This window comes from Schistosoma haematobium, chromosome ZW, assembly GCF_000699445.3.
Source record: "Schistosoma haematobium chromosome ZW, whole genome shotgun sequence".
Lineage (NCBI taxonomy): Eukaryota > Metazoa > Platyhelminthes > Trematoda > Strigeidida > Schistosomatidae > Schistosoma > Schistosoma haematobium.
The window spans coordinates 81,035,798-81,148,386 of record NC_067195.1 but is presented as its reverse complement, the minus strand read 5'-3'; the positions used below and the strand labels follow the sequence as shown (position 1 = coordinate 81,148,386).

At 37.5% G+C, this 112,589-nt stretch overlaps 3 protein-coding genes across 4 annotated transcripts; 1 reads left to right on the top strand and 2 right to left on the bottom strand.

Moving 5' to 3' along the window:
- Nucleotides 1-6,938: 6,938 nt before the first annotated feature.
- On the bottom strand, nt 6,939-20,253 carry MS3_00004518 (uncharacterized protein). The gene is made up of 4 exons (XM_051212447.1): nt 19,915-20,253; nt 19,465-19,881; nt 18,342-18,442; nt 6,939-15,906 (listed from the first exon to the last, which is right to left on the bottom strand). Exons 1-4 carry the CDS (start codon nt 19,920-19,922, stop codon nt 15,695-15,697), a joined length of 738 nt encoding a protein of 245 aa, XP_051072629.1. The 5' UTR covers nt 19,923-20,253; the 3' UTR covers nt 6,939-15,694.
- Nucleotides 20,254-28,600: 8,347 nt separating this feature from the next.
- On the top strand, nt 28,601-95,651 carry MS3_00004516 (uncharacterized protein). Its single transcript, XM_051212443.1, has 22 exons — nt 28,601-28,698; nt 31,041-31,335; nt 31,371-31,457; nt 31,509-31,622; nt 40,019-40,209; nt 41,732-41,947; nt 48,653-48,762; nt 49,975-50,169; nt 53,867-54,041; nt 60,619-60,901; nt 63,406-63,533; nt 69,574-69,978; nt 73,574-73,799; nt 74,447-74,850; nt 77,637-77,820; nt 81,213-81,289; nt 86,745-86,851; nt 88,319-88,889; nt 89,589-89,802; nt 91,023-91,136; nt 93,095-93,257; nt 95,306-95,651. The coding sequence occupies exons 2-22, from the start codon at nt 31,053-31,055 to the stop codon at nt 95,604-95,606; spliced, it is 4,548 nt and encodes a 1,515-aa protein (XP_051072628.1). The 5' UTR covers nt 28,601-28,698; nt 31,041-31,052; the 3' UTR covers nt 95,607-95,651.
- A 4,850-nt stretch (nt 95,652-100,501) lies between these two features.
- Nucleotides 100,502-109,821, bottom strand: MS3_00004515 (uncharacterized protein). Of its 2 annotated transcripts, XM_051212441.1 has the most exons (7): nt 109,031-109,821; nt 108,874-108,998; nt 108,478-108,842; nt 106,965-107,240; nt 105,061-105,264; nt 102,963-103,226; nt 100,502-100,847 (listed from the first exon to the last, which is right to left on the bottom strand). In XM_051212441.1, the coding sequence occupies exons 1-6, from the start codon at nt 109,747-109,749 to the stop codon at nt 102,963-102,965; spliced, it is 1,953 nt and encodes a 650-aa protein (XP_051072626.1). In that variant the 5' UTR covers nt 109,750-109,821; the 3' UTR covers nt 100,502-100,847. The 2 variants fall into 2 exon arrangements, with proteins under 2 accessions (XP_051072626.1, XP_051072627.1); XM_051212442.1 differs by having other exon boundaries at nt 108,478-108,998; nt 109,031-109,752.
- Between the last annotated feature and the right edge of the window lie 2,768 nt (nt 109,822-112,589).

Here is a 112,589-nt window from a genome sequence, read left to right as displayed (position 1 = left end):
CATAAATTACAGTCTCGCCGGTTTTTCAATTCAGTAATGAAATGGAAAGCTGAGTACATCATTTTGAGTTACATATTTTATTGACAGTCTATTCCAATAGTACCTATTTACTCAGATCATAATAGATGAAGCGGAGTTAAGAGTTGCCACCTAATGGTTAAAAATTAAATACATGGACTATAAAACCATCGATCTTATTCGCTAAAATCTCCTTTTGTAACCAAATTAAGATATTTAACATAAATATAAAGATACTGTAATTAATTTGCTTGAAATTGACCACATTATTATGTTGAGCGATTGTCTAAGTCCGACAATGATATAAATGCTTCATATATCCGAGACCAATCAGAGGATATGAAAAAATCAAGAGTGAGTAGGAAATTTTACAAGCTAACCGAATCAAACTATACGTAAAAAACCCATTCATAAATATGTACTTGTCTCCCTCACAAAATTAGGACAATTTTTCAATGAACATCGTATATTCGTTTCCCTAAAGAGTTAAACCAAGTCTTGATTAATAGCATGAACCTGCCAGCATCTCACTTATTTTGCTTTGATCTGAATTGACTGATTATCTCAGCTTATCGAAAATATGCTTTATCAAAATACAATACAGGAAGATATTTTGTATTAGACCGTATTTTCCGATAGTAGCTATCAGAGCCACTAACTAAGAATACGATTAACTTGTAATAGTAGACAATATTGAGACATTCGCTTCAGGAGACTTTAATACGACTTATTGACTCCAGCTAAGTGACAACGACAACTGGATGATTTTGCTCAAATATGTATGTTTAACTTCGTAAACATTCTATCCATTAATCACGTTAATACAGCGTAGAAATTAAAAGTCAATTACAAGTTATAGTTAAGATGTGTATATTTAATACATGCTTATGAAGAGTGGATGAAAGACCAAATAGCGGTGAATATGGATACTAGCATTTAATCAAAATTAGTTGAGCACACAGTTGATCTTAATATAAGGCGAAAAGTGTCTAAATTATAATTAGACAATTAGAGAGTATATATAAGCCAATTGATAGAAATGCTCATGAATTTAATTTGCAATGTTATGAGTAAAAGAGGTATATGTATGGAAGGACACAATTGTTTATAAAGAATGCGAAAGTTAAAGAGATAACTCAATAGTCACTATTCCATAATAATGTAGTAAATAATAAGTGTTTTTCTGTATTATTGCCTTCTTTTTGCATCCTATAATTAAGGATTATTGTTGAAGAGTCATGTATATTCGTCACTACCTAGATTCCGTTTGTACAACAATAATCTCGATCGTTTGTAATTAACAATAATCGAAAACTGAACCGAACAAATCGCGTGAAGTAACGTTTCAGAGTTGGACACTTTAAGAAAACACTTATATTTACTACAACATAAGTACATTCTAATGGTAAAACTCAAAGAGAATATAAAACATGGTAGATTTTCATCAGATGTCTTATTTCAATGAGTATGGATTAGATATCCGAACATATTAATATGGAAGACGATATACAATAGTTCCGATTAAGTTAAGATACATTAAAATACACTAAAATAAATCAAAACTGTAGTTTAGAGTTAATGTAAGAGTTCACATGTGACCTATAAAAATAATAACATTTCTTAATATCAGAAGGGGTGAGCATTGCTGAGGAGCCCCATACTAGGATGAAATGGTCGTCCAGTGCTCCCAGGTTTTCCATGGTGGTCTAGCTTCAATTGACTCATGATTTCAACTATTGAAATTTCTTAATAACCAATAGATTAAAAAAACTTTTGAGAGAGAGACAGAATTATAAAGAATGATACATTTTTCAATGACATAATTTTCGCTACATTTCGTAGATTTAATTATCATTTTGGTAAACAGAACATCTACAAACTAAACAATCTTTATATTACTCTTTACAGTATTAGCCACATGAAAATTGTTAGAATGTCAAAATATCATCTAAGTAATGATCATATTAAATAACTATAATACAAATCTCATGTAATTAATCATTCATTGATTTAAACCTCTTAACAAAATTATATCTAACCAGTTGAATTATCGATTTCAATAGTTGGGATCATGAATCGATTGAAGCTAGACCACCATGGAAAACCTGGATGCATTGGACGGCCGTTTCGTCCTGTTGTAGGACTCTTCAGCAGTGTGTATCCACGATCCCGCCTCACGAGATTCGAACCCATCATCTCAACTATTGAAATTACTACAATATTCACAAAACCCCTCCTGATATTCATCAACATATGCTCACTAGTGACTAGTTTCAAGAGGTGTTTCCTGGAGCTCTAGTGAGAAGCAGTGACCAGTGGAGTTCAACCAGGTCTGTTGTGAGATAGTAACTCACTGAATACAGTGATGGATGTGTCGCTCAATTTCGTGGATTAGTTGAAGTTAGACATTAGCACTGTTGAATGCCGGCCGGCTCAGTGATCTAGAGGTTAAGCTCTGACTCGACTAGTAGTGTTCGAGTAGAGAGCCTTCACAAGGTTTATGTACTTCTGAGGTACGCCTTTCAATGACAGACATTCACACAACCACTCGGTCTACAGAGTCAAATGCTGCTTCCAAGTCAAGAACAACTAACATTGTCAGACGCCGATAATCATGTCTGTGTTCTAAAATCTGATGAATGGTGATTATGTGGTCAATACAGCCACAATCAGGTCTGAAACCAGCCTGATTCTCTCGTGTCCGCAGTTCACGAGTCTTAGTTAGGCGTCCGATAATTATTGAGGCTAGTATTTTAGATGCTATATTAATCAAACCAGTCCCTCTATGGTTATCACAGGATGATTTGGACCCCTTCTTATATATTGGGATAATCAGTGATTGTGACCAGTCAGATGGCATTACGTCCAGCTCCCAGATTTTAGCCAAAATATCAGTCAACCTAATTGCTAAGACTAGACCACCATCTTTAAAGATATCTGGAGCCAATCCATCTGGACCAGATTAGCTATAGCTTTTTGGACTTCAGCTCGAGTCGGGAGACCTACTTCAATGTTCCATTCAGGCTGTTTGGAAATGGTGGGTGGTAGTTGTAGAGCAACTGAAGGCCAGATGAAGTGTTATTACAGTGTTCCTCCCATAGTTCTAAACGTCTGGTCTGAGGGCAGATAAGAGCGTCGTCTTTCTCCGGGATCATCTTACTTACACTTGACTTTTATTAGTCTGAACAGTTAGTCTGCAAAATGGAAATACGTTATCGATCAAAATAGAGTGAATATTATAAATTGAACTGATGGAGATTCGTATGTGTTCTAAGAGCTGGGTGGCTTAACTGGAAACTGTCATTGTCGTTCTGGCCATGACTGGCACTTACATCATGTAGAACACAACAACACAATTAGAATTAGTCATAGTAAACAATATACAGTTCTCTTAGGAAGGAATAATCAAATAATTCAGTGAATTATTAACATTTGTTTGTTACGACAGTTTAATTTAAAATAATGAAATTTCATACACATAGTTCCCTTTATCATTTTGAAAAGAGCAAGAACAAAAATTCTAGCAGAATAGAAACAGAAGCCTTATCACTGGGACTCATTTCATATACCAAAAACAAATACTGACAGGATTGATACAGAAGCTCAATTCGAAACTCTGTTTGACTAGTTAAAAGATTTGCAGCTAATGAATGAAGAAAAGAAAGGATGGTTCAAATCAAAGTTAGTTGATATTGCCAACCAATACTTTGTGTCTTCGACACCAAAGTCGAATATTCTATCCAAAAAACATCTAATAGCCCTAAGAAACATCAAGCAAAATAATTAGGTGATGATTTTACAACCGGATAAGGGTTCAGGTGTCGTTCTAATGAATACAGCTGATTATGTTACTAAGATGAAGTCAATCCTAGACGATCAACTGAGGTCCAAGGTAGATAAGTCCAAAAAAGATTTGACTGATTCAACAGAAAAACGAATCACAGGCATGCTTAGAGAACTCCTAAAAAAAGAAAATGATCGATAATTCTACTCACAACGATCTAAGACCACGTGGTTCACTTCTACCTCATATGTGCCCCCAAATGCCCTGGTATGGCGGAGAGTCGGGTGGGTCCCACCCCCAAATGCTCTCACACAGCTACGCGTATATAGCCTCTGCCAGGGAAGTCCTACTCACTGCCTTTTCGTGACAGGGGTGTTTACGAAAATGAGAGGACGAAAAGCGAATGTCCGGTGCTTTAACCGGATTCCAAATCAATGGTGCACATGGGCTCCAGTATCCTTCGGGAACAAATGGTGTATGAACCAATCGTTGGTCACCGGCTACCATGGGATTGCATCTCCTTACGATGCTCCACTGCCTTGTGGGTCGGACCTTTAGGTCAAAGGCTCGGGGAGTGGCCCCCTAAGATAAACACCTGCTTCGGTCTGAGCACCCGGGCAGTATCACAGCCCACACACAAATACGATGAACTGCCTATAATTATGGAAACTACTTTACTTACTTCAACTAACAATCAAATGATTCAAATGATTATTATTATTACTATTATTATTATTTACCACACTATTCACCCTCTTTTATACTTATACAGCAGCTCGCCTATGGTGGAAACTCTGTTCCATCTAAACGTTCTCGAGTCACTGCCTGGTTGAAAATTGTATGCTACCACCAAATACGAATACTGAAGCAGTTTTTCTAAAACAACGTGCACCATTCAAACTGGCTGCCTTCAACGTTTGCACACTTATGCACGTCGGACAACAGATAGGGCTGGCTATGTCTTTAGAAAGTCTTAATATCAACGTTTGTTGTCTATCCGAGACCCGTATTCAAGACTCTCGTGAAGAACTACAAATTCGCTCTCCATCTGTCGCTTCAAAAAGCTTGTTTTGCGTGCGTTTGTCCGGGGAGCTAGAGGGTGTACCAACATCATGGAATGAGTCGATAGTTGTCTCTATCTTTAAAAAGGATTCACGTCGTTCCTGCAACAACTATCGAGGGATAAGTCTACTTCCGATTGCGTCCAAGCTATTGGCTTCCATCATACTTCGTAGGTTGTTCGAAACCCCAGAAAGATTGACTCGCAAGGAGCAGGCTGGGTTTCGTTCTGGTCGAGGATGTATTGATCATATCTTCACTCTCCGCCAAATGTTAGAACACCGCCATATTTATCAAAGGCCAGCAATCGTAGTGTTTCTTGACATCAGGGCTGCCTTCGATTCGTTGGACAGGACTGTTCTCTGGGATTGTCTATTGAAGAAGGGTGTGCCTGAGAAGTTTATTAACATCCTGAAAGCCCTATATAAAAACACCTCAGGCAGAGTGAGGGCATACAACCACCTCTCTCCATTGTTCCATTCGAGTAGTGGGGTTAGGCAGGGTTGCCCAATCTCACCATTCCTCTTCAACTTTGCCATCGATGACATTCTGGAAACAGCTCTGATGAATGTAAGTAATGGTGGGTGTGGATCTGTTGCCTGGAGAAAGACTTCTTGACCTTGAGTATGCGGACGATATTGTCTTACTGTGCGATAATGCCCAAGGCATGCAATCCACACTTAATCAGTTGGCAATCAGTGTCCGTAGGTATGGTATGTGCGTTGCACCTTCGAAGTGCAAAGTACTCCTACAAGACTGGTAGGATTCTAATCCTGTACTCACCCTGGATGGTGAGCAGATAGACGTAGTCGAGAAGTTCGTGTATCTGGGTAGCTGCATAAGTGCTGGTGGGGGTGTGAGTGATAAGATCAGTGCACGTATAATGAAAGCCAGAGCGGCTTACGCCAATCTGGGCCATCTATGGCGCCTTCGTGATGTTAGTCTGGCTGTAAAAGGTCGGATCTACAACGCGTCGGTGAGAGCAGTTTTGCTCTATGCTTGTGAAACCTGGCCTCTCCAAGTTGAGGATGTTAGACGATTCTCTGTGTTAGATCATCGATGTCTCCGAAGGATTGCTGATATCCAGTGGCAACACCATGCTAATAATGCAGAGGTTCGGCGTCGTGTGTTCGGGCACAGAGACGATAATACAATTGATGTCACCAACTTGAAACACCGGATTCCGTGGCTTGGACATGTTCTCCGAATGTCGTCCCAGAGAATTCCACGTCGTGCATTATTTGCCGACTCTGGGACTGGTTGGAAAAAGCGGAGAGGTGGTCAGTGCATGACATGGTGTCGTGGCATGAAAGAAAGCTGCAAAGGACTGGCTTGTGTCAGTCGTTCACGACCCCCTGGCCGGGGTCCGAGAGATGGTGCAACACAGTGACTAGAGACGTTATCAGATATGGCTCAGAATAGAAACCAGTGGCGATCCTGCTGTAACCTTTTACATTCTTCATAAAAAGTGGTTGTGTCTCCCTTAACTGAAAGATTTCTTCTGATTGTACCTTTCCGTTCCCTCATTATTACTATTATTATTACTACACTACCTTACACCAGTCTCTTCGTCATTGTTCTCTTTTTCTTTTACGCTCCTTACTTTTTTTTCTTTCTCTTCGAATTCTTATTGGTTTGTGTGGTGCATATATATTGGCGCTCTCTTGTACCAATATTTATGTGTTCAAATAATTAATAACCTCATATGTATGGTTTACCAAAAGTTCACAAACATGACGTTCCCCTTAGACCTATCCTATCAATGATCAACTCACAGTATCATAAAGTTGCACGGTGGTTAGCAGTAAAACTAGAACCGGTTCGTCGTAAATTAGCAACATATACGTTAAGAGATTCATTCCAGTTTGCTGATAGACTAAATCATACGAATGTTACCGACAAGTTCATGGTCTCTTTAGATGTAACATCCTTTTTCACCAATATACCACTTTTTGAAACTATTGATATTTGTCAGAATGATGATCTCCTACCTTTACCAGTCCCAGAATTTAAAAAACTACTACTAATGTGCACAGCAGATGTTCAATTCCAGTTCAATAACACCATATATCGTCAAATCGATGGCGTAGCAATGGGAAGCCCACTAGGTCCAATTATGGCAGATATTTTTATGGAGTATCTTGAAAACACGGTACTTAAACAGGCAATTAGTGAAACAACGGAATACTCCAGATATGTGGACGACACATTAACTGTAACAATAAACAACATGCAATCCGCCTGCTAAAACTTTTCAATAACGCTCGCACTAACATACATTTCACTATGGAGCACGAACAGAACGACATGTTCCACTTTCTTGATATTGCCATAAAACGCAGGGGAGACGGGACAGTCCAACGTTCAGTTTATAGAAAAAGTAATTTGAATGGCCTCTACCTGAATTTCAATAGTTTTTGTCCAATTAGTTACAAGAAGGCATTGGTTAAAACACTATTTTACAGGGTAGAAAAGATATGTACCACCGACAAACTGGAAGAATTAATGAACGTAGAAAAATGTCTCAAAGACAACTTTTATCCACAAAAGTTTATTAACAAATATAAAAAGCCCAAAGAAAACAAGACGGAAATAACTACGGTCAATAAAAAGCCAGTATATATAAATCTTAACTTTAAAGGTGATAACGTCGCACAAATAATCAGCAGGAGACTGAACACTGCTCTAGCCAGAACTTATCCGGCTGCTAAACTTTTAACTCTCTATAAAACATGTTCAATAACCCAACCAAAGGTCGACAAGCACCCCTTTCATGTCACCGCCAACTGTATTCATAAATTTACGTATACCTGCCAAAGCAGCTACATCGGCTGAACTGAGAGGAGAGCATATCTTAGATTTTTTGAACATGTCCCAAAAAGTCTTAGAACAAGGGAAAGAAAGAATCTGTATAGTGCAATCAACAAACATCTCCTTGATACAGGACATCAGGTAGATACCTTACAATCCTTTAGGGTGATTAGTAAGCAGCCAAACTCCAGTCTTCTGAAGCCGTTGCCATCAGGTGTCAAAAACCTGACCCATGTATTCAAAAGGAGACAGTGGTTAATCTTTCCTTGCCTTGTTGATAAATATTCTTTCGCTACACTTTAAAAAAAATTTTCCTTTTTTTTCTCTTGTATTTATTACATCATTGATTTTATTTTATTTTTCAACTATCCTTCAACTGAACTCTACTCACTATATTCCTATCAATGTTTATTCATTATGTAATCAATTGTTTCTAACCCACTTTTGAACTGTTGTCATAATGTTGTAGAATATTCTTTCACATTAGGTATATATTTACAATATTCAGTAAGCAATTTAAACCCATTATGTAATTATGATTTTTAAATATCACAGCTGAAGAGAACCTACGAAATAAAATGAATTCATGCTATTCTGCTAGAATCTTTGTTCTTGCTCTTTTCAAAATAATGAAATTGCAAGTTGTATTTATGCAGTAAGTTAGTGATTAAATAATATCCAGTACTACCCAGTTCAATTTATTAAGATCTAATTATTGATCAATGTATATAGGAAACATGTGAAGAATAGTGTATTCAGGCATAGTTTTTGATCTATTTTTGATGTGTAATAAATTTATCGTCTATCAACATTTGGTTTGTACTTTGCATTGGGCCACAGATCTGCTTCTTTTTTAGTTTTACAGCACTATATTCAATACCGAAAAAAGGAGACAACTATTGTCATCTATAATGATTATTTTCCTGATCAAACTTTATTACAAAACTTAATGAAAATGCATGTATACAATAATCAGGGGAAAAAGAAGGGAAGAGACTAATAATAATAATCAGTAGTATACAATACCATAAACTGAGAGAAAATAGATGATTAATAACACAACTAAGAGATAAATGATGATAATCTTGGGGGTGAGAGAGACAAAAGGACGAAGGAAGTGGTGACGATAGAGATAAAAATTTACAACACAACATCTACACGCCTCAGTATGTTTACCTTTTTTGCCGGTGTATTAATGCATATTGTGTACATTTTAAAAAAAGTACTCTTCAATACATATATGACGTTTAGCAGTGGAAGCAAGTGATAAAAAGAAGCAATGAAAAGCGAGGGAGTGGATAAACAAACAAGTACAAAAGAAATGAAATACTCGCCCATCGAGAATCAATCTTCACAATTGACTATCACAATTTGACACAATACAGTATACAAATAATAATAGTAATAATAATAAATTAAATAAGAAGTAAACTTAATTGGAAGAAAAGTCCTGAATAACTCTGTCTATCGCTTACATTCTTCTTTAGATTATAAGTTCTGTTATTTTGTTTTTAATGGGAAGTAACACGATTATAAGGAGTAAAAACAAATTAAGTGAAATTATACACATTTATTTTTCATTCTAATAATGATTTTTCTGTACAAATGGAGAAAAGTGAAAGAATATAAGATTTTAATTAGTAGAAGAATAAAGGCAATACACTACTATACCTTGGTGTCTTTAGTTAAATCCCAAGATTGTAGCAGAAAGACAACGAATTCATAAGTTCCAATCATAATACAAGAATTAGGTACTTGACGAATATAATGAGTTGCCATACCACGATAAAGTCCACTTATACCTTCCTCTTTGCCAACTAAATGAAGTGTACGAAAAAATCCTCGATATTGTCCAGTTTCTTCACGTAAACGAGTTCGAGCTACTTCTATTTAATAGTAAAGATGGAAAATTATAAAGACAAAATTTTTTACGATTTCCAGATTTGTAGGATAGTATACTATCAAAATAAAACAAACTGTTTGTTTTTCTGTATCACACTCATTAACAGTAAACTTACATATAAACCTAATTGTAGCTTCATATGAAAACAAAATGGATTAATTATTCTTCATATTCAAAGTACGCTGGACGGAGGTTCATGAAGCAAAATGCTTCAAAACTATGTGACGAAAACGACAGAAAACTCACTAAATTTTATTTAATGTACATTTTTTCTCAATTATATTCTATATTGATTGTTTCCACGATGTTGTTACATAACATAAATTTCTTTTATAATTCACTAGACGATGGTCTTAATTTTTCCAAACCCATCACATGACTAAAATTGGCCTTGTGAAATAGGTCTAGGTCAATGTCTCGAAATTTACAAACATGGACTAGATTGTGGAAGTTTCGATATTTGCCACTGTTAAACTATTGATTGAGCCAATCATGGTTGTTACAACAATATTTGGTGACCTAGAGCGTTAATACACACCCAGGTTAATCATGTGATACGAACAGAAAATAGACTGAATGACTTTGTAAATTTAAGTCTAAGACCATTTCATCTACTTGTCTATCATCATCCAGGTAGTGATCTTCCGTTCTTATATTCTAAGTAATGCCTGGAAATCAAGTGTACATACGCATTGATTTACTTTTATTGATCTTTAGTGGTCTGCTGTAAAACAATATGTATTGATATTTTTCCTAAGGTCATTTCTGTATTACTGATAATCAAGGCAGCAAAAAGAAAGACGTAAAATGAATTTCGAAGTAAAACATTCTTGGAATTAAGTTATTTGACAAAAGAGATTTAATTTTTGTTTAAATTATTGATTTAAATCTAAGTTCTTGTTTAAGTTAACAAACGATTACAGTCATTTATAATTACCTGGACATAAAAAAGCCATAACACAATTTGATAGAATATGAAATTAGGAACTAATATAATCTAGTCAACAAATGTACGTTAATGTACTCTAGGGCTTTTTATTTATGTTAATAATAATCAATGCAAGTTAAATGCACTGGTTCACTCAGTTACTTCAATCGAATTTATTTATCTGAGTTTGAACCCATATCTATTATTAATTGTGGTGGTAAAGCGATGAGTTAGTGGTTAGGGCACTCGAGTAACTTTCAGTCACTAAGTTCCAGATTTGAACCCCACTTCGGAATCTGTTCAACGTTAAAAACTTTGGGTTGACATCTGAATTCTTATTGGGTCGCGATCCTCTAACCTCCTATCCGTCCTACCCTTGAGTTCAGAAATCAGTAACCAGCCTCCACTAATAATGTATTTTAGACAAACGTAGTTGATATATAAGCAGACCAGACCACATCACACCGTAGAATATAAAATAACAATTATACATGGTCAAGCCAAAAAGTGGTTGAAAGTACGGGAGACTATGAATAATAAACTGCCAGAAGATTAAGAATAATTAATAATACAACAGTAGTTAATAGGTTAATCGGAAGCTGATATATATATAGAGAGAAAAATTCTAGAGTCCTCTCTATCTATGCACCAAAGCTGATTGACTAAAAACGGACCAATCAGAGTGGTCCCATAGATTTTTTCATGGAATATGCTTTAATTTAATCTATGCCCTGTCAACATTAGCACTCAAATTTAAGTGTGGCTCGTAACAAAGTACCTGGTAAGTTAATTAATTAATCAATGGAAAGTTAAGTACCTAAATAAAAATTACTAATATTCATGCTACTACAATGACCGCTTACGTACTTACCGTGAGGATATAGAGCAGTAATAGCGATTGCTTTAGAACAAGCACTAGCAACCATACACAAGATCATATCTTTTGAAGCAGATAATTTACTTCCGCCCCTTGAACCACGAAAATCCGACGCTTTTTGAGGCAGATAATCATTATTACTACTGTAAACAGATTGTTCCGATATTGGAACAGAACTATTAAGAGTTAATTGACGTTTACGTTTATGCTCTCTCCAAAGCAGTTCTGATTTAAAATTTTCATATACAACGAAGTTTAAAGCTGTTTCTAGAGAACCAAAATACGATGCACTTACACCTCGGTAGAAGCCACGTAATCCATCTTGCTTCCAAGTGTTACGTATAACTTGTGAAACAGTAATAGGTGTATGACCTGGCCTATAAATCATAAGAAACATGGTGTATTAGAAGTGTTACTTTTTTTCTACTGTTCATAACTTTTTTAAATGTAGATTACAAAAAATTAAAATCAACGTATATAGCTGCATATAAATTTATAATAAAATAAATAAATAATTAATTATCAATCCTGACTAGTATTGGGGACGGATGGAAGAAAGTTAGGAGCAACCAAACCAAAACGTGGCATCAGTCCACAAAGTCACTGACTTCTGGTCTGAGCCATGTTGGTAGATACGAACTACTTGGTTGGGGTCCGCGCCACTATCGTAACCAATGGTTGGAGACTCTTGGTGACATGGTTCAGAATCGATCACAATGGTGTAGGTATGTACACCCTCTGTCTTTCCTTAAACTATTAGAATAAAATCGCATTATACCTTCCTTCCTACGAACTATTTCTTCCTGTATTATATCCTTACATGCAATCTTTCTTTTACTATCACTGAAGTAACTACTTCTATGAACTTGGTGTTCATCTTGTTGTGCTAATGAGATATGACAACTCGTACCGATGCATATATGTGCCTGTTCTTACGTTGTAGATGACTGACTGACTGACTAATTCTAAATGTAAAATTTAATGCTCAACCTGACAATTATTAGTACAGATTCACGTTAGCTGCTTTCAGACACGCTAGTACGAAAAGCCAGTGGTACTATTCAACTGTCCAAACTGAAATAAGTAAAGAATAGTTTGAATTTGGAATCCAGCATTTATTTTAGTACTTTTGATACATTGTTTAAAACTGACAAATGTAACATGGAATGTAAAATGGAACAAAATCCAAAAATTAATTAGAATTAAAGTGATATTAACGGAAAGCTGGGAAGTTTGAAGATTTCTTAGCAGTCGATTTAATTATCTAAGATATTAAAACTGGACCACTAACATTTATCCACTGATATACATCGTAAAGTTAGAATAACACGGGAAACTGTATTATTTTGACTATGGAATTAGTAATCCAAGGTGTTATGAACCGCGAAGTTAAATCCAAAAGTATGTTGGAAAACTTTCAGTAAACGACTTTGGCGTTTAGGTAGGTAAACTAAGCTAATAGCAGACGAGTGTTATTCTACTCCAGAGAACAAACAACAGCTAATACATGCTCTGATAAACATTCGCTTTCAGCAAGTATTACCATTATATGTTACGAAACACACTATGTAGCCACCTTCGATATTAGCTTAAGACCATACATAAAGATATCGTATGGTCAATGGATAACACTAACAAATTTATTATAAAAATAGCAGTAACAACTGTTAATGAATCGGAGTGGAAAATTGAAGAGTCAATAAATTTCTTCAGCTTCTACAAAAATGTTGCTGGAGTGACTTAACCTGATAGGCTTCATACACGATGAAAAACAGAAGTAACTTAAATGTAAACTGACAAACAGTTGGTAATTAAGCAATTTTGACCAAAGAAATAAAAAGGCAAACAAGACAGTGTCCAAAAAATGACACTAGACACATGTACCAACAAAATGAACGTGAAATGTTTCCAGTTAGCGAAATTATTGCTGGAAATGAAGTATCAATAGTCCAATTATCGGTCATGAAACTGGGATGATGGCTGAAACGTCTTAAAGAGTAATTCAAACGGTTTCCAAGCACATTTTAGTTGTCTGCTACCCGTCAATATCTATGAGCTAACGTTTTGTCATGGCTAGCAAATAAGTAGGCTGGAAAAAGCGACTAAACTAAAACGCATTCAATCCACAAAATCACTGATTGCTGAATCAAAGTCGTTTGGGGACAAACAAACTTGTTACCAAAATCCCACAAGATAGTTGTAATCTACGGTTAATATATTACGCGATATGACTCGAAATCCATCGTAGTGACGCAAACAAATTTGGTTTTTCATCGTTATTTGGGTTCATTATCATACTATTCTTCCTATTGAATGATATTTTCTGTTTTCTTTCCCACTACCGTCGGGATAATTATTATTCTTGCTTTTTCTCGGTTGGTTCGTTCTGACTGCGCTGCCAAGAAGTGGGGCAACTCGAGCTAGCACACATTTCTATTAGGTCTTACGTTGGTTGCGTGTATTTATCGGTTTATGTCTAAAATATGGTAACAATTTGGTTAGTAGAGCTTATTTCAGAATGGGACAGCGCATAAGCATCATAAACCCAAAAGTAAATCTAGAAATTGATAAAACTGAAGAAATTTGATTTAGGTTCACAATTCCACACTGGATATTAAACGAATGGACACTGGATATTATTGGCTACTAGGTAACAGGACTAATGCATTGAATACAAGACTGGAAAATGGAGATCACGATATCCGATCACTTGATATGCTACCCAATTATCTAACTAATACTTAGGAAACAACTTATGGGTCAGAACATATTAGCAAGAAGTATAAAGCAGTTAGCAGTGAAATCAGAGAAGAATGTTTTTAGATGTAAAATACGGTTAGATGTATCTATCTTTGATCATGAGTTAACCATATCCCACCTTCTCCGACAAACCAGAAATATAGTTTTAAATTAAGGACACCATGACTATTGAAATCAGATAAAATAGAATATGAAAAGGTTGCAAAAATAAAGATAATAAAGGCAAAATGAACAAGCATTGAAGGACCTCTACCAAAAACTCGAAGGCATTTTCAATTGTTGATGTATATGTGACTGATGATATATCTAAGCGCATGTACTGCCGGTAAGATACCAAGCAAAGGGTTACAAGAAGTGACTAAAAATCACAATTAGCAAAACGTTTGAACCTGCGGCCATGAGAATGAATTGGAAAGCGAAATCATTCAGTTACGATTCTACATGAAGACCTAATTCACTTAAGCTCTCAGTTTAGAAAAATTAACCCAATCAAGAAAAAAACCTACTGCAGCTAAACGAACTGTACTTAAATACTTACATACGCCTGTTTAAATTTAATCCACTAAGCTTTTGATGACTTTCATTAATTGTTTTTAGATAAAGTGTGTCTATAGGGGCGATTAGTAAATAAGTTAGATAAAAGAACTGTATCGAACCTGGGGATTCAGCTATTTGACTCGAAAATAGTATTTGGTCGAAAATTGATATCGAGATGATAGATCATTGAAAACTAAAAAGTAATTGTTAATTCTACATTTGCACTGCTCAGTAGTATGAACCATGGATTTTACACAAGATCGAATCCAGAACTTCTAGACCCGATGTTGAGCACTATACTATTAAGCATACTCATGAAGAGTTCTGAACTGGGACTAAATAACTGAGCTGATTTTCATCCACGACATAAAGATTACTTTTAACGATTAATGGCACCATTAGAAGTGAATTCACTAAGCAAATGTAATGACTTTAAACAAAAAACCTGTAGTGTCGGTTGTTATGTTAAGCCCATATAGCTTATTCTAGCTTCTCGACAAGCCATTTTATTCATCCTACCTGAGTTACATTTTGACCTTGTTAGTTATTCGCTTATCAATCTTGACTGTTTTTACGTAATCATATGCGTGTGCCCTTCTTATCACATTCATCACATGTCTGTAACTTATATTTGTGTGACTATAAATCACGATTAAGGCTTGAGTAAATTTAGTTGTCTCATACGCCCTCTCTACCGCGCGTCATTTTGCTTCGCTCTCTTCACTTCGCTTCGTTTCTCCGATAGTTTATTTAGATCAATGATTGTATGAAATATACATAATCGAAATCTATTTTCGAATTTGACTTATTTAATTCAGTTGTTCACTAACGCCAGTTAAGTAGATGATAATATACAAGGATAGCCAGGATGTATATTTTGACAACAATCATTCATACGATCTACCTCGAGTCAGATATTCGAAGTCCATATTAACATGCCTTAACGTAAAGTGTAAGTGGCAAAGATAATATGATTGGTTTAGAACAGATTGTAGAACAGTGGAAAATTTGAGCATCCTATCGTCTTTGAAACGAATAAATATAATGAATGACTGGTCCGTATTTACGATGAATAATGATTCCATGTACTCGTGTTTCTAAAAACAAGAAAATGAGTAGGGTGTTTGTTACTATAAAAAACAGATATACAATTTCGACTTGCCGTGAATCTAATTGAAGCCTTGTTTTTACAAACCAAATAGGATTGGTTAAGGAAGAAGCGGTTATGCCTGTAAAAGTAATGCCAGTAGAGAATGTATTAATTGGTCATCGAAACTAAAGAATATTAATGCTACACTAGCCCGCAAAATAAAACATTATCAAAAATAACAATTACGAAAACTGGATAAAAGGGAGTAAAAATGAAAATATGTAAGCAAGAAAAGAATTTTGAAAATTCAACCGGTAATTCAATACAGATGGAATATTTCCATTAAATATCACAAAAAAATCACTGGAGTAATAACAAACGAAAACAACTCTGAACAATATGTGGAGATATGGTGGCCGGCTCAGTCGTAATGTATTAAAACGAGAAAATGAATAGAGAATAGTACAAGTTCAAAATCTCTTCAGATAAAGCAATGAGTGCATATGTATCATCGTTTTTAACTTTAAGCAATGTCAAATAATGTATCTAAGTATAACATCTGAGACACTAACTTTAACCAGTCTTTTCTGCTTCCAAAAACACTCCATAATTTAAAACTAAATTACAAGGTAGGGAGGACTTTGTATTTTACAGAGTGGAATCCATTTGAATCTTTCAAGTTATGAGACATCAGTAAGGTCAGTAGGTCAATGTGATCAGTCACAACGTCTAACTCAGTTAAAGGATACTAAATTTATTCACAATGTAATTACTATGCATGAAAGTAACTTACTTATTTACAACTGTTACCCCTTGTAGAGCACAGGCTACCAACCAGCAACCTCCAACTTACTCTGTTCTGAACTTTCCTTCCCAGTCACTGTGAAGTTCTATTCATTCTTTTGATTCCTAACCCAGGCGCAATGTGTTCATTGGTCTTCCTTTTTCCCTTTAGCCTATAAGATTCCAAGTTAGAAATTGCATCGTGACGTAATTTGATGATTTCCGCAATGTGTGTACTATCCACCTCTAATGTTTGGTGGAGTTTTGTTCTCTGAGCTGGATGTTTTGGTCATGGAGCTTTCATCATCCTTCTGAACGACATTATTACCACAAACTTCAAATAGAAGTGAAGTGTTCGAAATGTCCTCTAGCGTCTTTTCCTGATTTCCTCTTTAACTGGAAATTAGTTTATTCTCTCCCACAGTAAGTTGTCGCTGGTGTCTGGCCAACAGATTTGGAGTATTTTGTGTAGACAGTTATAAATTCCTGTACATTTTGAGGATGGCTGTAGTAGTTCTCAAAATTTCAGCTCCCTACAACGCAACTGTCTTGATGTTTGTAATGAAAATTCTGACTTAGGTGTTAGCTGGGTTGTTTTGAGTTCCAGATGTAAAAATACTGCCTTTTGCCGATTTGTGCCTTCGCATTTCCCTCAGATTCTCCATGTTTATCAACGATGCTATCCGGGTACGTGAAAGTTCCTACTTCTTCTAGAAGTTAGTGTTTTTTGACAAGGTTCTTTCCTACGGGACGAAGTTGCTAATCTCATACCCAATCATCCTTCTTTACCCGGGCCTGGGACAGGCAGTAACCTTAGAGGAACTCCAGGTAGAGTAAATTAAATTCTTATTTTTAACCATTAATTCAACACCTCATTGGGACGAACTTTTCGAGTATAGACAATAAATTAGTCCCAGCTCGTAAAAGAGGTCCTGGTCATTTGATTGATTTCAAATGTGATTCAATCGAACTGGTCACCGACATATATATATATATATATATATATATATATATATATATAATGTGTACATAATTTCGATTACTTACTGAATACGGGTTAATGTAGTTCTGAGTTACACTAATTAAGTGATGATTAGCGATGCTACCTATCCACCAAAACCGAAATAGGTGGGAGTGCGGCTCAAACCTGCTACACACTTGCTTAAAACCTGATTCTATTAACTATTTTCGACAAGATCTGATGGGTTGTTAAAACCATGCTATTTCGTACACTGTTGCGATTTCATAAATACCCCAAATGCCCTGGTTCAGCGGAGAGTGGGGAGAGTCCACCCTCCCTCTCGAAATGCTCTCACATGGCCATGCGTATACAGTCACTGTCACAGAAGTTCTACTCACTATCTTCTCGTGGCGAGGGTGTTGTTTACGCAAATCAGAGAACGGAAAACGAATGTCCAGTGCTTTATTCGTGTTGGTGGATATGGAGGATCCAACTAAGGGGTTGGAAATCCCTGACTTCAAACCAATGGTGCATATGGGCTCCAGGATCCTGAGAGAACAAATATCGTACGAACTTATTGTTGGTCACTGGCCACCATGAGACTGCATATCCGAACATCGCATTGTAGATTAGATCTCTACGTGAGAGGCTCCAAATGTGGTTCCCTAGGAAAACCACTTGCTTTGGTCTGGGCACCCGGGTAGTATCACAGTCCACACACAAATTAAGTGACTTGTGTGGCGCAAATGTATTCTGTAGCCTTTTGTACCAATATTCATGTGTTCAAATAAATAAATAAAATAAAAAGAAACGGTATCAAAAACACTTACTTGCAATTCCAGCAGCACATAAATAAACAAATGAAGAACCAGGCTGGAAATATTTTTCAAAGAATAACTGTCCATTATGATATGCACAAAAGTATATACCTCTAAAAATATAACATTAATCGCATCAGTAATTTTAAAATTATGAAGACTGTAGTCATAGTTTAATTCTCGTGTCATAGCTTGTCGGAAGAATAAATACAAACCGTTAATCAATTGGAGTACATCAAAAGCTTTTATTATTCCGTTACCTTAACATTGGTCGACTGTAATATACTAGAGCGATTATTAATATTATTATTCATAAGAGTGGATACATTTTTTTGTTTGAGGTTTGAACCTGTGTCACCAAAGATTGAATTGAGCCTGGCATTTGACAACCTAGGGTGACAACTAACAACCACTGAACAGGAAATCGATTTCTTCAACAACCGATCTCCTTAGTGATAACCTGTGAAGATTAACGTTGAGAGGAAGTACCTAATGGGGTCCGAATTAAACTATACATGGTGTCATATCCACTCGCAGTAAGTACTACGATACAAGGAATATGGATTCTGATAATAAGCTTCATATTCGTATTCAGTTCGAAACTCCACCGAATCCTGGAATAGTGTAGACGTACATCTTAACGATGTTAGTAAAGTTTAATTCATAGTATGTGCAACAAATAGTCTACAAGATAAAACCTCATGTTTACATAGACACTTTTAGTGAGACTAAACAATGTAAGGCCAGACCCAAGTATAGTTTAGCATTGTGTACGAATAAATCATATTTTAGAACTACATTATCAAGGGAACATAACATTCACATCAACAGCTTCTAACTACTACCCAAGAAAACTAAAATAATTCACAAAGAACACTTAGCTCCTAACTATAAATTATTTGTATTTACATTTTTGTATCTTTTGGTAAGTATTGCTGCGAAAATGATTACGCTAAACGAGTCTTTAAAGTAAATCTACTGATCATGAGTAAACTCTCAAAAACAAGGTCAATTTCTAAGTTAGGTAGATATAACAAACTGATAACTTTCGATAGAGCAATGAGAAAAATTTATAAAAAGGGCTAATTGCTTCGAACTGATAACTATTTAGAGATCACTGAAACAAAGCACTTACCGTGTTGGCATCACTCCAACAAGAGTAGGAACTAGACCTTTAAAGAGAGCTGTGGGTCCTTCATAACGAAAAATGTCAATTAACGAGCGAAGAATAAGAGATCGCCGAAGTCCATGAGGTTTGACGTTTGAGAAATCGGAAGATGTAGTCGGAATGTTGAGAACTGAGGGTTTTGATGAACTAATACATGAAGAAATCACTGACTTGTGACTGGATTTTTGAACATGTTTAGGATCAACTTGTTTTAAACCATATAACATGCATCGTATGCGCGAAAAACGGTGACTGCGATTATAATCTGGGACGAGGTTAGGCCTGAATGAAGATGAAGAAAGTACAATTCCCTTTGAAGATTGTAGGCGAACTTTGACAACTTCTAACGGACAAGTTAAAACTGCTCCAACTGTTCCTCCGATGCTATAAGAAATTATAATGAGGTAAATCATTTACCACGACATTTGCAAAAAAACATGTCATTAACTTTATTCATACGAACCCATCAGAAAGATGGTGTATTTATTCAGACTCACCCTCCTCCAATAACATGCACAGCAGTCTCATCGAACATTAGCCCATCCAACGGATGGTGGAGCAACAAGTATCTGATAGTTCCAAATAGAATGTTTTAGACTAAGGGAAGATTATCCACAAAAACGCAAGATATTTCCAGAATAGAGTCTCATAACATGACCCACAAGCCCACCAGCACGAGCGTTAATCGTCGGCACTGTCTGCAATGACCTTCAGTCGATATTATAATTTCCAATAATTGCAAGGTCAGTTTTTTAGGCAGTTTAAAGAGACTCTGGTAGCGAAACATTTTGATCATTTTGTCCCTTTCAGATCGAAGCCGAAGCTAATTACATCAGGGATCATTGGAAGTCAATTATCTGTTTAATTCTGAGTATCTCAAAGTTGGGAATATAAGTAAATGGTTCAAATGATTCAAATGGTTGTGTACGGAATAGAAGAAGCTTTCGTTTAAAGAGCTTCCAAGTCTAGTAGCAGTGGATCACCAATACTTTCAGGCAGGGACCTAGGTATATTAACGATAATAGAGGGAAAAAAGAATTTGGTAACTCATAATAAGATGTTATTCTTAGTCCTTAGGAATAGATCAAGTTTCCTCTTAAAGGACTATTGGGAAGTCGCTTGAACTAGCTCAGTCGGGAACGAATTCCAGCATTTGACAACTCTTAAGGAGTGGAAGTTGTGTCTACAGTCAGCTCTGCTGTGTTGTGTCTCCAGTTTCTGAGTGTTACTCCTTAGGTTTGTATTAGGACTAAGCTTAAGTAGGTGTTTAAGGAGATGTCCAGAAGTGTTAAGGATACTACAAGCCATTAGAAAATCACCTCTAAGACGCCTTTGCTCTAATGAGTAAAGGTTGAGTGACTGGAGGCGCTCTTCATAAAGTTTGAATTTAAGTCCCCGAACTGATTTCGTCGCAGATGGACTGCTTTACACTTTGAAGTATTAAAGTTAAGTCCGTTATCGACTGCCCAACTTTGAATTCGAGTCCGATCCTCTTGAAGTTCCTGTATATCGTCTTGGTTGCGAAACTCTCCAAAGTTTCACGTCATCAGCAAAATGTAATAAGTCTGACGATAACTGTTCTGGAAGATCGTTTAGTGGGGTCCCCCAGGGCTCAGTACTAGGGCCTCTTCTCTTCTTGATCTACATAAATGATCTTCCTCAACAGGTAACGTCAGACTTACTACTTTTTGCCGACGACGTGAAACTTTGGAGAGAGATACGCAACCAAGACGATACACAGGCACTTCAGGAGGATCTGACGCGACTTCAAAGTTGGGCAGACGACAACGGACTTACCTTTAACACTTCAAAGTGTAAAGTTGTCCATCTGCGACATGTCGCAAACTACAGTTACAACTTAGGAAACTCCTCTCTAGTAGTATCCCAAGTCGAAAAAGATTTAGGAGTCCTGGTGCCCCATGACTTAAAGTCTTACGCTAACTGTGACAAAAATGCCTTCCGAGCAAACCTTGCACTGGTAACGTTGAAGCGCATTTTTGGACAGTTTGACGGACGAACTTTCCATACAATCTTCAATAGTTTCATCCGTCCCCATTTAGAGTACGGAAACATAGTACTCCCCCCCTCACTCCATAAGGACAAGGTCACTTTGGAGCGTATCCAACGGCGAGCCACGAAATCAGTTCGAGGACTCAAATCTAAGCCTTACGAAGAACGCCTCCGTTCACTAGACCTTTACCCACTAGAATATGGGCGTCTTAGAGGTGATTTACTAATGGCTTATAGTATTCTTAACACTTCTGGACATCCTCTTAAACACCTACTTAAGCTTAGTTCGAATAATAATCTAAGGGGTAACACCCAGAAACTGGAAACACAACATAGCAAGACGGAATGTAGACACAACTTCTACTCCTTAAGAGTTGTCAAAAGCTGGAATTCGCTGCCGGCCGAGCTAGTCCAAGCGACTTCTCAGGAGTCCTTCAAGAGGCAACTTGACCTATTCTTAAGGACCAAGGACAGCATCACATTATGATTTACCAATTTCTTTTCCTTTTTTATTGTTAACATACCTAGGTTCCTGCCTGGAGGATTTGGTGATCCCCTGCTACTAGACACGGAAGCCTGTTAAGCGAAAGCTTCTTCTATTCCGTCCACAACCATTTGAACCATTTGAACCATTTGAATATAAATCAAGAAGAGAAGAGCTCCTAGTATTGAGCCCTGGCGGAACCCACCAGGACACTAAATAGCTTGGAAGAAAGTGAAGTTAACCCTGACCTTAAAATATCGATTTTTTTAGGTATGAAGTGAGCCAATCGATTAGAGGTTGTCTGATACCCAATCGTTTGGGCTTATTGATAAGACATATATGGTTAACTCTATCAAAAGCTTTTGAGAAGTCAAGGTAAATGACGTCAAACAAGCATCCTTGCGACCAATGATGCTTGTCCATCTGTCCACCGCAGTCAGCACGTTGGTCATACAAGAGTGAACCTTCCTGAAACTATGCTGTTGGGGTGAGAAGTTTAAGGATAATAAACAATCGTGTTTACCATCGCATATCAGGGACTCCATAATTTTTGAAGGTATAGAGAGAAGAGCTAGCAGTTGGTCTCTTGAAGGTTCACTGCGTCAAACTTTTTTGAAAATTGGTGTGATGTGAGCCAGCTCCCAAATTTCTGAAAGTTCGCCTCGGCTTAGCGAATGTGAGAATACAACGATAATCAGTGTTGCCAGAATAGAAGCTGCTTCCCTCAGTATGGCAGAATGAACCATATTCGGCCAGGAGAAGTGTCTTTCCTTAGATGCAGCAGTTTCCGGAATACCAAGTCAGCGCTCAGGTTCATTTCGGAAAGTCCTGTGCAGTTGCAGATGAAGCCATCATCAGCATAGCTGATGTGGGTCGGTTGAAATGTCCGAGAGTATTGTTCAGCCAGAAGATTAGCGGCATCACCGTCGATATTGGTCGTGCCATTAGGACCTAGCAGTTGGGAAACTCCAGTTTTGACTTGTTGAAGAAAGTCTGCATAACGGAATAATGTGTTCGGATTGGAGACAAATTTATCCATAAGCTTTATCTGATAATGAAGCCCGTCTTCTCTCAGTGCTTTCGTGCATATGTTCCTTATACGTTTGTATTGCCTGTACGCGCTGTTGTTGTCAGTTTTTTTTGTATTCTGCCCAACAGTGCCTTCTGCGGCTTAGCAGGCGAAGTGTGCGGTTCTTCATGAATGCGGGTTGCTGACAGCTATGGGGGATCGTTTGAGGAACTGACTGCTTTGTAGCACTTAAGAGCGTGTGCAATAAGAAATCCCAATGAGCATCCACATCAAGTAGAACGACCATCACAGGAATTCTCATCAATTAGGAAAGACAGTTTGAACATGACATCAAAAATTATCTGAAAGGCCCGTTTCCATACATCAAGAGAGGAAGTAGACGATGAGAGGGACATAGCTGTGAATGCATGAAAACTCATATACATTCTTTGATCAAGATTGGGCCAGAACTGAAGGCATATCAAAATGACTCAGTAAAGTCTGTTCTGAGGATATTGATGCTGAAGTACCACACAAAGATACATCTGACATGCCGAAAAATGGAACCAGTCCTTATCTAGAAGGCAGCAGTCTTCCGTTGGTTTGACAGTCTAAAATCTCCCAAGTTTCCGAGTTCTGAGAACTACACCTACAGCTACTACCACCCCATGTGGACATTATCTCTGCACAGGCGAGGGATTTCCCCAGTATATCACTTTCCGAGACTCATACTTCAATGGATTGGAAAGGTACTATATTTAGCCTTATGTGTTACAGGATAAATATAACATTAAATTACGACCGTTTTGTTATGATAGATCTGAATTTATACGCAATGGGGTCATGCTATAAGTATGTAACTTCCTCAGAGCCTCCAAAATCTCACCCCCAGAATAAGCCCTTGAACGTTCGTATGCTGCATCATGAATAGTACTTGTGTTTCTCGTGCTGTATACTTAATAGACCACCTGAGGTCGCTTCTTTAATAAATAATTCATTCCTTAAAACTATGAGAGGGGATGTAAAGGACAACCTTTCCAGGTATTGTTGGCAAGTGATTTCAGTGTTATTGGGCTCTCCTTTTTAGATAATAATGTCAAAATAATTACTGATAGTATGAATTTAATATAAAAGTTCAGATTGTCAATAAATGTGGCTCAAAAGACATGTCCTCTGATAGGATCGTGAAATTGATTGAGGCACTGTGAGATCAGACATTGAAGGGTTTTCTTGGTTGAGCGACTACAACTCCGTTGACTTGTAAGAATATGTGTCTAGTTAAACTGATGTGATCAGTATCAATCCTTAGAACACAACTATACGGTGTTTATTGACCTCTCGGACGTCCCAGGGTACTCGATACGTTAACCGTCGAAGTTTGCATCAGAAACAGAATTCTATGGGTATAAAAAGGTGTCTCGTCATGTATCTGACAGATTATCCAATCAGGCGTCAATAAGCTGTCAGAGTCACCAGTACTCTGTCATATTGGTTTCTCGTGATAAGTGAAGTACCACAAGGTTTAAACCTTAGGCAACTATCCTTATTGTTCATTAACGGCCAATCGAACACTGAAGACCAAATGCGAAAGAAATACTTGACTTTGACGATATCACTACCTTCAAGTAGACTTATATAGGATCCAAGACTGAAATACCAAGAGCCTCATCATTCTCAATATCAGTAAATACAGAATACTAATACTAGGAACTGGCGATGTAGTAGTCACCACTAGCTTCCTCGGGAATTTGATACCCTTCATTGTACAAAGTAATTTGGGAACCATGCTTCATGATACTCTAGGTATCTCTTCAAACTGGCATTAAGCGGTCGGTAAAACAAAACCACGTTTGGGGATTCTTCCCAGAATAGCTAGTATCCTGAATTTTTTTCCGGGGTTTGACTAAAAGTTCATCTGCGAAAAATCCACCGCGTTATTTCTTCTTACCTTGAGGAAAATACCACTCTTCTGGAGCGCGCAAAAATATTGTAGATCACCAGCGTAGACGATCTATGTCGAATGATCGGAGACCTACTCGAGTAAGACAGGAACAGTGTGACGAACCAGATAACGTTGAAGACACATCTCGTGGCCAACACCCTACATGGACTACCGCCTTGACGTATCAAGGTACCATAGATGCCTTGAAGACGGTACAACACAGAGGACGTTATTACATAAATAAATTAGTTAAAGTAGATACAAGCCAGAGTAAGACCACTGCTGCATGGGCCATTCCATGGTGTACGATGAACTTATGCGCGTCGGTTGCCCTTGACCTTGATAAGTATCGATGATTTGTTCGATATTCAGTGACCCAACCGACGGATGATTTGGCCAGGGCTTGGTGGAATTTCACTGACCCTACAATACTACTGAATAATAGTCGGCGTATCCAGACGAATAAAATCTATATTTACCAATTTTCGTGAGTAATGAGCAGTATGTCGTGCACAAAAGTGATTTTTATAGGATGCATAACCGATCCCCTTCAACCGAGAGTTTGTCCAGCAAAAGTAATAAAGCCAGAGTCAGTGTTAAAGATGAACAACACTATATATTTCAAGGGTTTATTAACTATGCAAACCCTACACAGCTTTCTCAGGAGCTCTCAACTAACAGTCGGTACATCATGGAAGGACTGGTGAGAAATATGATCACGATGCACCACATTTCACTATGACCGAATACATCAGAGGCAATTTTCAGCAACCAATCACATGTAGGAGAACAACCATTAAAAATAGAACTTAATAGAGCTGTTGATTGCTTCATGTTGTTCCATGAATGCTGCCAGGAGCCGTAGCATCAAAGAACTGTTCTGAAAAGTACACTGACAGGAGCAGCTAAAACGAATCTGTGTGCAGTCGTCTCAGGTAACATCGAGTTCGGTGGGTTCACGTGTACCTAAAGAAGAGGGGCCGACTTCACAGAGGTCTATTTTCAGCAAGATAAATAAAGAAAGTCATGACCTAACCACCCGATTCATCGACAATCATCCAAGATCTTACAATGTACGTATTGCAACAGTGGTTGTTACCCCCAAGGTGAACGTAAAAAGACGATACGAATTAAGAGTAATCAGAGTTCTCATGTCAGAAAAGAAAAGCCTGTTTCATTGACCGTAGTTGGGAAATCAAAGGCTGATCATAGTGGCAAACCAGTTCTTAACATCAATGGAAATATTCAAACAAACGATACAAACTGAATTTAAATCACTTATTCTTCTTCGAATGAAGTATGGTGAGAGCTCTGAGCCCTGAATCCTTCTAAGCATGATATTGGGCTGACAAAAGTTCTCGATAATCAGGTGATGCCACAAAATATCTCTGAGGTCACCTCGCTAAATGTTTATAGACTAGTTAGACAAATAACTTGAATGGAAATTGATATGGCATCTGAGCCTTCCAATTAAAAGGGCTTAATATCATAGAATAGAGAGTGAATAAAGTGGTCAGAAGTTTTTTTCCGTTCACTGGTCATAAAAAAGCGAGAACCTGAAAAGGGACTGAGACTGATATAAGACGCTCGCGAAAGAACCTTAAAATTGTAATTTTTGGGTGGTGAGTCCTCATTAGGAAGTGATACCGAAACCACTTTCGGTGCAACACGGACCTACTTAAATGGTCTTCAGATCATTCACACTAACGTTCAGAAATTTTGTGGTGCCAATGTACCCTAACAACACGATTTTCGAAGCCCAGCATATAATTACTGAAGAGACATATTCAACAGTTGACACGAACAGAAGGTTAACTATGGAGAACGCGGGAACACTAATTCAATATATCGGATGTCATGGCTCAGCCTTGCAGGCGTGGTCATCCTTGAGTAACTTTTTTATTCATATTAAATATATTGTTCTATCCCCAGCCTAAATGTGCTTGTTAAATAGTCCAGTTATATCACTAATTGTCACGATACGATAAGTCAGGGTAGACAATGATGTGACTTCCACGAAAGATTTTATACATTAGGTAGTCACATCATGACACATCTACAATTTTATGATCAAGTCTACTATTAGAAGAGTACTAATGACGAAGTGGACCACAATTCTACAATTTCTGAACATATGATCGAAACCAGGTGTGCAAATAATTCCTTTAGGCTGGATGCAACTGCAGTCTGAAAATTGACTGAATCAGTCTGTAGAAAAAAGGGAACATAATTTTGGAAATTTCACACCAATAAGAGCCGATAGAAACTAGGAGCGTGAAGATGGAGGAGTAGCATTGTCTGTCAGAAACACTATCACTCTTACCGTTTCCGAAAACATATCCCATGAAGATAGGATAGAAGAACAGATGTGGCTTGATTGCGGTCTGCAAGTTACCTGTTGATAGCTTGGATCTGACATCCCTTAATGATTTTTGTCTCACGAAACCGAAGTTTTATGAGGACGCTCTAACGATGTTCCCTAGAGCAGAACAAATTAGTTGTCAGCTGACTATCGACGCTCAAGGGAAATTATGGGTAGATGAAAGTGCTTACTTCAATATATGTTTGAAGCTCCATCTGCCGACGCAATAAAAATGAATTGTGATCAACTGGAAGATCATCATCGCTAGGACTAGCAAAGACAAGGTAGTCTCCTGTCCTTTCCAAACTGAAGCTGAAACTGAAAGAGCATGCAATGTTTTGGTGGTTTGTAGTAAGCAAGTCATGGAACTTCCCACCAAACGATGCGGAGATGGTGCTATCTGTCAACTCTCCTTGAAAAAAGCTCAAAGGTTATCATTGTTCTGTAGGTAGTAAGAGGGATTACTGTAAAAGTTATTCATCAGTTCCTTCTGTTATTAATTTTCAAGTATATAGCTCATCTGTTTTCAAAAGAAATATAACAAGATCAATAGCCATCCAAAAATAAGCTTCCCCCATCCCATGGACAAAACAGTCAATTCTGTCTAGTAAAAGTGTCTACATGACCTTTGGGAATACAGAGGTAAATAGGTAAAGCATAGGGGAGGTACCTGTACCTGTGTTCCGGCCTCATAAGGATTTTGGGGTGACAGTGGGTCATGATATTATGACCAAGACCCACTGCCGGGAGCTTGCAGCTAAGAGGTTTAGAACACTGTGGGCTTTAAGACGGACATTCGCCAAGTTAGATATTGCCATGTTCATTACAATATACACAACCCGGTTAAATAGGTGACTTGGATATCCTGGAAAAAATACAGAGGACAGCTACTCCTGTAGATCCCGGACCTCGGGGTTTTCCATTCAAATATGTGCTTGAAAAGCTAGACCTCTTTACTCTGTCCTACGGCAGAGTTGGTGACCTGATTTTCACTCATATAATATCTAGAAATGAGTTTGGGCCTGACTTATTCTCTCTTGTTCTTCCTACCAGATCGGAACGACTTAAGGGACAAAGTAGGTGAGTAGAAAAACCAAGAATGAACAAAATAGCTGTGGTATAAAGGTTTTCTCACCGAGTCATCGATTCTTGAAACCTGTTGCCCGAAGCGGCGGTGTTCGTACCTTCAATTGACTCATTCAAGAAAAAGATAGACACTCAGAGAAGCACTTTAGAAGAGGAATAACATAGGCTGTAGGCCTTCTGTTCCAATTACACTGATCTGATTCTGAACGGAATAGCGCTATATTCCAGTAGTACGCTACATCTGGGCGTCAGTGCTTATTTTGTGTCACGGACGTGCCATGTGTCCATAATTGATTGTCAAAGCAGTGGTGACTTGAAAACTGTTTTTTTGTTGAAATACCAAACTTTAAGCTCCAATGAATAATAGATTTCACATTTAAAAATGGTGTTGCCCTCATAGTTAAGTGGTAGAAGTATAGTGTGGACGAATTCTCAGCTAGTTATTAACCCTGAAAACAGCTTTATTAAGTGGTTAGTTTGCGGCAAAAAGATAGTTATGTGAATGCTAGATAGATTTCACATAGTTAATAAGTCTGGACGTCTTCTACAGGTTACTCTGCCTGTTAAGCGAAAAATTATCAAGAGGTCTCTCCTTTTGAATATCAGCTCTCCGTCTTCTCAAATTTTGAAGAGGATGAAAACAGTTAACTAGGGTGGGGATTAGAGGTTTTGAATTTTCATCTAGAAAGGGACATTGGCTATAATGCAGACATGTTCTGTAGCCAGGAAGATGAATGATTTTAGCGCAAAGCATAGAGTTGTTTATGTGCTTAGTTTGTTATAAAAACGATTTTTCATGGTTTAAGGTTCAGGGGTGTTATTGATTTGCCCGTTATATTCAATTTACAGAAACATTCGTCGGTATTTGATCAACTTAATAAGAAGGTAGTACACCTACGTCAATTATACACCTATACTTTCAAAAAAATCTAAATCTCATCGTAGGTAGTTCGGGTTAAGTATCCATCTCTTAATCAACGGGCAAGTACACTTCACGATCGTTTCGTATTACAACTGCAGAACATGTCTTATGAAGGTTGAAGAGGCATCCCTAACCCATTGCTTGTGTATGAAAAAAGTACTTATTGAGGGCAATCTTAACCATTTCCTCCATTGGCGCCTAACTCTGACTGGTATAGAAATAAGTTGATAAAATGCTGAGTGGTTAGATGAAGTTATGACACTTCACGAGACCACTGATCTTAATCTAAGTCTCATCGTTAGGTGAAGATTTCTTGGTAGGGATCTACACAATATTCGTGATCAATAGGTGACTTGTAAAAGGATGCGAAACTGTCCATTACAGTGCTTTCCCCCTCTCAGTTGGCAGTTTCATTTGACACAACTAGTACTAGATTATTACCAATTTTGTTTACTTCGTAGACCGATCGAGTTGTGTAATTTTTAATCGATAATGCGATATCAAAAAGTAACGTAAGTAATGCTTATGGGATTTCAAGCACATTATAACAACAGACTAAATGTGTGAGAAAACGAAAAATTTATGTCACGTCGATTAGGAGAAGTGATTAATAGTATTTGCACCGAATAAATATTGTCCATAAACAATCTAATTAGATGGCCAGCCATACATAAAAGCGGATATGTATTCATAAAATGTACGTAATTAGTTCATAATTAGTAGGTCGGTGGTTAATGCTTTTGTCTTTTTTTCCACTAAATCTGGATCCACCTACTTCGGTTTGAGTAACCGGGTAATATAATTAGCCCTTACACCTTAAGTGTGACTCACCAAAATACATACTGAATAAGTTGATTGATTTTTTCCCGAAACTAGTCATTATTAACAGACAATAACGATTGAAATAAAACAATTCATTTCAGGTTGCATACTCATCTGGCTTCATACCAGTTCACAGAAGTAGGGGGTTACACAGTCTTGTCATAATTAAGATTAGTTGGATTCGGTATGCTAACTAGTAATACTCATAGCTGTCCAATTCGTGCCCAAGTGGTCAAGTATGTACCATTATTAAAGTCAAAAAGAACTGGGTAAACACGATCTGAGGCATTTTATTTGCAACTTGAATCAAGCGCGGAATAATGTACAGTTGGTATAGGACCTGGCACAAATGTACACTAGTCCAAAAAACCACTCTGTATCAGCATAGCGAGATGAAATTGACAAAATGAATGTCGAGGCAGCAGAAGTATTAATGCTGGTAAATATAACAAATAGAGAACATTGTTCGAAAAGACATAAATGTACAGAATAAAAAGTATATAAATATATATTGAAACCCAATATTTAGGGCTAAATAAAAATTCACCTACCTTAGTGCTATTGATTTTAAGCCATCACTCGACGTAGGCAGTCTATATCTACGAACATGGCCTATAATATGGATTAATAACCTCATAAAATAATTACGCGCCTTGCTATGAGTACCCTTAGATTTTCTCCAACTTGCTGTCAGTTAGGATTGCGCGTCTCGATAGGTGGTGCTTATGGCACATGTACTACATGTTTCAACATCAAACCTTACATTTAAAAAGCTTGCTAACGCTCCACTATCATATTATTGTTAAAATAATTTTAATCAGCTTTGAGGCTTTTTTATAAGTCCATTAACTTTTGAAGTTCTTTTACTCAAGATTGTTGTTGAGATTTAGTGTTTTTCTCCTTTAGTCACCTTATTCAATGTCAGTACGTATAGAAAAGACACCCTTTACAAATTGCAATGAGAATCTTATTCAGAGTCACGAATTCGATGAGGAGTCTCAGAAAAATGAAGATAGTCGCAAATCTATAGAAGTTGCCGAGTATTTACTGGATAAAAAGCTCTTTTTGTCTGCTCTCGAGTACTATTTTGAACAGTTGGAGCGTGGTAAAAGTATAAAACTTTTGCATGAGTTCTTCACTAGTCCAAATTTTGTTGATAATTTGAACTTATCTTCTGTGGAGTCATCCAGTTTGTTGATGGGTAAGCAAATATGTTTTTTTTGATTATGTATGTAGGGAAATATCCAAGCCTATCCTCTTTGGATTCGTCAGATATTGGACGGATATCAGATGATGGGAATACACTTGAAGAAAAACTAAAAGGTATCTTTTTTAAATTCCAAAGTAAATCACGCCTGTTTACTTTTCTTCTAGTACTTGAATATGAGTTGCGCAAAAAGAATGATGAAATAAGTTCATTACGGAATGAGTTAACCAGTTTGGTAGCATGGGGATATAAAGGTGATGTACAATCTTCACAAACTTCAGGTAATTCTATTTACAGGTTATTGTTGCTCAACTTTATGTATTATAGAAATAAGTGTAGTTTTAATTCTTTTCCGAAACAAGAAGTGAGCTGCTTACTTAGTCTAAATTTGTGTTAAAATGATAACAAAATCACTTTCACAGTTCCATGGATTAGAAAAGCGAGGTTACAGAACACTCAATAAAACCATTTTTATTTTTATCATAAGGATACTTAAAGTATGAAATATTAAGACACCTTTGAACTACAATTATGATGTTAAAGGCTAGATATATACTAATCAAATGTAGGTCACAAAATTGATGCCTACAGCTTCACAGTCTTTAACAGATGTACGCTTCTTTTTTCCCACTGATTGTTTCGAATAATTCGATGTAAAACGCCTTGAGTCCATTGGTCAGTCGAATGCAACATAGAACCTGGTATGTATGTACATCTTTCCAAGTTCTCATAACCGATTATCACGGCAAGATAAAATTGTTTAGGCAAATCGCAGAGGTAGTAACAGTACTAGCGATAATAAAACAGATTAAGCATCGAAGATACGATTCGTGGAGGAAATATAAATTAATAAAATAAAAAAATTATAAGGAATTTAGAAACTTAAAACCTAGGTGAATACAAAGAGTGGATGTACTTGCGCCATCACAGACAATTTTGAGCAATGTCATTCAAAATTTCTAACCGCTAGTTACGATAATTAAGCTTACCTTGGTCAGGTATGTACTGCACATCTATTTCATAGTTCAATGACTGATGGTACATTTTGGTTTGGCCTCCCTTAGCTTTCTTCTAGCCTACTCTTACACCAGATGACATCGCCAGCCGAAGTAGGCGGTTACTCTATGCTCCCGAAATACACGAGCTAATCGAGCCTTCTAAATTCGTGCTGAGATTTCGTCAGGTACCAAACCATAAGGATCTATGGAAGTGAAGTAGTCGATGCTCCCAACTACTTCACTCACTACCGTTAATTTAGGTGGTGACACAAACAAGTCCTGAAGTAACATTTAACATTTGGAGGGAGAGAATCGCATCCCAAACATGCATTTTGAAGCTTAGCTTCAACAAAATGTAACTAGTAGTAAATTCATTGGGTTATAATTCTCAATTCCTGTTTAGTTGTACACTAATTATCGAAGGCGGTAAATCATGCTGTAGTTAAATACTTTGTTATCGGGTGTGTCTAGTAATATTGAAAATGTATTCATCGTGCCCTATAAGCTTTATTTTTGTCGAAAGGTATTTGGACCTTAGTTCATGTAGCTTTGTTTGAAAACCACTGATTAAAATGCAAGTACTTGAAAGAACTGCGGTCTCTGGGTCTAGAAAAAGTAATTTATTTATTATTTTATTATTTGGACACATGAGTATTGGTACAAGAGAGCGCCAATATATATGTGCCACACAAAACGATGAAAATTCGAGAGGAATACAAAGAAATAAAAAGAGAAAAAAAAGCTAAGGAGCGCAACAAAAAAAAGAGAGAACAATAACGAATAGATTGGTGTAAGGTAATGTGCTAGTAATCAGGGAACGCAAAGGTACAATCGGAAGAAATCTTTCAGTTAAGAGAGACACAACCACTTTTTATGAAGAAAGTAAAAGAATGGTACAGCAGGATCGCCACTGGCTTCTATTCTGAGCCATATCTGATAACGTCTCTAGCCACTGTGTAGCACCATCTCTCAGACCCCAACCAGGGAGTCGTGAAGGACCAACACAAGCCAGTCCTTTGCAGCTTTCTTTCATGCCACGACACCATGTCATGCACTGACCACCTATCCGCTTCTTCCAACCTGTCCCAGAGTCGGCAAATAATGCACGACGTGGAATCCTCTGGGACGACATTCGGAGAACATGTCCAAGCCACCGAAGTCGGTGTTTCAAGATGTTGACACCAATTGAATTATCATCTCTGTGCCCGAACACACGATGCCGAGCCTCTGCATTACTGACATGGTGTTGCCACTGAATGTCAGCAATCCTTCGGAGACAGCGATGATCGAACACAGAGAGTCGTCTAACGTCCTCAACTTGGAGAGGCCAGGTTTCACAAGCATAGAGCAAAACTGCTCTCACCGACGCGTTGTAGATCCGACCTTTTACAGCCAGACTAACATCACGAAGGCGCCATAGATGGCCCAGATTGGCGTAAGCCGCTCTGGCTTTCACTATACGTGCATTGATCTCATCACTCACACCCCCACCAGCACTTATGCAGCTACCCAGATACACGAACTTCTCGACTACGTCTATCTGCTCACCATCCAGGGTGAGTACAGGATTAGAATCCTACCAGTCTTGTAGAAGTACTTTGCACTTCGAAGGTGCAACGCACATACCATACTTACGGACACTGATTGCCAACTGATTAAGTGTGGATTGCATGCCTTGGGCATTATCGCACAGTAAGACAATATCGTCCGCATACTCAAGGTCAAGAAGTCTTTCTCCAGGCAACAGATCCACACCACCATTACTTACATTCATCAGAGCTGTTTCCAGAATGTCATCGATGGCAAAGTTGAAGAGGAATGGTGAGATTGGGCAACCCTGCCTAACCCCACTGCTCGAATGGAACAATGGAGAGAGGTGGTTGTATGCCCTCACTCTGCCTGAGGTGTTTTTATATAGGGCTTTCAGGATATTAATAAACTTCTCAGGCACACCCTTCTTCAATAGACAATCCCAGAGAACAGTTCTGTCCAACGAATCGAAGGCAGCCCTGATGTCAAGAAACACTACGATTGTTGGCCTTTGATAAGTATGGCGGTGTTCTAACATTTGGCGGAGAGTGAAGATATGATCAATACATCCTCGACCAGAACGAAACCCAGCCTGCTCCTCGCGAGTCAATCTTTCTGGGGTTTTGAACAACCTACGAAGTATGATGGAAGCCAATAGCTTGGACGCAATCGGAAGTAGGCTTATCCCCCGATAGTTGTTACAGGAACGACGTGAACCCTTTTTAAAGATAGGGACAACTATGTCTCAAATTATTTTAACTGAACTCAGAATTAGATAAAGCACATATCCAACCATAAAATTTACTTAAGTAACTTAAACCAACTGGTATTATCGAGTGGACTAATATAATTGTACAGAAAGAATTGACAACAATTACGATTGCCCTTTCTCGACCGTTGTTGCTACCTTTACGTGGCGGTCGGGCTTGCCTATCGTGATGAAGCAACCGAGCTATACTGGCTGGAACAACCGTTCCTCAAGGTCCTACCATGTCAGACAGGTCGGTTGAAGAGCGGTAAGACTAAAAGCAACAAACCCAAGGTCCGAAGGCGAAGTCGTACTGCTGACTGTACAGAGGTGTGACAGCAGTAAGGTGTTTCCTTCAGACAACCAGCATGACAGCGATGCTGCCTTCCCACAAGGAGGGGTGGGGTTAGAAAAGGTCGGCCCTAAAAATACACACCTCGCCTTATCCCACGGATATCCGTCTCCGGCAGTAAGGTCCCTAAAAGTACGGAGCTAACACAAGAATTACTCATAAAAAGGTTGTGTGTGGCCGACTTCAAGCAGTTGTCCCTTGGGCACTGCGGTCACGCTCTCAGGTCACTAAGACCGCCTCTAATCCAATTCCCTTTTCACGTACCTCCAGAAGAACCCTTCCACGGTGTGGGCAACCGGGAAGTGATAACCGCCCTCATACCTCTAACAGCACTCAAGACCACTGTATTCATAATCAACCTCCCTCTCCAATTCCTATTATTCCTCCTACATCGACTTTCACCTCTAAACTTATTTTTTCGGCTTCCTCCTCAAGTGTCACCATAGCCAACGATTCTAGTGCTCAAAACTCTGTCCCAGGTCTACTGAAACCTCACTCCAAACTACACATTGGAGCCTTCAAGTCAGTCAACAGGCTTCCTTGGCTAGAACCCTAGAATCTCGTACCATTGATGTATGCTGTGTCTCTGAAACACACATACAGGATCCCAGTGTGATCATTCACTTGACCTCACCTCGGCAAAACGGAGAGCCAACGAGATACACCCTACGTGTATCTGGTGACCCGATGGCCAGCTCTCGTGGACTGGCAGGAGTAGGGATAGCACTAAGCATGAGGGCGGAACAAGCACTGTTAGAGTGGATCCCCGTTAACAGTCGTTTATGTGCTGTTCGGCTAAACGGCTCCGTAAAAACTCGGAAGGATAGGGACACACGTCGTTGCCTTTTCGTCGTTTCTGCCTACGCTCCCACCGACTGCAGCTCAGATGAAGTGAAAGATGAATTTTACAGAAAGCTTTCTGAACTTCTTCAGAAAGCTAAACGCTCAAACATAGTACTCGTAGCAGGTGACTTTAATGCCCAGATAGGTAGTTTAAACCAAACAGAAAGGCATTTAGGTGGATATTTTAGTATTCCGACACAACGAACAGATAATGGTGACCGTCTGCTGCAACTGTGCTCAGACAATCGTTTGTTTTTAGCAAACACAAATTTTAAGCATAAGGAGAGACATCGTCTAACATGGCGACTCCCTACACTAAACCAACGATGGACTCAAATAGACCATATTGCCATCAGTCATCGTTGGAGAGGGTCGGTAGAAGATTGTCGCTCATTCTGGAGTACCTGCTTGGACTCCGACCACGCCCTAATACGGGCACACATCTGCTTGCGCCTCACTGGACGCAAAAAAGCCACAGTAAAAAGACCCATTAGAACCGAACTGAGTAGCGAGGAAACCAAAAGCAGATTCCAGGAACAACTGAGGTCGCGATTAGGTAGTTCTGAAGACGAGGCTGACCCAGATGTTGCTTGGAATGAAATACAAGCAGCTGTGGAAGCAGCAGTGACATCTATTAGCGACTTAAACCACAGAGTTTCAAAGAACCAGTGGATTTCTTCAAAGTCTATCACACTGATGGATTCTCGCAAACTCGTCCCATCAGGTTCTGAACATGATGAAGAGCGACAACAAATCAGATCTAGGTTAACCAAAAGTCTGAGGAACGACCATGAGCAGTGGTGGGCAACGAAAGCAAAAGAGATGGAAAAGGCGGCGGCTATAGGGAACACAAGACAGCTCTACAGACTAATAAAAGAAACTGGAATTAATAAGTCAAGTGTAAGTCAGACTATTTCGGAAAAAGACGACACTCTCATCTGCTCCCAGTCCAGACGTTTAGAACGATGGGCGGAACACTTTAGAGAACAGTTCAGCTGGCCTACAGCTACTCTACAACTACCCTCCATTCCCAGACAGTGTGAATGGAACATTGAAGTAGGTCCCCCAACTCTAGCTGAAGTTCAAAAGGCTATAGTTAATCTGAAACGAGGAAGGGCAGCTGGTCCAGATGGATTGGCTCTACAGGTCTTTAAGGATGGTGGTCCAATTTTAGCGATTAGGTTGACTAATATTTTAGCTAAGATCTGGGAGTTAGACGTTATTCCATCTAACTGGTCACAATCACTTATCGTCCCAATATATAAGAAAGGGTTAAAATCATCCTGTGACAACCACAGAGGGATTAGTTTAACTAATATAATATCTAAAATACTAGCCTCGATAATTATTAGACGCTTGACTAAGACTCGTGAACTGCAAACACGAGAGAACCAAGCTGGCTTTAGACCTGGTCGTGGCTGCATCGACCACATATTCACCATTCGTCAGATTCTAGAACACAGGCATACTTATCGGCGTCCGACAATGGTGATCTTTCTTGACTTAAAAGCAGCGTTTGACTCGGTAGACCGCGAGATTCTGTGGCAGTGTCTGTCATTGAAAGGCGTACCTCAGAAGTACATAAACCTTGTGAAGGCTCTTTAGTTGAACACTACTAGTCGAGTGAGAGCTTATGGCGAACCGTCATCTGCTTCTGCAACCTCAAGTGGTGTCCGTCAAGGCTGTCCACTTTCTCCATTTTTGTTTAACTTCATCATAGACCTATTGATGGAAATAGCATTCTCGTCGACTGAATTTTCGGGCAATGATCTCCTTCCAGGAGATCCACTTATCGACTTAGAATACGCAGATGACATAGTCCTGTTTGGTGAAGACGCTGACAAAATACAGAGTCTTCTGGTAGCACTGAGCAACAATGCCAGGATGTTTGGAATGCGCTTCTCTCCCTCTAAATGCAAGTTGTTGCTTCAGGACTGGTCTGCGTCAACACCTGAACTAAAGATAGGGAGTGAAGTAGTCGAACGCGTTGACAACTTCACTTATCTTGGAAGTCTGATCAGCCCTAATGGGTTGGTATCGGACGAAATCTCAGCACGGATTCGAAAAGCTCGATTGGCTTTTGCCAACTTGCGTCACCTATGGCGAAGGCAAGATATCCGTCTATCAATAAAAGAACGAGTATACTGCGCAGCAGTCCGTTCTGTTTTAATTTACGGCAGCGAAACATGGCCATTAAGAGTAGAAGACACTCGTAAGCTATTAGTATTTGACCACAGATGCCTTAGAAATATTGCTGGCATCTGCTGGGATCACCGGGTAAGTAATAGTGAGGTTAGACGCAGGGTATTAGGGAATGATGGTAAATCAGTTGATGAGGTTATGAATCTTCATCGACTGAGATGGTTAGGCCACGTGTTACGTATGCCTGAACACCGATTACCACGACGTGCAATGCTATCCGGTATTGGAAATGGTTGGAAGAAAGTTAGGGGCGGCCAAACCAAAACGTGGCATCAGTGCTTGAAGTCACTAACTTCTAGTCTGAGCCATGTTGGTAGATGCAGACTACTTGGTTGGGGTCCGCGTGACTATCGTAATCAATGGTTGGAGACTCTTGGTGACATGGCTCAGAATCGATCACAATGGCGTCGGTGTATACACTCTTTGTCTTCCCTTAAACTGTGAAATGAAAACCACTTCATATCTTTCTTTCTATGAACTAATTCTTTCTTCTTGTATTATGTCCTTATGTGCAATCTTTCTTTTATATATTAACACCATTTAATTAACTACTTCTATGAATCCGGTGTCCATCTTGTTGTGTTAATGAGGTATGGCAACTTGGACTGATGTATATATATGCCTGGTCCTACGTTGTAGCTGACTGACTGACTGACATTATATGGCAAGACTATAATTTATGGACGAACCAATCAGATATGAGATAACGAGTCACGAATACGGGCGCGGAATTCATCCATACATTTGGCTAGATAGAGTTTTGGCATTATAGCTGATGTCAGTTCGTGATGAAAGCCCTAAATCTAATTTTTAACCCTAACCATCAGCTGTAAATGGGAATTCTAACTGCTTTATAACCCTCATTTAGTTCTACTTAGTAGTTGTTCACTCACAAGGTCACTTCAGCGTCGCTCAAAGGTCGTCCATAAATTATAGTCTCACCCATTATATTTCTCTGAGTCACAGTAATTTCATAAGATGACATCTGATCTGTAAGTATTAAAAAACAATTACTGTTCGACAAAAATACAAATCTTCATAAACCTTTTTAATCAACTTAAAATGATAAAAATGGTTGAATGATTTAGGTTGGTCAGCTTAACAGTAAAATGTATTCTCCAATAAAATTATCCAAACCACGTGTCAATATGAATGAAAATCGGAAATAGCGGAAAATTTTCAACTCATCAACCAAAAGAACCATAAAACATTTATATCCAATTAGACCACTTCTTGTGGCTAATAATGGAAAACAGTTTTATATTTGTTAGTGTTTATTCTAAGTGAATTAAAGCTGAAATTGTTGGTTTACTTAAACCAACGGCTGTTGAATTTTAAATCATAACTAGTTGTTGTAGGCTAATAATCTTGAGATTATCGACGTTTTTTTTCTTTCTTTCTTTTTAAACCTTTTCAGTTAAACTTATCGTAGCTAAAAACTATTATTGTTCACATGATTCATTTCATTTTCATTTGTGATGAAAAATTAATTTCAACGCTCAATTATCAATTGTTTTGTTAGAGTTTTAGACTGTGACTCAAGCAGCATTTGAGCGTTTTGAGATGATGGAGAAGATTTGTAGCTCATGTCGATGGTTTGGTCGTGGAGCTTTCATCGTTCTTCTGAACGACATCATCAGTACGAACTCCAGGTAGAAGTTTGTGCTGATGATGTCGTTCAGAAGAACGATGAAAGCTCCACGACTAAACCATCCAGCTCAGAGAACAAAACCCCATCAAAAAGTATTTGAGCGTTTATGAAATAATAATTATTTTGGCATTTTGTTTATTTCTTCATTTGATTACTTCTTATTAATTGGCCTCTATCTAACTCAAAATTCTAGTGTGATATATATATTTTTTCTGATGAAATCGTTGGCTAACAGTTTTAATCAATGGACTGATTTATTATTTTATTTTTGTATAATTTAAGCAAGTAGTCAACATTTAATTGTTCCTTTGTTTTCCATTGATATATTTTGTTTCTTTATTGTTCCTTTACAGATTCTATTTTGAATAATCATTTTCGGTCGAATTTTAACAATGGTACTCAAAAAACGCTACCTCATGAACTACGTGCAATATCATTTTTAATTAATGAATATTTTTTGGAACAAAATTTTCGTTTAACTGCAATACAATTTGCTGAAGAAGTAGAAGAACATGGTCTGCATAGTCTGGAATCATGGCATGAAGTAAATGTTGAAAATAATAACTTTTTTTAGAGATAGTTATCAGAATCATTCATATACATTATCGTATCGGCACAAAATGTAAACTCTGTTACACATTTCAGGCGTCTACCATGAAATAACTACATCTTCCATACACTTAATATAATTGTAACTGTCATTTTAAAATGTAGACATGTAATTTTTCACTATCACTTTTAGGTTTGAGGTTGTGCCCTATTTAGATTGATTTACGTGAACATGTAGTATCAATCTCTGTAATCTATAAACGTGATTAATAAATTAATTTTACTTTATAAGATGTATTCATCACAGATTGATATCAGTTGAGGTACCATTTAGAATCAATGGAGACTGGGCAGCTCCTCAGTAGTGCAGGCTAACCATTGGATACTGGCCTAGTGGTTTTAATGATTAGGCGTTAATCGTGAAAACTGAAGGTTCTGGGATTGTTGGTATGCACTAATGAGAAGTCCCATACTAAAATGAAACAGCCGACCAATGCTACCTTCTTCTCAACGGTACATCAACTGAGATCAATTTGTGACTAATACAATCTACAAATCAAACTAATCTCCACAAAATCCCTTCAAGTGAATTAATTTTATTTTGCTTTATTTATGTACGTGTGTGTAGATTTGTGGAAATAATTTACCTTTAAGTTATCATTATTATTCTGTTGTTCGCATTCATGAATTACATGAACTTGGTATAGGTTTCCCGTGCCACATTAAACGTTTAAAAAATAGATTGATTTTTATGAATATAGATCACCGTCATATATGATCTATTTGTTCATTTCTTTGTATAATCTTTAAAAACTTTTGAGTTATTTAACTTGACAGTGGCTTTCACCAGATCTTTTAAAGGTTTAGTACTTTTATTTTATAGCAATAGGTTTTATGCAGCAAAACGACAACTTAAATGAACTCATTCACTAGGTACTTGGATGTGGGCCATACTCTAAGTGTGAGGGCTAACGATACTACCCGGTCGTCCAAACTGAAATGGGTGGGACAGCAGGGTTCTAACCGGAGACTCAATTGCTGAACACCAAACGCTCTAACCCCTAAGCTAGCATTGTCTAACAGCTATAATTGTGACCTACACCTTAACACGCTAAGCTGTTATTGTCGATTATAGTCACATCTACTATCAATGTTGTCGATTATAATATTTTACTTTAGCTCTTTATTTGATGAGAACAAAAAGAGTGGTTCATAAATTCCTAAAATAGTTATTGGGACTTGGAAGGGGTAGGTAGCATGGATGTGGTAAATCCCATTTAGGCAACTACACCTTTACACATGGTTCAAAGCAAGTCAATAATTTTATGCTTTGAACTCATGTCTTATTGTAATTGTCCTTACATGTTTTTTTCCGACATACTGCTGACTAAACAAATCAAACAGATAAAGTGTTGAATTTTTATTTCGAAAGTTTTCATTTCAGTTTATCTTGTATTTGTATTCCAAACTGTGTCATTAACTATTTTACTGTCTATGTTTTCTTGATCTAAATTAAGGTTGCAATAAATTTACGGAAACCTCCAAGCTTATTATCTTTACTCAGGTTATATTGGAATCCTTCTTCTGTATCACAATCATCACAAATTTCATCAAATCGAGATGTACCAAATTGTAAATTTTGTGAAGTTGCTGTTCAGACTGAATCTAATCAAAATGTTTATACTGTTACAGCTGGTTTTAATGAATATTCCTCAATAGAAATTCAAGCAAAAGTATGATTAGCTTCTTGTAAAGATATTTCCATTTGGTTTATTCCATTTATTTATAATTACACAGTTTTTAAAATTCATAGCATTTATTGTTACCTTATATTTTTCATGTTATTTAGACAAGTGCTGACTACAATAAAAAAAGTAGATTAGTACAATTGCCGTTTAGTATTAACTTGATCATATGTCTAGAATATACGGCGAAAAAATCACATTAGTAGTTGGATTATCATTGTAAATCTTTGAATTAGATAGTGTCATTTTTAACTGCTTTCTTCTGAATCCTGTGAAGTATGTGCGCACTTGCGTTGTTTTAATTTTAAAATATACTAACACAGTTGTATAGAAACAGTTTATCACATTTGCGATACAATCAGTTTAATCCGAAATCTCGTAAGAGTACTCTAGGTTTGTTCTCATATGCTGGTATGTATTGTATGTGATGCCAATATCATAAACTGTTCTCTAACTATCCATAGTTTTGTATTTACGTAAATGGAAAAATTATAATATTAAATCATTCAGGTATAATTATAAAGCACTTTTTGGGTTTTGTGAAAGTATCCATACATTTTCTCATGTATGTCTCTTAACGTGTATCAACTTACTTGCTAGAAAAGCACTTGCTAAATACTTTGTAACTTAGTTCTCACTGTCGGTAGCAAATTAGAAAAAATAGAATTAAATCTATATCAAATTAATATTAGTTTTTTCTCTTATGTCTTACATTTTATTGACACGACCGTAGCTGGTATCTTAATATGGTGGTCGGACGTGCCTATCATAATAACCCAGTCGAGCTGTATTTGCAAGTACATTTGTCCTTTCAGATTCTACCATGCCAAATAAGTTGGTCGGAGAACTGTAATATTAAAGCAATAACTTTAGGTCCGAAGGCTAAGTTTGACTTCCGACTATACCGGCATTACCATCTATAGCATCGCTGCATCTTCTGCGCTGATTATGTTGGGACAACTTAAACCGATGCTTATAACTACTTATGAATGGTCTTTTGGTAATGGTAACATTCATAGTCTGTAACTAAGTTTGCGATACTTCTTAATCTATCTATTTAGATGTTACCAAATAGTCCAAATTTTGTGTAACTTTATTCACTTTTATTACTGAATTAACAAAAAGAGCGAGATAATATATATGGACAGGTTAAACAGTCTTAGTGTTACAACAGAAATATCGGTTTCAGGTAAATAATGATAAGAATCGTGAATGATGACATTCAATTCTATTTCTTCTTTAAATACTTGTAAATATTATTCAGTTATTTCAACACTCATGAAGTGTTATCATTTAATCACTGTTTATGATTATTTAAGCTAATATATCATTTAGTTGTAATTGATATTACATTGTTTTATGTAACTAGGCTCATTCCATTAATTTTGAACAACATCTATCTGTTCATGTATACAAGCCTATTGTAACGAACTTACAGGACAAGTTTTTACAAGCCTGTACACTTGTACAAACTAGTATAAGGCTAGACTTACTTACTTACTTACACCTGTTACTCCTCGTGAAGGAGCATAGGTCGCTCACCAGCATTCTCCATCCAACCCTGTCCTGGGCAATCCTTTCCAGCTCCTTCCAGTTGTAATTCATCCTTTTCATATCTGCTTCTATTATCCGACGTAATGTGTTCTTTGGCCTTCCTCTTTTCCGCTTCCCTTCAGGATTCCAAGTTAGAGCTTGCCTCGTGATGCAGTTTGACGATTTGCGTAATGTATGTCCTATCCATTTCCATCGTCTTTTCCTAATTTCCTCTTCAGCTGGAAGTTGGTTTGTTCTCTCCCACAGAAGGCTATTGCTGATGGTATCCGGCCAATGGATGTTGAGTATCTTGCGTAGACAGCTATTTATAAATACTTGTACTTTCTTGATTGTGGTTGTTGTAGTTCTCCAAGTTTCAGCTCCATACAGTAGAATTGCCTTGACGTTCGTATTGAAGATTCTCACTTTGATATTGGTTGAAAGTTGTTTTGAGTTCCATATGTTCTTCAATTGTAGGAATGCGGCCCTTGCTTTGCCAATCCTCGCCTTTACGTCTGCATCTGAACCTCCATGTCTATCGACGATGCTTCCCAGATATGTGAAGGATTCTACATCTTCCATAGTTTCGCCATCAAGGGTGATTGGATTGCTGTTCTCCGCTTTGAATTTGAGGACCTTGGTTTTCCCTTTGTGTATGCTGAGGCCTACTGATGCAGAGACTGCTGCTACATTGGCTGTCTTTATCTGAATCTGTTCACGTGTACGTGATAGGAGGGCTAGGTCATCTGCGAAGTCCAGATCGTCTAATTGGTTCTGAGCTGTCCATTGTATTCCGTGTTTTCCTTCAGATGTCGAGGTCTTCATAATCCAGTCGACCACCAGAAGAAAGAGGAAGGGAGAGAGTAAACAGCCTTGTCTGACTCCGGTCCTTACTTGGAATGCATCTGTCAGCTGTCCTCCATGCACTACTTTGCACTGTAGTCCGTCGTATGAGTTCCGGATAATATTGACAATCTTCTCAGGAACTCCGTAGTGTCGAAGAAGTTTCCATAATGTCCTCCTATCTACACTGTCGAATGCCTTTTCATAATCAATGAAGTTGATGTATAGTGACGAGTTCCACTCAACTGATTGTTCGACGATGATCCGTAGTGTTGCAATTTGGTCTGTGCACGACCGATCCTTTCGGAATCCAGCTTGTTGATCTCGAAGTTGGGCATCTACTGCATCCTTCATCCGGTTCAGCAACACCCTGTTGAAGACTTTCCCTGGTATTGACAGTAGTGTAATGCCTCTGTAGTTTTCACATTTGCTCAGATCTCCTTTCTTTGGAATCTTGATGAGGTGTCCTTCTTTCCAGTCCATTGGCACTTGTTCCTCCTCCCAAATCTTTTTGAATAGAGGGTAAAGCATGCTTGTGGTTACTTCGACGTCTGATTTCAGTGCTTCAGCTGGTATGTTGTCGGGTCCTGCTGCTTTCCCGTTCTTGATTTGTCTGACGGCCATTCTAATTTCTTCCGTCGTTGGTGGGTTGACATCTATAGGAAGATCTGTGTGTGCTGCTTCGATGTTCGGTGGATTAATTGGAGCCGGCCTATTCAGGAGTTCCTCGAAGTATTCTACCCATCTGTTTCGCTGTTGTTGAATTTCAGTGATTGGCTTGCCTTCTTTGTCTTTGACCGGCCTCTCTGGTTTACTGTATTTCCCTGATAGTTTCTTCGTTGTATCGTAGAGCTGTTTCATATTTCCTTCTCTAGCAGCTTTTTCTGCCGTCGTTGCTAATTCTTCCACGTATTTCTTCCTGTCGGCTCTAATGCTCCTCTCCACTTGCTTGTTTGCTTCTATGTATTCAGCTTGTGCTTGGACTTTCTCTGCTCGTGTTCGGCTGTTGTTAATTGCTGTCTTCTTGTTCTTCCTTTCTTTGATCTTGTCCAGTGTTTCTATAGAGATCCATTCCTTATGATGGTGTTTCTTTAGGCCCAGAACCTCTTGACACGTTGAAGTCAATGTTTCTTTGATGCCTTTCCAGTTGTCCTCCATGGTAGTTTCTTCTTCCTTCAGTAGATCTTGAAAGGCTTGGAATCTGTTGTTGAGAGCTATCTTGAATTCATTGAGTTTGTCAGTATCTCGAAGGAAGGCTGTATTGAACCTTTGTATTGCTGTTTGTCCACTTGTCCAGTTCTTTTTTAGCTTCAGTTTTAAATTGGCTACAACTAGGTGGTGATCTGAAGCTACGTCAGTTCCTCTCCTGGTTCTCACATCTTCCATTGTCCTTCGGAATTTTTTGTTGATGCAAATATGGTCTATCTGGTTCTCTGTAGTGTGGTCCGGTGAGATCCATGTAGCCTTGTGTATACGTTTGTGTGGAAATATTGTGCCTCCTATGACTAATTTGTTGAATGCACACAAATTTGCAAATCTTTCTCCATTTTCGTTCCTCTCTCCCAGTCCATGTCGTCCCATAATATCTTCATATCCAGTGTTGTCTATTCCGACCTTGGCATTTAGATCTCCCATCAGAATGGTGAGGTCCTTTCTTGAGCATTTCTCTATGATTGACTGCAGCCGCTCGTAGAATTGATCTTTAATGTCGTCGTTGCTATCATTGGTGGGTGCATAACATTGGATAATATTCATTAAGATCCCCTCCTTCTTTGTTTTGAATGATGCTTTGATGATTCTGGATCCGTGGGATTCCCATCCTACAAGTGCATTTCGTGCTACTTTGGACAGCATTAGAGCAACTCCCTGTGTGTGTGGAGCATTTTCCTCTTCGTGACCAGAGTATAGCAGCATCTCTCCCGTAGCTAGCCTTTTCTGTCCAGCTTGGGTCCAGTGGGTTTCGCTGATTCCCAGTACTGCCAAGTTGTATCTCCTCATTTCCGTTGCTATTTGGCTGGTCTTCCCGGTTTCCCACATTGTTCTAACGTTCCATGTACTTATAAAAATTTTTGCTCTGGTTGTTAGAAGGGGCATCGGCCTCGTGGCTTCCGAAGGAATTCGGCTTTCACCATGAAGCGTCATAATTCTTCTAAATGAAGACCTTCTAACTCTCAGGGCAGAGTTAAAATGGTTTGAATTATTTTTTCTGGTAAGCGTTTTTTTAGCGAGTTAGTTTTCTACGGGATGGGGACGCTAACCCCATGCCCAACCCTCCTCCTTTACCCGGGCTTGGGACCGGCAGTAACTCTAGAAGAGCTACAGGCGGAGTTATAAGGCTAGACAATCATGTGAAAAGTAAATGCATCATTTCTATCCTATGAGTTATTTTGTTTTTATTCTTATGGTTAATTATGAAGCTCTATCCACGTTCATTTTCAAATATATACAAATGTTTATCTGACTATCTTATCACATTAAGTCTATAAATTATTTTTATTCACTACATATATTTTGTCTTCGCTCACTTCATTCAACATCATTCAAAACACACACACTTCCTTTGCTTTTTTGAACTTTGCACGTTTGATTTATCGTTAAAGCAGAGCATTTGTAATGCATTACCCTCTGACACCTCGTATTCCGATTTCTGTTTTCACACTGTTGATAATCGTAGTGGCAAAGTTGTTCTAGTTATCCAATGATACGATGTTATCAGGAATGATTATGTATTGCGAGTTAGATCTAGTTTCACTTTGATCATTAGATTAAGTGTTTTAACGTCAAGAGGCACTATATTTGGTATTTAGTAATTCGAGTTGTAAGGACCAATTCGAACCTAGATTTCACACAAGTTGGCACTTACCAGCAAAGTGTATTTGCAGTTTATTAGTGAGATTCGAACTCATTTTACTCAATTTCAGTCAGAGTTCGATCATTGTTAGAATTTAAACAATGTAATATCAGTTACTATTCAGTATTGATGAACTAGCGTGAATATGTACATTGAAAAACATTAATAGTAAAATTATCACTGAATTATGTGGAAAGCACTTGTTACATATTGGTAATGTAGAAGGGTTACTTTATGTTTAATATACTTCGCTTCCAACCACTGAGTCTCAGATTCAAATTCTATGTTTTCGTCTACATCGATTTAAGTAGACTGGTCGTATTACTTTCCCTCAATTGAAAATTGCTTCTTCGCTTTGCTCCAGAACTATGAAAATAATCAACTATATCCACTAATTTGGCTTTACACTAACTGTGATTGTCTAAATATATATAGGGAAAAGGGTAAATAATTGATTATAAGGTCAAACGTTCGTGTTATCTGTTCTTAATGATGAAGGCAAATATTTACCTCGCGCGCGAGCGCTTAACCATTAGACCACTGAGCCGGCCGACATCCAATGGTGTTAATGTTTAACTTCAACCAATCCACGAAATTGCGTCACCGTACACCATTTTCTTCAGTGAGCTGATATCTCACAACAAACCTAGTTAAACTCCACTGGTCACGGCTTCCAGGTTTTCCATGGTGGTCTATCTTCAATTGGTTCATGATTTCAACTACTGGAATTATTAAAATCTCCATAAAACCCCTTCTGATAATCATCTGCTCACTAGTGACTGACTTCAAGAGGCATTTCCTGAAGTTCTAGTGAGAATCAATCTAAAGATAAAATTCCCCCTCTTCATAAGTTTATTTTGAATATAATGGTTATTATCAAATCTTTAGTGTAAATTAATGATATGATATAATATAACCTGTTTTAAGAAAACAACAAAGTAGACTAACGTTCATCTTCCTTAACACTGAATAGTGTATATATATGCATAAGGTTCGGATTTATATGTAGTAAAACTATTTAACATTCTCATACGTCTCGTTTCTACACTTGTTGACATTAATTATCAAGGGATTTGAACCTGTGTCAGTCAGAGACATTGTCATTGGAATATTTGGATCGTGGTTAACTTTTGAAACAGTGATATACATACATTCCATTACCATTAAGTGAGTAATGACTACTTTCTTATGTATTTAGTTCTTATTGCTGATCAGTCATTTTCCATCGATCAAGTTGGACTACCAATTAGTAAGTGCTTAACTGATAGTATATTTTAATTTCCAATAGAGATTTTTATCTAGACTCAACTTTAATAATTCATCGAGAATTCGTGGTCTTTTAATGTAGTATTGTTTAATTTTAGCCTTTTTTTTGTCTCACAGTTTTTCCGACTGTTCTTTGTTAACTGATTAAATTTCTACTTCAATTAAAGAATATATTTCTTTCAACTATGCAAAATTTTTAGAATGAGGAGATTTCATCGTTAAAATCGAAAATCAATCACTTAGAATTACAGTATTCAACTGCTTCACAAAACACCAGGGATTTACGTAATCAACTTATTTGTCTTAAACGGTAAGTGTATTACTTGCATCGTAAGTAATCTATTCTAGTTATTTTTGTCTATTCTCACATGGATGATGTCACACCTTCATTGTTTGTATGCTAATAATTAACCAACTCACTTTATAGTCGATGTTAAGCCAATTTCAATATTCATTGTCCAATAGTTTCTGTATGATTTTCTTAGTGATTTGGGCTTACGTCATCTAGAAAATCTTTTCTACAAGTGTCAAGTTAATCGGTTCTAATTTCAAATTGACTGTCCTCAATATCTATATTACTTTTATGGGCACTCATATTTTTATCGATTATCATTTTGGCCTTGTTTCTGACGATGTAGTTGATGGACCTCTGTGTTATAGGCTGATAGATTGGATCTTTATCGCCATGTCTATTGACTGTAGATCAATATGAGTGTCAAAAGTTTTTAGATTGTCTTAGAATTTCCCTCACTTGGAATTCTAAAATTCAAATTATGAGGGAGTTTTATGAAGATTGGTTTGATTTTTAATTTCATTGAGCGTGCCATTGAAAACCAGGGGTACTGGACAACTATTTCGTCCCCGTAAGGAACTTCCCAAAACTCTGAGCCATGTTGGTAGATGCAGACTACTTGGTTGGGGTCCGCGTGACTATCGTAACCAATGGTTGGAGACTCTTGGTGACATGGCTCAGAATCGATCACAATGGTGTAGGTGTATACACTCTTTGTCTTCCCTTAAACTGTGAAATGAAAACCACTTCATATCTTTCTTTCTATGAACTAATTCTTTCTTCTTGTATTATGTCCTTATGTGCAATCTTTCTTTTATATATTAACACCATTTAATTAACTACTTCTATGAATCCGGTGTCCATCTTGTTGTGCTAACGAGGTGTGGCAACTTGGACTGATGTATATATGTGCCTGGTCCTACGTTGTAGCTGACTGACTGATCCATTGGTTCTAGTGATTAAGCTTTCGCTGAGAGACCTGAAGGTCTTAGGTTCTCATTTCTGGTGCGGCCATAGATGTGCACTGCTAAGAATCCTCATACTAAGGGAAGAGAGATGTCCATTCCCTCTTGATTTCAAGGTTACTCTTAATGAGAATCAACCCGTGACGAATACTACTTACCAATTTCAGATTTAGTTGAATTTTCAAAATCAAATAGAGTATACTGTTTTACAGTTATTCACATCATTTATTAAAAATACATCTTATGTATTTTTCTAACTTATCAGTGAACACATTGAAATGATAGATAAAACATTATCAAATAAATACACTACTACGACAAATGCAAACACCACTGTGATAAAGGTGAGTGATTCAGATGACGAATGCAATAACCAATCAAGCCTAAGTGACAATGACAGTGTTTCATATTCATCTCCTGGAAAATTTGGTTTTACTGATCGAACTAATAAATCTTGTCGGTAAGTCGTTTATTTTTCTTAATAATTTAATCTTAATGCACTAATGTGGCATGAAAACTTCATACAACACACATATGTCAGGTTCTACGTTACTTATGGCTGACTGAGGCAGTTTAGTTGTTTAATTAATTAACTTTGTGTTTGCATGTGCATGGTAGACCATGTAAGTTTCTTCCCATTCACATCTTAATAATTGGTTATATTTCTCGACTTTTTCGCATCATTCGACATTTAATTTAATCCATTTTGCCTAGCGAATCTTCATTGACTGCGGTGAAGTTGGGATACTTACTTACTTACGCCTGTTACTCCTCGTGAAGGAACATAGGCCGCTCACCAGCATTCTCCATCCAACACTGTCCTGGACAATCCTTTCCAGCTCCTTCCAGTTGTTATTCATCTTTTTCATATCTGCTTCTATTTCCCGACGTAATGTGTTCTTTGGCCTTCCTCTTTTCCGCTTCCCTTCAGGATTCCAAGTTAGGGCTTGCCTCGTGATGCAGTTTGATGATTTGCGTAATTTATGTGTTGCTGGTTCTCGCTAATATCTTGTCTGCTATGAGGGCAACCTGATGGAGTGGTGCGTCCTCAAGCAGAGCCGTCACAGTTGGCTGGATGTGAACCGGTAGCGACTCGTGCCACAGTTCTTTAACTATTTCTGATTCAGCTGCTGTTGGTCCTGCAAGGGATTTCAGGCGTGTGAGGTGGTGACGAGGTTTAGCGTCACCCGGAGGGTGACGTGCTAAAAGTGTTCTCAAACGTTCCTCTCTAGATGGGAGGAAATGACGTAGAATCGCCTCTTTGAGACGATCGTAAACATTAGGGACGTTAGGATTGAGAACAACCTCGCGAACAGCAACTATGTGGTCCCCGGGTAGTGATCCAAGAGCAAAAGCGTATTTCTACTTTTGACTCGTAATTCGTCGAGTCTCGAATTGAGACTCTAGTGCGGCGAACCATACCTCAGGGTCGTGGGGGATAAAAGCTACAGGTCTAAACTGGATGGCCTGTATATCAGAGTCTATGTTAGTAATGCCGCTCTTTTCGTTATCCATCATGCCGAGTATAGTATATATTAAGAATTAATATAAAAATACACAACAGACGTGGATAGAAAAACAATAGACTCACCGGAATGACTTCCTGAGGCGAAAAGACCAGAATTTATGACGTTTCAGAAGTCTGCTCACCAGTTGTGGCGTGGTGTCGAGTCCCAGTTGACTATGAACACCACTACACGTGCCAGAAAAATCAGAAGGCGAGAATTGAATGTAACCAGATTTATTCGTTGGCGATCTCGTGGTATCGAACGAATACCAAGATCGTGCCAAGAAAAGGTACAAGCGGAATCGGCAGGAGAAAGTACGTGCGAACGGGGTCACGAACCGCGAAACAATAATGGAGAGTAATGGTAGCACGAAATATCTGTAATTAGCACAGCTAAACAAAAGCACATTAAAAACAAGCACAGGTACAATTGGTTATAATAACAATAATAATAATTGTTTTCATTAAATCAATCGTGTTCTCGTGATAAAAGTAAGTCTCTACAGTTCCATTCGAGCAGTGGGGTTAGGCAAGATTGTCCAATTTATCCATTCCTCTTCAACTTTGCTATTGATGTCATTTAGGAAGCAGCTCTGATGGATGTAAGTAATGGCGGTGTGGATCTGTTGCCTGGAGAAAGACTTCTCGACCTTGAGTATGCGGATGATATTGTCTTACTTTGCGATAATGCCCAAGGCATGCAATCCGCACTTAGTCAGTTGGCAATCGAAGTGCGTAAGCATGGTATGTGCTTTGCACCTTCGAAGTGCAAAGTACTTCTACAGGACTGGCAGGATTATAATCCTATACTCACCGTGGATGGTGAGCAGATAGAAATAGTCGAGAAGTTCATGTGTATAGGTAGCTGCTTAAGTGCTGGTTGTGGCGTGAGTGTTGAGATCAGTGCACGTATGGTGAAAGTCAGAGCGTCTTATGCGAATCTGGGCCATCTTTGGCGCCTTCGTGATGTTAGTTTGGCTGTAAAAGGTCGGATCTACAACTCGTCAGTGAGAGCAGTTTTGCTCTATGCTTGTGAAACCTGGCCTCTTGGAGTGGAGAATGTTAGACAACTCTGTGTTCGATCATCGGTGTCTCCGAAGGACTGCTGACATCCAGTGGCAACACCATGTCAGTAATGCAGAGGTTCGGCGTCGTGTGTTCGGGCACAGAGACGATAATACAATTGATGTCACCAACTTGAAACACCGGATTCGGTGGCTTGGACATGTTCTCCGAATGTCGTCCCAGAGAATTCCACGTCGTGCATTATTTGCCGACTCTGGGACTGGTTGGAAGAAGCGGATAGGTGGCCAGTGTATGGCATGGTGTCGTGGCATGAAAGAAAGCTGCAAAGGACTGGCTTGTGTTGGTCCTTCACGACTCACTGGCCGGGGTCCGAGAGATGGTGCAACACAGTGACTAGAGACGTTATCAGATATGGCTCAGAATAGAAGCCAGTGGCGATCCTGCTGTACCATTCTTTTACTTTCTTCATAAAAAGTGGTTGTGTCTCTCTTAACTGAAAGATTTCTTCCGATTGTACCTTTCCGTTTCCGCCATTATTATTATTATTACACTACCTTACACTAATCTGCTCGTTGTTGTTCCTTTTTTTACACTCCTTACCTCCTTTTTTTCTCTTCGAATTCTCATTGTTTTGTGTGGCGCATTTATATTTGGTTCCCTCTTGTACCAATATTTATGTGTTCAAATAAATAATAATAGTAAATAAATGTGGAGTTCTAAATAACGTCACTCAGCTCCACAGTCTGAGACGTGTTATTACTGACTTATTCTAGTCGTAACCAACCTGTAAGGCTGAAATAGTTACAGTTAATAGGCACTGAGTAATAAACAATGCCAAGTTTGTTCAGTCTTTTATTGTTGATCTATTTGTGTCGGTCGAATTTCAATGCTCCCACTAATGTGTGATTCGATATCACGTGACCCATGTTGAGATGCTAGATAGGTGGATGCGGTCAGTAAAATAACGGACTGGATTACTATGTTTACATATTCCGTTTATCATAAGTTTTCATTTAAATAATTAATTATCATCGTTCTGCTTATTATTCCTATTTTATTTGCCAATCAAATACTCACAGCTCACCCTATTCACAGCCTTTCTCGGCTTCTATATGTGATTCCTGTGAATTTTCGTTTTATGGCGTGATGTGGTTCAGTATGTTTGTATGTAAACCCTCGTATGTTTGAAATACGATAATGGTAGAAGGTGGTTTCTGATTTCTCGTTTCACTCGAGGCAGAAGATAAAGAAGGGTTTGAGTATAACGGACCAAATTCGAGCTTAGCTTGTGTTTGGCTCAAAGTTAACGGTGCAGGTCTAACGTGTATTTGGTCAAGTCTGAAATACTAGTTCGTAGAAGACACAGTAGACGCGTCATAGAAAAAATTATAATTAGAATTCTGATTGATGACTAACACGCGATATCGATCAGTGTCTCTTGTTATAACAACAGGTAATAAGTGACAGTCTTTTGTAATTCTGTTTGATGATGATTTATGTATTATTGTTAAAAATAATATCTACCATAGTTGCACTAGTCCAACAGTTAAATCGTGTTATACTATTCATTTTGCTGTACGCTTAATGTTTCTCGTTTCATTTTTTATTTTTTTGTTTTTCAAAGTAAACTATCCAAAGAGTTTTCTAGATATATTGCTCATTTATTACCGGATGATGACCTAATGTTAAATGAAATTAACCATAATTTTCACTTAACCGATTCATTAGACGAATTTGTCACATTTTTAGCTCAATATGTTGAAAAGATTTTACCATACTTAGTTGATAAAGGCAAATTAGTAAGTACATTGTGTTCATAATAGATAAATAGTTATTTATGTTGCTCCATTTCATAATAGTAATATTGTTTGTATTCCTTTTTTTGCCAATTGTTAACTGACTAGGCTAAATACGATATGAATTTCTAAGCAATATCATCCTTATTATAAAATTCTCAAGTTTTTAGTTTGACCATGTTTAGGATGGTTAGAGGCTGTGTGCAAATTGCCGTGAACTTACAAAACGTGTATGAAACAGTTATTCTATGTGCGCATTGATTTTCAAAGACCTATCAGTTGACATTATACCATAATGAGTTCAAATCTGGAGTAAAAGAATTCCTATCTGATTTGTTTATCTCGACTCTAACCTCTTCCCGTCATTTAAAATTTATTTAGTGGATAAAAAATGGTTAGTGTAACACTAGAGCTAATAAATAGGATTCAAGTTCACTTGGTTGAAAAGTAAAATGAAATAAATCCTAAGTTCCAACATTAACTTTGACTAAATATTCTTAATTGCTTCCTATCACTACACAATGATGAGTGTAATTGACATAAGCCACCTTTAACGCCATCACGATCTTGGTTTAGCCGTGAATGGATGCAAATATATTGATTTATTTATAACAATCTACCCAATGCTCAATTTATTCGAAATTACCAAGTCAAACCTTGGTGAATGGTTACGTTTTCAACACGTTGGTTCTGTTCTGTCTTTGAAAAACCTATCCTTTCTGATCTGAGAGTATCTGGCCACATTGTTCGATTATCGATATCTCTGAGAAACTTCACATTCATTTTTATTGTTATGCAGAATCGAAATAGTTAGTCCTTTAAAAAGTGTGTAAAAAATATGTATCATTGAATGCCAACTTATGGTTCTAACAATTAAACTCTCTTTGTGAGACCTATTGGTCATAGTTTTAGTCATCTGTAGGGCCGTGGATGCTCACTGGTGAAGAGTCTCATACAAAACAAAGCAGTTGACCAACGCTTCCTGTTTTCTAATGATTGTCTAATCAGGGTCAGTTCGTAACATGCAAACTACACAATAAAACCTCAGTGACTTTATGGATACACTAATTACTGATTTTACTGTTCTCTTTTTAGTTTATGGTAACATGTGAAAGCATTAATTGTTACTATTTATTGTATGTGCTAGAAATACGCCATGAAATGTTTTCCACTAGGTTTCAAAACAATGTAAAGAAGGTTTAGACTTCATTGTCAATTGTGATACTTTAAAAGTAACCTATTGAAGTAGCTCATCTATTCAGTCAGTCAGTCAGCTACAACGTAGGACCAGGCACATATGTGCATCGGTCCAGGTTGCCATACCGCATCAGCACAACAAGATGAACACCGGATTCATAGCAGTGGTTAGGTCAAAGGTAGTAATATGTAGGAGAAAGACTGCATATAGAGATATAGTACAAGAAGAAAGAATTGGTTCGTAGAAAGAAAGATATGAAGCGATTTTAATCCCTTAGTTTAAGGGAAGACAGGGAGTGTATACACCGACGCCATTGTGATCGATTCTGAGCCATGTCACCAAGAGTCTCCAACCATTGATTACGATAGTCACGCGGACCCCAACCAAGTAGTCTGCATCTACCAACATGGCTCAGACTAGAAGTTAGTGACTTCAAGCACTGATGCCACGTTTTGGTTTGGCCGCCCCTAACTTTCTTCCAACCATTTCCAATACCGGATAGCATTGCACGTCGTGGTAATCGGTGTTCAGGCATACGTAACACGTGGCCTAACCATCTCAGTCGATGAAGATTCATAACCTCATCAACTGATTTACCATCATTCCCTAATACCCTGCGTCTAACCTCACTATTACTTACCCGGTGATCCCAGCAGATGCCAGCAATATTTCTAAGGCATCTGTGGTCAAATACTAATAGCTTACGAGTGTCTTCTACTCTTAATGGCCATGTTTCGCTGCCGTAAATTAAGACAGAACGGACTGCTGCGCAGTATACTCGTTCTTTTATTGATAGACGGATATCTTGCCTTCGCCATAGGTGACGCAAGTTGGCAAAAGCCAATCGAGCTTTTCGAATCCGTGCTGAGATTTCGTCCGATACCAACCCATTAGGGCTGATCAGACTTCCAAGATAAGTGAAGTTGTCAACGCGTTCGACTACTTCACTCCCTATCTTTAGTTCAGGTGTTGACGCAGACCAGTCCTGAAGCAACAACTTGCATTTAGAGGGAGAGAAGCGCATTCCAAACATCCTGGCATTGTTGCTCAGTGCTACCAGAAGACTCTGTATTTTGTCAGCGTCTTCACCAAACAGGACTATGTCATCTGCGTATTCTAAGTCGATAAGTGGATCTCCTGGAAGGAGATCATTGCCCGAAAATTCAGTCGACGAGAATGCTATTTCCATCAATAGGTCTATGATGAAGTTAAACAAAAATGGAGAAAGTGGACAGCCTTGACGGACACCACTTGAGGTTGCAGAAGCAGATGACGGTTCGCCATAAGCTCTCACTCGACTAGTAGTGTTCAACTAAAGAGCCTTCACAAGGTTTATGTACTTCTGAGGTACGCCTTTCAATGACAGACACTGCCACAGAATCTCGCGGTCTACCGAGTCAAATGCTTCTTTTAAGTGGAGAAAGACCACTATTGTCGGACGCCGATAAGTATGCCTGTGTTCTAGAATCTGACGAATGGTGAATATGTGGTCGATGCAGCCACGACCAGGTCTAAAGCCAGCTTGGTTCTCTCGTGTTTGCAGTTCACGAGTCTTAGTCAAGCGTCTAATAATTATCGAGGCTAGTATTTTAGATATTATATTAGTTAAACTAATCCCTCTGTGGTTGTCACAGGATGATTTTAACCCTTTCTTATATATTGGGACGATAAGTGATTGTGACCAGTTAGATGGAATAACGTCTAACTCCCAGATCTTAGCTAAAATATTAGTCAACCTAATCGCTAAAATTGGACCACCATCCTTAAAGACCTGTAGAGCCAATCCATCTGGACCAGCTGCCCTTCCTCGTTTCAGATTAACTATAGCCTTTTGAACTTCAGCTAGAGTTGGGGGACCTACTTCAATGTTCCATTCACACTGTCTGGGAATGGAGGGTAGTTGTAGAGTAGCTGAAGGCCAGCTGAACTGTTCTCTGAAATGTTCCGCCCATCGTTCTAAACGTCTGGACTGGGAGCAGATGAGAGTGTCGTCTTTTTCCGATATAATCTCACTTACACTTGACTTATTAATTCCAGTTTCTTTTATTAGTCTGTAAAGCTGTCTTGTGTTCCCTATGGTCGCCGCCTTTTCCATCTCTTTTGCTTTCGTTGCCCACCACTGCTCACGGTCGTTTCTTAGACTTTTTCTTAACCTAGATCTGATTTGTTGTCGCTCTTCATCATGTTCAGAACCTGATGGGACGAGTTTGCGAGAATCCATCAGTGTGATAGACTTTGAAGAAATCCACTGGTTCTTTGAAACTCTGTGGTTTAAGTCGCTAATAGATGTCACTGCTGCTTCCACAGCTGCTTGTATTTCATTCCAAGCAACATCTGGGTCAGCCTCGTCTTCAGAACTACCTAATCGTGACCTCAGTTGTTCCTGGAATCTGCTTTTGGTTTCCTCGCTACTCAGTTCGGTTCTAATGGGTCTTTTTACTGTGGCTTTTTTGCGTCCAGTGAGGCGCAAGCAGATGTGTGCCCGTATTAGGGAGTGGTCGGAGTCCAAGCAGGTACTCCAGAATGAGCGACAATCTTCTACCGACCCTCTCCAACGATGACTGATGGCAATATGGTCTATTTGAGTCCATCGTTGGTTTAGTGTAGGGAGTCGCCATGTTAGACGATGTCTCTCCTTATGCTTAAAATTTGTGTTTGCTAAAAACAAACGATTGTCTGAGCACAGTTGCAGCAGACGGTCACCATTATCTGTTCGTTGTGTCGGAATACTAAAATATCCACCTAAATGCCTTTCTGTTTGGTTTAAACTACCTATCTGGGCATTAAAGTCACCTGCTACGAGTACTATGTTTGGGCGTTTAGCTTTCTGAAGAAGTTCAGAAAGCTTTCTGTAAAATTCATCTTTCACTTCATCTGAGCTGCAGTCGGTGGGAGCGTAGGCAGAAACGACGAAAAGGCAACGACGTGTGTCCCTATCCTTCCGAGTTTTTACGGAGCCGTTTAGCCGAACAGCACATAAACGACTGTTGACGGGGATCCATTCTAGCAGTGCTTGTTCCGCCCTCATGCTTAGTGCTATCCCTACACCTGCCAGTCCACGAGAGCTGGCCATCGGGTCACCAGATACACGTAGGGTGTATCTCGTTGGCTCTCCGTTTTGCCGAGGTGAGGTCAAGTGAATGACCACACTGGAATCCTGTATGCGTGTTTCGGAGACACAGCATACATCAATGGAAAGAGACTCTAGGGTTTTAGCCAAGGAAGCCTGCTGACCGATTTGACATAGAGTGCGTACGTTGAAAGCTCCAATGTGTAGTTTGGAGCGAGGTTTCAGTAGACCTGGGACAGAGTTTTGAGCACTAGAATCGTTGGCTATGGTGACACTTGAGGAGGAAGCCGAAGGAGGAAGTTTAGGGTTGAAAGTCGATGTAGGAGGAATAATAGGAATTGGAGAGGAAGGTTGATTATGAATACAGTGGTCTTGGGTGCTGTTAGAGGTATGAGGGCGGTTATCACTTCCCGGTTGCCCACACCGAGGAAGGGTTCTTCTGGAGGTACGTGAAAAGGAAATTGGATTAGAGGCGGTCTTAGTGACCTGAGAGCGTGACCGCAGTGCCCAAGGGACAACTGCTTGAGGCCGGTCGCGCACGGCCTTTTCGTGGGAGGTTTTTGACGTGTTAGCTCCGTTCTTCAAAGGGCCTTACCACCGGAGACGGAAATCCGTGAGGTAAGGTGAGGTGCGCATTTTTAGGGTCGACCTTTTCTAACCCCACCCCTCCTTGTGGGAAGGCAGCATTGCTGTCATGCTGGTTGTCTGAAGGAAACACCTTACTGCTGTCACACCTCTGTACAGTCAGCAGTACGACTTCGCCTTCGGACCTTGGGTTTGTTGCTTTTAGTCTTACCGCTCTTCAACCGACCTGTCTGACATGGTAGGACCTTGAGGAACGGTTGTTCCAGCCAGTATAGCTCGGTTGCTTCATCACGATAGGCAAGCCCGACCACCACGTCAAGGTAGCAACAACGGTCGGGGCTCATCTATTCATTTAGTTCCAGAGTTAAGTGATAATTAAACTTTAACTATATTATTAAAATTGATAAACATCCCTTATCTGAATGCTACCTGATCAAGTCTGTCCGTATATACTGAAGGTGTTTTCATCAAACGACTAGTATGTGCAACGATGTTGTCTTTTCACAATTCAAGGAAAGGGTTGGACAAGGTTGGTCCTAAAAACAAAATACCTCAGCATATGCTACTTATTTTCTTCATCAAGGGTAACGTAACGAATATTAAGTTTTTCTACACTCCTGTCATTCTCTCTGGAAAAACGTAGATTAGAATTTAAAGACCTATACTGCGATTCACAATTCAGTTTACAGTAAATGCAATTGGTGACAAAGTGAGACTTATTGGAGTGCTACCATGCTCCGTAACACTCAAGGATCTGATTATATTTGGGATGTCACGTAATAAATGACAAGCTAAACTCATTGGACTTTCTAAATTCACAGGCTAACTGGATGCGCAGAAAATCTGTGTAACTAACGTCGGTAACATTTTGCATTCATTTCTCATTCAAGGACGCGTCATCAACTTTATGTGAAGCAATTAACGGTTTCATTTGTCGGAGCATACAGGGGATGAAAATTGACCTCTAGAATTAATTTTACTACATTAATGGTACAATCCATTAATTTCACCAGAATCATTTAGCCAAATGATCTTAATGGATTGGTTAATGTACTCAGTTTTAACCATATTCATGGTCAAACAACAAATAAAAAATAGACAACCAGATAGAGAAACTTCGAGCTGTGAATAAGTGTCCTCGAAAATGAGACTAGAAGAGAGCTCACCAATTTGTAGTGGCCCAAATCCTAGGACTAAATTCAGATGCACATAACTCCAAAGTAACAATTATAAAGGAGAATTGCACTTATAAAGTATACAATGTGAAATAACTGAAATAAAACTGAACATATACTTGTAAAACTTCTGGATCAGAAATCAACCACACAAAAGTTCACTCAATCGATTGCAGTAATTCAACCGAATTGGGGACTAATGAATTATCAGAAAATGTGTATATTTTACAGTGTTTTTAGTTCTAGACTATGTAGGAACCTTTCAAGGTGTAAATCAGCGTAATATCTATACAACTCCATAGACATGTACGTTTAGTGATGCAGATGGATACGATTCGGAAGCCCGATGTCTTTTTGCACGCCGCAGCGAATAACGGTACTTTGTAAGTAGTTCTTGCTATGTTAGCTTTGCACTTTAAAGGTCTAATCATTTGTGTGAAAATAATTTTTCTCTTCAAAATGTACGTGTTATGCTCACCACTTTTGTTATACAGGGAAAGCTAACACTTTTCATCCTGTCCTGTTATGCATACTGCTTATTGTATTTTTCAGATTTTTCTCCCCTTATTAGTTCAAATTATTTGTTTACATTCCAATCCATCGGTACGTGATCAATTTCTCTGCCTATTATTTGATTTCCTTTCAACTACTTCGTCCCCTACCTTATCACCTCAATCATCATTATTGTCAATTGAGCATAAAATGTATGTGGATCATATGAATCCATCTAGCCTAATTAAAATGAATACTGGTTGTGATTCAGTTGGTCGCATAAATCATGATGAATTCTCTAAGCATATATTAAATGCTTTACGATTATTAGCTTCATATTTAGGTAAGTGAAAAATTGTCTAATTATATTTTATGACAGCCTGTTATAAAAATGAGTGTTTTGTTTTTGGATTTCTCACTGGATAAGGGAAATGTTAGATTAGATTAAAATAAAAACCGTTGAAATCACGAACCGATTAATGTAAGACCACCATCCAAAACCTGGAAGCACTAGACGGCCATTTCGCCTCAGTATGCGACTCCCTAGCAACGCGCATCCTCGACCCCTCAATCGGGAGTTGAACCCAGCGCCTTCGATCTTGCTCTCGAACGCTTAGCCTATAGACCATCTAGCCGTCATCCAGCGGTATTAGTTTCTGACTTAAATTAATCCACGATATTGTGTAACCGTTTTCTATTGTCTTCGGTTAGTAATTGTCTCATACCTGACACGATTTCGCTCCATTGATCACGGTTTCTCACCAAGACTCTGGGAATTTCATCTCAAAGCTATTCATTAGTGAGCACATGATAATTGTCAGTAAGTTGTAGGGTTTATGGTTTTTCATTGAGATCATGAAATTAAAGTCACATAGATTTTTTTTATTCATTTATTTACAGTAATTATTACAATGTTTACATTAATTGATCATTGGTTAGTAACCAGTGTGATGTTTGTCTAATATTAAGTCCTGGTCGGATCCTGTCGATCAAGTTACAGCGTGATCAGTAGTCTAATTAATTCGTTTCCTATCGACTGCTTGGAAATCACCTAACATCAAAATATAGAGACTCAGTGTTAAATCACTTAAACTAATAGCCGCTTGCAACTTGACTGTTATGACTCGGTCATCTCTAATCACTATATGAACATGACACTAGATATGACCCAGTGATTGACCAGTGTAAATATTTCAGTCCTATAGGAGGTCAGTCTCTTTCCGGATCGGTCAGTGGTAACTTCTTAGATTTTAAAGCTGAGTGATCACCGGCGTTTATCACTTCCTTCAAGATTGCTATTAAATGTTACTGACAAGTACCAACTAGCACAAAACTTAGGTCCAGAGTTTTCTATCGATTGCCTCCGTTCACCTAATATTGTTACAATATGTTTGAAACAGTGAGAAAATTTACAACTTTGTTTATTATTTAAGTTTGTCGCGTTCGGGTAATTACGGTGTAAATTAGGTACAAAGCAAGCAGTTGACCTCAAGAGTAGTTTATTTACACATACACAGCACATGATTGTAGACAAAACAGGACACTTTGATCCTTGATGACTTTCATCCACTTAGTAATTCCATCGGATTAGTTTGTGTGTTATGTGAATGGTGAAAGCATGTTAAATACCCTAAAAAAAAAACATTTTTTAGCAAAAAATCAAATGCAACTATGTCTCAGTTAAATATAATTCTGACTTGTTTCAATGTAATTTTCTGTGCAAAAAGAAATGCTCCACACAAATTAAGTGATCACCTAGTGAAGAAAAAGATAAGAAATCCGTAAGGTCTATGAATGAATACAGAAGAATAGTATTTAATAAAACATACCTCCTGATACCCATGTACGACTAAGAGTTTGAAGAGTCTCCCCTCTCACTTGAAACGCTGTCAAATGGCCACACGTCTTTTTACTGTTTGGTAGAAAAGTCGTCACACATTTCGCTTAACGAATGTGCTTTCATGAAAGGTTTATGGGCGGACATCCAACGCCTAAACCGGGTTTATAAATACCGAGTAGAATCCATTTGATTAGGTTAGAAAGTCCTTATGTCAAACCATTGGTATACATAACAGGCTCTAGGATTCTGGTATACAAATGGTGTACGAACCTATTTCTCTCACTGGTTATTATTGGACTTCATTTCTCGACGTCAGTGGTTTCATAGCATTATGGATTAGATCTCTGGGTCAAAAGCTCAGAGTTCGGTCTCCCAAGGAAAACCATCTGATTCAGTTTAGATGTTCAGGCAGTAGTATCCCACCCCATACACATAAAATTTAATATTACTCAAAAAAATGAAAGTTGTAACAAAAACAACTTAGATAAACGTATCAGACTCTTAGCACTAGCTGAATTCTGTCCATCATTGATAGAGAAAACATTTCACCATCCACAAACGTTCTACATTTTAAGTTTGCTTTTTAGGTCGACTTGCATTTATCATAATTCATTTCTATTCATGAATTTCAATAAGCGGTAATCAAAATCTCTACCGATAGACACAAATCTAGAGTTATTATTGATGCATTAATAATTTCATTAATCAATGGTCTTTATCAGTATTGGAACTAAAAACATTTTTTGGTATCTAACATGTCATGTCTACGTGTTCATACTGTCATTTTGATGACATCGTTTATTCACCTTTGATCTTGGATGACAAAGAAGTAATTACGACTCACAGCGTTAAGTCAGCATATTATTATAACTAATTCAAGCATATTATTTACTTGTCTGATATTAGATCTACATTTTAAACAAAAAGTTGGAAAGTTATTTTATACAAAGCGTTTCATATCGTACTTTTAACAAATCATTCTGTTACAATCTATCCTTATTGTATAGGTCCTGCTCGATTGGAAGGTGAACTGTTACCGGGATTATGGTTACAAATAAATAAATGTCCAATTTCTGATCTATCCAGAAGGCTTCTTTTAGTGTCGGCCTGCGGTGTAATCGCTCCTCACCTTCCGGTTAGTTAAAAATCATATTATTGTCTTATACTATGATTGCTGGCCTACGATTGGTGTATTTTCATATTCTATAGTGTATAACTTAATCTGGGATTACCCACGGGGTAAACCCTCCAAATAAACTGCAAATATATAGCTGTTCTCGTCTGGCCGTAAAGTAGATACGTTGTATCCCGTGGAGAGAGAGTATGAATAAATCTGAAAAAAAGAACAAGAGACAAAGTAAACAGACTCATGAAACACGCTGTTTGCAATTGCAATTAATAACGAAAACAATCAACAAAAATAAGCAGTAACACAAATGTGAGATTAAGATAATATGGAAATGGAAACTAGAAGTTAATACAGTAAAATTTTAAATGTGCTACACAGTTTTCCCTGGTACGAAAGCATTATCCCAGTACTTGTTTTACTTTAAATAAGAATAAGAACAGGTCTGCCTGACATTTCTTTTATGTTAGCATTCTTGAAAGTTCACCAAAATTATTGAATTAAGTGTTTGTATTAATAAGTAAAGTTGGACGATTGCAGCTAGTTGAATGTTCTTACTTACTTAAGCCTATTACTCCCAATGGAGCATAGGCCGCCGAAGTTGAATGTTCACCAAGCTATAAATTTACTGGCATCTCATCGCGAGATTTATTTCAACGGCGATTCCAACTATCTGATCCAGTTGTACACTATTACTTAAACTACAAATGATGCGAAATTCCGTTTCGTTTAGACTGAATGACTTCAAAAATGGTTGGTTACTGATTGTATATAAAACATTCATAATGAATTTATGTATTCACAAAAATATTACCGATAGGAATTTTATTTATTTAAACACATAAACATTGGTACAAGAAAGCGCCACACAAATCATTCGATTCATACGTCATTTGTTCCCTCAGGATCCTGGAGCCGATGTGCACCATTGGTAAGGAATCAGGGATTTTTAACCCCTTAGGTGGATCCTCCATATTCACCAATCCGGGTAAAGCGCTGGACATTCGTTTCCTAACAACTGCGTTACTTACTCGATGGTCCCATGATATACGAGCAATGTTTCGAAGACACCTATGATCAAATACTAGTAACCTACGGATATCCTCTACTCTTACCGGCCATGTTTCACTGCCATAAAGTAGGACGGGACGAACTGCTGCGCAGTAAACACGTCCTTTGGTTGATAGACGGATATCTCGCCTACGCCATAAATGACGCAAGTTGGCAAAAGCTAGTCGAGCCTTCTGTATCCGTGCTGAGATTTCGTCACACACCAAACCACAAGGGCTGATGAGACTTCCAAGATAAGTGAAGCGGTCGACACACTCAACTACTTCACTCCCTATCACTAGTTCAGGTGTCGATGCAACCCAATCCTGAAGCAACATTTTGCATTTCGAGGGAGAGAATCGCATCCCGAACATGCTTGCATTGTTGCTTAGAGTGGTCAGAAGACTCTGCATTTTGTCAGCGTCTTCACCAAATAAAACTATGTCATCTGCATATTCTAAGTCAACAAGTGAACCTCCCGGTAGAAGTTCAACCCCTGTAAATTTAGATGAGGAGAGTGTTATCTCTAAAAGTACGTCGACCACAAAGTTGAACAAGAATGGGGAGAGTGGACAGCCCTGACGAACACCACTTGACGTAATCGATTCTGATGACAGTTCGCCATAAGCTCTCACTCTACCAGTTGTGTTCGAGTAGAGAGCCTTTATAAGGTTAATGTACTTCTTTGGTACTCCTTTCAGTGACAAACACTGCCATAGAACCTTACGATCGAGAGTCGAATGCTGCTTTAAGGTCCAGAAATACTATGATTGTGGGGCGTCTGAATGTATGTCTGTGTTCTAGGACCTGATGTAGTGTGAATATGTGGTCTATTCAACCACGTCCGGGTCGAAAGCCAGTCCGGTTTTCTCTAGTTTGCTCTTCACGAGCTTTAGTTAGGCGTCGAAATATTATTGAAGCTAATATTTTAGACACTATATTTGTCAAACTGATTCCTCTGTGATTGTCACAAGAGGACTTTTGTCCTTTCTTATAGACTGGCACAATCAGTGATTGAGACCAGTCAGATGGGATTACGTCCAGTTCCCAAATTCTACCTAAGACCTCAGTTAATCTCACTGCTAATACTGAACCACCATCCTTAAAAATCTAAGGAATAAACCTGTCAGGGCCTGCTGCTGTTTACCATACTGACAATATCACTGCTATTTCCACAGCTTTTCGGATATCACTTTATGCCGCCCCAGGGTGGGCATCACATACATAGCTGCCTAACTGTCTTCCGAGTTGTTCCTGAAATATACTCTTAGCTTGACTATCATTAAGTAGGGCCCCAAGAGGTTTACTTGCACCATCTTTCCTACGTCCAGTAAGACGCAGGCGAATACGCTCTCCCACTAGAGCATGATCTGAATCTAAGCATGTGCTCCAGAATGAGCGACAGTCTTCTATCGAGCCCCTCCATCGGTGGCTGATAGCGATGTAATCTATTTGGGTCCAATGTTGGGACGAATTACAGGGTCGCCATGTTAAAAGATGTTTTTCCTCATGCTTACAGTTAGTATTTGCAAGAAAGAGGCGGTTATCTGAGCATAGCTGCAATAGACGGTCGCCATTATCTGTTCTTTGAGACACGACGCTATAAGATCCACCCAGGTGTCTTTCCCTTTCGCTTAGTTTACCTACTTGAGCATTAAAGTCACCAGCCACTAATACTACATCAGAGCGCCTAGCTTTTCGGAGGTCGGAAAGCTTTCTGTAAAACTCATCTTTTACATCATCTACGTTGCAGTCGGTGAGAAAATAGGCAGAGACGACGAAGAGGCAACGACGAGTGTCCCCATCTTTCCGAGTCCCTACTGTCCCGTTTTGTCGGACAGTTCACAAACGACTGTCTACTGAGATCCAGTCTAAGAGAGCTAGTTCTTCCCTAAGACTCAATGCTATACCTACGCCGGCGAGGCCACGAGAAGCAACATCATAGCTTCCAGATACACGAAGTGTGAGCCGTGTTGGTTCTTTATTTTCGCATGGTGATGTCAAATGAACGACGCTACGCGGATCCTGTATGCGCGTTTCGGAGACACAGCACACATCGATAGCGCGAGATTCTAAAGTCCTAGTTAAGGGAGCCTGTTGTCCTATTTGGCACAGTGTTCGTACGTTAAAAGCTCCTACATGTAGTTTAGAGCGTGGTTTCAGGAGACCAGGAATAACGTTCCGCGTACTCGAATCGTTTGCCCTAGCGGTGCGAGGTGATAAAGGGACGTGAGAAGGGTTAGTTGTGAAGATAAGAGTGGTATAAGGAGGTGTAGGAAGGATTTGAATGTGATCAACTTGGCCTCGTGTGCTGTTACGGGTATGAGGGCTGGTGTCACTTCCCGGCTGCCCACACCGTGGAAGGGTATTTCTTGAGGAACCTGAAAAGGAAGTTGAATCAATGTTGGCCTTAACGACCTGGGGGTGTGACCGCAGAGCCCAAGGAACAACTGTTTGCGGCCGGTCCCGCACAGCCTTTTCGTGGGAGGCTTTTAATGTGTTAGCTCTGTTGTTCAAAGGGCCTTACCACCGGAGACGGAAATCCGTGAGGTAAGGTGACTTGTGACATTTTTAGGGTCAATCTTTTCTAACTCCTTCCTTCCTTATGAGAAGGCAGCATCGCTGCAGATGTTGGTTGTCTGAGGGAAACATCTTACTGCTGTCACACCCCTCTACAGTCAGAAGTACGACTTCTCCCTCAGACCTTGAGATTCCATAGCAGTGTGCATTTATGACCGTACAGAAGATTTTACCTAGGACTTGCATGTCTTATGATAAGCTTTTCACCTTCAGATTACTGAGCACGTATCTAGTGGTTTACTTGTGTAAATTCCATGAATTCGCGTTACTACATAATCATTTTCGAACACAATCTAGCAATCACTTTGAAATATATGAATATTATACATTCACGATCAAATCAGTGATCTCCGCACCCCCACCTCCTACTTTAACATTGACTTTACGCATGCTGGTTGTCCGAGAGAAACGCCTTACTGCTGGCACAACCCTCTACAGTCAGCAGTATAACTTCGCCCTCAGACCTTGAGTTGCTGCTTTTAGTCTTACCGTTCTCCAATTGACCTGCCTGGCATGGTAGAACCTACAGGAACATATGTTCCAGCCAATATAACTCGGTTGGGTCATCACGATAGGAAAGCCCGACCACCGCATCAAGGTAGCAGCTACGGTCGGGTGTAGTACATTCAGCAAAAATAGTACGCAAATTTATTATAATCGAGTCGAAATACTCTTAAAATGGTTGTTATGAAAGACTGATAGTCTGAGCTATTTATATACAAATCTGAATAAATTTCTATTAATGGGCTAGATGAAGTAGAGTACAGTTTACTGGATTTTACCAACCGATGGATATTAAATAATTCTTAACGATTTGTTTATTACTGAGATTTTAGGTGATTGGAGGTAGTTGACAAAAAACCCTATTTGATGTAAGTTCTTTATTATTTGATACTCGTTAACAAGGTGTTCAACCCGTTATGTCCTGTTATGACCTTGACGTCTGACTTTTCTATATGCGACTTATCCACCAATCAGAATACGACTTATACAAATCTTCACACTACGCCAAACCAATGACGTTCAACCGGTATGAGCAGTCTAGCGTCCTTATTGGTCCTATGTCCTCCTAGCCCGTCCACTAGAGTCCATAACACAACACCAGTTTCTGCAATATGAATTAGATCGTTTATTTCAGACGTACTCGGTTTATATATCAACCAGACAGACCACAACGTACCATAAAATAGAAAACATGTGTACACAAATAAGCCGAAAAGTGGCTGTGGACGCGGGAGATAGTAATTAATAGACTGAACATAGATTAAGAACCGTAAATCGTTTAATAATAAATTATAGGTCAAAATGAAGCTTATAATAAGGGAAATATAAATATACATAATGTAATTATTGAATAGTTATACAATAAGAACATTTATAGAATATTAGTCCATTAATAGTCCTCAGAAGTTACCCGTAATTTAATCTTCACTCGGATATAACATGTCCTTTAGCCCTCAAACTATTACGTGACAAGATCGCCAATCAGAACACCAACCTATAACGACCTTGACCCTGTACCAAACCACTGACTTGTTAAACAGCTCGAGCAGCCTAGAATTAACTCTGAGTCCTTGCTGGTCCTTCTCGTATAGCCCTGCCTGTTTCAGTCCAGAACACAATCTCAGCTCCCTCTGTATGAACCGTATACTTCAGACATGCCTGGCTTATACATAAGCAGATCAGACCATATTACACCATAAAATGAAAACTAACAATTATACAAAATCAAGCCATATTGGCTATAAATATGGGAGACTGTAACTAGTAGATTATATATATATATATAGCTTACTGTCCTATAAGTCTTCCGATAATGGAGGATAACATAGAGGTTTTCAATTTCATTCTAGATATAGTTACTGGCTTCAGCGTAGCCATCTTGACCTTAGCTAATAAAAATGAGTAATATATTTCGTTAGCAAACCTTCGTAGCGAAAATACGCTGCGATACTGTACACCAACTCAGAAGTGTCAGCGAAGTAATGCGTCTAAACAGATGATTATATAAACGATTCTGGCATAAGACATAATGATACTCGCAATAAGTTTAAACTTTATAATTTTATACTAACAATCACACCTCTTGAGGCGCTCTATAGATAAGCACTTTGTAAGATCGCTCTAGCCAATGAGATCATTTCAGTTACAAACCCAACTGAGTTAAAGATGAAGATCATTCATGACAAAATAATCTTTCGAGTTGGGTGCATGTTAAACTCATGCAATCTAAAGTATAAATTAATAGTTCAGGCATCCCACTGTATTTTTCAAGTTCTCGTCGCCTACGCAAAAATCTCTACCTAATCAGTCATTGAGTAACATTAACGTTTTCAGTTATCAATCCGCTTCCCTTTATTTTCCTAATTCCCCATTTCACTTTTTTCGATTATTATTATTATTATTATTATTATTGCAGTCGCATTTACAATCTTCCATAATGTTATGTATCATGGAATCCAGCCTGGATGAAGAACGTAATCCAACAGTACTGGCAGCTAGTATACGTTCTCTATCATGTCTAATTAGTTCAATGTCGGATTCTTATAAATTGCCACAAATTATACGTCGACTTAATTCATTTCTTATACAAACTGCAAATATATTCAATGATCCGCAACAGTTGAAACTGTTTTATTTATCAAATAAGAATTCATCATCATCGGGAACAACAACGACAACGGTGCAATCATTATCTAATCTCATATATAATACTACTATGAATTATTTCTTATCATCTATAGCTCAATGGTGTTTAGAATTAGACTCGATTCAACAAGTTCTACTTGATCCATGGTTAATTCATTTCGATAATTATATTTTAGTAAGTCTATATTGTCTCTGCTTTTTGAAAAAAATCATAATAAATATTTAGATTATGGCTAGAGCAGTATTTTATCTATCACAACCAATTAGAATGTAATTATGGCACGAAAAGCTAATCCAACGTCAATCCTGAATACAAATGGGGCTTTTAAGAATCCTAATAAGTGTGTTTACTGTTTATTTTACAACAGCATCAGGGTCAAGTTTGTTTGACGTCCTGGTGACACGTACAATAGGACTGATCCGTAGAAGTATGATCTCAACTGTCACAACTGACTCTCATTTACCTGATCAATACGTTAATCATGATTCACAGTACACCATTTACAAACCATTGACAGTCACACACAGACCACTATTGCTCTCGATCATACTAATCATAATCGATTGTCACCAACATTTTATTGAATCACATTGTTGACTAAACAACTAGCCAACTAACTCGTACACACTGATCATATGATCTTTCAGTTTTCCCACTACCATACACCCTATACTACTGATACGATGCAGAATTTCTACTACTACCTGACTGGTTCCATGCTCATCTGCATCTAGTCCGGTTTAATTAATACTAGTTAGTACAATTAATTCTACCACACAATAATGTATATTATCACTCAGTTGTATCAAAGTCCTAAAATAAAACAACATCATGGTATTTCCAGATTCTTATTTTCTGTACCAACAGTAACACAAGTTGAGTGGTATTGTAATTAAATTACGTAAAAATAGATCAACTAAACTCAACAGTGTACACGTTTTTAGCCAGATCAAAACGTCAGTTCGTAAAATTATGGACTATTGCTTTGAACCATGTGGATAAATGTAGACTACCTGGTTAGGGTCCGCGCAATAAACAGAATCAGTGATTAGTGATGTTAAATAATGTAGTTTAGAATCGGTCATAATGGCTACAGACATTTCAATTCTTTGTTTGACTCTAATCATTGAGTTTCAACATTTCTTCATAAATCTCTTTTCAAAAATGAAGAATATTCGAGCGAACAATTGTTTTCAATAACTTCATCATCAGGCTCTACAGTTCTAAGTCCATAATTATTGTGATATTTTACTAAGGCCAAATAAGGCATGTATTAATCAAATGGACAATGGTATATGTTAAAAATGACCAACATGAGCATCTGTTATGACATAAATACTTCGAAATATTGTTATTTGTAAATTAGAAAGGTCCGAATGATTTGGAGTAGTGTCAAGTTACAATCAGTATGATAGTAATATAACAAAATGAAAATGGAAAAAATCATGTGCATAAAATGCGTAGTAGGAGAATTTCATCTTGTTAATCGAGGTAATAATAATATCGTTTTGTGAATATAATATGTAATAAGATGGGCGTGTTATCAAGACAATTACGATAGAAAGGATTCATGTGAATTTGGAAAGATGAATATGAAGATTCAGAAACATGTAACCAAAAAATGGGGAAGGGGGGTAAGAGGTTTTCAATATCCTATGCTCCGGTTGTAGGCCAAAGTAAATATAGAGGCTGGATATATCCATTCTGGATACACATGTTTGGTTTTCTGGAGTTGATCCAGATGGCTTCGGCTATATAGAGTAACCGTAATCTAGCTTCTTGAGGTAAATTCTTTGGAACTTGATATAAAACAGAGAAAACTCCCTCTATTTGAATATGAGGTTAACTATCTACCAATTGAGAAAGAATGGTACCATAAATCGTTTTAGTAATTCCTTTTCCCAACCATGCTGGTACATGTTCACGAACACACAAGAATAAAGCCCTCTGAGTACGGCCTATGTAACTAGCTCCACATGAGCAGTTGAATCGGTATACACACATGGAGGAGCCCATCCTTGATTTGTTGTGTGAGTACTAGTTTAGTTGAGAAAATTGTGTGTAACTTTGCGGCATGAAAAATCCTTTCAACAGATTTTTTGAGTTGACGTGTTAAAATTCCACTCGCTGTCTCCTAAGTCCAGTTTCAGTTACAGGGTTGCTTTACTGACCGAGAGCCACAATTTCTTTTTTTTAATACCTTCTAATAGAAATCTTCTGACGAAACTATCTGGATGGCTGTTATTTCGTAATGTCTTCTTTAGTGTATTTATTTCTCTATCTACACTATCTTCAGAACATAATAGTTTGATCCTGTGACTGAGACGTTTTACCAAATTTATTTTGTATTGAAGAGGTGCAAAGCTATGGAAGTGGGTATATTAACCCGTCCATGTATTCTTTCTAAATGTATTTCTTTTTATGATGCGTCTATCCTTCTAGAAAGTAGAACACCAAGGAATGCTATACTATTGTCTTTCAATAGCTGGGTGGACGTTATTGAAATAGTTCAACAGCTCTTCTTTATCGATATTCTCGTCACATACGATTAGTTTGTCATCTATATATCAACAGTAATAATCTAGCTTATTTAGGATGTCTTTCAACAGTCCATTTTCTAGTTGGGCCAGAGAAATATTACCAAGGATCGGGCCTAGGGGTGATCCCACTGCTATTCCATCTATTTGACTGTAAAATTCATTGTTAAACATAAAGTAGATATTCATAGTACATTTCAACAGAAGCTCCTTCATTTTATTTATTGAGATCGGTATCTCTATTTTCTATTCTAGCAATTATTCACACATCTAATCGATATTTTCATTCAATGGGATGTTAGTGAACAAAGATTCTGTCTAGTGATAACATGGTTCCACTATTTATATTCATATTTTTTATTGTATCCACAAATTCAAATACGTCTTTGACTCTATGCTTAACCGATTCTCGGTGTAACAGTTCTAATAATTCCATCCAAAATTTTTGATTCATAATCCTATTCGTGAAATATTGACTCTACCGTGGATTGGAACTAAATAAATGTTAGTTTTTTTTCTAACTTAAGTTTACTCTGTTTAGAGTGTGGTATGCCAAGTGAAACTAAGCTATGATCAGTTACCAAAGGCAGATGTATCCAGCTACACTAAATATAAGAGACTTTCGCATACGTAAAATTCATACCACTTTAATTCCATATGTTGACTATTCTATGTTATGTGTTTATAAGCATTCGTTTGTGCCTTTGTTTCTGCTTCTTGGTCATTGGGCAAATGATTAGTCGTATGTTTCACGTGACCAAATATCCTGATCCACGACTGCAATTTCTTATGTAGCCTAGTGTTTCCGGCTCATCCAGTTACATGCTCGATCAGCACCATTGACATTGAGCCAACGAAGCTAAGTCTGTTATCCGTAAACTTCTCTCTATCCCTTGCCTTAAGTCCTTAACTCGACAGCCAGCTCCTACCGTATTCATATTGTAAATAGACGTGGTTTGGATATAGACATCCCGAACAGCACTACACCATAAAGTGAAAAATAAAAATTGTACATAATTGAGAAATAAGTGACTGTGAATAGACCAAACTGTAATTAATAGACTGGTAACACATTAGGAATATTAAGTCGTATGACAGTATATATATACACACAGTAATCTAGCTACTCATTACAGCAAACTTTTAATTAGTAAGTTCTAAAAAACCCTTCCCAGTTCTTTCAACATTTGTCCCGTTAAGAACGATTTCCTCCCTCTCTTCTCTTGTTGTAGGCACGTCAAAATACTAAAGATGAGGTCGCACCTGATATGGTATTGCTTTATTTAAATACTCTATATTATTTAGCACCATTTCTTCATGCTTGGTTATTATTATCATTAATAAAAAAATCAAGTCCTGATGAAAGTTTATGGTTGTCTATGCGAAATCTACTTCATGCTTATCGTAATTCAACTTCAGAATTTGAACATCTTTTGAGAAAGAATTTCACATTTAAAGGTAAGAGTAATAAACTCATATATGTTAACTAATCATTTCAGTTAATTCTTTTTCTTTTGCTCATTAAGTAATTTATGATAGTCATAGATAACATGGAACCTGGTTTACTCGAACTCTCACCCTTCGGTTGTATCTTAGCAAAATACTAATTTTGGCGCTGAAAATTATATGCTCATCAATTTAGTGCCAGCTATTGACTGTATTTAGTATCACGGACGAATGATGAACTATAAGTCGTTGAATAATCTAGTATATTGTCATGGACTTAATCACGTTAGCGTATAACGGAATAAAACAAGTCGAATACAAGAGTGATTTTGGCCACATAGATTTCATACAGCCATTAATATTAACAGACAATTAAGGATGCAAAGTGGAACAGGCAAAACACTATTCAAAATATTACTCATTATAAGCGCTAATGTCACTCAAAATAGACAGCGGACAGTGCGATCAAGGAAGCATGTATAAGATAATAAGTATACAGATACACACATAAGATGTATAAGTATAGAATGACAAGGAAACGAATATATCACAACCCTTTACTGATAGATTACTGTTTTTTACTATTTGTTATTTATCTATTTGTTTTTTCGATCTACAAACGCTGTTGTTTTTTATTCTTCACATTATGGATCACACAGAGCCTGACCTAGTCAAATCTTCTCCCACTAATACTGCCACCACCATTACCAACACCAACACCACATTGGATTTCATTGATACTTCAATAATTCTTGGACAAGATAGCTTTGAAATATTATCAGAAATGATGAAATATATATGTAAGTCAGACTTGTCAATGTCAACCATACCATCAACATTATCATCAAATCAAACTGGTGATTTGGAACATTCATTTCACGCTAGTCATATATGTCAAATCGATAAATGGATAGCAAAACAATGGTTTGATAAACATTTAATCTGTAAATTAATTGACTTGCTGGAACAATTACCTTATTGTAATAATGGTGATGTTTGTTTAAAAATGAAATCATTTCTTGACTTGGATTATGCTAATGGTTGTTTTGATGATGTAATTAAAGTGAGTGTAATTAATCTACACCATGTATATTTTATCAATTTTGTGATGTGAAGAGATGAGTTTTGTGTATCCTCAATTAATCGAAACACGAATGACCTCTATTGAATTACGGGGGAGAGGGAACTATCTTACTCCATTGACACACTTTAAATGCCTATTTATCTTGAACGTTGACTTATCACTCTCGGTTTCCACCAATTAGTTTTCTATTCTATCTTTTAAAATCAGTTTCAGTTTGAAAAGGACAGGATGCTAGATGGCATGTGTTAGTCCTGGCAATGATGGTCTCTCAGTTGATCCAACTTTCTTTTGAAAGCTTCGACAGATGGAGCTTTAATCACGTGTTGAGGTAATGAATTCCACTCGTTGATGACTCGATGGGAAAGTCGATAGTCAACTGACAAGTAATTTGTTCTGGGTTTGTGAACTTTTTTGGAGTGTCCTCGTAAATTCTCTGTTTTGGAAGACAAGAAAAATGAGGACATATCAGGTGCAAATTTATCACTAAACCATTTTAAAACTGTAATAAAGTCGCCTCTAGTTCTTCGATATGACAAGGGGAATAGGTTTAGCTTGGCCAATCGAGCATCATACGGGAGCTTCGCTATTCCGGGAATCAGCTTAGCTGTTGTTCTCTGAACCTTTTCCAAGAATTCACTGTCTCTTTTTAAGCAGGGGCTAGCCGATTGTATGCAGTACACAAGTTTAAGACGTACGGACACTGTATATAAAGTCAAAAACGTTTTAGCATCGACATGACTAAAGGCCCTACATATTGATCATAAGGTTTTAAAACCTTTGGCAGCTATTGCACGGCAGTGTGCAGTAGTCTTTAGGTCCTGACTAACGATAACTACTAAGTCATTATGTGTCGGGACGACAGGTAGCTCACTGTTATTCATCGTGTGTGTATCTATACCTTGATGACCGGTATGCATCACAATACACTTGGAAGTATTAATCGGCAACTGCCAAGTTTGATACCATTCAGATGATTTCTCCAGGTCATTTTGAAGTTCTAAGCTATCACCTTCACTTCTTATCGCTCTCCATATCTTGATATCGTCAGCATACAGCAAGACCGATGATGATAGGAGACGAGGAAGGTCATTTACATACAAGAGGAATAACAATGGCTCCAAAACTGTACCCTGGGGCACTCCACTAAGCACAGTTTCCCAGCTAGATAACTTTGAGTTCACCCGTACTCTTTGTTGGCGCCTAACTAGGAAGTCTTTTATCCAAATTAATAGATTGCCTACAACCTTGACATTTCTTAACTTATATAATAGCCGGTTGTGAGGAACTTTTTCAAAAGCTCTGCTGAAGTCAATGTAGGCTTCGTCTATTGGTAACTTTTGGTCTTTAAGAGCGCACCAGCTTTCACGAGCCACTAATAAGTTAGTGAAACAGGACTAAGCTTTTCTAAAACCATGCTGCTTTTCCGAAAGGATCCGGTTTTCATCGAGATACTTAAACAGCTTCCGAATAATCTTTTCTAAAATTTTAACAACCACGCTAGTTAGGTTAACGGGTCGATAGTTCTCAGGTTTATGTTTAGTACCCGTTTTGAAGACAGGACTTACTGTGGCGTTCTTCTAGTCGTTTGGTAATCGATCCTGGGTTACGGATATATTAAAACATACGTAAGGGGTTCATAACGAAGTTAACTCGTTCCTTTAGTAACCTAGGACGCAGTTCATCGGGTCCTGTGGATTTGCCTATGTCAAGCTTATTTAGCAGACCAAAGACATCGAGTTTTTTAATGGACACATTGTCGTGTGTGTGTGTGTGTGGGAGGATTTGTATGAACCGACGTGAAGGGTTTTTCTACGGTATATACATTGCTAAAGTAGTTTGAGATTACTTGAGCTTTACCAAAGTCGTCCTCCACTAATGAAGCAGCATTGTTTCCCCATAGTGTTGAAATATTTCCTCTACTTTTAGTCCTTTGGTTTATATACGAATACAAGCGTTTAGGGCATTCGATAGCTTCCTTAGCAAGTCTTTCCTCGTACAACTGTCTAAACTTTCTGAGGGTCGAGGCACGAATATTTCGAACTTCCCGATACTGAATTTTGTGTCATCAGTACCCAGTAACTTAAATCTCTCCCACGTTCATCTCTTACGGAGAAGGGTATGAACATTTTTACTGAGACACTGTGGGGATTTTCTCGACCCCCTTAGTGTAGTCCAAGGGATGTGGGTGCAGTAACTTTTATGTATAAATTTCAAAACGCCGCATCCCAAGCTGTTTCAATTGTGGTCTGGCACTATTGTCCAATCTACTGACGATGTTGAATGTATAATATCTTGCATATCGACGATTTGGGCAGCCAGGTTGTTTTTCCTGCTAGACAGAGGAAACTTTCTTTCCTGAATTTTCATTTAGGACAGACCTCTTTGAAGTTGGTCTTTCCTCCTTTGATCGATGCGAGTCAGCTGTTACCAAGCTTATTTGAGGTGGCTTCACGTCAATTTGTGTGTCGACAGAGCAAGTACTGTCCTATGTGTCAGAACGAGATGATTATCCAATACTCCTTGATTTCCAATGATTTTGCAGCTAATCTCAGTTTATGACAAAATCCCCCTTTGAAAATATTTGTATAACGATTTATTGTGTTTATAAGAAAACACTTTTGCTGACACTGGAAGTATGTCTCTCCTCCTGATTATTTCCAAGTGTATGCAACAATCCTTATTGAATTTCATTGTTTCATTGCTCTTATTATATTTTCTCATCATATAACTCATTTGATTGATTTATTCTTATCATTTTTCTTTAGCATCAATTTGATGAATATTTCGCTTATCCGTGCACAGAAACATTACAATCGAATAATTTTAAAGTAGCTTTTTCAGTATGTCGATTTCTTTTTTCAATTGGTAATGCATTGAAATCAGATGGTGTGTCAAAACTAATTGCACCACACTTTAAAGTCAAACTAATGAAACAGACAGAACATGGAAGTAAGTTTAATGTTATGAAATTAGATTTTAATTAATAGTTAGAATTTTAAACTCTACCGATAATTCCGTTTTATTTGTACTACACGAATCAGTCTACTCATAAGTAGTGCATTTTTCACAATAAAAATAATTCAACGGGTGCGGAACTCATTTTTCTGAATGTACATCCTCAACTAACTTAAAATCAAACAGATATTGAACATATGATTCTAGATGGTGAGGGAAGTCGTGTTCATCATATCAAGTTTTAAGTTCTGTGCTCTAATCATGTTTTCTGTTTATGTAAAGTAACTCTGTTCATGTATTCATTATCGCCGAACTACATAGACAAAATAGGTGTCAAAAGTATGTAGTTCCAAGTTATTCGATGTTGTTCAGCCGGATTTCAGAAATCTGTTTAATGTTGAATAATTCTGCCACCATACTGAAGGTTTTTTAGCTTGCCTCTTATGGTCATCTGAAGACTTTGTTGGAGTTATCATCAAATTTACGATTGGGGGTAGTAATTAATTTCATGTATCTCAGGTCCTTAGTAGTGCAGATATAATGTTATCAATCAAATTGCAATGTGGTCGTTAGTCTAAATGCAAGGTTGAGGTGAAGGCAGTCGACTACCTGCTATCATCACAACGGATTATACATTGCTCTGATTAAGGATATTTACTACCAAATTTTATGTACAATTTCGCGATATTTTGATTTATCTATTTACTACAGTTTTCTTAATGATTCACTTGTCACTTTAAAAACAATATCCACAAGTTTAAGGATACGTATACCATAGTTGTTTCAAATAAAATCGTATTTTTTATGCTATTGAGTAGTAAGCCAACCTGGATCGATACAGTTGTATAAGTTTCTATCTTGTTGATTCTAATAGTTTGGTTGATCGATCACTGAATTACATATTCATTAGTAAAGTCGCGAAACATCTTTTTCATAATAAGTAACTTTCGAAAAATTAATGGGTCGTATTTTTTTTCATTTTCCGTGTTAAATATGAGTATTAGCATTTATATTTTTAAGTGAAACTCACTTAAAATAACCAGTTAGATTATTCTGTATATATATATATAGGCTATGGTTGGAGAACTCTAGATGGAACCAAACTTTCTAGTGTTCAACCAGTCGTTCATAAGCAAAGTAGAACCTTAATATGCATGTTCAGCGGTAAGTAATAGTGAGGTTAGACGCAGGGTATTAGGGAATGATAGTAAATCAGTTGATGAGGTTGTGAATCTTCATCGACTGAGGTAGTTGGGTCACTTGTTACGTATGCCTGAACACCGTTTACGACGACGCACAATGCTGACTAGTGCTGGAGACGGATGGAAGAAAGTTAGGGGCGGTCAAACCAAAACGTGGCATCAGTGCTTAAAGTCACTAACTTCTAGTCTGAGCCATGTTGGTAGATGCAGACTGCTTGGTTGGTGTCCGCGTGACTATCGTAACCAATGGTTGGAGACTCTTGGTGACATGGCTCAGAATCGATCACAATGGTGTAGATGTATACACTCTCTGCCTTCCCTTAAACTGTGAAATGAAAATCACTTCATATCTTTCTTTCTATGAACTAATTCTTTCTTCTTGTATTATGCCCTTATGTGCAATCTTTCTTTTATATATTAACACCATTTAATTAACTACTTCTATGAATCCGGTGTTCATCTTGTTGTGCTAACGAGGTGTGGCAACTTGGACTGATGTATATATGTGCCTGGTTCTACGTTGTAGCTGACTGACTAACTGACTGTATTACAGAGTTGATGTTCACTCTAGGACTCGAACGAAGTACATTATCTCGTCAGCTGTTTGTTTGAGGTCAAGTGAATGACCACACTAGGATCTTGTATGCGTGTTTTGGAGACACAGCATACATCAATGGTACGAGATTCTAGGGTTTTAGCCAACGAAGCCTGCTGACCGATTTGACATAGGGTGCGTACGTTGAAGGCTCCAACGTGTAGTTTCGAGAGAGGTTTCAATAGACCTGGGACAGTGTTTCGCACACTAGAATCGTCGGACATGGTGACACTTGAGGAGGGAGTCAAAAGAGGAAGTTTGAAGTTGATAGTCGAGTAATAAGGAATGATATGAATTGAAGAGAGAGATTGATTATGAATATAGTGATCTTTAGTGTTGTTATAGGTATGAGGGTGATTACCACTCCTCCGTAGCCCACACCGTGGAAGGGTTCTTCAAGGGGTACCTGAAAAGGGCATTTGACTAGAGGTGGTCTTAGTGACCTGAGAGCGTGATCGCAGTGCCCAAGTGTTATGTTTCGTTATTGCTTGAATGCTATTATTGATGCGTCTTACTCGAACGGAACGAAGGATCAATGATTCAGCGACTCGATAGCTATTCTGGTTCGTTGTCCCCAACTCTGCTAACTTGATCAAGAAGTCTGGGTAAGGTGTAGAAAGTGTATTCTACAGACAAACAGTAGATAACAAGTCAAATCAAACACACAAATCAAGCGTATTTATACAATTATTTACAATCGATATTGTCATAGAAAATTTTTAAACATTAATCAACGAGTTCATTAATTGACCTATTTGCGCATTTAATCGATAGTTCATCAATTGACCCTAATAAAAATATCTAACATTTAATCGATAAGATGATCGATAAGATAAGATTTAAAAATATGAGTCTGGGGATCTATCGTCCTCAACTACTTGAGGTCGGTCACACACGACCTTTTTGTGAGTAATTTTCGTGTTAGCTCCGAACTTGTTGAGACCTTACTGTCGGAGACGAAAATCCATGAGATAAGGCGAGGTATGTATTTTTGGGGGTGACAATTTCTAACCCGACCCTTTTTTGTGGGAAGGCAGCATCGCTGTCATGCTGGTTGTCTGAAGGAAACACCTTACTGCTGTCACACCTCTGTACAGTCAGCAGTACGACTTCGCCTTCGGACCTTGGGTTTGTTGCTTTTAGTCTTACCGCTCTTCAACCGACCTGTCTGACATGGTAGGACCTTGAGGAACAGTTGTTCCAGCCAATTTAGCTCGGTTGCTTCATCACGATAGGCAAGCCCGACCACCACGTCAACGTAGCAACATCGGACTCTGTAATACAAGCACATTCAATTGACGAAATCCGCGATCTGGATTCAACTGCTAGCCTAACTCTATCTATTCTACATACATTTCATTTTCATGTGTTTTTATATCGATTATCATGTATTTGCAAAAAGTTAACTAATGGCATTTTAAAATATTTCGACGTTCATCATTTAAAAGGACTTCATCATTAATCGAGCTAGCTAATGAAACTTCAATTTATTGTTAACATTGAGTCTGTTTGAATCAACTTTTCAAGGAGAGGAAATACTATGTCTAAATTTTTCTCCTTCATGATTATTTATTATTATTATATTCCAGATTATGAATATGATCACAGTTCTATGCAAACTGGACTTTTAGCTGGTTATTGCTGTTTGCTTTCTTCTACAAAATCTGTACGTGAAGTGAAAACTTTAATATGAATAATTTTATTTTAATTTAATGCAGTGTTACTTACTTCCTTACTCCCGTTACCCCTCATGGAGTAGCATAGGCTGCCCACCATCATTCTCCATCGAACTCTGTCCTGAACAATCCTTTCCAGTCCGTATTCATTCTCCCATGTCTGCTTCCGATGCCCGACGAAATGTGTTCTTCGGCCTTCCTCTTTCCCGTTTCCCTTCACGATTCCAAGTTAGCACTTGCCTCGTGATGCAGTTTGATGATTTCAGCAACCTATGTCCCATCCACTTCCAACATCCTTTCCTAATTCCCTCCTCATCTAGAACCTAGTTTATTCTTCCCCATAGTAGGTTGTTGCTGATGGTATCCGGTTAACAGATATTGAATATCGTGTGTAGAAAACTGTTTATAAAAACTTGTACCAGTTTGATTATGGTTGTGGTATTTTTCCAAGTTTCAGCCCCGTGCAGCAGAACTGCTTTGACGTTCATGTTGAAGATTCTGACTTTGATGTTGGTTGACAGTTGTTTTGAGTTCCATATGTTTTCTCAGGAGTTGTAAACAGTTAATACAATTTACACTAAAATAGGAGATTTGTAATCGAAACGAAATGAAGATCTAAATTGTTTACTGACCTCATAATATTGATTATATAAAATCATATCGTATTCATGTATTAATCCTTAAAATACCTTTATAGTATATAGAAAAATTAGAGGTAATGTCTTGTCACATGAAAATTGAAATCCTATTGTGATGTGTGCCACTCGTACGGACGTATATAAGTGGTATGTGTCAAGAATTAAAAGTAGAATTCTTATAGACAGAAAAGGAAAAATAAGAGAGAAAGTAAAATATAAAACAATCGAAATGATAACAGGAATTATTATTATTAATGGCTTTATAAAGTTGTCGGGGACAATTAAGGGAAGATGTGCAAATAACATATTATACAAATTCAGTTGTGTGATTTTGCATAATACAATAAATTGACGTGATATTGTTTGCTTCAATTTTCGGATTGATGTTAAGGTCTGCAATTGATCAGTCCCTTGTTTGCATATGTGCATCCTGTGCGGATTGCCTCAATATTGCCTTAAGTCATAAGCATTATAAGCATAGATGGATATTGGCTAGCAATGGAACCCAGGACGTACATTTCGTCCCATTTGGGATGCAGGTGCATCCAACTGACGAGTCTCAAATAGGACAAAACGCGCGTCTTGGATTCAACTGCTAGCCAATATCCATCTATGCTTATAATACAATAAATTAGTTTATCCTACCTTCATCTTCGTTCATTACAATGAGAAACTCGATTTGTCTGTTAACTTGAGATTTCAATAGTCCAAAGTTGTCGAATACGCTTACATCCCTGAATCAATAATTCACTAGTTTATCATATCAAAATTTTGGAAATTTTAATCATTTGATCAATTACTTGTGCAGTGGTGATCTAAAAACCATTAAGGTAATATTCAAGTCAAATAAATAGTGTTAAACAGTGTGTACACATTGATCTGTAAAATTAATTAATTGATCAGCGAATGGATGATACTTGTTTTGTGACCTGAATTTAATCTAATATCCAAACTGACCTATTTTTTCATATAAGAATGGTTTCATCATTTCAGTAGCCATTAAACAATATTTTAATTTGAAACTACTCAATCTGTTTGAATCACGTCACGGCTTTTTATACCTTTAATTATTGAAATTTTTTGGTTCATATTGATATTGATATGTAATAAACTGACTTCTAGCTTTACATGTATCTTTGACTAACATCAATCAACAGTACACGCCAACAAGATAATCATATCGATATTTTTTTCCTTCGTTTACAATTAAAATCCATATTCGTTGCCCAAGCTAGTAATGGCTACCTGGATTCAGAAGCTTAGTGTATAACCCACTGACGTTCGTAACGAAAAGTACTGGGTTCTATTGTTAATGCGAACGTCAACTCTACTAAACATCCGTTACTGGCTCCATAAACTGGTCGGACGAGAATAATGTGAATATGTCCTATTGGACTTTGTTTTCTTTCTGTTGACAAATCCCGTTAATAACAGCGTAGATATAAAAAAAAGTCGAACATACAAAGTATTTGAAGAACGTATATAGTTTAGACATTCGGTAATACGGGAGAAAAACCAGAAATAAATCGAAATACATGTGAACTAGAGTGGTGGAAATAGCCAACTCAATTTTATTCAATATGATTCAACATTTGTGATCAGATAGAAAAAGCTAGCTAACGACAAGTTATCAATGGAATAAATAATAAACAAACATACTCTCATATGAAAACTTTGAAAAATTCCCATATTGTGATTTAGAACAACAACATATATAAACGAACAGTATTGTTTTCAATTAGATCCTCATCAGACTTTACTCTAATATACAGTAATATTTATATACACATATGAAATTATTAAACCAATCAAGGTAGTTTATGAGTCAATGATAACAATGGAATAGATTAAATAAATAAGCATAATAAGTGAAAAGTGTTATGTCCCGACAAGAATAATGAATGGTAACTTTTGGGATCTACTGATGGACAAATACTAAACGTATATTTCTATTGTGTAATTATTAAGTAACTAAACTATGCATATTCATATTCCTCTTATTATAAGCTTTATTTTTACCCATAAACTATTATTATACGTTTTGCCATTATTGAGTTATACCCAGTATATTAATTACTACCTCCTGCATTCACAGCCACATCTGGCTAATTCTTGTGCAAATGTTGTTTCATATTTTATTGGAACGTTGTGGTCTGTTTGATTGGTATATAAACTCAGTATGTTTGAAATATAATGATTCATATCTCAGGGGCTCGGATTGGCTTTCTGAACTTAACTGGCTGGGCTAGGCGGAAAACAGGACCAATCAGGACTCTAGGCTGCTCGAACGTGCTTTACGCGCCCTTGGTCCGATCGATAAGTCACTGCCCTCTAATCGGCGGTCACAAATTATAACAAAAAGTATGTATAATTCGCCTTTCCATAAAACTGCAAAGTGGCTAGTTCGAATCCTAGCTCACTTACATAAACTAGTCAACAGAAGCGTGAAAGACGTTTTTGATTTTATTTCCAATGTTGAACATATGAACTTAAACGGAAAACGGATTATATCTCTAGATGTTGCTTCCTTGTTCACATATGTATCATTAACCGAAACTATTGACTTTGTGTGCCAAGAACTACTTAAAAAACAGTTCAGCATTGGAATTCCCAAGGTTAGTCTCAAGGAACTACTTCTGAAATGTACAATTAATGTCCATGTCGTCTTTAATAACACATTATAGACACATTGATGGTATAGCGATAGGTTCACCTCTAGGTCCTATCCTTGATTTTTTTTTCTTGCGAAACTAGAAAACGGACCTCTCAAAGAGGTTATCGACAAGCTTGACTTTTATTGTCGTTACGTTAATGATACTTTCATTATTGTCGATCAGAACATTGGAAAAGAAGAACTCTTAGAACTATTTAACAACAAACATCCAGCAATTAAATTTACGTGTGAAGAGGAACTAGATAATTAACTACGTCTCCTTGACGTTTTGTTAACCAGAAAAGAAAACGGTTCTATCAGTAGAAGTGTGTAGGTGGAAAGTTCTTCATCAAGTCAGTACACACATTTAAGCTTTATACCCCTTCATTATAAGAGAAACCTAGTGAAATATCTTGCAAATAGAGCTAAAAAAATATGCTCTGCCGACACAATTGACAACGAATTAGAGCTCAATCATAATATGTTGATTGAAATGGGATATTCACAAGGTTTCCTAAAGAAACACTTGTGTGTAACAAACAAGAAAATAGAGACATCAACGGCTAGTAAGAAACTTCTCTCCCTGAAGCTGCAATTCAATGAAGATGCAGCTGGTGATGTACTACGTGATAGACTGACTAGAGCGTTGAAGAGAATGTTTAATGCAACCAACCTCTATCTACCTTACTCGACCCGATCTATGGTGATTCCTCAACTAAAGGATAAGTTGCCTCATTCTGTCACATTTATGTGTGTCTACGAATTCAGCTGCTCCTGTGGACAAAGCTGCATTGAGTGCACAAACAGACAACTAAGTCAACGAGTTAGTGAACACTTCACATAGTGGTTACGAAAGGGTATCGTTAAAACAATACGCAGCTCTGTGCCATCACACTTGGCCGATAGTGATCATGTAGTAGATAGAAATAGGTCATTGAAAGTGACTTGTCGTACTCTCGTCTCTTACACATAGCGGAAGCTATATAAATTAGAGCCAACAATCCAAATCTTTGTGATCATAAGAATTTTGTAACACCCTTATCCATCCCTTGGCCTTTATAAATGATTCTATTTATTATTATTTTCCATACTCTTCGTTTCTTTTTCTTCACCCCCTCCTACCATTTTTTCCTCAAATATACGTTTCACGATTCAATTATCTGGACACTTCTAATTATATAATCTTATACTTTTTATGAATGTTATTTCAGTGTCTATATATTTCTAATCATTGACCTATTTCCCATTATGTAACAGATTCAAACCTTTGTTATTCTTATCACAACTAGTACATCTATCATCACACTATCAATCTATACTTTTCACTTATTATGTTTATTTATTTAATTTATTCCATTGTTATCATTGACTCATAAACTACCTTGATTGGTTTAATAATTTCATATGTGCATATAAATATTACTGTATATTAGAGTAAAGTCTGATGAGGATCTAATTGAAAACAATACTGTTCATTTATATATGTTGTTGTTCTAAATAATATAAAAACAGTTAACAAGTAAACCAATTAACAATGTCAAATACATATTTTTAATTGAGATCATGGACCGATTGGTGTCAGACCACCATTGAAAACCTGGAAGCACTGGCAAGCCATTTCGTCCTATTGTGGGACTCCTCAGCAGTGCGCATCCACAATCCCTCTCGCAGGATTCAAACCCAGGGCCTTCAGTCTCGCGCGCAAACGCTTAACCTACTGGACCACTGAGCCGACATCAGGTGGTGTTATTGTCTGACCTCAACCAATCCACGAAATTGCGCGACCACCTTCCATTGTACTGAGGTAGATACCTGTCTCTACTCGACACGGTTTAGTTCCACTGGTCACGGCTTTTCACTAGAACTACGAGAATTTCCTCACGAAGCTAGTCACTATTGTGTGTTCACAATAACTCAATAAGAGATTAGATTATTTTGTTTATTAAAAATGTTAGGATAAATCACGTAGGCACCTAATAACAGAAAATCTGCTATAACTAAGATACAACTACCTCCGACTGGTGAGTTTCGAATAAGATGAAATGTGCGTCTATTTTTTAGCTTCTAGCTATTATTCAACTTTGATACAGTCATATCGTTCAGTTTATAAACAGCTTTTAATAAATAAGAGTAAATTTTCTTATTACATTTTAGAAATCAGAAATAGGTCAAGTAAGAATGCTGTTGACAAGTGCTATATTTTTACATGCACGTGAGGGTTTCCCACTTCATTGTATTAATTTAACGGCTTGGTGTCTTTGGTAAGTTTTCTTATTCCGTGTCAATAGTGCTTTATTTTTTCCTCAAAATTATCAGTTACATCTTAGATTCTATGGTAGTGTTCTGATTGTATGTGTTTATGTATGCCCTAACTATCGCCCACTTTGACAGGCAATGTTAATTAGTGTACAAGAGTAAGTCGAAAAAAAGTCGTCCAAACTAAAATATAGCGTCAGTTAATCAAGTTATTGATTATTAGTCTGAGCTTTGTTGGTGCATGCCAACTACTTAGCTAAGATTGAGCGTTTGCTGAATAGCCCCGATCACTTGTTGGAGGTATCGCGTGACGTTACTCAGAAGTGGTCACAGTGAACCAGATGCACTAACTCTTTCTAATCCTAGATCTTGACTTTTACCTTTCAATTCTGTCTCTTTAAAATACTTTTTCAGTGATTAGTCTTCTTCATTATCATGGATACCACAGTAAATTTAAATCCGTTACCGTTTATCTTGTTAATTTCTTCTCATCATGCCACAATATCATAAAAACTCAGGCTACCGCATATTTTTACCGGTTTGTACGTTAATTACAACTAAGTCACTGACTGTTGCTAAGACAATATACTGATTGTTGTCTGATCGTTAGAAAGTAATGAGTTTCTCAACAGCTAACTTAAATCTCATTCCACTCTCCTCAGTTTAAGCGACGACACTAGCCCATATATACACACATAGCGGTCCAAATCTACACTGAATACCATTATTAATAATAATGATAATGTTACTACTTTTTATTTTCTTTCTACTAACACTGGACTGTATGTATCGAACAATTTATAGCCTATACATAATTCTCATCCATTCTAAATGTACCAACAGGACGCTAGAAAGATTAGCGAATCTCCTTGTGTTGTTGTCCATAATTCAAACTTGAAAACAAATCAATATGCTTATATAAAGCACTGTAAATACTAAGTCTATATATACATTTAGAGCACAAAACTTATTCATAAGTTAGTGATTAATTTAATGAAATTGATAAATGGTGAGATACGGGGACAGTTAGTGAGTTGAAAACTGACAATTAGGACAGTATGAAAAATACCATAAATCAGTTGTTAAAAATATGTAAACTGAAACTGAAAATGGCTTTCAAAATTCCTCATTTTTAATTATTCGCCCAATCTTAACAGGTGATATGTTTATAGGTTGTATTCGTCACAAATTGATTTCAGTTAGGTTACCATTGAAAACCAGTGATGACTGGATAGCTGTTTCACTTTAGTATTGCACCTAACAATGATTATTCATAATCTTTCCGGGAATCGAATATCAGAGCATTCAGGTCTTGCAACAAATGTTTAATCATTAAAACCACACTGGATCAGTCAGCGTTCAATGGTTTACATTTCTGATTTCAACCAGTTCACAATATAACTTAATGATAACACATTTGATTAATAAAAATTTTTTTCTGTTCTCATTTTCACTTTTTACTCAATTTGTAGTTTAACTACGAATTTAGATATTGCTGTACAAGAAATTTTACTTCCAGCAATACGGCCATGTTTAAGTTGCGCTGATAGTTCAGTTCGTCGAGCAGTAGCTAATCTACTTCATGGATTAATTGAAATTCTACGATTTATCAGTGGATCGTATAGTAATAATGATATCTCACATACGAGTACAACAATGTCAACATTCACAACACATAATGACATTTGCAAATCAAATTTATTAGGATTAATATGGCCATTTATTAGTCAAGTGACTAGAGATGATTTAACTGGTCAACGTAAACGTATTACACCGGATCAAGCTGATTGGAGTGTGTTATGTTGTTCACTTGGTCCATTGTACAGTTTCATCATGTTAATATGTGTACCATTTCTAAATTCGACTTTGTCTTCTTCCTCTGCTACTATTGTTGCTGGTGGTGGTGATCCTTCTGGAGGCTCTAAAATAGAAAATATTCCTTCTTCTTCTTCTTCTACAACAACAATGGATACAACTTCAGCTTCAACAACAGATACATTAACAAACAACACATTTAATGAATATGCTAATTATCGTATTATGGTAAGGAGTTTACATGTAATTTGTTATTTGTATGTATTACATAACTAATAACGTTGAGCATCTCTTTTTCCACAATACTGAATAGAAACTATATTGATTATGTACAACTGATTCATTTACTTCGGTTTTTTTAAACAACTCTGAAAAAACGATAATTAGAGTCGGTTATATCGAACATTTCATTTAGGCATGTTTAACAATCCAACACCCGGAATCATTAATATACTGTAACATACTGAATAACAGTTGACTATCGCTACTAATACAAATTATACTTTTTTAAAACGTAAATCAGCAATCTTTTTAAAGTTCTTGTTTTGATATGAGAAGAATAAAGTATAATTTTCTAAGGATACAAGACAGCTCGGAGAACATAACAATAGCGACGGATACAAAAAACAAACTCACCATGCCGATATCAGATGATCAGTTTAATCGAATTCTGTAACCTATGCAGGCTCACAGCTAGGCACTCAAATTCGATTGATTAAAGCCTTGACTCAACATCTCACTACCCAGTATTCTAATTCACATTCAATGTCACATACTCTTTTTGATTCAGTTGCCAACGTTATCCCAAATCACTCACTACTATCAAGTAAGTATTCCCTAGACATTAAACTTTGCTCTTTCAAAATAAGAATAAGAATTAAGAGCGAACAATATATATTTCAACATTTATCTTTATCTTTTCAAAAGGCATTTGATTTACTTAGTTTACAATATGATTTGGTTGTTGGTCGAACGAATTCCAATGAGCAACTTAATTCTAATGTACAAAATACAGGCATAGATTATACAATGGATCGATTGATAATTTCACAACGTCGATTTTGGAATACATTAGTTAATAATCTTCTAGATTTAACTAATCGTCTTCTTCCGATATGTGGTGAAAATTTTCAACAAAATAGTAAGTTACATAATGATAACAATACTCGCTTTAGTCAATACCATATGTGATTTGATTACAATAATGTTCTCAGAAAAAAATATATATACAGCAATGTCATAAAATCCCCATCTTTTAAGAATTCAACTTGTGAAATTCAGAAAATAATGTAGAGAAAGTTTTTAAACAGTGACTAGCTAACACTCATATAGATCCGTAAATCTTTTCGACAAGTCTTGCTCTGATATCTCTTTTCATCTCCGAATTTGTTTGATGTATGAATGCTATGTTAATCGGCCCTCATTTTTTAAAGAGAAAAAAGCAAAGAGAAAAATGTACCAGCCATTTTGACGGTTCTTCTTGAATTTCTCTGTAGCTAAATTCACAACAGCGTTCGTAATCACTTTTTTAAGGCGCGTAGTTATATATGGTTATCATACTTATTGAGTCAAATAAAACAAACAATGAATGTTTGTTTGAAAAACTGATCCCCCAAAAGTGTGAGCAAGCCATCGATATACGTTAGAATGAAAAATATAAAAACAGTTCATAAATATTGTTAAATTGGAAGTTACTCTTATGTCATATGTTGCCATCATCATATCGGGAACTGAGTGAAAAAAAGAAGTGACAGGCACCTGTTTTGTTCCTATTTCGAGCCAAAGTTCATGTGCAATAAAAACTTTAAAAAGTTGTACTCTTGGTTATCGTTACAAGAAAGAACTAACACTTATTCATAAAACTATATAATCTGAGGTCTTCTTAGAGATTATAACTTTTAAAAATTCCTTTTTTAGTAAATAGGTCAGTGTTTAATCACCGATTTGTGATTCATTAGATCATTATTTTTAACTCCAAACGACTCGTGATAGTATTTCCCAATCATCTAATGCCATCTGTAATATATTATTTACTCGCAATATGGATCGCAGCTTCTCATGTTTGTTAAGCAAATTACTTGAAGTAAAATTAGGGGACTTATCTCGTGTTTTGCATAACTAATATTAAGTTGTTCGGTGATCAGAGGTAGTTTGCAGGAAAACCTAGATCAGCAAACTATACCTGAAATCCCGATGAAACTTTGTCTCCCCACAGGATTTAGACACATACCATCCAACTTCAGTGCTTTAGACATTACCACTGAACTATTCGGGTCGCAAATGACCATAGTCATATTTAAACTGGGGGTTTTTTTTAATGTGTAATATGCATGCTGTTATTTTTATTATATCTGTTTTTAGATATATTACCATGGCTTTTTAATTTAGCTGAAATGAATAATTCTTTGCCAAGTTTAGAAATACGTGTTGAATTAGCTAATCATTTGTTCACAGTTCTTTCGACAGCTGCATATTGTATCCTTTTTGTATTGTTATCAATTAGACAATTATTAACAATATATTAATCTGATTAATTTTCTTTCGTTGAATATGAGAATTTTCTCTAGTAGCTGTTTCCTCATCTTATTTAAATAAGGTATACATTTATTTTAAATATTTCATAGTAGTGAATAGGCCAAACCAAAACATGGCACAAATCCATGAAGTCACTGACAAGTGGACTAAGCCATGTTGGTAGGTGTCGACTACCTGTTTGGGATCCGCGAGATGATAGCAACCGATGGTTAGAGACCTCGAATGGCATGGCTCAAAATGGTTTGCAATGGCACAGGTACATCCACTCTTTGTGTTCTCCCAAATTCTAATCTTCTGAATTCTTCATGTCCCTTTACTTGCTCTTTTTCCAAATTTATTTCACTGGATTATACTCCTTGAATAACATCTTCAAACCCTAATTTTTCTGATTACAGCTTATAATTTTACTACATATAGCACTACGGGATTTGAATCGACCACTGCATCTCTGTGCTAATGTGGTGTGGCAACTCGAACTGATGTACGTACGTACAAAGTTCTACGTTGTTACTGACTGACTGATAGTAGTGAATAAGTTTCATCATGTACTATTTTCCATGTTTTTTTAAAAAAATATCGCAAGATTGAACATTTGAAACATGGCAATTTCAAACCCTTTTCGTCAGTGAATGTGAAAAACTGTACAAGAACACACTATACATCACTAAATTGAATGTCAACTATTTGAAAACAAATAAATATCCAGTAAGCATCAAATATCATGCTTCTCATCTTAGAACCTCGTCCATATATCACCATATTTAAGTTAATAAATAGTTAACTCTGTCATTAAAGTAAATTTATAATCTATCATAATATTTGTTGAAGATTAAAAACTATCTATCTTGGATCGTGGATGCGCACTGCTAAGGAGTTCCACAATAGGACGAAATGACTGTCCAATGCTTTCAGGTTTTCCATGGTGGTCTAGCTTCAATTGACTCATGATCTCAACTATTTAAATGTACAATTCTTTGAAAACAGAATCATCATCTTAAAAATCTGCACTAGAATATTAAAACATCATGTAATTAATATTGTTCACAGAAAGAACTGAAAAACTCAACAGATAAAAGACAATCCTACTTACATCATTTAAAATATAAATTGCATCAGGTTAAGGAAATGTCTACATATTCACCTCTACTTCCCTAAATTAACAGTTTTACAACAATATTTATATCATACTAATGCTTATGTAGACAACTGTAAATGAAAATTTTGCTGACAAGTTATATTAAATCGAGATATATTAGTATTGCCTAATAGCCTAATATTCAGATGTAGTTTATCACTTAATATAAAGAGTTAAATGCAATGAAATGGTCAGAAAGATTACTGTAGTAAAACTTGGACCTATGCATATATTTGCCTTGTCCTACGTTGTAGCTGACTGACTAAGTCAGTGGAAATATATAATGACTCATATGAGTAGTAAATACTCTCGAATGAATCAATGACAATCATTTTTACTACTATTAGATTATATCACTCTACCGATACCCTATATATATATATATATATATATATATATATATATATATATATATATATATATATATATATATATATATATATATCAGATATCCAATTCATGACCAATAATAGAGAACCAGAGTATATAGTCTAGATAATACTCTATTCAACACAATTACAAAGTAGTCTACACTCAATGAGTCCATGAAAGAAAATCACAAATTAAATGGCCAGTAATCTATATCTGTCAGTTCACGTTCAATAGTAGCTGACCACAACTTACTTTCACTAGCCATACATGAAATATGATCACAGTTCATTTCGTATTTTTAATAATTTGTTTAATCTTTTTTGAGTTATAACCTTAATCCAATTAAATTATCTTGCAACATTATAAACACAATTGATTAACTTGAATTAAGCTGTACAAAATGAAAAAAGTTTACTTCAGTGGTTAGTTCCAGGTTTAGATCGTGTACGTTTAGATTTAATTGAAAGTGGAGATAATCGTCGTGTTCGTGAAGTAGAACAATTCTTATCGGATTTATACTCGAATCTTCGATTAAATGATCAAGGACGTTCTTCGTAAGTTATTCCTACCAAATATTATTTATTTGTCTTCAATCAATTGTAGATTACCTCCTCCTAACAAGTACTAATTGGATGGTTAAGACATGGATTACCCATGATCAACCACCACCTACTTTGATGCGTGATACTTGCTGATGCAGAAATTAGTTGGAAGCTAGAGATAGGCAAACTAATACATGTCATCAATCTATGACAGTTATTGACTGTTAGATTGAGGCGTCCAGTTGATTTTAGACTACCTGGTTAGAGTTTGAGATATTATTTTAGCCACTGATTGGAAACGTTAGATGACAATGCTTAAAATCGGTCACATTGTTGTAGATACATTCACTCTTTTTTATCTTTTAAGTACTTGGGGCCCTTATAGAGTTACTGCCAGTCTCAGGTACGTATAAAAGAAGAGGGTGAGGCATCCCATAGAAAAAAATCTTGCTAAAAAAATTCTAACCAGAACATTGCCGAGTTTCGAAATTATCTTACATTTTCTTATTCCACGAAATTATCCTTCCTAAATAATATTGTCTATACCTAATCTTTCGTACGTCCACTGATACTGTTACTATTGCTACTATGACATTTATCTTGATCACTTCATCTCAGTGTTGATGTGGTGGAATAACTTGAAGTGATGCACAAATGTTCTGATTTCTGCGTTGCTTATAACTTACAGTCTGATTTACATGAAACCAATGCTCGTCTTAAGGATTCTTTTCAACTGCCTAACATCGAGTAATAAACTACACATGTTACAGCAAGAGTAAGCTGACAATTATAATGAGACTACTTTGCATACATTATGTAGAAAAGTGTTCATTTCTGTACGAAACATGGATAATGAAAGTTATCTTTTTTAGAAATCAATTAACTTTTGCTATTGGCTACTGATTAGAATCGATAATTCATGTTTCTGCTTTTATCAAACATGTTTTCTAGACATGTTTACCTCTTGATCAATAGATATTTCCATTGATATTGGATCTAAATGAACAGTATTAATTATGAGAGTTATATTGTTTAATTATATCCACTAATATATTCACTGTATATGTTAGGACTTCTCAGGTATCATCGTAATACATGCGCACTGGTTTCTACATTAATGTTATCACTTTGATCAGTGTATAAGTTATTAAATGATAAGTTTTTGATTAATTTGCAATTATAACACATGCTCAAATTGAAAAAAAAATCTCACTGATCTCCCATGTAAACCCTCATTTGAGTATTTTAGTAGTCAAAAATGAAGATAATTCGCTTATTTTCTTAAAATAAAACATTGAATTCTAACCCATATAAATTATCTTGTCAGTTTTAAAAGGATAAATTTATATTCCATCCACATAAGATCTTTAACCTTGCATTAAATATGATTGTTTTTTCTTAGTCATATTCAGAGAACTATGACACATGGCATTTTCGTATTCGATATACTCTAAAAATCATTTCTGACCGAAATGAGAATTAGCAATTTAGTGGCTTAGAAAATTACATCACGAATTGATTTTAGTATAGACAACCATTCGAAACTTGGGAGCATGAAATAAGTGCTTCGTTTAATTATGGAACACCGTAGCAGTACACATCAACGACTCCATCAGGGATCGAACCTAGGACCATGTGGCCTCTCAGCAAGCGCTGAATCAGCATCCAGTGGTTTACTTGTTTGATTCCATCGAGTGTATGATATCACGCAATAATCTTTCATTGTCATCGATGGGTAACTGCCTCACTCAATGTGGCTGAACTCGGCTGATCACGGTTAAACTCTTGCTGCGAGGCCTGAAGGTCGTATGTGTGGAGTGTTAGTAACGTAAAACAGCTTCTTGGTTTTTCATTGGCTGTCTAATTAAGGTCATTCCTTGATGTAAACTATGAAAATCAATAATCACCAAAAACGCTCTATAATAGTAGTTCTTTCTTTTTCATCAGAAACTTCAGTCAACGTAAAAGTAGAATGGAATAATGTGCCATTTTTAATTTATACCATACGTAACCTTGTTTTTACAGTACGCATCTTCTTAAATCCTTTTTTTCCTTTTCAGCAATTCGAATTCATCTGCCGGTATACGTACTAGTGTATCCAACCGTTGGACTAAACTAACTTCATTCAATAATTCCAATAATAATAATACTGTGAGTAGTACTAGTCACAGTACTGACAGTCATAGTACTACTACGAACACTAATACTACCAATACTTTTAATACTTCTAACAATGGAATAAGTGTTCCTCCAGCATTCAACACTACTTTAGATACTAGTCATAACTCACCACCAGAAATTGAAATGAAAAAATCTCAATCTCGAACAAAAAATTTACGTTTCAATTTTCGTCGACATTAGTAATATTAATCATAATAATAATGATCTTTTTATCACAATCTACACATGATACACAGTTTGTTTTTCCTTCTTTTATTTCCTTTCAATTAATGGGGTAACATTCCAAGATTCTGTAATTTATGTGATTATCAGAGGAATAAAACATACATCATTTTTGAACCTACTTTTATGTTTTGGAACAATGTTATTTTCTTATGATCTGTACTCATTACCATTATTTATTATTATTATTGTTATTATGTATTTTTATTTATATTCATGATTGACTTGTAATTTATCTTTGTAAACATGAACATCAAGTATTTTACAAATGATACAACATAATTCTAAGTGAGTGTTTTCATTGATATATATCTGTCTTGAACAATATCGACAAATATGATAATAATCGGTGGTTGTCTTTCTTGATTTTTGGATCATCTATTCATCGTAAGATTGTTATTACTGTAACTGATATGGGTATTATTGACTTTATTATTGTAATTTATATATATATATATATCCCTAAAACCAATATGCCTTAACATATCAGCTAGGCTGTGTTTTGTTTGTTTGTTTCACGAGTGATATTTTAAATGTTTTTCTTTTGTTTTTATCTCGAATGTTAATCTCCCTTTTTTTCCTCTTACTTATTTACTGATTAATGTTTCTCGTTCAAAGTTGAGTTTTGTAAATTTCATGTTTTGTCCTGTTTTTTTTTTAAAGAACCGTTTTCATATGTTTATAATTGAATAAAAAAAGAGAACGATCAAACCTCTTAGTGATTATTTTATGTTTATTTTACGATTCTTATAAAAATCAAAATAACAACTCTACAATTTTGTTTTTGTACACAATCATAACAAATTCACTTTCTCTATTATTATTATTATTCTTGAACACTTTTTTAAAATGTTACTGTATAAAATTGATGTTTTTAAGTAATGTATGTACGAATGCTTAATTGTTCTTGGTTTTTACCCTGTTCGAATTCATTTGATATTTCTTTGTATAGATGGAGGGGGAGTTTGTGGTGATTGTTGAATTGTTATAGATTGAATTTATTTAAGCAATCATTGAAAACTAGGAAATACTGGAAATTTGTTTTGTCCTGTTACAAGACTCAATAGTGGTCATCCATAACCCACCGGCGATGGGACCTATTCTAGGTCGAAATAACTGCAGATTGTTTCTCTTTTTTTTAAATTGTCTAAGGCCAGTTCATAATGTAAACTATAAAAATTCAGTGGGTTTGTAGGTATCGAGATTGTATTTTGTAGATTCAAGTAAATTAATCATTGGGTTAATTTAGTTCGGTTTCTTATTTACTCTAAAGAAGTGGCCCACACCAAGTCACGAAACGTCAGAAATACAATTTTTCTACTCATTAGGATATAACAAAAAATATATTTATTGCATAACAGCATTTCGAAGTATGTATTAAAAACACTTGTTATATAATTCAGATTGTTGTCTTTCGACTCATTGATTATTGTAATATCTCCAACCGTTCAAATTTAACAGTCAATCAATTATAAATTAATTGTTCAGTTTGGTATTAAAAATGTCTTCAGTTGTGTACATATGACAGAATGCAACTATTTTTCAGTTCTTGACACACAGTTCAGTCCCGAAATTCGAACGAAGCAATTGTGCAACGAACTTTAGAATATGACAAAATAATAAAATTGGATAATTTTATTCTGCATCAGTAAGTCTCAACATACATAAGGGAGAAAGTAAAATCCTAAAACTCCCACATATCTTGACAATATTACCGATGAACATGGAGGATCAGATGCAGACGCAAAGGCAGGGATTGGCAAAGCACGGGTCGCATTTCTACAACTGAAGTACACATGCAACTCAAAACAACTGTCAACCAACATCAAAGTCAGAATCTTCAATATGAACGTCAAAGCAGTTCTGCTGCACGGGGCTGAAACTTGGAAAAATACCACAACCATAATCAAACTGGTACAAGTTTTTATAAACAGTTTTCTACACACGATATTCAATATCTGTTAACCGGATACCATCAGCAACAACCTACTATGGGGAAGAATAAACTAGGTTCTAGATGAGGAGGGAATTAGGAAAGGATGTTGGAAGTGGATGGGACATAGGTTGCTGAAATCATCAAACTGCATCACGAGGCAAGCGCTAACTTGGAATCGTGACGGGAAACGGAAAAGAAGGCCGAAGAATACAACTTGTCGGGAATCGGAAGCAGACATCAAAAGAATGAATTGCAAATGGGAACAACTGGGAAGGATTGCCGGGGGAAAAGGTAAGTGGAGAATGCTGTTGGGCGGCCTCTGTTCCTCCAGGAGGGTAATATGCGTAAATGCCTATTTTCTACTCACGCGTTAAGTAATTAAACCGTAAGCAACATAGAACTTGGGACATACGTGTACCGTGTAGTGGATTGTCTTCTTGAAAATGCCTAAGGCTTCATATACCACTCGTCCTGATGATTATTTTTAGATAACTCCTAACAGTGTATAAATTTCAGAAGATAACACGAGGCGTTAACTAGTTTATTATTGTACAGCGCATATCAGTAAGCCACAACCACACGTCGAATTCTAGCAGAAATGCGAATGCGAGTAAACGCCAGCCAGGAAAATAGGCGTATCAAGAGTCGAATGAATTGATAAGATTCAAGCACACAGGAAAGAGAATGATCACATATTCACCATTCATCAGGTTCTAGAACATAGGGATACTTATCGGCGTCCGACAATGGTGATCTTTGTTGACTTAAAAGCAGCGTTTGACTCGGTAGACCGCGAGATTCTGTGGCAGTGTCTGTCATTGAAAGGCGTACCTCAGAAGTACATAAACCTTGTGAAGGCTCTTTATTCGAACACTACTAGTCGAGTCAGAGCTTATGGAGAACTGTCATCTGATTTTGAAACCTCAAGTGGTGTCCGTCAAGGCTGTCCACTATCACAATTTTTGTTCAACTTCATCATAGACCTGCTGCTGGAAATAACGTTCTCGTTGACTGAGTTTTCGGGCATCGATCTCCTTCCAGGAGCTCCACTTATCGACTTAGAATACACAGATGACATAGTCCTGTTTGGTAAAGACGCTGATAAAATGCAGTGTTTTGGTAGCACTGAGCAACAATGCCAGGATGTTTGGGATGCGTTTCTCCCCCTCCTAAAGCGAATCGTTGCTTCAGTCGAACACGTCGACAACTCCATCTATCTTGGAAGTCTGATTAACCCTGATGGGTTGGTGTCTGACGAAATCTCATCAGTGATTAAGAAAGCTCGTTTGGCTTTTGCCAACTTACGTCACCTACGGCGAAGGTGAGATATCCATCAATCAATTAAAGGACGAGTATACTGTGCAGCAGTTCGTTGTTATACTTTACGGCTGCGAAACGTGGCCATTAAGAGTAGAGGTTACTCGTAAGTTGCTAGCACTTGATCACAGATATATTGTTCGCATCCGCTGGGATCACGAGATAAGTAATAGTGAGGTTAGACGCAGGGCATTAGGGAATGATGGCAACCACATAAACGAAGAGTAAGGAGGAGAGCAAGAAGTCTTGTATGACTCCGGTACTTACTTGAAATTCGTCTGTCAGCTGCCCCAATGCACGACTTTTTAGTGTAGTGCATCGTATCAATTCCGTATGATAATGACGATCTTCTCAGGTACATCAGTGTCGAAGAAGTTTCTATAATGTTCTCCTATCCACACTGTCAAATGCTTCCTCATAATCAAAGGAGTTAATGTGTGGTGACGAGCTCCACTCAACTGATTTGTTCAACGATCATCAGTAGTGTCGCGATTAGGTCTGTGCACGACCGATCCTTACGGAATCCAGCCTGTTGATCTCGAAGTTGGGTGTCTACTGAATCTTTCTCTCGGTTCAGCAACACTCTGTTGAAAACCTTTCCTGGTACTGATAGTAGCATGGTGCCTCTGTAGTTTTCACATTTGCTCAGATCTCCTTTCCTTAGTAATTTGATTAGATATCCTTTCCATTCTGTTGGCACTTGTTCCTCTTCCCAAATCTTCCCGAATAGAACGTGGGACATGTTTGTGGCTGAGTTTCTGTCTGACTTGAGTGCTTCAGTTGATATATTATCAGGTCCTACTGCTTTAATACTCTTGATTTGTCTGATGGCCATGTTGATACGCTCGATCGTTGGTGGAGTGACATCTATAGAAAAATCTTTGTGTGCTGCTTCGATGTCCGGTGGATTCAATGGAGCCGGCCTATTCAAGATCATCAGTGTTCTTACCCACCTGTTTTTCTGTTCCCTAATCTGTCATTGTTGGTTGCATAACATTGGAAAACATTCATTGTGATTCCCTCCTTCTTTGTTTTGAAGGACGCTTTCATGATCCTGAGTCCATGAGATTCCCATCCTATAAGTGCTTTACTTGCTTCCTTGGACAGCATCAGAACAACTCCCTGAGCGTGTGAATCATTTTCTTCTTAGTGACTAGAGTACAGCAGCATCTCTTCCAAATCTATTTTTTTCCGTCCAGCTAGGGTTTAGTGGGTTTCACTGATTCCGAGCACTGTCAAGTTTATCTCCTCAGTTCCGTAGATATTGACCGGCCCTCCCGGTCTCCCATATTGTCCGAACATTTTATGTACCTATAAAAATTGTTGTTCTGGTTGTTAGAAGGAGCATAGACCTCATGACTTCCGAAGAATCTCGGCTTTCATCATGAGGGGTCATGATTCTTCCTTCAACACAGAGGGCAGAGTTTAAACGGTTTAATTAGCTTAATCTAGTTAGCGTTTTTTTAGCAAGGTTTTTTTCTACGGGATGGGGTCGGTGACTCCATGCCCAACCCTCCTCCTTTACCAAAGCTTGAGACCGGCAGTAACTCTAGAAGAGCTACAGGCGAACTTTAAATAGGTAGTTGTGTACGAATTATTATTTAAGGCAGTCTACGTTGAGTGTTAACTCTTATTATTAAGACATCATTAAATACAAACAACTGAATCCATATACATTAGTGGGTAAGAGTTTATGACATTCTAAAGAATAAGTAGATTATCATTTGTAAACCATGGAACCAAGAAACAAAAAGGCAGCAGTCCAAGTATACATTTGGCAAAGAGATGTTTTATTGAAAATGATAATTAGACAAAAGCATTCACAAATAAATTGTAAATAATTAGTGTAAAAAGGTGGTATCGAAGTTATTTTGAATATGAACGGAAGAAAATCTCCAGTTCATTAAGCTACATATTTGGAAAATTCATCCTAAGCAATGAGTATGCTGAGAAAACAAAACAAGAAATTACTTGTCAGTATTATGATAAAGAAAACTGAAATAGTAAGTCAACAGAAAAATTCAACTTCTCGCAAATTTCCTAAATATCATTTATTAGTTACGCTGTTTTACAGTTTCAATAGATTAAAACTAATTTTAGTGTTAGTTGTATTCATTACTATGATGTGAATATTGAAAATTTTACTTTGAGATTTATTGATTCTATTCATACTACATTATCTTTGTATAACCATAGCTAACTATCCTTCAATGCGTTCACAATGTGAAATTTCCTATTGTCCAAACTAATAAACATTAAAGTAACATTCCGATCTATACGATACACAAAGATAGTGCAAATTTAGACTAAAATCAAACCATATTATATCTACATCATTCTCAATAAAAAAACTAAAGATAAGTAGAATGTTATGCAAGAAAACTGAGTGGTGTAATGACCGGACTTGTTCTCATTAAAACTTCCATTGTATGTCTATTTTAATAACTTAATAATTATCAACCAAGACTGTAAGTAATCGAAAAGTCAGTCGTAAATTCCCTCGGATGTTTGCACAAGGTGGGACCACTAAGTGACTTATCTTGAGGTCAGACCTACTACGCAAACTTTAAAAATTGCTATGAACATTTATAGAATGAGGCGATTAGGATATCTTTACAAATGCAACTTGGAAGCTCAAAGAATTAATATTTGTAGATAAAAAAAATCACACAAACTACTTGATATGATGGAAAGAAAAGTCCATTTTCGATTGAATTACTCATAATGAGTTTTATTCAACAGTACATCCGTTTTGATTAAACGTGAGGATCATTCAGTGTAGTGAATGATCCTCAGTGTAGTGTCCCCAAATGCCCTGGTATGGCCGGGAGTGGGGTGGGCCCGCCTTCCCTCTCGAAATGCTCTTACACGGCCACGCGTATACACCCTCTGCCAGGGAAGTCCTACTCACTGTCTTCTCGTGGTGGGGGTGTTGTTTACGAAATTGAGAGGACGAAAAGCGAATGTCCGGCGCTTTAACCGGATTCCAAACCAATGGTGCACATGGGCTCCAGTATCCTGCGGGAACAAATGGCGTATGAACCAATTGTTGGTCACCGGCTACCATGGGATTGCATCTCCTTACGATGCTCCACTGCCTTGTGGGTTAGACCTTTAGGTCAAAGGCTCGGGGTGTAGCTCCCTAAGAAAGCCACCTGCTTCGGTTTGGGCACCCAGGCAGTATCACAGCCCTCACACATATCGAATGAGATTTGTGTGACGCATATCTAGTTGGTGCCTCCTTGTACCGATGTTTATGTGTTTAAATAATAATAATAATAATAATAATAATAATAATAATAATAATAATAATAATAATAATAATAATAATAATTCAGTGTAATAATTGATTTGTTTTCCCAGTATGATATTTTCTTCTGTATAATATACGATGTTCTTGTATTCCATTGACATGAACTATGCTCAGTATGTGATTTGTTATATATGTGATAACATTTTAATTATTAATCGAAATGGGTGTACAATCAATATATATATGAGTGTATTTTCTACTACGGTCTTCATAGTGTTTTGGGGTTAATAAATCATCACTTATACCAGTCTTTGTGTTCTTACTTTCGCGTCGTGGGAATTGCAGAGGTCCCTTATTCCGAGTATAAGTGTTAAATGTTTCCGACATAACAATCAGCGACGACCAGATACAAAAAAGTAGCACTAAAAGAGCCAAGATAATAAGCATTCAAACGACAAATTATAAATTTCGATAGAACAATGAGAAGACGGAGTTGATCTGAAAAATGTGATGTATTAGCGCTATACATTTCGAACAATCTGGACAAATTATAACACTACTGAAATTTTATCCAGAGAAATAATGGTCAACCTCAAACGTTTAAACAAATCTTATTTCCATCCACGAAACTCGATGGTATCGTAAAAATGCATGAATAATTCTGAGAAACACTTTAACTTACGAACATGAAACAAAACAGAACTGTACTTTTCACCATGAAAGAGGGTTAGAAATGATAAATAATCCGAGTTTCACAAATATTTAACTCATTACCAATATTTCAAACTGCTAAAAAAATCTAACTAACCTAATAAGTGCGTAGTTTTGGAGGGACAGTTGGACAGCTCTTAGAATCCAAGGTGGTATCAATTACAGGACGATATTCCAATTTTACAGCACCCGTTTTAACATCCTGATAAGACAGAGTATGTTTTCGCCAATGTTCTTCAAATGGCTTAGGCTTTTGTCCATCAATAGGTTGGGAGTAGTCGAATTCATCTAATCGATTAGGAAAGTCTTCACGTGCATGAGCACCACGCGATTCTCTACGGGCTTCAGCTCCAACAATAGTCTAAAATTACATAAAGTTAAAAACACATGAGACTTGGTATGTTTCTCACGGTAAATGTCCTCTTCATATAACTGGAAATTCAGTGACAATTATTGGTCGCTTTTTAAAGATATTTAATAAATACAATAGTGCACTTTTGAACCATATAATTGATCATGCAGCTCATAAAAGAAATAATCTATGAATGGTCAGTATTAAGGAAAACGTACTTTCTACAAGAATTCTAATAAACACTGAATGAAAATAACATAGTACTGAATATTTAGTGTGAGCACCATTTACGACTAATAAAGATGACAACATCCATCAACTTAAACAATAAAGTTCGGGAAATATACTCATCCCAATTATATAAACATTAAATACTGTTATGTGATTTAAAGTAAAATAGTGACTTCATATTGTTGATCACGGAGTTGAAAGTTTCTTTCTAGTAATTTGATTCATATCACCTCTTGATTTAAACATTTCAACTAGATCACTTATCAGTTCGATCACCCTCCGATTGTAGCTGCTAACTTAATATGATGCTAAGGCTTGCTTACCACAATGACCCAATAGAGCTGTATTAGCTGGAAAAATGTTCTTTCAGCTTCTACCATCCCAAACCGGTCGGTTGGGAAACGGTAAGACTGATGGTAGTAAGCTCATAGTCTGAGGGCGGAGGCGTACTCCTGACTGTATTGAATCGTGATGGTGGGGAGGTGTTTCCTTTAGGCAACCAGGATCTACAGAGATACTGCCTCATCACAACATAAGGAAGGGGTTTAAAAGGTCGGTATCACATCTTACCTCATGGAACTCCATGGTATGGCCTTTTGAAACTCGGAGCCAGCACACTACAAACTTCTCGCAGAAAAGCCTTGTGACCGACCTCAAACAGCTGTCTCTTGAGTTCTACAGTCACGCTTCCAGGTTGCTGTGACTACTACTAACCCAGTTTCCTTTACAAACCCCTCAAAAAGAAATATCCTTCCGTGATGTAGGCAACCGGCTAGTGACAACCTTCCTCATACTTTTAACAGAACTAGAGATTGGTTGACAGAAGGCACATAGACTTCGCACTGACTGACTGATTGACTGTGGCAGTACTAAAATCCCTGTAAGGTGCTGTAATTCTTCACCAAGTAATTTTCCATGCTTACAATAAAATTACTCAGATTTTATATCCTTGGGGTGCAGTGAAATATAAGGGACTGGAAACGTAACAAAAACAAGTGGTCTGTTTGAGCTGATACATACAATTGACTCGCTTTTTGAAGTAGCACTTAATTTAATCATATTAAGAACATAATAAGAGCTTTCTGTAATACCGAGTAAATATGAAAAGTCTAGTGCATGAATATACCATTACCTTCATCAAATAACAGAAGCAAACTCAATTTGGAGTGCGGTGAAACTGAATTGACTGTGGTGTTTTTGTTATATGGAACTATAGTTTATGGACTTAATGATCTGAAAGTTGTATTCATGACAGACTAATTGTACTCTGGAAGCCATATAGAACTAGGGAATACTGGGCAGCTGTTTTACCCTGGCACGGGACTCCTTAGCAGTGCACATCCACGGATCTGCCTACGATTCGACCCAAGACCTTTAGGTCTTACCGTTAGAATCACTGGGTCGACGTTCAATGAATTGATTTGCGATATGGTGTGGTGATTATACAATGCTATTGATGACCTATCAGTTAACGCAGTGTAAATGGTCCATATTAGTTCAACAAAAGAGCAGACTAATACAACAGGTCATAATTTTAAACCGCAAAATTAATTATGTACACCTTTATAAACATACATACGTAGCAACTATGTTATACCACAGGGAAACGTACCTGTAAAGCGTTTAGCATCAGATTCTGTAATTCTAATGCTTCCATTAGATCGCTATTCCATATTTTGCTGCGATCACTAACTTTTAAATCATTCATTCGAGAAGCATATAATTCATACATTTTTCTACAGCCCTCTTTGAGAGTAGGACCATCACGAAATACTGCAGCATACTCTTGCATTGTTCGCTGCATTTCTAATCGAACCTACGTTTTAACAGAAAATTCAACACTGTAAAATGTATGCATGAATATAGGCAAGTTGTTTGTGTGTTCGGTACATTCTTAATTATCGAAATATTCAGTAAATAGTTTCCATTTGTCAAATTTGAAATAAAGCTTTAAAAACTAGTTGCACAGACCCTTATTTTGAGGACAATGAAAAAGTGATCGCATGAATCTTCACATTCATAAGACCAGATTAGCCCTAATTAGTTAGACGCCTAAGATACCTAAATATCTACAGAATGGTATGTATGTTACTCAGCAGTCTATTTAAAGGTACTCCATGACCGAAACATGATCCACTGGGTCCAAGATACATCAATAGATTACAGGTAATCAACTGAAGGTGCCTTGTGTGGCAAGGAAGACTGGTTCAGCAATCTTAAGTTCAGAGTAAACCCTCAAGTGGGGAAGGTAATCTCAACAGATAAATGTGTAGACCTAAATCAACTGAAATAGATGGATTATATTGTATTCGTGTTATTAAGATTAGTTTAGGGAGCAACTAAGGGTGGATAGTGAAGTAACAGATTTTTCACCTGGATCAATATAAATAGATGCAGGTTCTTCGTATGATTCTCCTGCCCTCAGGATGACAGATATCATCAATTTAAGAAAAGTCCAAGTTTATCACAACAGAGATTAGTAAGTTTATTTCTTTTTATCGTGTAGCGAATCTCGAATTTAATGCTTTTTTTCTTTTTAACCCACATTGACTGTATTTATTTATTTATTTATAGCGTGATTCTCTTCCACCTGATAAAATACTATAATAAAATCACAATTGATTGATCACTGGGTGGTGATCAATGTCATGTGTGTCAAGTCCTTATTTAGTGCAGATTGAATGCTATCGATCATGTTGCAATGTGGCCACCATTTTAGGTGACTCGACACTGCGGGCACTATATATTGAGATTAGATGGTGGTTGGAGGTAGTCGATAGGAAACTCTAGACCCGGGTTTCGTGCTACTTGGCACTCGTCAGCAAGGTGTACCTGTAATTTTGAGGGAACTGGTGCTCCCTGGCGGATTCGATCCTGTATCACCCAGCTTCACAGTCAGTTGCGGCCCGGATAGCTCAGTGGTAACGTCTCTGACTGTGAAACTGGGTGATACGGGATCGAATCCGCCAGGGAGCACCAGTTCCCTCAAAATTACAGGTACACCTTGCTGACGAGTGCCAAGTAGCACGAAACCCGGGTCTAGAGTTTCCTATCGACTACCTCCAACCACCATCTAATCTCAACTATAATAAAATCCACAAAAGCTTGGTTTTTATTAAGGTCATTAATTTAAAAACTTTCAACATGTAATAATAAATAAACCACTCTGAAGAAGTCACTTACATTAAGTCACGAGACGTCAGAAATACAATTTTTCTACTCACTGGGATATAACAAAAATATATTAATTATTAACTCAATCTATATAAAACTATCAAGTCCAACCTTGGTATGAATACCTATTTCAACACGTAATCCATATGCTTAAATTCATTTCCAGGTACGGGGTTTTTACAGCAAAATGGTGTTATCAAGTGGCTCGAACCCTACACTAAACTGGGAAGTGGTACATAAAAAGTAAAGCCATACTGTCCAGTTTGAGGTGAAAAATCGGGAATATTGAAAATATCTCAGTAAAAATTAAAGAAATGCTACAAAGAAATAAAGCTAACTCACTTGTGCAATTGGATAATTTCCATTTGCGGTCCGGAGTTTTTCATAGTTAGCGATGGAGACCTCCCCGGTATCTGGTTTTAACTCTGGACCTGCGTCTCCAGGCTTATTTTTCGCAGAAATGTCAAGCGCACATGCACGACCAAACACAACTATGTCAAGTAGTGAGTTGGCACCTAGTCTATTAGCGCCGTGAACCGATGCACAAGCAGCTTCACCAGCAGCATATAGTCCAGGAACAACCTTATCTTTCTTAGCAACCGGATCATAAGTCAGCACCTACAGAGTAACGCAACATGTACTGATATAAATTCAAGTTCTTTTCAAGTACTAGCCTTTAAAGAGAATTAAGTGAGTTATTTATGTAGTAATAAAACCGAAGATAAAGTAATCACTTGTTGTTAATCGTGAACATTAATTTATTCTTATGAAAGTGTTCCGGTGTCAACGTTAACGTTATATTATTCTACTTAGACAGTTTACATGATGATTATGGACTAATCTATTCCGATAGAAGTCATGACTATCTCGAATTTACGAGAGTGATTAACAGACATGTATATAAAATGGTTGAGGTAGAGAAAAGTAAAGTGTAAATAGTGTAGGGTGAAGCATAAATGTACATCAGTTTAAGTTACTACACTTCAGACCAGTATAAAAGGAATTTATAATGGGATAAAAAGATTGTGAAAAAACTGAAAACGAGAAAAGTTGTAGGCTGGAAACCTTTCAAGATTAAACACAATGATACGCCCAAACCTTAGGAGAATGAAAACATTTGCGATCGATTTTGAGATACATCACTTAGTCTATGTATGAAGCGACTGTAATAATAAAACGGTTTCTTGTTCAAAGACGCGAAGGGTGATTGGCAAAATACAGGTCCTACTAAGTGAGGACTCATGTACACTATAGACCAACAGGAAGTTCGTAATGCACGCAACCCTGTAACGTTTTAACAAGCAGGATGATTTCATTAAGCACTTTAAAATCAAAATGAGACCTTTTTATTCGAAGGAATGGACGGGAAAATTGCGAATGGTAAATGATATGTTCGAAATTCCTTTATAGGTTGGTAATAAACATCAACTTAATATAAAGTCAGCTGACTCAATCATCATAAATAGGAAAGTGTTAATTAGTGAAACATTGCTCATCCCTTTAACTTAGTACATCTGAGTGACAAGAAGGCAGAAAATAGCGGACATTGGAAAACTGCAGTCTTTAAGTAACCGAAATGTCACCTTACATTGGATAGATACAAAACAAGTGGCACCCTTAGATTATCACTTGCGGTGCTTACAAGACATAGTTCAGCCTTATTACTTGTGAGAAATGTGCCAGATCCAAGTGTTTTTTCGTTAGTCTCTATAGTAATAAAAACTGTATACATAGCCTCTGTCTTCAAACGGCAGAGCCTAAAGGTCAACAAATGAACCAATACATTGTCAACCCCGTATAATGTGAAAAAGCCTTGCATGTCAACAGAATTTCTAAGAGAAAATCTTTAACTAACCTGTCCTTTATAGTTTGTAGGAATTCCCCCCATATTATAGTGGACGGTAGGTAACACAGGAATAGGATCCCTTGTAACATCAATACCTGCGAATATTTTTGCTGTCTCCGATATACCAGGAAGTCGACTGTGTAGTTGGTCTGCCGGAAGATGAGAAAGTTGCAAAAATATGTGGTCTTTCCTAGAGCCAACTCCTCGTCCTTCGCGAATCTCAATTGTCATTGCTCTTGACACAACGTCCCGAGAAGCTAGATCTTTAGCATTAGGAGCATATCTCTCCATAAATCTCTCTCCTTTACTATTAATGAGGTAACCACCCTCACCTCGACAGCCCTCGGTGATTAAGCACCCAGCCCCATAAATTCCTTTGAAGTTACAGGATATATCCGCACTTACCTGTGGGATGAAACTGAACAAACTCCATGTCTTGATTAGGCAACCCAGCCCGTGTGACCATTGCCGTCCCATCACCGGTACAAGTATGTGCTGAAGTACAGGAAAAGTATGTACGACCATAACCCCTATCTGATAAGAGCTAAGAAAAACGACATACCCTGTAGCGAGAACTGTATTTTTAGAACGGAAACGATGCAAAGTCCCATCCTCTAAACACACAGCAATGACACCACGACACTCGCCATTTTCCATGAGAAGATCCAATACGAAATATTCAATGAAATAAGTGGCGTCATAACGTAATGACCGGCCATATAATGTATGCAAAAGTGAATGCCCAGTTCGATCCGCAACTGCACAACAGCGATGGGCCTGACCGCCGCGCCCATAGTCTATGCTTTGACCACCAAATGCTCGCTGGTATATTTTGCCGTTCTCCAAGCGACTAAAAGGTACTCCATAGTTTTCCAACTCGATAACGGCTTGTGGGGCCTCTTCACACATGTAATGAATAGCATCCTGGTCGCCTAACCAATCGGAACCTTTGACTGTATCATACATATGGAAACGCCAGTCATCAGGCTCCATATTCCCAAGAGCAGCATTTATTCCACCCTGAGCAGCAACTGTGTGAGATCTGGTAGGAAATAATTTTGTTATAATTGCAGTTTTGAAACCCTCATTTGCGAGGCCAAAACCTGCACGTAAACCCGCCCCACCTGCACCAACAACCACCGCATCGAATGAATGGTCAATAATAGTGTATCCGCTAGTGTAACTTAGGTTTCGACATTTAAAAGACTGGTATAAGTTGGTCAAACGGTTCAACTTTGTAGCTTTACGGATGGCATTTGGAGAAAGTGCCAGATGAACCATACCGAGCGCGTGCTGTCAAAGAGCCAATTTTAAACCACTAACGTAATTTTCAGACTCAGTCTTCAGTCTTCAGTAATAAGGATAGGAGGTCTATCTACCTATAATAATCCTTGCAGTTTGTAATACTGTGGAGGTCCGATCTCGTTTTGAATATATTAACAGAAGGTGCTGATATTACGTGTTCCGGTAAAGAATTTCAGCAATTCACTAATCGGTGCGAGAAACAAAAATCCAGATGTAAACGACATGATCCCGGTTTTTGAACTTTCTTCGAATGTCCTCTCAAATGATCAGTTCTAGACGGAAGTAAAAGATAAGAGATGTTTGTAGCGGTAAATAAATCCCTAAAATAAATAGCTCTGTAAGTTTTCGACATTGGATGCTGACCATATGTTTTAGTGGACTCATCTAGCTGAAGGCGCTCGGTCAGGCATCCGCACCAGATCACGTGTGGTAACGCCGTGCTCAACATCAACCGCAATCGCTAGCCAGATTAGATCAGAGAATTCCGATATATTGGTCATCGCCAAATATACTCTTCCGATCTCCTCGACTCTGTCTTTTGATTTCTCTTGGTGGGAACGAAATATATTAGAAGGTGTTACTGGTAGAAGCGTTGTCAAACACTAAATACCTGTGACATCATCATTGGTGAACCCGACGTGATCTGGTACACCTAATTGCAACTGTGAGTCTGTTCCTTTTTGGGATTTTTATATATCATTGCCTTATTTTTTTTTAAACATTGTGATTTTTTTTCGTGTTTTTTCTTGGATATATATATATTTTCCCCTCGTTCATTATCGTACTTCATACTTCATCATGACTGAACAGACACCTAAAGTACTCAAGCTTAAGACTTTGTCCCCACCTTCGTTTCAACTGATGCCTTTCTGGCCCGACAACATCGAAGCCTGGTTTTGCTACGCAGAAGCCGACTTCTCCGAGCACGGCGTGATCGACACACGTGCACAATTCCTCGCAGTAGTCAAGGCACTACCGCGCGAATTCAACAGGTACGTAACACCTAGTATGTTTACTAGTGATGTTTCCGATCCTTGCGAAATCTTAAAACGCTCGATTCTTAAACGAGGAGATCTAACCGATCGACAAAGGTTAGATCAACTCTTCAATAACATCGACCTGCAACACGGTTCTGCGACAGACATGTTGCAACGGATGAGAGAGGTAATAGGCCTAAGAACTTTCGACGAAGGTCTATTCAAACAACTCTTCTTGTCAAAACTTCCCCAACAGGTGCAAGCAGTTCTGGTCTCGTTCCAGAACAACGGCTTAGACGAGCTAGCTGCATCTGCCGACCGCATTCTAGAAATTACGAAACCTACTACCGAGGTATTTTCAGTCAAAGAAAAGCCTCACACGACTCAGAATGATATAACCGACTTATGTCACACACTCACGCGTTATCTTAGTCTTCGTACCGACCGTAAGAGATCACGCACACCACGTAGAAGCATTTCTCGTAAGCGATCTGTCTCTAGACTACGAGAGACAGATAACCCCGACTGGTGCTGGTATCATAACCAGTATGGAAAGTTTTCCAGAACTTGCAGAAAACCCTGCAATTTTCCCAACACGAAACCGACTGATTCGAAAAACAATTCGGGAAACTTCCAGGCCGGCACGCGTTAACGGCAACCGTAGCCGGCGAACAAAGCCGTCTGTTATTCGTCACAGATGTGACAACGAGAGTTCGCTACCTCGTCGACACTGGCGCAGAAGTTAGCGTTCTCCCAGCAAATCCTAACGACCGGCTTCACGAATCGACCCTAAACTTACAGGCGGCAAACGGAAAACCGATCGCTACGTATGGCAAAATGCACGTTTACCTTAACGTGGGTTTACGCAAACCCATACACTGGATTTTCGTTGTTGCAGATGTTTCTATACCAATCATTGGTATGGACCTTCTACAACATCACAATCTGATCATCGATACGCAAACGGAGTCTAGTAGACGGAAACACTAATTTGTCCGTTTGCGTAACTTCTTTTACTGGTTGTAGAGTATCCCCAGTCACAGCTAAACATATGATAGACCCACTCTATCAACCACTACTCGATAAGTACCCTGGGATACAACAAACGCAACCGAGATTACCGTGTGTAACCAGCAATGTTACACATCACATCACGACTACAGGACCACCTGTATTCTCTAAAGCACGACGACTAGCTCCTGAAAAGCTAAGGTTAGCGAAAAACGAATTCGATCACATGATGGACTTAGGAATCATACGACCGTCAAGTAGCCCATATGCATCTCCGTTGCACATGGTCCCTAAAAAGGACAGCAACGATTGGCGTCCAACTGGTGACTATCGGCGATTGAACGCGAAAACCATTCCCGATCGTTACCCGTTGCCTCACATTCACGATTTGACAGCTACCTTGAAAGGTACAACTGTCTTTTCGAAAATCGACTTGGTTAAAGCGTATAACCAAATCCCTATGGCTACTGACGACATACCGAAAACAGCTATCATAACTCCTTTCGGACTCTATGAATTTTTGCGAATGCCTTTCGGTCTAAGAAATGCTGCTCAAACATTCCAAAGATTCATAGACGACGTTTTTCAAGGTCTCAACTTCGTACACGCGTATGTTGATGACTGTCTAATCGCAAGTCCGGACAGAGAAACACATCTCAAGCATCTGGATCTTGTTTTCGAACGACTTCAAAAACATGGCATTACTGTAAACGTTCAGAAATGCCAATTCGGAACCGACTCATTAGACTTTCTGGGACACACTATCGATGCTCAAGGCATTCGACCTCTTAGGACCAAAGTGGCGGCCATTCTGGATTACCCAGAACC

Coding starts and splice junctions, on each gene's coding strand:
- MS3_00004518 (XM_051212447.1), bottom strand. Junction 18,443..19,464: donor GTTGGAGTGATGCCAACACG/GTAAGTGCTTTG, acceptor TTATATTTTTAG/AGGTATATACTTTTGTGCAT. Junction 15,907..18,341: donor ATGTGCTGCTGGAATTGCAA/GTAAGTGTTTTT, acceptor TTACTTTTACAG/GCATAACCGCTTCTTCCTTA.
- MS3_00004516 (XM_051212443.1), top strand. CDS start 31,053: ATGTCAGTACGTATAGAAAAGACACCCTTTACAAATTGCAATGAGAAT. Junction 31,458..31,508: donor ACTTGAAGAAAAACTAAAAG/GTATCTTTTTTA, acceptor CTTTTCTTCTAG/TACTTGAATATGAGTTGCGC. Junction 63,534..69,573: donor TAATCGCTCCTCACCTTCCG/GTTAGTTAAAAA, acceptor TTATTATTGCAG/TCGCATTTACAATCTTCCAT.
- MS3_00004515 (XM_051212441.1), bottom strand. CDS start 109,749: ATGGTTCATCTGGCACTTTCTCCAAATGCCATCCGTAAAGCTACAAAG. Junction 108,999..109,030: donor AATACAGTTCTCGCTACAGG/GTATGTCGTTTT, acceptor CTTATCAGATAG/GGGTTATGGTCGTACATACT. Junction 107,241..108,477: donor CTACAAACTATAAAGGACAG/GTTAGTTAAAGA, acceptor GTTACTCTGTAG/GTGCTGACTTATGATCCGGT.